The sequence below is a fragment of the Molothrus aeneus genome, chromosome 1 (genome assembly GCF_037042795.1).
Source record: "Molothrus aeneus isolate 106 chromosome 1, BPBGC_Maene_1.0, whole genome shotgun sequence".
NCBI classification, from domain to species: domain Eukaryota; kingdom Metazoa; phylum Chordata; class Aves; order Passeriformes; family Icteridae; genus Molothrus; species Molothrus aeneus.
In genome coordinates this window covers 145,880,560-146,024,738 of record NC_089646.1, presented here as the reverse complement: position 1 = coordinate 146,024,738, position 144,179 = coordinate 145,880,560, and the positions used below count along the sequence as shown (strand labels likewise).

Sequence of the window (144,179 nt, the reverse complement as noted above, 5' to 3'; positions counted from 1 at the left end):
ACCACAGAAGCAATGAACATCTACAGGAATGAACTGAACTCCCCTCACTGAACTCCAGGGGGGTTCCTTCCATGAAACCCTGATCCTCAGCACATGGAAAGGATGCATAAATGAGACTTTATCACAGGGGAAGACAAATATTTGTAAAATGTGGCCAAGATGACAATATTTGGAAGTTACATGCTAGCTGTGGATGAGTTACTGGCATCACTCTCAGTATAAATTGTCTCTGGTTAAACAGGGTTGTGCACCATCTGTCAGGGTTGCACCTACACATTCCTGGGCAAAGCAGGGCAACAAGAAGGGGCTTGAACATGTTGTTTCCTTGGACAGATGTAGTGCTACCCACTGCCCTGTTCTGCTGCCCATGCACTTTTATCCATCAGTCTAACACTCCAGTTAAAAACAATCCAGTAGAAAATCCAGAACTCTTGGGAATATTTGTCTGCTTATGTGGTGTTCCTTTTCCTTTCATGCATTTTATTCTTTTCTTTAAAAGGTTGATAATATCCAATTGAAGCCATATCTTAAAGATGACTTCCTGTTCACCATTGCTACTGTTAATGAAGCCCAGGGTTTGAAGTGATTTTAAGTTCTCCTGTGTAAAAGATGACCCATCTGGCATTTAATCGAAAATCAAAATTTTTAGGAGCCATTATGAGTCAGGGAAGTGAGAAAGAGAGAAACAGATACATATACACAGTGGCTTGTAGCATGTGACATAGGTTGCAGTCAGGCTGGTAGAACATCCTGACCTCAATGATGTAAGTGAGGCCACAGAATTTAACCCATGAAATGCCTAAGATCAAAATGATAAAGAGAATAGGGGGGAAAAAAGAGAAAAAAGAAAAAAGAAGAGAAAAAGGAAAAAGAAGAAAGAAGGAGAAGAAGAAGAAGAAGAAGAAGAAGAAGGAGGAGAAGAAGAAGGAGAAGAAGGAGAAAAAGGAGAAAAAGGAGAAGAAGGAGAAGGAGAAGGGGAAGAAGAAGGAGAAGAAGGAGAAAAAGGAGAAGGAGAAGGAGAAAGAGGAGAAGAAGATTGTTATTATTAATAATAATAATAAAGGAAGGGGAAAAAAAGAAAGAAGAAGAAGAAAACCCTCAAACACTTCCCTTCTCAGAAGTGGGGGGGCAGGAAACTCGTGGGTAAAATTTCACCTTCCACTGTAGCAGATGCAGCCTTGCTGCACATAGTGAAACCATGCACAGTGTGCATGAAGAGCAATATGTGCACTTAGCTGCTGCAGTGTAAATGCAGGCAGAAGGGAGAGGTAAGAGAAGGGGAGAAAAGAAAACAGAAATACAATTCCCATATCTCTGGGAGTAACAATTTTTAACATTTCTTTTGAATAGCAACATTAAAAAATCACCCTAAATCTTCCGTATTGAGTCAAAAGAGCAAGACTCAGCTTTTTCTGCAAGGAGATTAAAGAACCATCTCCAAGAAGGCAGAGCTGTTGTTTTTGGCCTCCCATAGTGTGTAAAGCAATTTCTCAGCACTGGCAGGGCACGAGCAAAGCCCAACCCACCTGGTCTGAGACTGTCCCTGCTCCCACCAGGGCTCTGGACAACCTTCCCTCCCACCTCCCACTGAATCCCAGGCAGAGCTGAGCCTGCTCCATGGCAAGCAGTGGCCATTAAAACTCCAAAGATCTCAGCTGGCTCAACTGTGTGTTTATTCCAGCTGGAGATCATTTCTCCATAGCTTCCTGATCCAGAAATATTCAAGTTTGTGACTTCTGGAAATCCCCCTCCTCCTGTTGAAATATGGCATTTTAAAAGACATTTCCTTTATCTGTGGGTTTTGAAAACATGCCATGGGTCTAAAATATTTCTTTTAATGGTTATTCTTTTTTTACTGAAACAAAAGTCAATTTTCACAAAACCACAAATGTCTGTGGTCACTCAGGCTTACTAATACTTTCCACAAATATCTCAGACAGTAGAAAATAAAGGAATTTGTTTTAAATCCTGGCACCTGAAAACAGCTGCTGTGATTTTTTGATATTTTTCATTAATTGCTTGGGAAAAAGAAATTGGATGCACTTTTTTGCAGTATTTCTTGAAGGCTCCATCAGCCTACCAAGTGATAGGAGATTAATAATTGTGGAAAATTCAGTGCAAATTGACAAACAAAATTTAATTAGCTCAGAAAGTCACCTCCTAGAGTCAGGTATTAGACAAATACATTGTTTGTGCTACCTGAGCAGGACAATGAATGAATGCTTGTTGCTTTGCTGGTAAACAAATGTCATTTCTGGGATGAAAAAGCAAAAATCTCTATGTGGAATGGGGTGGGCTGTGCAACAAAGGATGCTGGCACAGCCTGGCCCTGCTGAGCAGGTGGGAGGACAGTGAGCATCAGTCCAGGCACTGAGGGAAGTGTGGTGGTGGCAGAGGACACTCCCAAAGAAGGTGTCACCTGAGAGCCCATGGTGAAACCCCCATGGCTTCTCCTTCCCCCCAGCTGCCATAGGGAGCAGGGAAATGCACTTCCCAAGAAAACAAGGTGATTGATTGACTCTGGGCTGTAAATTCTGGGAATCCTGCACTGCTCTGTTGCTTCAGCTTGACCACTAACTGAGAAATTCAAGAGATTTATGGCAGTTTCCTGCACAAGGCAGGGACAGGGCCTGAGGAGCCCCTCTCAGAGGAGGCTGGGCTGAATGCAAAGCTGCTGGGGGTGCTGACTAGTTCAGAGCAGATGTTCATAATGCTCTCTCACAGCACTACTGATCCTCAAGCTTTTGTTCACACATCATGTGGTCTTCATGGCATTTTTACTTTGTGTTATCCCTTCCTGGAAAACTGAGCTCTAAAAGCCTCTCTTGTTGTAAGCAGCTGCCCTGGATTACTGTGGGGAGAACCCTTTGAGAAAGAGCAGCACATGATCTGTGCTCTGGGCAGATGTGAAGGTCCCAAATCTGTGCCTGTTGCCACCACAGCTGTGCTGCAGCTGCCACCACCAGCATCCAGCACTGCTGTCTGCAGCACACCAAAAGGGACTCATCAGGTAGGACAGAGTGAGGCTTGATGGCAGCAACCTCCTGGACAGGCTGAGAGGGTGCTTTGCTTCAAAAATTCCTGTTGAAGAAACTTGCTACTCCCTTCACTACATGTGCAGTCAGTTCTCATGCTTCTATTTCCAGCAGGCAACTCCCAGTGCCAGCCCAGTGCTGCTGAGCAGAGCCTGCACCCCACAGAACCAGAGCTGCAAAGTCTGCTAGTCAGAGAGGAGCCAAGGCCTGGCTGGCTGTGGAAATTGAATTGTTTCATCATGCCTGAAGCATGGAGAGCTCTCTCAAAGGCATGGTGTGGGGAAGAAGGTCTCTGCCTCTGGGAATCTCTGGCTGCTGCCTATTCATAAAGAATCTTTTTTCATGTTTCTTTTTTTCTTTTAAAAAGGAAAAAGTACAGAGCAGCATATGCATTTCTACTGTATAAATCACAGAACCACAAAAAGGCTGAGGCTGCAGGGGACTTTGGGAGGTCATCCAGCACTAACCCCTTGCTTAGGAAGGGACACCTACAGCCAGCTCCTGAGGACCAGTCCAGATGACTCTTGAATATCTCCAGTGAGGAAAACTTCCAGATGAGCCTGGGTGATCTGTGTCAGCATTCAGTCAGCCTTGCAGTTAGGAAGTGTTTCCTGGTGTTCACAGGGAACCTCCTCTGCTTCAGCCTTTGCCCATTGCCTCTGGTCCTAGCACTGGGCACTATGGAAAAGAATCTCCATCTAATTTGTACCCTACCTTCAGGTATTTATCTTTATTTATAAGATCCTTTCAAGCCTTCTCCAGGCTGAAGAGTCCCAGTTCTCTCAGCCTTTCTGTATTGTGTTTGCAGGGTGTGTCCCGACAAAGACAGGAATGATGCATCTGACTCCATGTTCTCAGAAGGCTAAATTATTACTTTATTATACTATATTATACATTAAAGAATACTAAACTACACTATACTAAAGAATACAGAAAGGATACTTACTGATGCTAAAAGATAATAATGAAACCTTGTGACTCTTTCAAGTCTCAACACACCTTTGTACTGATTGGCCAATGAGTGAAAACAACTCACAACAGAATCCAGTGAAACAATCACCTGTGGGTAAACAATGTCCAGACACATTCCACATGAGCAAAACAGAGGAGAAGCAAATGAGCTAAGAATTGTTTTCCTTTTCTCTGAGGCCTCTCAGCTTCCCAGGAGAAATATCCTGGGCAAAGGGATTTTTTCAGAGAATGTGAATGCCACATTTCTGCCTATCAAAAATGCTGCATTGTTTTAGTCATCTTCATGGCCCTTTGCTGGACTCTCTCGAATATGTCCATGTTTGGCAGCTCAGCTCTGGATACAACATTGCAGATGTGTCTCAACCAGTGCTCAGAATAAAAGAAGGGTCACATCCCTCATCCTGCTGGCAGTGCTCTGCCTGATCAGGCCCAGGACACCATTGTCCTCTCTGTTGCAAGCACATGTTGATGGCTCATGTTCAACTTGGTGCCCACCAGGACCCCCCTGTAGTGCACAGGGGATTTCCATCTGTGGTTTCCATGGTGTTTTCCACCAGCTTTGGTGCATGAGGTTGTTCTTTCCTTTTGTAGAATAACTGATCCCATCTTTCAGAAATAAGTCCTTTGAGTAACTTTAAAGCAGAGAAGAAACTCAACAAGAGGCAGAAATACATGCCAAAGTATGGGAACAAATAGAGCATCACTGAGGGCATCCCTGCTGGGGAACTGAGAGTGAGGAGCACAGAGGAAGAGGAGCTGTGTCCCTTTCCCTGCCCTGCCTGGGTCCTTTCCTTGCTGTGTTAAGGTTGCATCCAGACCACGCCCTCACAAAAAATGACATGAGGTTTGCTCCAGGACAAAAAACTTGACTATAGTGAAAGTTGTTGAGCACCCTTCCACTACTTGCTGGGATTTGCAGGGGGAGAGCTCCACCAGGCATGCAGCCAGATGGAAAAACCCAGGAAGAGCCATTACTATTTCTGCCTAGGAAAGTCCCCCTTGGAGCTGACTCAGGAAGAGTTGTGACAGTACAACTTCCCTGGCAGAAAAGGTCTTGCTTTTCCAATAAAATATTTCACAAGTGGTCATCAGTTTACCACCTTACCAATTTTGAAGGCATTTTTAATGTGAGAAAAATAGAAACAACTTTCAACTTTCCAGTACTTAGTGTTGACAGATTAGATGAGTTTATATCATATTTTAATTTGCTGTGTATGTGTTGGAGCAATATTGCAGTAATCTGGGCTATAAACCCTTTGCTTTATCTTGTTTAATGTCCTACATCTTTGGGAGTAGAACTGTCATTTTAGACCAGTCCAGAAGATTCCCCATTAGTCTCAGTCCATCCTCTGGGAATGTTAAATGGAGTCAAGGGAGAGAGAGGGAAAGGAGCACAGACTCAGTTATAAATATAGGACATTCTTTTTTCTATAACTGCAAACTTTTACACAATAAATGATGTCTTCTGAGTCTGGTATGGATTATATTGGGCACATATATTGTCAGTAAGAGGAACTCAGGAGTTTTCTGCAGGGAGTTCCTCTGCTTTTATTAAGATTAAAAGAAATTCACTTATAACTATGCTTAATTGCCTGCTGCCTTGACATAACCTTTGAGAAGAGTGAGGGTTCCTCTTGCTTTCCAATAGCAGAGCATCCCCAGAGACCCTACTACCACATTTTCCTTCATCTGCAGAGGTGCACTGAAAATTGAGGATAAGAGCTTTCAGAGTCAAGCTATGCTATAAAGAAGTTGAAAGCTGAAGACTAATGAGGCTTAGAGAGAAAACCCCTGTGCCTTGGTCCATAGATCTGAAAGGCTAAAAATATCTAAATCTCTTCACTAAGGGGGAAAATTATGCCTGACCTACCTGGTGACATTATGTGATGGAGTGACTGCAGGAGGCAACAAGGGAAGACTGACTGATGCCACCTGCCAAGAGCTCTGTAAGGCCTTTGACACAGCATGACATGGTTATCTCCAAGTGGAGAGACGTGGATTTGATGTGGATAAGGAATTGTCTGGATGGAGGCAGCCAGAGAGTTGTGGTCAATGGCTCCTGTGTCCTGGTAGTCTGGTGAAGAATGGTGTCCCTCAGGCTGTGCCTTGGGACTCTTCCACACCTTAATCAGTGACACAGACAGGGAAACCTTCAACAGATTTGCAGGTGACACCAAGCTGAGCAGAGCAGCTGACACAACAGAAGGATGGGATGAACATCCAGAGGCACCTGGACAAACCTGAGATGTGGGCCCACAAGAATCTCATGAAGTCCAACAAGGCCAAGTGCAAAGTGCTGCAACTTCATTGGGCAATCCCAGACTCAATTTCAGACTGGGAGGAGAGCTCATTGAGAGCAGTCCTGCAGAGAGGTTTTGGGGTTCCTTTTGAGAGAAAAGCTGGACATGACCTGGCAATGTGTGCTGGCAGTCCAGAAAGCCAACCACATCCTGGGCTGCATCCAAAGCATCAAGGGAGGGGATTCTGTCCCTCTCCTCTGCTCTTGTGAGACCTTCCTCTGGACCTGCTCTTACAGCTCCTCAGCACAAGACATGGACCTGTTAGAGCAGGTCCAGAGGAGGGCTGCAACACCTCCCCTGTGAAGACAGGCTGAGAGAGTTGGGGCTATTCAGCCTGGAGAAGAGAAGGATCAAGGAAGGCTTTATGGTAGCTTTCCAGTACCTAAAGGAAACTACTAAAATGATGGAGAGGAACTCTTTACATGAGCAGATAGAGACATGACGAAGGCTTCAGAAAGGGAGATGTAGATTAGACGTTAGGAAGAAACATCTAATCTAGGCTGATGAGACGCTGGATCATGTTGCCCAGAGCAGTGGGCATCCCTGGAAGTGTTTAAGACCAGGTTGGATGGGGCTCTGAGCAGCCTGGTGTGGTGTCCTTGCCCTTAGCAAAGAGGTTGGAAGTAGCTGATCTTTAAGTTTCCTTCCAACCCAAACCATTCTATGATTGTAGCTGAGCAGGCAGATGAGGGCTCACCTGGAGAGGCAGAGGGCCAAGGGATGCCTGAGAAATTACAACAAAGCAGTTGTAATTTCATCAGTTTTCCTCCAATCCCATAAATGCACTGCCTCAGTGGCTTTCTGTAAATGTTGTACCCCTTGGTCCCCTGCAGAGACTTTTCCCCAGAGCTCTCTGCCTGTGCATGCCCTTCATGTAAGGCCACACTGTGAAAATGTTGATTTTCCAGGACATCTGCTGCTCAGGAAAGCTCTTTGCCATGCCCAGGTATTCTTCTGCAGCATGCCCCTCTCAGGTGAGTGTCTTCATGGAGAGCCAGGCAGACTAAAACTCCCTTCAGATGCCTCTCCTTTTCCTCCTGATGATCCAGGTGTTGAAGGAAGCAGGCTGCTCCTACCCACAACTCACAGGGAAAGAGAGAACAGGCTGAAAAATCTGAAGCTATAGATCAGACAGTAGTTAACTGGATGCCTCTGGTGACATCTTGAGAGACCCAGAGAGGCAGGTCTCCAGAGGAACTTGAAGTGCCTGCTGTCACAAGTGAAACATCTAAGTCTTAAGATGTCTCTTGCATCAAATTGGATCTCTGGTTCCTCTGTGGAGAGGTCAGCTGTGTTTCAAGCCACCAGAGAAGCTGCAGCAGCAGACAGTGATCTGCACCAGGGGAGGCTGGGAACAGTGAACAAGGAAAGAAGCAGAGAAGGGGATTGTGCAGAAGACAAAGTTGATAAAGAGAGATGGAAGATCAAAGTGAGAGCACAGAGGGAGGACGACAGCAAACCAGGGCAAGAGACAAAGAGGCAGATTGGGAGAAAATGGGAGGAGACTGAAAGAAGACAGAAACTGGGACAAGAGAGAGGGGTAGGGAAATTAATTGAAAAGAGTATGAAAAAGTGCTTCCTGAAAAAGGAGATGGAGAAAGGAGCAGAACACAGTGGACCAGAGGAGAAAACAAACAATACTTCCAGAACAGCAAATATTTCCATGGAAATAAGATGGAATTGGAACGGGGTATGGACCCTTACTTCTCCCCAAGTTGAATGAATAGAAAGATATGCCCTCCCCAGCAACAGTTCATCAGCAGCAAAAGATATCTCAGACCAAATAACCATAAATGCTTCTCTTGTTCTCTTGTGCTACAGGAGAGGCACTGCCTCTCCTGGGAACAAAACAGTCAAAGCAGCCTCTTTGAGACCTGAGAACACATTTCAGCCTCATATTTCTAAGCATTCAAGAGGGAAGGACAGAATGAAATTAAAGCCCCTCTGCCCTAAGCAGGAATGTACAGACAATTTTTCTTGTAGGGGTTTGGTTTCCTTCTAGCTCCTACACCCAGCTGGCATCATAGTGGCAGCAATTACAGTTGATTGAACCCATTGCTATTCTGTGTCAGAGATGGTTTAAGGTCTTGCAATCACTTTACTCAGCACAGTTAGGAGGTGAATTACTCCAGAGTGGGATTCCTTGATAGCTTCAGTAGCTTGAGTTTTAGTGAGAACCTCTCTTCCGTATGACAGATGCTATTTCTGTTCTTTGTTCTTGTGAGCAAACCCTTGCTATCTTCTTACCCCTCCCCTTTCTTTGTAGTCCTGGTCAGAAAGTTGAAGTAAAAACCTCCCTCTCTGGCTCTGGTTGCATTTCTCCAGTCCTTCCTTGCTCCTGTCAAAAGATACAGCATCCCAAAGCTTGTTTCTCTCTATCTAACAAATCCATGCCAACCTCCCATCTCCATTTCCTGTTGGCTTTATGCCCTTTTGTTCCTCTTCCCTTTGCACTTTGCTGCCAGGTACAGGAACCAAGGCATGACTGGTACACCTTGGAGCCCAAAGCTTGGCAGATCTGTCTTCTTCCCTGTGGTGCCCAGCTCTGTGGCTTGAGGGAGAGCACATCACTGCAGCTCAAGTCAAGAAACGTCCTCCACTGTTGATTATCTGGTTAGAACTACCCATCACCAAGAAGTAGAGCAGTGATGGCTACTCACTTCTTAGTTTAGAGTCTCTTGTACCAATTCTTTTTCAGGCTATCTAATTATGTGGTGTTTTCCTTTTTCTGAGTTCATTCCCTTCACCCCAGGACTGCAGGAGCAGTTTGATACACACATGAGCTCAGCATCACATCATTTCCCAGTAAAAGTAATTCCTCAGCTCTATTATCCTCTTTCATACTGCATCATTGTAGTCCAGAAATCCACCTTGCTGTCTCTCCACAGATACCACCCAACAGAGCAGATCCTATAGAAAAAATGTCAGCCTGTCATTTCAGTCTAGTTGAGGATTCAATTAAAATTTGGATGACAGCTGCAAGTAGCAAAGAGCACTGCTCAAAACTGCACCTGCAAACAAGGCTGAGCTAGAGCATGCCCTATGAGTTGTGTGGTTCATCTCAAGCCTGGTACAGCAAATTTAGGATGCATGAACATATTGCAGAGCAATAAAGCCTTTAGTCCCAAATGCTGCTACCAAGAAAGATGGCAACATATAGAGGTTACAAAGAAGGAGGGAATTTCAGGATGAAGAATGGATCTACAATGAGCTACTGCTTTCTTGCTCACTGCCCCAAGTCAGTTAAAACCAAGCAGAAATGCCTACCTGCACAAACACCCTGGCCATTAGGTTTAGCTTTTCAACCCACCTCTCTTATTTGCTGGATCTAATTTTAGACACTGACAATTTCTCAGCCATGTTTTCCCTCTCCATCTGTATAATTATTCAGGCTACTAGGTGCATGTGGTGTAGATATACCTAGTCTCGTAATTATTAATACTTAAACATATTCTCTTCACCATTCCTATTTTTTTTTCTGCAAAGGGATTGACATATAGAACTTTTTGAAATTTAATTTACAATCAGTTTAGATCCAGGTGCTTTAAGATGAAAAATCTTAAGTACATTGAAAATTCTGTCCTTCCATCACTCTACAACTACAGTTATGAGGACTGTTTACTGATGGAGAGGAATCCACATGCATCCTGGAATGTGCAACAATAGAAATTAAATACATCTCAAAATAGGTCATTCAAGAAATGGCCATTATTTTATTTTAAACAGACAAACACCACTGCCCCATCAAAGGCAAGTCAACAACAACCACGTCAAAAATCAAAGTACAGTAACAACAAAAAAACCAAACAAACTACTAAAAAGTTTGCAGATCCTAAATAGAATTCTTTATTTTGCTGCCAGTTCAGAGTAGCTGGGTGACAATAACCAGAGCATCCAGCTTGCTGCAGCCTACAGGACTAGACCCATTTTCTATGTGAGGACACTGAAGAATACATCAGATTTATAGTGCTTTGAAAGCACACACAGGAGACTTTTAATTACCAAGGCCCCAAAGGAGGTATAATTGGTTTCAGAATTTATGAGCAATAAATCCTTCTGCTTGGTTATTTGTTAATAAGTTCTGTGGATGATACTTTGCAGTGCCTTTAGTGCCTCCCCTGTGTGTTGTGGTGATGGAAGTCCAGGTTTTGTGTGTTGGACAGTTGGGGCATCAGTAACCCTGCAAACCTAGGTATGAAAAGGGTGATGTCTCATGCTGAGGCCAGAAAATATTGGTTGGGGGGGTCAGGAAAAGTCCTGCATCTCTGCACCTTTCTTCTGTGTCATGGTCTGTACAAATGGTGAGGGAAAGGATCAGGTGTTTCTTATTTTGGTAAGGCATTTGAGTAAGCAGGGTTGGAAACATCCAGCTGTAGGAGGAATGGCTTATTTTGCTGATTTGCTACTATTTCTACTGACCAGCAAAGTAGATCTGTAAAGCAAGTCACATTTTTGCATCCCTATATCTGTTCTACCATTAGGTCTTCATGAACTTCTCCAAGCAAGTCCATCTCATGAGCAACAGCTCTCCATGAACTGTGGCAAGTTGAGTCCATCCCACAAGTCTCTTAACACCTTGGTGTCTCCCAGACACTGATAGTGTGTCCAAGCACACCTGTCCCCTCCCAAAGACATTCTGAACCCCAGGAGAACAAACAGTGCTGTTCACATGTCACTGAGCCCCCCAGGTGGGGTGAAGAGCGCACAGGTCATTCTCTGGCTGCTCCCTCTGTAAGGGTTAGACAGAGCCACTATCACAGAACAAAACCACAGCAATCACAGGTAATTTCCAGGTGAAGAATGCTGTGGTTCATCGCCATCATTACATCAGCAGGGAATCCCCTTGGGGATCAGAATGTGAGCAGAACACAATTAGATGACAAGGAAGTCCTTTACCCAAAAAAGGGTTTAGTTAGGGTTGGTTTAAAAAAGAAGGTGCAATGAATTGTAAGGTTACATTCAAGAATGTTTTCCTGAAAGCTGATTCCACAGAGGTTTTGATGATTGTCTGTAACCAAATCACTTCTTATTTGTAACCTTTTATGTCTATAGCATGCCCTTGCCAAATTTAGACTGGAAGATCACTTATATTTTAAAAGAAGATATGACAGGGCAGGCAAAAACTGGATTTTTATGGTGAGTTACAGCCTTAAAACATTGGAAAATAAATGGATGATAAAACCCTACCACTGCACATCTATCACTGCCACCCAGCCTAGGAAAAGGATCTCACTGCCTTGACATTGTTCCCTGCAGCTCTCTTTCTCCAAACAGCCCTTTGTGCAACAGGAACCATACTCACTGATAAAACAGAAAGAATTTGACTTTTCAGAATCTAATTTATGGCTGCCAGTAGTGCTCTCACTAGTGAGTCCTTTGTTTCATTCGTGTTGGAAAGGGAAAAATAATCATCAGCTTCCTGTGCTGCTGGGTACATCTGTGAAAGAGGAGAGGGAAGGGAAGGGAAGGGAAGGGAAGGGAAGGGAAGGGAAGGGAAGGGAAGGGAAGGGAAGGGAAGGGAAGGGAAGGGAAGGGAAGGGAAGGGAAGGGAAGGGAAGGGAAGGGAAGGGAAGGGAAGGGAAGGGAAGGGAATCAGCAGAAATTTCATCTTTGCAGAAGGTATATTAGGGAAATAGTCTCTCCAAATAAAACCTATGAGACCTTATTGGGGTATTATGAAGGACATGCCTCTCTCATTGCCCAGCTGTGTGGGGTCCCTTAGTCTCCTTTGCCCATTCATTTTTAGAGGTGACATATAGCAGCAGTCACAGACTCTCCTTCAGTATCAAATGCTGCTTTTCCTTTGGTCCTAGAGACACATATTTTGAATTTGTTTCCCATATATAACTGAAATGACTGAAATGTCATCTGTCACTGCAGTATGAATTGGGTTGGTAAGGCAGCCTTCAATCACACCAGTGCCAATGAAGAGGGAAGGAGGAAGTGCACAAGGCTCCCATTAAAAGGCTCTCATGCCATTCTTTGTAGTGCAGCTTTGCAACACATTTGAAGGTGAGCTGGAGATGAGACAGAAAAGTCCTGACAGGATTTATCTTCAGCCCAGAGAGAAACAGGTCTCAGAGACCTGTTTCTGAACTGGTAACAAGAGAGCCTTGTTGTCATAGGTATGAACATTAGCAGTGGCAAAGGCTCGCAAGGGCCTAAGCCAGATCCAGTGATCACATTGTTCAGCTGTATCAGCTGACTTCTTCAAACAAAACCTAAGCCACCTCCAATACTTGGTCAAAAGAGGGCACAGGAAGAAGATAAAATGAATCTTGCTTAAGTAAAGTAGAATGCAAAGAAAACAAACCCTGAAAGTTTAGTCAAACAGAAAGGAGAGGGGCTTTTTCTGGACAGTTGTCAAATCCTGATCCTCTTTCACATCTACAGCAGCAAAGGAATTGCCAGGTGCTCTGACCTGTGCCCTGAACCACATCAGTGGGCATCACTCACAGCGTGTGCCTCCAGCACCTGGACCAAGCTGATCTGCAGGAAGGTGAAGCTTAATCCTCTGTCTAATGAGCTGAAACAGCAGAGTGCTCCATTTCCTTCAGCCATAATCCAATTTCCACATATGGAATAATCCACTTTACCTTCAGACAATAATTTTATCCATCAAGGGTGAAAGAATGAAGCAGATCATCACTTTACTGAATGAAACAACCTATTGGTCCCTAAAAAAGCCCATGTCCACATGTGGCTCTAGCTGCTAACAGAGAATGACTCTTTGTCACTGTTCCTGTCCTTTAATGCATGTCTGTATTCCTGCTCCACTGTGATGTCAGTGTCACGTATTTCCCAGACTCCCTTTTAATCTTATTGTCAATAAAGTAGTTTGATCACACCCCCCTAAAGTAGATTCTGGCTCCTCACTCAAGGATGTTATTTTATCTAGTTTTGCTCAAGACAACTGGCAGAACTTTGTTTACACATTGGCTAAGAAGCTCAGAACCCCCCCAGATGTCTGAGGTTAAGGATGGAGTGAGTCAGTGCCCACAACTAACAAGATTATTTTATCCACCTGCCGTTCTCAAGGTGCAGACAATGAGAAGACCAGATTATTGTGTGTCCTAGAGTTTATCTACTGCTGTGGTATAGAATTTGTACTGTGCATCAGAGACTAATTAGAATAAAACAGAGGCACTCCTACCCTCCTTTTGCAGAACAGGATAAATCACTAGGATGTGGGGAGTGATCCAGGACTTTCCCCTTCACAGAGTGACAATAGTTTTACAAATTCAAAGAACTGCCTCCAAGAGGCTTTGCTGCAATTGCTACAGCAATTAAGACAAGGGGCTGCACCACGGCTTTCTTCTTGGAAACAAATGTGAACACATTTGTGGGGTGTGCTTTAAGGTGTCCAGGGAGAACATCTAGGCTAGTTCAGGCATTGCCTCTAGTTATCTGGATGTATACCATGGTTTTGAAATCCATACAATACTTCTCCTTGAACTTAGATTAAAAGGGAGCATAAAACACATTAAACTTGGTTTGGGGAGCTTAGGCATGAAAATCTGTCACATAGTTGTTGAGATTCTTGCACCAAGTTGTTGATCAGAAAGTCACTGTGTTATTTTAAAACAGTTAATCTATGTCCTTTGAAGGAAGGGAATGACTCATAAGCTTGGTCTGGGCTCTGATGCTACCTACTATGAATTTTTTAATATTGAAACAACCCATAATTTCTAGACAGGATGGCTAGAGATATAGACTGAATCATGAACAGATATACAGAGATATGAGATGCACATAGGTACACATACTGGTATTTTTCCTCCATAATGCTCATTACTTCAGTATCAAAGCATGCATTTGCTTAGCAGCAATTCAAAGACCTGCAAGAGCTTTGAAGGAAGCAGGGAAGAGAAGATTTAAGAAACTCCATTGCTGGAGGACATGGAGAGAGCTGATAGTAGTCACCTACTTCTCACAGGAAGGAGAATGAGGAGCATCATCTTAATAATGAAACTATATAGTTTGCATTTTATATTAGTGAAATTACACTGCAGTTGGAGTGGCTTAACCCTGTCCTGACCCAGTGCTGGTGTGTATGAGCAGTGTGGCACACCAACTTAAATAACAAGTGAGAAACTTCCTCCTCACTCCATGTGCCTTTTCCTTTTCACACAGGAACCTGGTCCACACAGAGTCAGCTAGTCCCAAAGCAGCAGTGAAGGAAACCCTGGCAAGAGTTGCAAGCTGAAGATTAGATTTAATTGAACGACATTTTGATTTGTAAAGATCACACAGATGGAGAAGCCTGATTTAAAGGAAAGCTAAAGGTCATGCACTACTTAGGCAGCAGTGGAATTTGTCCATCCTGCTAACTCTAAAAATAAACTTTTAAGAATGTAATAAAATTGGACTTAGGACTGGAGGCATTTTGTGTATTTTGAAATGCTTATGTATGAGCCATGTGGGACAGATGTGCCTAATGAAGGGAACAGGGAATTTTCTAGTGATTAAAAACATGGGCATGAACCCTGTAAGTCTGCAAGATGGAAACCACATTGCTGTCCCAAGTTCACCTATAATCTAAGAAAATTATTTCACTGCCCCTGATTTGAGACTTCTCAGCACCAGATCAGCAGCAATGTTTGTAACCTTTGTGTTGCACTGTGTGTTTTTGATTGTAATGCAGTTCTAGTAGTCAGTTTTGTAATCCTTCCTATTTTGTATTGTTACAGCATATTTTATTACCAACGGTTGTTCCTTTCCGCCGTGTTGTTGGTTTTGCCCTGGTTGTCCATCTCCCCAAAGACCTGCCCTTTTGTTCCTGTTCCTCCTCCCACTGAGTGTCAATCCCTCCCCAAGCTTGCCCCTTTCTCTAGAAACTTCCCTATCAATTTTGTATCCTTTTAAATCCCATTGGTTTGTTTAAGTTGTTCTCCTCCCCTGTAATCCCCTATTGGTTTAAACATTGTATTCCCAGCCTTGTGTTCCACCCCCAGTTTCTCCCAGTTGGCTAAAGATTGAATCCTCCCCTGGGACCTCCTCTGTTTATAAGTTGGTGAGTGCGTTTGATTCAGTGTCTTTCTGTACCTCATCCTCTGGGGAATAAACAGCTTTGGAAAACATACAGAAGACCTCTCCCTGTTTCTTGTTCCTACCCTTGGCGCAGTCCTGTCTCCAACTCAGTCCACCCATGCCATAGAGCAGCTGTGCCCTACAGCCACACCCTGGATTCTGCAGCTTTCTGGGGGTGCCCCACTCTCACTGACGGTGTCAGGAGCTAGGTGGGCTGAAGAAATCTGGCACCCCAGCACTTTGAGCAGTGAGTGCCTATGATCCAATCACTGAGACTGGGAAGGGTTATAGGACCTCATCCATTGACTTCAAAGGGCTTACGAAAAACCTTTTTCAGCTTGTGTATGATTTTTTTTCCCCCTAATTAAATTCCATGGTAGATAAGATTTGGGATAATCAAGAAATTCAGTCTTCCACCCCCAAAGGATGATGTCTGACCCCACCTCAGTTTCAAGTAGTATTTCCAGCAAAGGCAAGCCCTTCTGAAAACCTGGCTCAGGAATACTGATTTCTCTGTAATGGGTAATGACCATGAAAGGGTGGGAATACAGCTGGAGAGCAGACTCAGAGCACACTGCTCAGCTCGTGACTGAGGTGGATGTGCTAAGTCTAGTGAGCCACAAGCCCTGGCAAGTCAAGGCAGAACCCTGAACATGGAAGCAAAGTGTGTGCTTGGTATGCTTTGAAGAAATTTGATTGTTGCTAATTTTAGCTATAGCTGAAAAGGTATATATTGAGCTTTTGGAATCAATAAAATTGGCTTCATGCATCCCAACCATGGAATCCATGTCTCTATCAATCACCATCATGGAAGAGTTCAGAGCTCACAAAATTAAAACAGCTCTTTTTCCAAGAGAAATATTTACAAAGTTTCTGCAGATTTTAAACCATGCATGCATTGAGTGATAGTATGGATGTCTCTATTTCTCATGCCTGCTAATCTTGCTTGCCTCCTTCTGAGCCCCAAGATGATTACCAAAGGCACCAATGACAAGATTTGGTGGGAGAGTTGCCTGAGCCACCAGTGCAGGTGACACATAAGTGCCACCTACCTCCTTGTAGGTCCTGTAGGTGATGAAAAAGGAGGAGAGCTTAAAGCAATTCTCACTGTCATGATAAAATACAAAGCAGTCACCACGCACAGTACAACCCTTCCTTGAAGGTTATCAATCCAATGTGATATTTTGAGAAGACCAGCTGCTACAGAGAAACATTAGATACATTATATCATCAGAACAGACTTCCATCCTAAGGGAGGCATATCGTTACCAGTTGTTTGAGGAAAGAATAGCTTAATGCAAAAATAAATACTCTTAGGCCTTTTAATATACAAGCATGAAATGAGGCTTCATCCTACAATACTCCAAGTAAAGGCCAAAGCATTTTCATTCCCTGTGCCCTCCAGTGAGAGCTGAGGGCCTCGATTTCCTTGAGGAGCTTAGTGTGCATACAGGGGAAGGTTGCCAGTGTGAGGATGGACATGTGTTCAAAACTGAATTTTGTTTCTCAGAAGCAGAAGGACTTTTGCTACTCAAGTAGGATTTACCCTGATCATGATTTGAAACCCAGAAAGCAAATGCCAGTGAGATAAACTGGAAAGTGCTGTCTTTTAGTGGGACTTGCACACATCACTGTGGGAAGAAGGGTGATATTTTGAGTGGTATAAAGCTGCCTACAGACCTCAATTTTACTTCTTTTTCATGGCATTATAATTTGTCTAGAACTGTTCAATTCAAGGAGTCACTTCACCATGCATGAGAACAGAGTGGTATAAATCAGGCTGCTTCAGGAGTAGGTTTGACGTGAAACTATGCTTGAGATCTGGGCAACAGAAAAGATGGCTTCTTAAAGCAATTGCAAATACTTAGAAAATATACAAAAAAGAAAATTTACGCTGGTGAGTGTAGGTTTGCTGCATAACCATCTTATTGCAGGTCTTTCTGTACAGAGCCCAGGCATTCAGTGAAATGTAGATGTACCTGAAAACATGTGGCATCTGAGAAGAAACCTGCAGTAATCCAAGGCAGGGGATCAGCCCAGTGGGTCTTCTCTATGTCCCTGTGACTCTGAACACACAAAGCTCCCTTTCACTGCATCTGATCTTTGCTGTGAACCTCACAAGGACATCAGTCTGGTGGCAAGCAAGAGATTGGAAGGCTTCCAGATTCAGAAATCATGGTTTTCATCCTGCCAGGAGCCAAACACAGTAAAAGTAGGCCCATAGAAATTATAGCTAACAGGAAATTCCAATCATCCTTTGGCTATATCCATCAGTTCCTCAGGGTCATAACCCAAACCCTTGTGTGTATGTAACAACTCTAGCTGTCATCTTCTAAATAAGTAGCACAGACAGGATTTATGTGTTTTGCTGATTATGGGGACTTGTGTTTCATGATAAGCATTTTATAGGCTCTTAGACTTCTAACTAGCAAATTCAGGACTGAATTTAAGTTAATTCAAGACTGAAGTTTCCTTATATGGTCAAATTGCTTTAGGGTCTGTATCTGTCTGATTTTAATACAAATGACTCCCTTTGGATTTTGCTCTCAGTGAGACTTTTAGTGCCAGAATCACAACAGAGTCTAAGGAATTCAGAGGGTGAGCTCCTCATTCTGTTCTGTTAACAGTATCCCTACAAAGACACAAAAGGAATATAGAATGGAAAAGTAAGATGCATTCCTGTCTTTATCTCTCATGAGTGCTGCTTTGGGGTGAGAATAGCACCTCACTTGTGCCATACCAGAGCAAGGTGTGAAGCAATTACCAAAAGAAAGATCTTCTTGTAAAATAGGGCCATCCCATCCCCTTGCTAACAGCTCCCCAAAAATCTCTTCCCCTGTTCTCATTGCTTGGGAACATGTCCTGCATACAAGCACACCAAATGGCAAACTATTTACTTGGGACTGGCCACTCAATCCCATTTTCCCTCTATTCTCCCACCTTTGTTCCTCTCTACACCAGTCATATCCTTCCCTTTCCCTGTCTTTGGTTTCTCCCCCAGCCTATCCCATACCAGGTCTTGTGGAATCCCCAGCTGCTCTTCCTCCACATCCTCTCATGTGTTCCATTCCTAGGCAGGGATGCCTCTCCCAGCTGTGAGGTGAGCTGGGCAGCTGTTTCCCCTGGGAAGGGTCTTACCTCCTGCCCCTGAAGCTGAGGCTCTCCTGGAACAGCCCCTGCCCAATTTAGAGTCTTGTGTCTCTGACTGGGATATTGTGGTTCCATGGCTTGTCCTTCTGCTTGTGTGTGTGGGGATGAGCCTTCAATCACACACACAATAGAGTTCTTCCAAAATACACCACATCAGATGAAAGAAGATCCTGAGGACAACCCTCTGGCTCTGCATCTGTAGATGCAGCTTTGAATAAAACACTTTGTCAGTCTGTCCCGTGGGACATAATACACTGGGTGAAGTGGAGGAGGGTGATGATGTTGGGCACTTTTTTAATGGTTGTGAGATACTGCCAAAGATTTGGTTGAGAAAAGGTTTAAAGAAAGGAACACAGAGGGCTGTGCTTCATCTGGACTGTGTTAGAAACAAAAAGGGAAGAGAGAAACACGACTGTTCTGAGAGAAGGATACTTTGTGGGCACTTGGCACATCTGTATTAATTTAAAGAGCACTGGAAAATCTTGTCTGTATGGAAGTGATCTGCACTTTCTGCATCATGGAATAAGACTCCATGGGGACATGGGACAGGAGAAGACCAGAACTCTGGATCTGTGCTACCTTGTGCTATCACACATCCTTCATCCCATACTGCACAACTTCCAATGCCAGCCTTGCTGCCCTAGAGTGCTGTAGTCTGTCCATCTTCCTCATTTGAGGAATTAAATGCAGATATTGATGCTTGTTTCTTCTTCTCCCTTGAGGCCAAGGTAAAGCACTACTACACTTGCTGAATTCATCACTTCGTGCAAACTACATTTATATGACAGCAAATCTATAAACTTTCCTGTGTCCATTTACTCTGTTGTTCAGCTGTCAAGAAAAGGGAGCCCATCAGGTCCTTGCCAAAGGGCACAGCAGCTGCATCTTTCTCCTGGCTCAGTAGGATCCCCTTCCCTAGATGAAGCCAGACACTAGAGCAGAAGCCTCCTTGGGGAAAAAAAAAACCACACCAAACCCCAAAGCCCCAGATCTCTATTCAAATAAATTATTTGGGTTATTTCCTTTCAGTAGTTAATCTTTAACTTTTGATAATCAGTCTGGTTCCCCTTAATATTTCCTGTTTTCCATGCCATAAACATGCATAAATCAGGAAAGTAAAAGGAATGGAAGATAAGAAGTCTCAAGAACAGGTACCAATGTGAGGGAGGGAAAATCTTGGTCTATCTGTGTCTTGTTATCAGTCATGAGATGATAAAAAACACTGTGAAAACAGACTTCAAGTGTAATATTGTCTTTAGAGGGCAATGGAAATAAAAGCTGCCCCAGAATAGAAACCTGAGATTTCCTGATAGGTTTAGATTGAAAAGAGGTCTGGTAGATCTCAAATTACATTGAAGACACTTCTGTTCCTAGGGGATTCACAATACCCTAAAAGATTTTATAATTTCTGTAGTTGTTGGTCACTTTGGTCTTTTCATACCATAACAGAAGAAGAATATAGAGTTTTAAATTGAGTACAACCAGAAGAAAATAAAGATGATGATGTTTGTAGAATTGAGTTTTGTTAGAAAATGCTGATTTGAAATATCCATGGGAATGTATTCATTGTAGCAATCTTCCATTAAACTCTAAACTTGCATGGTACCTTTGAATTTGGAAGCCATAGGGGGTCCCAAGGCTCTCCCTTCTACTATAAGGTATTAGGGTCTGTAACCAAGTATCAGTTCCCAAGTAGTCCCAAATCCTTAAAAACTTCGTGCTAGATTTTGGTACCACTCCCAGTTCTATCATAAAAGTTTGGAAATCATGGGCACCCCAGGCTGACAAGGGATTTTCAGACTTTCTGTGTTATCTGAGGTGGATGGAAGAATCTGGAAACTAAGAGACAATATTCCAATGGGAAAGATCAGCAGCAAAATCCAATCAGGCTGAAGTTGGTTAACTTGAGCATTACCCTAATATTTATATTTTTATGAGGCATAACATCACTGGACCCTGCATTGCTAAATCCATCCTATGCACAGATTGGAGTTATTTGAAACAGTTAATTTTAATTAAAATTCAGTAAGTATATCTTCACAATTTTTCTAGTACCACTTTAAGGAAGATGCTGGCAGGACAGTAGATGTTTGGTTGTGGATTGAAAACCAACAGATGTGACCCAGCAGGCTGATGATACCTTTTTCAGCTCCTTGTTATCTTGCCCATGTCTCACAGCTCAGCAAAGAAATCCCACATGGATGGAATGAGGCAGAATTTTACTGATGGCCAAATCTCTTCTTATGCAGTGAAGAAGACTCAGAGACAGCTTTTTAAAGTCATTTTTTCAGTGAAAGTTTAATATCTAAACATCCTGAAAATTAGTCCTAAGCTAGTGTGAAAAATGAGCCTTTGTCAACCCAAGTGTTAACTTTGGCTTGCTGCATCATCCAAGGGAATAGTTGTAGGCTCCAGTTTTAAGCAAAACAATACAGGAGTCCCCAGTCCTCAGCTCTGCTCGCAGTGTCCTCTTTACTCCTGGGATTTCCATTCTGCCCACTTTCATGATTAATTTTCTCCACCCACCTCACAGCAGCAGCACTGTCAGGTGTTGGGAGGAAGCACATTTGCACAAAGGCTACACAGCACTGAAGGATGACAGCCCTTGTCACCCGAGACCAAGCAGGAGTGTGGAGGCTCAGTGGGTTGGGACACTCAGACCCTTCCCTAAAGCCCTTAAGATTAATGAAACAATTCTAGAAGTGTGCAAGCATGTTTTTTGTTATTGTTGTTGTTGCTGGTTTTGTTTGGTTGTTTCTTAGAGGTTTTGGTTCTTTGTACTTCCATCTTGGATTTGCCATTATGGTGACCCATAAGCAGTGCAGAACCCCCATGCTGGAACATTCCATTCTTGCCTTCTCCCATCCCCTCCTTGCAACTGTTCATCACAAAAAGCTCATCTCCACACCCACAGGAGGCACACGGGATGTGGGGCAGTCCCAGTACCCCAGCCAGAGGCACAAACACCTGCCAGGGCTGTCCAGAAGGAGCTTTGGCTCCACAGATTGGCACCCCTGCTGTGGGCAGCACTCTCTGGGTCTCCTCATTGATTGAGGAGGGTCTCTGCACAGGGATGCATGGGAACAACATCTTTGGATTGTGCAAGGCTTGTTAAGGGGTGCTGGGGGGGGTAACCAAGGCAGGGGAAAGAAAGCATTGCAAGGATTAGGAACAAGCATTGGAAAATAGATGGATATGGAGATAAAGTGGCTGGTCAAGTGTAAACAGGCTGCTGGACACTATGCTTGCCTGACCATACTCTGTACCTCATAAATGCTATCTGTCCTGTGTTCTCCATCTCAAACTTCATTGAAACCCCCTTTTTCTGTGTGAGAGACTCTCTGCTTGTATATGGGAACATCTCAAGTAGAACACAACCAGGAGCCACGGGATCCCTGTGTCAGTGGTGCAGGGGTCGGAGTCTGTGGTCACAAGGGAAACTGGAGCTGGACCAGCCAGGGAGCAGGTGACGTGGCCTGGGAGCAAGGGGGTCAGCAAGCCTCTGAGGTCAAGACCAAAGGAGGCTGGAGACACCAGGGGAGTCCCAGAGAGATTCCTGTGTGAGCAAACTGGTCTGTGATAACAACTGAGCTGGAGCTGTGATCTCAGGGACTGGCATCTCCAGGTTACTGTGTCGTGTGTGCTCTCTGTGTCTGTAACCTGGCTGTCCAGGATTTATGCACGTGTGTAAATGTGTGTAGGTGTGTCCTGTGTGTGTGTGTGTGTGTGCCTGCAGGGATGCTGCTGGGACCTGGGGCATGGAGCTGTGCCCGTGAGACATAAACTTTAAGGAATTCAGAGATTTTAGAGAAGCTAAGATTTTAGTTAGAGATAAGCTTTATTTGAGTTAATTAAAATAAATGGGTAGGCCTTGATGAAGTTAAAGGTTAGTAGTTAACTAATAATTGATTGCTTGTCAACACAATGTTTGGTTAGCTGGGTTTATAATGAAGAAGATAGCAATTGATAAACAGCTTTTAGGAACATAAGACAATTGTAGGCCTCCTCTGTTCTGAAACCAATTGAAGACAGGGAATGGGAGTTCTACCAAGGGTTCATTTGTCATATTTGCATTGAAAAGGTAGAAAGGTCAGAATGAGGAAGGCTTCATTTACTTCCTCACTTTGGGACCCCTCCCCAAGAAAGGGACCGCCCATTTCAAGGAACAAACTGTGCATGCTTAATAGCTTTTGAGCTAATTACCATATGAAGTGGGGAAATGGGATGTACCAAAGTTACATGCATTTGTATATATATATATATATGCAAATATATGCATTTGTATTTTGGGTATTCAATACTTGTATAGATAAAATGACTCTGTAATCACCTGTAAATTGTGGTGTGTATTTGGGAGCTGTCCCACAATAAACATACACTTTCTAACTTTAAACTGTTAGAGAGTTTTTGTCCATCACAGTTGGATATTGGTACTAGATCAATATCCATAATTTTTTAATAAATCACCAGACTCTCCTCCTCTTGACTGCTGGAGCCAGCCTCCCCCAGCAGCAGCCACTTCCACTGCCATGACACCTCCAGGCACAGATGGGAAATGGTTTCCAACTCTGTCAGCCCAACATCACTGCCTTGGCAGAAAAGGCCACGGAAAGCAGGAAGAGGAGAGCACAGCTATAAGCCCCAGGATGCAGTAGCAGCTGTATCCATCAGTCCTGAGTCTGCCTGATCTGTGGATTCCATAGCCCCTCTTCCCTTTCTCTCTCCTCCATTTGCATCTCACCAATCCCCTCTCTTCTGAAGGGAGAATGTGTAATTACTCCTCAAATCTAGCCAACGTTTTGCTGCCTCCCTCCTTCCTGCCTTCTCAAACCTAACCTGTGATCAAATCCACCCACCAAAGTCAAATGTCTTTGCAGGGATGAACTTTCACACATTCTTGGGAGCAGTTTTCTAGTTTTGTGGTTGGTGAGAATAAAAAATTAATGTGTTTTTTTTCCATGTAGAAGCATCAGTCACGCATTGTGTGTACACTAAATTCACAGGGTCATAGAAATTAGAGACTGGAGAGCCCAGGGGAGAGAACTGCTCCAGCTAAGGAGTTGTGCAAAACTGTACTCTGCATTGAATTAAGGCAAGGAAGGTCTTTGACCATTCCTGAACTGTCATGTTATCCCTGTTTTCTTGTCACCTTCTTCCTGAAACACAGGTGTGGGCATTGTCTTTCCCAGAGAAAGTAGCTTATTAATTTTAATGAGCAAGGAAGATGTGTGCTGTTGAGGAACAAGCTCAAATTAAAATATTATTAATATGCAATCAAACATGGGCCTTTCACAGTGACATTTAAAGAGCCATGTCCTTATTTTTAGTGAAAACCTGCACTAAATTGGCTTATGATCCATCAACATCCATGTCTGAGGATCTGACCCAGATTAGATTTATTTGATTCTATTCTCAGCCTATTATATACTCTCCCATTATGGATCCAGCCTCAATGCCAATCAAATGGCATTGGAAAACCTCCAAATGGTTTCAGCTGAGTGGGAATGGCCCTGTTCAGACCATGTGCTTAAGGTCAGTGTCTGCTCTCAGGTATAAATCCAGCAGAATGTCACTGAAATCAATTGAGATATAACTGATTTATAGAGATGACATTGGCAGTAGCAATTGACTGCCTCCAAGAACCTGTCTGTGGCCTCAACTCAGCCCTGAGCTCTCAGGATGCTCACACAGGTGCTGAAGTCAATGCACTAGAGGACCTGCTGTCTAGTTATGTTCTGACTCTCCTTTGAGCTCTTTTGGTTCAATTTTCTGAAAAAACAGACATTGGGTGCACTGATTCTGAGGTGGAACATCATGTGATTGAAAAATGTCAATTTTGCTGTAAATTCACTTGTCATGTTTGCCTATCCCTGTGCAAGTGGGAGCAACAGGAAGAAAGTGTCCTCCTCTCCTTTGCCACATCAGCTGAGGGACAAAACATCCCTGAATTTCTGTGTGGAAATGGGGACTTGATGTGTGCTGTGCTGCTCCCACCATCCCACATCCTTATCCAGCCCCTGCAGAGATCCTGGAGATGCCCTCAGAAATTCCCTCTCTTGCATGATGCCTCCTCCAGACTTCCCAGCATGGGGTGTGACTTTGCTGCTCACCTTGTTCACATCCTGAATTCACCCCCACTTTGTGGATTTAAAAGTTCAGCAAAAGGGCAGCCCCATGCAAAGATTTAAAGGGTTCCTAAGATACAGCTGCAACAAATCTTTTACTCCCACTCCAAGCAGCAGAGGTCTGGACATAAGAAGAAATGCACAAGGAGGAAGAAAAAACCATTTTCATTAGCAGTGACTTGCTGACAATGTGGTTTCTCTGTCAAAACCTGTGACCTGAATTATCACTGCCTGTGCTGCTGGAGGGTTTATTGGAAAATGGATAGCTTTGCAGGGAAAAGAAATCACGCTGGTGCACATGACATTTTTCTAAATAAAAGGAAAAAAACCCACTTCCTTATATTGTTTATAAGCAAAGAGACACAATCAGAATACTCTTGATGATGAATCAGGCTGCAAAGTTCATCTGGTCCAGGTGAATCACAGGTCAGGGATGTTCCAAACTACCTTTGTGCCCTCTGCAGCTAAAGCCCCCAAAATGCATTCTCCAACCTGTAGTGATTTAGATGCTGATCGAGTTTCCAGTAACCTGAAAAAAAACAACCTTCAAAGGAATGTCGTGGCTGAGGGCTGTCCTCACACCATCTCCCATTTTGTATGAGCATCATCCCAGTGGAGTTCTGCAGCTAGCAGAGGCTTAAGGCTTCTGGCAGTCTGGAGCCCTCACTCAGATGATGTTCCCAAGTCACTGCCAAAATATCAGGGGTGGAGGAACCTCTTGGGCAGCTGTGAGCATGACAGGTGTATCCTGCCCCACTTCTGGATGAATGCACTGCCAGGAGGGCATTGGCTCAGTTATGCAATCCTTTTGGTGTTCTGAAGGACAGACTTGTGTAAGCTTGTGGACATACTCAAATACAAAAACAAGACAACAGAGGGTGGCTAGCAAGGCCAAGTGCAAGGTCCTGCACATGAGTTAAGGCAATCCCAAGCACAAACACAGGCTGAGAGAAGCGTGGATTGGGAGCAGCCCTGAGGAGAAGGGCTTGGGTGTGTTGATTGTTGGAAAGCTTGGTGACCTGGCAATGGGCTCTGGCAGCCCAGGAAACCAGCTGTGCCCTGCCCTGCATCCCAAGCAGTGTGGGCAACAGGTCAAGGGAGATGCTTTTATCCTTCTGCTCTGCTCTGGTGAGACCCCACCTGCAGTGCTGCATCCAGCTCTGGGTCCCCAGCAGAAGAAGGGTGTGGACTTCTTGGTATGAGTCCTGAGGGTGAAGAGCAGGGGCTGAAGCACCTCTGCTATGGATAAAGGCTGATATAATTGGGGCTCTTCAACCTGGATATGAGAAGGCTCTCAAGGGGCATTAAAACACCTACCAGTAATTAAAGGAGGCCTACAAGAGAGCTGGAGAGGGACTTTTTCCATGGGTAGATGGAGATAGGACAAGTAGCAATGTCTTTAAATTACAGGAGACTAGGTTAAATTAGATATTATGAAGAAATTCTTCCCTGTGAGAGTGGTAAGGCACTGGAACAAGTTGCCCAGAGAAGTTGGGGATGCCCCATCTCTGGAACCTCTGCCATCTTCAGAATATTTATTATTTATGGCAATACTTCTGCTCATCTCCATTCTTTTCAATGCTGTGGTGGGTTGACTTTGGCTGAACACCAGGTGCCCACTCTATCACCCTTCTCAGCAGAGGGAAAATAAGATGGAAAAAAACTTAGAGGTTGAGATAAGGCAATTTACTAAAGCAAAAGCAAAAGTTTACATGCACTGAAGCAAAGAGAAAAAAAAAAAATAATTGTATTCTCTACTTCCCACCAGCAAGTGATGTTCAGGCACTTCCCAGGAAGCCAGACTTCTGCATGGGTGGCAGTTTTTTCAGACAGCAAATATTGTAAATAACAAAAGCACCCTGTTTGTCCTCCTTTTCTTAGCTTTTATATCAGAACTGATTTTGTGTGGTATGGAATATTCCTGTGGTTAATTTGGGTCAACTGGCCTGCTTGTGTCCCTTCTGGGATCTTGCCCACTCCTAGCCCCTTGATGGGGGGGATCCTAGGGAGACAGTGCTGATGCTGTGCCAGCTCTGCTCTCTTCTGTGTTACCAACACCTTTCCAGCTATCAGTGCCCAGCAGAGCACCGAGAGGGCTGCCAGGGGAAAATGAACTCAATCTCAAACAGACCCAATAAAAATGCTTTTCTTCCTTCTGACTCCAGAGTTCCTGGATTAGTCAGATTCTGGTTTTTTAATAACTCTTCTGCAAACATGTGACTAAAGGGGAAGTCAACATCCTGCAGGCACAGATGAGATTGGGCAGTCAGAGTGGCCAAAAAGCCGAGTGCTTGGCTGCTCCCCTCCCAGCCAGGCTGTCTTTAAGTCAGCTTGGATGAACCAGAACTTTGTACCTGTGTTTGCCCCTGGTGAGCATTTTTTGTTTCATTTTTTAAAGAATAGTGGGTGGGCTTTTGGCAACAAAATGAGGATCCTAGCCCTAAGTTCTTGCTTTCCTCATAAAGAACATTTAATTCAATCTTTATCAATATGTAAAAGCTCCTAACCAAACATCACCCGTCAGAAAGGGAATACTAAAACCTGCTAAGTTTTTCTATAGCAACCTCAGTTTTTGAAAATGTGCACATTACTGTAGAAGCTTTTTTATACTTCTGGTTGGTCCTACATGGTTCAGTGTTGTGCTGTGTAGATGTACCCAAGTCATGTCTGAAAACACCACATCAAATACAGAAAGCAGGCTGATCATATTGATGGAATCTTCCAACCAGGCAATCAGTCCTCCTGAAAAGCAGGATAAAGAAGCCAGGGAAGCCTGGCTGCCTCATTCAGGACTGTTGCAGTTTCTTTGTGTGCTCCTGCACTGCTCTGCACAAATACCCCTTGACTTACAAGCTTCATTTATTTGCTGAAATTAATGCAACAGCATGCAGTTACTATGGTGATGTGGGCTCCCTGACTATCTTAGGCTAAATCCATACCCATGTGTGAGCTGGTTCTTGCAGTGCCTGAAGTTTGCTGGCACTGGAGCACAGCAAGACTGGAAGCCAACGTGTAGGAAAGGCTGGGTGATCAGGGAATGTGGATGTCACTGACACAGGGACATTGACTCTGCAGTAGCTATGGACTTTGATTGAGTGTCTCCATGTTCCTGCATGCTCCATGCATGGAGGGGGACAAGCACAGATGACCTTTAATCTTTATGAAGAAAGCAGTGACACAGTTTGTGTCTCCCAGCCTTATTGCTCATGTACTCTGCATGATGTTTTCCTTTTGCTGGACTCCTGCCTTTAGAGACAGGAGAGAAGGACAGTTCTGCCTTATTCTCTTGACTGTAAAAGGCAAGACTTGAAAAGCAGGTGGAATCCATGCACTGACAAGGTTCTCAAAGTCTCTGAAATACCTTGAATGTTGTGACATCCTCTGTTTCCAGGGCTTCAGGGCATTTCACAGATGCACAGATCTTTCACTGGTCCTCTCCATAAAGGGCTCAATTTGTAATTACCAGAAGCAAGCAGGGAACTTCCAAGAGGCTTAACAATTTCTCTGTGGCTGGGAAAAGGGTGCACTTAATCAAAGCTGTGGTTTGCTGTGAATTACCCACTCAGCTGTTGATGGTGACTGGCTTTACCCTGCAGCTTGTTCATGTTCCCTGGAGCCTCGGATGCCTCTATGCTGCCATGAGGATTTTGTCTTGTTCAACCTTTTCTTCAGGAATAAATCTGTGTCCAGTGGTGTCTCAGTCAGCAGGTTTGTCTGCCTGGTGCAGCTCCCCAGGCACACAAAGATGTGCTGTAGCATATTCTGGAAAAGAACAAAGTTGCTCAGATGTGCTATAACAAAGATGGTTTCCCTGCTAGGGTGGCACAGAAATGTTTGCTCTGTTGAGAGATTAAAAAACAGCTGCAGAGTTTTCTGCTGATAGAAAGTGTCACTTCACAGCTGGCTGTTTGCAGAAGCACCCTGTTATTACCCAAGCACCCTGCCTGCAGCTGTGTGGTGCCCAGGGAAGGAAAGAGAAGTGGGCTCATTGCACAATTTTCCTGGCAGATGACTTACCTGCTGCTTGCAGCACTAATCAGTGTCAGAACAACAGGGACTACCAGGCTGGAAACATATTTATGGGTAGATTTTGCACTGTCTGTAGATGCAGAGATTTTGGTAAAATTAGGGGGAAAAAAGAAAAGGGGGGGGGGGAAGGAAGACTCAGGGATAAAGGGAATTTATTTGACTAAGAAATTGGGAATCTTAAAGCTCCCATTTTCTTAAGTAACTTTAAAAACCACAACTGAAATCCATGGATGTATTTGAGCTCTTTATCTATGGAGGGTTATATCTTTGGATGTTCTCTCTGTTGCGACTGAGTCTGAAGCTCTTCAGGTGGTCTCCAACACCTGATGCAGAGAGAGGAGGGGGCTGTGAGCTGCAGAGGTAGTTCTTCATGGAGACTTGTGAGGCTGAAAAAATGCTCATCCATGGGTATTGTGAAGAAGGAGAATGAGTGTCTCAAGCTGTTTTGATGCCTTGAGAGGCTACCTAGAAGAAAAGCTAGACAGTGTTAAAGGAATAAAAGACAGTGTTAAAGGAATAAAGTAGGTATTTATTAAAAAGGCCTTCAAAGGATACAACTTGGGCAGTACAAGAGCCCAGCCAAGGCTACACCCAAGATGGACCCCACATCACGAGTTTCACACTTTTATAAGTTTTGGTCCATTTACATATTGGGTTAATTGTCCAATTACAGCTTCAGGTTATGAGGTACATCCTCCCAGATTTCTCTCCTCAATTTGCTGTTGTTTATACTTTTTGGGCCTGAATCTGAAATGGTGTCCTTGGTTCTTGGGCTGGAAAAGGATTGTTTTGTCTGACAAAACTGTGAAGAGAACTTGCTAAGACTTTTTATGAAGTTCAGAGTTCTATACTAATGCAGTACAGAATCTGGAAAATATGAAAGCTCAAACTTAAGGCATCAGTTTCAAAGGTCTTTCCTGGAGATGGCAGAACCATGAGAAAGTGGAAAGGCTGCAAAAAGAGAGGTTTCAACATATCAAGTTCTCTAGCAACATCAAGGCAACAACTTTAGAATAAATTTGCAGATTGTTTTAACCAGTCTACAGCAGCACAGCTATCATGCAACAACCAGCCCACTGGGACAGGCACTGATGCATCTGAGCTTTCAGCTCTGTCACACCTCTGCATTTTGAAGAGAACTGTCTCCCATGAAACGTCCCTTTGCAGAAGACAGAACAGACCCAGCTGGTTAACATGCCATACTCCCTCACGCAGACTTTCCTCTTAGCCTTCCTTGTTTTGCTTTTCTTGCAAGGAAAGAATTATTTTAATGCCATTTAAGCTGAAGGAATCTGGTTGCTGTTACTGTGCACTGTAATTCTGCTGCCTTTCTGGCATAGCACAGCCCTTCCCTCTCCATGGCAGCCAAAGGAAAAGGAGAGGGGATGAGATCTGGGCTACACTGAGGTGATTATTTTAAAAAGCTCATTGAACAGACTATTTGGCAGTACAGATGTCAGCTGCCATTAAAATGGGAAAGGAATTTGCTCTTTTCTCTAGCACACAGCAGTGAGTTTTGCCTCTTTGAAATGTAATCCAGGTAACTGCCCCACTCAGGACATACTTCCAACCCTGCAGTTTGGGAGCTGCAGCTCTGTTTGACTCCTTGGGTAAACAAAGAGAGTAAACTGTTTCCCAAAATAAATAGGAAGCAGAAGACTTGACTTCAAAGATAAAAAACTTCCTGTGAAACCACTCAATGCCTCTTCCCTTATCTCTGTATGTCTACATTGTCTCTGTGTGATGTGCACAATCACCAGTCCATACCACCAACCCACTGAGTTGGGTAGGTGTGGTTTTTGTGCTCACTGGCCCGTTCAACTCACCCCACTTCATAGCCATGACAGTTGGAAACTAAATGGAAATGCTGTTTTTTTAAGGTGTAGGAACTAGACTACAGCTAGCAAGAAAAGCAATTAAAACCCAGATGCAGGCAGTTGTAAGGCTTTTCAAGGGTGTGATGCTGGAGAAGCTAAGGTCAGAGTCAGTGAAGGCTTAGATGCTGGCAGGCATTATGTAGGCCATAGGAGAGGTGCTTCATCCCTCTAACCATTTTGGTGGCCTCCTTTGGACTTGCTCCAACAGATCAATGTTCTTCCTGTGCTGGGGGCCCCAGAGCTGGAGGCAGTGCTTCTGAGTGTGAATATAAGATCCTTAAGTTATTCTTAGGGTAATATAACTTCATTTCTACAGAATTTTAAAAATTTCTCTTATATCAGAGAATCACAGAACAAGGTTGGAAAAGATGTCTAAGATCAAGTTCAAGAGCGTAAACAGTGGCTGTAAGGCCAGCAGGAGCCTCTGTGGTTATCTCTGCTGAACTCCTTCAGGAGGTACAGCAGCATTTCCCACGTTGAGCCCATGGCTCCTGCCTGAGCATGAGTCCTTTAGAAGGGCACAGAGCCAGCCTGAACTCTCAGTGTGGGGTAAGGTATCAAGGGATGGATAACACCCCACTGCCCTCAAGGAGGAGATGTTAGAGGTGGAGCTTGGATTTGGCCTGGAAAATCTCTCATCCCACTGCTCTCATGTCCCAGCTTGGACTAACATCCTCTAGGCCCAAAAATTGGCCTGGTTGTTGCCTCAGAGGGCAGATACTGGGCCTTGAGCTTGTTCAGAAGTTAAGCTGTTCGTTGATGTCTCTTGGCTTCGCACACATCACAAAGCCCAGCCCCAAGGAGCCAATCCTCCTGGAGGAGCCTGTTCCAGAGGTGGTCTCTATCCCTCAGCACTGTTCCAGAGGTGGTCTCCATCCCTCAGCACTGCAGAGGGGCAGCAGCTCACGGCCCCCTCTCACAGCTGCAAGGAGCTGAGTGTTTGTGAGGGTTACTGTCAACATCAAAGGTGGGACAAAACCTCCTTGGTGCTCACTTTGACCTTCTGGTGAAGCTTTGTTCTCCTTTTTCTGATAAGTCTCCAAGTCTCACCAGGGTGAGACAGAGTTAAAACCAGCACTCAAAGATGCTTAAGCACTGAGTGAAATATGAATCAGGACCCACCCTCTGTCCCAAAGGCAGGTTTAGCTGGCAGCACACCTCCCCTCTTTGTGCTGCTTATTCATTGGCCTTGTTGTGATGAACTTTCACCTTACAAATGTATTTAGATTCACTTTTCAGACACTGTCTCTCATTGGATACAGGGAACCTGGAGCTGTACATGGAAGTATAAGGCAAGTTGTAACTCCTAAATACCCCACACCTGCATAAGGAATCATACAAAAAGGTTGGTTAAAGGTGAATTCAAGAGCTCCAAGGCAAAATCTGTTTGGGCTGCAGATGTGTGAGGCACTTAGAACCTTTGTGCTTTGTCTGGTTTCTGCTTCTTGACTTCTAACTGAGCATCTGAAGCCTCTCCTTAGATCTTCAATATGCTGTATCTGCAGGCACAGAACCCTGCCTGCTCCATGGGAACTCCCTGCAGGAGAGAGGAGAACACTCCCTGCAACACCAATCAGCCCACATGGCTCCCAAATACACTCAAGAGATCCTCATTGATTCTGACATTAATGCAAAATTCAAACCAGGTGAATCATTCCCAAATCTCCAAATCAATGTTAAAATAGCATTCAATATTGTAATAAATTTTGGAATGTTTTGGATGGTTTCTGAACCTTCAGGGCGCATTCAGTACATGTTCCTAGCAAAATTAGAAATAGTGTATATATAAATTAAAATACAATTAAAATACATTTACATTATATTAAAGTATTAGTATATAAACATTTAAGTACATAAATGTTAATATAATTCATCAAACCTAGAAATATTACTTTTCTAAATTGTAAGATATTCCCTTGCCAATTTTTTTTCCTGTGATAGTGTTAATTTTCTTTATAGCAGCTCATATGGTGCTGCTGTGTTTTGGATTTGTTCTGAAAGCCTATGTTTTCATTGCTGCTGAGCAGAGCTGACACAGAGTCCAGGGCTTTTTTGCTCCCCACCCCACCAGTGAGGAGGCTGGGGGGGAACAAGGAGTTGGGAAGGGACACAGGAGGGACAGTTGACCCCAGCTGACCCAAGGGATATTCCAGAACATTTGGGGTCACACTCAGTGTATAAATCTGGGGAAGAAGGAGGAAAAAGGTACATTCAGGCAGGTGTTTTTCTTCCCAGGTAGGCAGATGGATCCCAGATTTCCCAGGGATGGCTGAACACCTGCCTGCCTCAAGTGGGGAGTGAATTCCTTTGCTTGGGCATGCAGTTTTTGCTTTACCTGTTAAACTGTTTTTAACTCAACCCACGAATCTTCTCACTTTTACCCTTCCCCTTCTCTCCCCTATCCCACATAGGGGGATGAGCTGACTATCAGGGTTAAACCACAACACCCTCAAAAAAGCTATTTCCAGAAATGGGGGATTTCAGTGAAACAGCAACACTTCTGTGCACTGTGTTTGCTCAAATAGTGACAGTGATTTTTCTCCCCTTCAGATTTTGTTAGGGATGAAGCCTTAGCACAGATCAGTTTTAGAATTGCCACACAAATATTGCTTGTTACATCCATAATTTGAATGCTGGGTATTCAGAAATGACAATTCATCTTTCTAAAACTGAGCACTAAAAAGTAAAAGCTATTTCCAAAAGTCCATGAATAACTTGCTTATGCAATAACATCCCCAAATCCAGTGTCAGAGTTAAACTTTGAATTCCACAGACTTTAACTTGCAGAAACAGACTCAGCCTCTGCATATGCTACCTTGGGAGATGAAGATCCATCTGAAAAAGTCTATAAATTTGAAAAATACCTCTCATAAAAACTAATGTGATTTATGTAAGCACATTAAGGGGAAAATACCCTGAACAGTTGGTTTAAGTTGAAGCTTAGACTTCTTTAACTTAATATTTGCATATGGTTATATTGTAATTTTAGAAATTTTTTTTGTTGCTTCATACACTTCTTTGTTAAATTTGAGAAACAAATCAAGGTACTGGCACAAAGAAATTAAGCAGCAAAGATGCCTCCAAAGAGTGCTTGATTGTTCCCACATGAAGTAATGATTCTTCCTACAAATTCCACTAATCCTCAAGGAAACATCATTCCAATTGTCACAGGGTTGTTTGTATGATTGTCTGTGAACAGACAATCACCAACATTTTCTGATATAAAAAGCAGTAAAATAAGTGAAGAAATGAACAAACGACAATTATTTTTTTAAAGCAGGATTACATTAGCTAAGTAAAGATTAGTTTCAAAATGCCAGACATGGTTTGAATTCTTAGTGAATTGTTTCATGTTTTTAACACTTTCACATTTATCCCACAAGATTTTCACTTTTGCCTAGACTTTACTACCCCTGCAATGATCCACCACTAAAAATACTCTGTTTATCTGGAGCTCTCAAACTGGCTTCTGTGCTGTTTTTTAACTACAGCTTCCAAAGATCTTGAAAATGATTATTTAAACCAGTACAACACATTGTGTCAACCTTCTCAAACCAATGCAAGCCCACATTATATTGATTTAACTGAAGTTGATTCCTACCAACTAAAACTAAATGGATACAAATCACTTTTAGAGCAATGTGGAGCTGCAGGGGAGTGGTGTGATCTCACCTGCTCATCTCAGCTCACTGACTGCAATAGTGTACAGCAAAATTCAACAAGAAAAATCTTTTCTGGGGGGAATTTCTTCTCTGCTGCAATTCATTCTTCCTGTCCCAAAAGAAGTGATAAGAGCAAGTGATAAGACAAAGTAATAAATGACATCATGAATTTGCTTTCATTATCTATATCAGACCAGTTTATGGGTAAAGAGGAGGTTGATGTTCAGATGACAGAGCAAGTGTCAGCTGAAACTTGGCTCTAGGATGGCCTGAACATCTGTGGGGACACAGAGCTAAGTAAAAATGGCAACACTTGTCCAAAAGTTCATTTTAGACAAAGTTCATTTGTTCATTTTCCTGGAAGTATCTGCAATCAGAGCTAGTAAGTGACTGGGAGGAAGAACACAGGGATGGAGAGAGAATGGGCAAAACAGAGGGATGAGAAAGACAGATGGGGATAGGACTCACCTGAGCTGCTCCTGCAGCTTGTGGTGGAAGACTTCCATAAGGAACAGCAGGATTCTCTTGGGAAAACTCCTTACTTCTCCCAGCCAGAAAGACTGGAAGATCCTCAGCCCATGCAAGTGGGCAATATATAAACATATCAATCATATTTATCATGTGAGAACATTCCAACCAGCCTTTCTTAACACAGAGATGAGATGCTGGGCAGGAGAAAGGATTTTCATTACACTTCTCTCCTTCAGACCTAATAAGCCACACTGGATTGATGGTCAACACCCCAACACTTAACACACTTTGTACAAATTAAGGGGAACCTGCTGAGATACACAAATGTTTTGACATTTGTTGCAGAGAGTATGTAATTCTTAGCATGCCTTATTAAAGTGACAGAGGAAAAAAAAGCTATCAAGAATGGATTAATTGCTTTCTGCTTTATAATTTGACAGATGTAAGAATTTATTTAACAGTAAAACACCTGGCAGCTGTCTGGCAGGGCTAGAGGCTGTGCCTGGTACAAGTATATGCAGCTGAATGGCTAATGTTGGAAACCAAACTGGATGGAAGGAGCTGAAACCTGTGATGCAGCAATGCTTTTTAGTATCAGAAAAAGGGGAAATAGTTGTGGAACAAAAATATCAAGATCAATAGTTACATAATCTGCTCTTTTTCCAGGGGACCATAATTATTAAGGCATTTTCTTATCTGAGCCACATGCAACTCATTAAAAAGGTACAATCAATAGCAAGCACAGACTGTGGACAGCATAAGTATTGAAATCCAGCTCTATCTCCCTAACCAGCTTTTCAGTGAGCTGCCCCTCTGTGCACCCCCAGCACTTGAGAGTGAGTCCTCTCATACATAGGCAATAACACCATGCATCTGCTGGAGATCTGCAAAGCCTCATCAGTGTGATGTGCAGAGGAGGATGCCAAGGAAATGATTCAAACCTGGGAAAATGCCTCAGTCCAAAAGTCAGACTCATCTTGCCTAAATACAGAAGTCTATAATGCAGGCTGTGATAGGAGAGGTAGCCAGCACAGGGTTCCTTGACTGTTGCTAGAGAGAAACAGGAATGCTGTGAGGGACATTTATCCAGTCTGGTTTAAAGATTCGCTCTGGGATGAGATGAGCTTCACTGTGAAAGGGCTCATTGCTCCAAGCTGACTCCAGGGGGATGGTGACTAGTGCTGTACAGCCGTCTGATGGGTAGAAGTGCACATCTGGCCAGATATATCCATGTGAGAGACCTGAAAAGTTCCATCTCCTTAATTCATCAGAAGCAGATCACAGTGCTAACATATCAAGGAGACCTTCATGTAAAGACAGTTTTGTTTCCAATGGGCATTGTTAACAGCAGACAAGGAAATTAACAGGTGTAGGCTGAGGCAAGATACATGCAAGGAAAATACAAAATGAAGGGCTTTGTACACTGAATGAAAGAAGCCACTGCTCAGCAGCAGGAGAGGTGGCTTCTTGATCTCTGGGAGCCTCCAATGTCTTTATGAAACATCAGAGCTCCAGTTCCATTTAATGTGGGTTAAATGAATAAACCTATTAACCTGAATAAAACTGTGGTGCTCCATAAATCAGACCAGATCAGATTACTTCAAAATGTCTGGCTAGTGCCTGTCTTAAATTTGTTTTAAAACCTGCATACTTTTCTATATCTAACAGTCTTCCCCTCTGTTCTGCAGGGGGAATAAATAAACACATAGAAATACAGTTGGTTCTTTCATCTTTAGAAGAGAGATAATCCTTTTCAAAAATAACTGCATTCTACAGTCAGGGCAGTGAGCACAAGAATTTCATCTGCAAAGGCAGGAACAATTTTGCAAGCCAAACAGAGTAAGTCACCTGAGCTGCTGCCCCCAGAATCAATGGTTCTTCAGACTCGTACTTACTCCAAGTAACAAATGTAGGTTAGAGGGGTTGCTCAGCCCCCTCCAGGTGGTACTGGTGTCCATAACCACCTGGTTTCAGAGATAACGAGAAATATTTGCCCTGAGCTCTGCATTGCTGGCTCAGTTTAGATCTCAGAGAATTCAGTAGAACATGTTCTGTTGCCTCACGTGAACTGCTGCAGGCTCCTCTGACTCCTTTGTGCAGCAGAGTTAGAGCATCACAGGGGCAGCTGGGAGGTGATGCATGCACTGTGCTATGTCCTCATGTCTTTACATGTGTTGTTTCTTGCTTGGCACATTTTCCTTGCTGTAAAACAAGAAATAATTTTGTGAAAACATGAAGCTACTGTTCTTTATACAAGGAAGTGTGGGTCTAATGTATTAAGGCAGGAAACCATACAATATATTTGTCAGGAATACATCAAGCCCCATATGCAAACTTCAGAGAATTTGTTCATCCTTGCATTTTTTTGACTTTTGATATGATGGTTACCAACATTGTTTTAATTTACAGCCTGAATACCTTCACCTGCACATGATCCTCTTTTCTCCTTCATCTGCTATACATCCTCCCTTCCCTGACATTTACTTCCCTATCAATCAACAGCAACAGGATCCCACCTCAGCTTTCCTTTTACAAGGTTGAGCAAATCTCAATTCACCCATTTCAGGGCTGCATCCTGCCAGCAGCTTAAAGTCATCACAATCTTTCCCCTCCTACACTAGAAGCAAGTAAAGAGCTCTTACCCCAAGGCAGATTGCTTTATAAATTTCTAAGGGTGAGGTTCACTCAGTTACCTTGCCCTAAAGGACATCTTGACAGCTCCCTCAAATGTGCTGACTGTTTTCCAGCAGTTTATCTCTCAGCCAGGTAAAACTCCTTCTACACAAATCTTGGAGAGAGTTTCCAATATGAATGTTTCCATGGTTCTGTTCTGTGATTTATTTGGATACCTTCTCTTCCTGAGTGGTGGGCTTGCCTATTCTCTTGGGTGACACTGCAGCCTGCCTCATGGAGGTGTGCTGTGCAGCACTTTGAGCTACACTGGCCATGAACCTTGCTCCAGGGGCTGTTTCTGCACCCTGGCTGCAGGCACAGCCTTGAGCATCAGCTGGGTGAAGGTGAGCACCCCAACATCAGGAAAAAACCAGTGCATGCAATGGGATCCTGGGAGATTGGGAAATGCTCCCATGTATCCATAGGAAGCTATTTTGAATCTGCTTTCACTAAAAGCACCCAAGGCTCTGTCTGCACCTTCATAGAACCATAGTTTGGTTTGGGCTGGAAGGGACCATAAAGATCATCTAATTCCAACCCACCTGACATGAGCAGGGAGACCTCTCACTACTTTAGGTTGCTCAGATTCCCATCCAGCTTAGACTTGAACATTTCCAGGGATGGGGCATCCACAACTTCTCTGGACAACACATTCCAGTGCCTCACCACCCTCACAGGAAACAATTCCTTTATAATACACAATCTAGATCTACTTTGTCTCATTTCAAAGCCATTTTCCTTTGTCCTATCACTACATGACTTTAGAAAAAGTCCCTCTCCTGCTCTCTTGTAGCTCCTTGACATCTCCAAAGTTGCTGGAAGTTCTTCTCACTGACTTTTCTTATTCGGGCTGAACAACCCCAACTCTCTCCGCCTGTCTTCATAGGAGTGGTGCTCCAATTCTCTGATCATCTTCAAGGCCTCATTTGGAATTCCAGTAGGTCCACATCCTTTTCATGTTGGGGACCCCAGAGCTGGATGCAGTGCCCAGCTGGGACCTCACCAGAGCAGAGCAGAGCAGAGGGGCAGAATCCCCTCCCTCACCTGCTGCCCACGGGGCTTTGGGTGCAGCCCAGGACATGTTTGGTTCCTGGGCTGCATCCAGAGCACATTCCTGGGTCATGTTCAGCTTCCCATCCATGAGCACCCCAAGTCCTTCTCCTCAGGGCTTTCAATTTGTTCATCCTGCAGTCTGTGTTTGTGCTTGGGACAGACCATGCTTAGCACACACGGACTCTGCACCACCAGTCTGGCTCTACCCTTTGCCCCCAAGAAAACAGCCAATTATCTGGGTATCTTCTGTCTGTTTTAAGTCCAGGTAAACACAATATATTATATTAATCTTTTCCTGAGAATCTGGTTTATTGTTTCTCTGATAAATACAGATTTGCATTTTATCTAACTTTGTATTTATTTCCGCACGGTAATTTCTTTTTCCTTCTAGATTTACTCTAAGAAATCACACTGTATTCAGCTTAGATTAATTGCTCTCTGGTTTTCTAGATCTTTTTTTAATTCCTATTTCTTAGAGGTAGGCTATACTCTGAATGCAGCACCTGTCTGGTTTACACCAAGACCAGTTTCAAGTCTTTGAAATCTTTTGTCCAGATCTCGTATCTAACCATTAAATTCCTTGGTTTACACAACTTCACTCTTCTGACATCAGGGAAGTGTACTCAAAGTGACCTGTGATGACAAGATTTTCTCTAAACATCGATTTGTTAATATCAGATCTAAAACAGCATTGCAGCTGACTTGGTGCTGCTTTAGTGACGCATTCTACGAGCTTTTGCACACAGAAATAATGTGACATAGGTATTTTCTAGGCAACATCTGGGAAATTGATTTCTAAACATTTTTAGGGTTTTTTTCTTTGGCAGCATTTCAGCTGGTCTGTCCTGAGCTCCAAGCTGTGGGTTAACAGCAGAATTTCAGAATTATCCTTGCACAAGCACTCACCATCCCTCCTTGGAGGGATTCTGCTTATACCATTTATCCCTTCCCAGCCTATCTCAGTAGCTGGAATGGACTGAAAAGTTATTTTAACCTATATATCTGGCAAGAAAGCAAAAACACACAAACTTTTCTATCCTACCTGTGTTACTATATTGCTTTACTACCATTCAAAATAAATGCCTATCCATACTAAATTAAGCTTTATGAGTAACATCTGCCAGGTGTGCCTTAGTGTTTTATTCACAATTTTCCCTGGAGATGAAGTCCACCTGCAATTGCCATTTTGTGTTATTTGTGTTTAAGTGAATACAGAATGTACAGCCCCTGGTATGTGTGTGATGTCCTTTGAGGAAAAGAATTTGAGAACTGCATGGTGGCACAGCTCATGTGCTTCTGTGACATTCAGGAGAGATGAAACTGTTAGCTGGTGCTGATCAGACAAGCACATAAGCCTGACTTTTAAAAGGTTCATCTGTGTTGCTATATTTATTTTGTTGGAGCCACAGAAAACTGCGTTCTTGTCAAAATGTGTCTTTAACAGGCTTTGCTTGCCATTCTTCTTGTGGGCTGGAAACTCAAACAGAAGCCTAATAAACACTTCAACCTAATCAACAACATTTATTTTCTGGGTCTAATTTCACCTTCTGGTTTATTCTTGACTGTCCTGGGGACAAGTGAAATGAAATAAAATTACATTATGCTAATAACTTCCCAATCACTTAATGCACATATTTTCAAGTCTGTGCTTGGGAATAGATGGTACTCAAGGCATTGTGAGATCCAGATGGCCAAAGGTAAATTAGGTTTATTTTACTTCTGTGATGTTCTGTAGGTGACATCTGAACTGCAAAGAAGGGTCATTTATATTGGAGAGATTGAATGTGCTACATGTTCAATCTGTGAAACACACAAAGTACACATGGCTGCCTCTCTTTGCCATGGAGTTACTTACCTTTATCCTCATTTTAGGTTCTGCCTCTCTTTGCCATAGAGTTGCTTACCTTTACCCTCATTTTAGGTGCTTATGCCATTTCTTCCTTCTGCAGTAAAATATTTATAGCAAATTGTTTTTATATTGTTTTAATCTTTCTTTATCCTGACAGAGGTAGAATCACAGAATCATGAAGGTTGGAAAAAACCTCTGGGATCGTCAAGTCCAACCTTTGACCCTGCCCACTAAGCCATAGCATGAAGTGCCATATTAACTTGTTTCTTGAACACTTTCAAAGATGGTGATTCCACCCCTACCTGAGTTTGTTTTTTTTTCTATTTTCATATCCATCAGTGCCTTTTAAAATTTTTTTATAAGTGTTTATTATTCCTCTCAGGCTTTATACTGTCCTTATATCAAAACTTGCATTTATCCAAGAGTACAAAAGCGAAGAAGTATTTCAAAGCACAGAGAGGTTTTTATGTGAGTTTTTGGAAGCTCCAGATTTGCTGAATAATTCTAAAAAAACAGGTTTTGGAGCTTTTGGTGTTTACTGTGTGTTTTTATGTGCTGCAATACTGAAAGGTTTCTCTGACTTTCACAGACATTTATTGAGAGCAGATTGTACCAAATCACAACCTTTACCTATAGCCAATGCTCCTGTATACAGCACTAATGAGTCCTGGCAGGTAAAAACACATCTCTGTGCAATAGTTTAAGCCTCACAATAAATCTTCCTTTGATGTCACAGCTGTCTCTGATGTGGGCCTGCACCCTGGTCCTGCAAAGCAGAGGCTGACACCACTGACTGTGTGTCAGTACCACAGAGCCCCTGCAACTCCTCACCATTTGAATTCCAAGAGCAAGCAGGGAGGGATGCTGTTTATTGTTTCTTTTCTCTTTGCTCTTAATGCACCTTGGTGCCAGAGCCTGCCCACGTGAAGTGCGGAGGCTGAGGATGTGATCTAAAAGCCTGCTTTAAGCCTGCACTCTTACCACTTGCTTTTAGGTGACTCTGGAACAGGGAAGGCTGTTACAGTCCTGTCACATCTGTCAGAAGTGTGGGGCATAGTTTGCAAAAAAAAAAGCCAGCAAGAAGACCAAGACAAACATGATAAAGCTGTGTGTCACTCATGGCAAAGTCTACAGCCACCAAATAGCCTTATCAAGTTTATTAGCACAGTGTATTAAGTGCTATTGTTGCAAGTTATACAAAAAAAGGGCAGTGACTCTTACATATTTACACACAGAACAGGATGTACCTCTTCAGTGGAGGTAAGGTAGGTATACATATTTCACCTGTAATATGTACATAGACCAGCTGTCCCTTCTGCCTGTCAGAACAAATTGTGCACAGTCCATCCATGGTCAATCTTCTTAGATTCATATCTGTAAAGTTTGGAAGTATTTATTCTCTTCCACATCTAGTCATACTGATCAACAGGTGTGTTCTGTATGGTGTAAAAGAAATACAAATCATTATCCAATATAATTAAATAGATTACCACTCTTAACGGGAACCACCTGTTTGGAGCTTGGTCCTGATCTGGGGCATAACCAGCAAGGTCAATAATCCCTCCTCCCCTGTTCACTGATACAGGAACTATCCAATGGCATTTTGGCCAGTGCAAAGAACAGTCCCATTCAACAGAATGAGTGGGAGAAGCTGGGGATGGGGCACTACTTGGCCACACTTCTGGATCCTCTCCTCTTTCCTCCCACTGGGAGCACAGCGCTTAGCACATCTTTTAGAGCAAGCCAACCATTTTTGAACGACAATTTATTTACATAGGCGAGGAGAAATAGCTTCTTGGCAACTGCGTACATGCCAAATGCTGATTTTCTATTTTAACTTCTAGACACAATGGCAATTGGCTTGTTTGAAAGATGATGGATTATGAACTGAAGGGAGAGCTAATGAAGGGGGAGCAAACATGAGCCCAAACTTGCGCTTCCCCAGTGCACTGCCTCAATTTACAGCTTGGTGAAACACTTGAAATTGGGTTTGGGCCCAAGAAGCTTTTGAAATAACCAAACCAGTTTATTTTTAGCAACAAATATGGAGTAACTTTAAAATAGAAATGAAAAGCTGGACAATCCAGGAAAACAAGGCAGAGTGTGGGAACCAGTCAATAAGGTTGAAACCCAGGCTGCCTTTGAGCAGCTGCAGGGTAGATGCCTCCTCCCTTTCTTGTTGCAAGCAGTCAAGAGGGGACAAGAAATGAAATTCATAAAAAGTTGTTATTCACCAGCAATTAGCTTTGCCTATTAAAACTGTCAAGAATTACTCAGATGGTGTTCCTAGCACAATATTTAACAGGAGGTTGGCAAAAAAATACTCCAGCCATCAACCAACATGTTGTCTTTGGGTTATTCAAAAAATAACCCAAAGACAACATGTTTCAAGGCTCCTTCTCCAGCACCATCAAGGTCCATCCCTTTTGGAGTCTTAGAGCAAACAAATCACAGCTCCTCTACCTCTACCTTGGGATGAGGCTTCTTAAGATGGGAGAGCCATAGTTCTGCCCACATTTTAGCAGTTTTAGCAGTGTGTGTAACAGGAAAAAAGTTCTGCAATTGCTTCATTTCTCCTCTGTTCTGATCAGTGCTGGTGATAATGGTTTCCTTGTTATGGCTTGTAGACTCCAGCAAGCTGCTGTGTTGAAGCATAGGAGGGCTCAAATCTAACTCTTAAATAAAAAAGGTTCCAGCACAGCATGTTTGTAAAATATCTACTGACAAGTCAAAAAGTGTTCCACATGGCCTGTAAAACATATGTTAAAAATTATGCATCATAGACCAGGTTTAAATTATTCATTTTTAATTCCTTCAGCCTTGAAGGGCCTTTAAACATTGACTACTGAGAAACAATCCTGCCACTGAGGGAGCAGCTATAAAATAAAAAACTGGCTATTTAAAAATATAGAGAAAAATGCTTTACCTAGGCACAGTTTCTGAATTTTAAAACATGAATAAAGGTCTGGATCCCCACTTAGTAAAAGCTGATACAGCTCCTTTGAAGTCTGCACAACTATCCCCCATCAGCAGTTGAAAGCCCTGGCCCAGACTTTAGAATAGATATAGTTTTCCACATAAGATGACAAGCAAGATTTGCATGATTAGTTCAAACTATTCTATATTCACTGAGCTGTTGAGGAAATACTGTCTGTGAAACAAATCCTGAATTCTTTCCCAAAACCCTCTAAATGACACTTGCTAGTGAAATGCTACAGCATGAGGGGATCAGATCCAGCATGCTGGGCTGGACCCTGCTGTAATTCCAATGGCATTATCAGAGACCACTTGTTATCTCCACGCTCTTTGGGGTGCATCAGGGAGGTTGAGAGCATCTAAATGAATTAAGTGAGTGTAACACTGATATAAAAAGGAGAAATAGGCTCCACACTTGCTGTTTCAGGTGGATTTGGTCCTGTTCTCTGCTGTTGGCTCAGCCAGGTGCTGGCAGAGACCTGCAGATCTTCTCCATGCTCTGCACTTCTCCATGCTGCACCCCTGTCACTGTGTCATGCCTCCCTGAGGCATCTCTGGGGCAAACACATTCCTCTTCTGCCTTGCTTTACAGAAAGGAGCCTTTCTGAGCAAACCCAGCCACTGCAGAGCTTTCCTCCATATCTCCTCCTTGCAACTTGTGACCAAGGTTAGTGTGGCTGGAGGGGTGCACCATATCCTCTCTTGTGTGCTCCAGAGAAATGGTGCACAGATGGGACTGAAAACACAGGAAAAAACAAAACAAAACATCTCTCACTCCCTTTCTTCAGTCACAGAATCATAGAATAGTTTGGGTTGGAAGGGATCTTAAAGATCATCTCATTTCAACCCCCCTGCCATGGTCAGGGATACCTTCCACTATTCCAGGGTGCTCAAAGCCCCATCCACCCTGGCCTTGAACAGTGCCAGGGATGGGGCAGCCACAGCTTCTCTGGGCAGCCTGTGCCAGTGTCAACTTGATTAACTGCTAATAATTAGGACATTCTTGGCTGCTGGGTTAAGCTTTCCGTGATCCAACCTAGTAAAGCTTTATAAGTTGTATGATGATAAATCAGATGTTTTACTAGATACATTCTTTTCTTTCTGTTGAACTCATGGACAGACCAGGTGTGGTATGGTACAACAGGCAGTGAAATGCAGAGTGCTCAGACTCTTCTTTCTCATCACTTTTTCACTCCCTCCCTCCCTCCCTCCAGAAATGTTTGGCAGAAATCCCCAAACCTGATGCACAGCTCTATTACTGGTGAGCTGTTCCCCAGAGATATTTTTTCATAAACAGTCCCAGTCACTCACCATTATTGTGAAGCAAATGAAGCACCAAATTCAACCAATTTGCCTGAAAGTAGGAGAGCATCAAGGCAAAAAGGTAACAGAGACACTAACAGATGATCAAATTGGAGCTCCTCATCTCACCTCCAGCAGTGTCAAGCAGCTCCTGGGAAAAAGCACTGAACAGCTCTTTAATAGACTGTTTCTACCACACAGTAATTCCTTGTATTGATACCTTCCTCATAAAAGAAGACTAATGTGCTTTTTTTTTTTCTTTTACTGCTCATTACTGTAGATTAAATCCCTTCCAAACCCTGTTTATGAAGGATATAACACTATGCTGCTCTTCAGGATGCAGAGGCAGGATTTAGTGATGGGGTGAGTCCCTTGAAGGGCTTGTTTGGGCTTATGCTCCCTGAGCAGAGAGTTCAGGCTGTCACAGGTGCTCTCACTGCATGCAAATGCCTGCACAGCACAGTACATGATGTGACACTGGTCTAAATCCACACACAGGCTTTTACTAACACAACTCTATGGAAACAAGCTCAGTGGTGATTGATGAATTACAGCTCCTACATAGCACGTTACAGTTTCCACTGCAAGTACCTGGTGCTGGATTTAATAACCCAACAACGTGGGCAGTTTCAGTAAGTAGATTAATCACCTGTAAACTCATCTGCTTCACAAAGGGAGTTGTGCACTGGCTGTCCAGTGTTACAGAACATGTTTTTCAGAGCTCAGGAATGCATTCTCCCCTCTGATATGTGCTGTGCATGTTCACCGTGCATATTCGCTTGCCTACGGAAGGGTGGGGGAGAGAAGATCAGAGATCATTTGCTTCTTTGGAGGTGCTATAATCCCCCCACTTCTAGTCATGGCCCCAGTCTTTACACATCTCATGGCTCCAGCCTTTACTCATCAACACTAAAAAAGCCAGCATTATGTTGTTAAATAGTTTTAGCAGACACTTTATCACTTTAATGCATCTGCCTGGGGAATTCTTTAATGATGCTGCTTTCTTTTTAATTCTACAGTTTTTTATAGGCACCTTAAAAATGTCTGATGCTGGACAGAAAGAAGAGGGCTGAAGTACCTCTCCTATAAAAACAGGCTAAGGGTGGGCATTGTTCAGCCCAGAGAAGAGAAGTCACAGGGGAGACCTTATAGCACCTTTCAGTATCTACAGGGGCCACAAGAAAACTGGAAATGTTTTTATTTGTTTGTTTGTTTGTTTTCCTGAGGGAATGTAGTGATAGGACAAGGGGGAATGGCTTTAAAATGAAAGAGAGTAGGTTAAATTAGATATTTGGAAGACATTCTTTCCTGTGAGGCTGGTGAGACACAGGACCACACCAGGTGCAGATGACCCATCCGTCAAAGTGTTCAAGTCCAGGCTGGATGGAGCAACCTGGACTAATACAAGGTGTCCTGTCCATAGTAGGAGGGTCCAAAGCAGGTTATCTTTAAGGTCCCTTCCAACCTAAACCATTCTATGACTCTGTGAATATCGACTATTTTTATTAGCAATGCCACATAGATTTTCTGCCCTGAGAAGCGCCAAATTTCTTCCCACTTTCCCTGCTGCGATCACCTTTGGGTCACGCAGCCCAGTTCCAGACACAGCAGTTTGGCGAACACACACACACACACACACACACACACATTCCTGGGGGGTGACTCTCTAGGGAGGACCCGACGAGAGCCGGATTTCATCCCGAGGGCGCTGGGGGTGAGTCTGGGTTCGCATCGCAGCTCCCCGGGGCACAGCCCCGCTCCGGGAGAGGCGATGGGAGGGGAACGGGGGTGAGATGGGGCAGTGATGGGGGACGGGGGGTGCTTGACGAGTGAGATGGGGTTGATGAGGGGGGTGAGATGGGGCAGTGATGGGGGGGGTGCTTGGGGAGTGAGATGGGGTTGATGGGGGGGGGTGAGATGGGGGCGATGGGGGCAGTGATGGGGGTTGCTTGGGGAGTGAGATTGATGGGAGGGTGAGATGGGGGTGCTGGGTTGTAGACGGGGGATGCTGAGGGGAGGTGATGAGGGGGTGGTGGTGGTGGTAGGGGGGGTTCGCCCCTCCCGGCCCGGCCCCGAGGAGGAGCCGGCGGGGCCCCGCGCCGTCCACGTGGCCGAGGGCGCGCTATATGAGCGGGCAGGAAGGGCCGGGGAGGGAGCGAGGGGAGGGACGGGGCGCCCGGAGCGGCTCGGCCCGGCAGACAGACGGACAGACAGACGGACAGACACACAGCGCGACACACGGACAGCGCGGCGGCAGCAGCAGCCACCACAGCAGCGACCGCCCGCCCGTCCGTCCGTCCCCCCGGCCATGGGGCTCGGCCGCCCGCCGGCCCCCCTCAGCCCGCCGTGAGTACCGCGGGACCCCGTCCCTCCCGCCCGTCCTTCCTCGCCGCTCACCTGCGAATTCCCGCTGCTGCAGAAGGCGCGGTGGGAGCCTCCCCGCCTCCTGACTCCTCACTCGGCTCTTGAGTTGTTTGGGTTTTTGAAAAAAAAATTATTTCTGTGATTTAGAAGCAGGGGCGGCCCCGGCGCTGCTCGCAGCATCCCCCGGCGCTCCGGAGCGGGGAGGCTTCTCCCCATCCATCCAGCCGGGATTTCCCCTCCGGAGGGAGGCAGAGGGGAAGCGGCGGGTACCGGGCTGGGCTCCGGGGGAAGGGGCCGCCTTCGGGCGATGCTCGGGGGGCGACAGCGCCGGGAACCCCCCTCCAGCTGCCCCACGGACCGGTCCTGCCCAGCGCCGCCGCCGGGAGGAAGCTGCGGGAGGGACCAGCCCCGCGCCCCGGCTGTGCTGGGCTTTTTCCTTCTCCCCTGGGTAAGGCTGTGTGCCGAAGGAGTAAAGCCGGTGTTACTCCGTTAGAGGGCAAAAAGCAGACTAGCTGTCTTAGGTATCCGCTCGCACATTCCTCCTTGCAGAATGAATTTCTAGAGGAGCATAAATAACTACTCTTCGAGGTCAGCCGTTTGTTTTTATTGTACTTGGTATATATATCTCCGTAGCGAACGTCTATCCCAGGTCCTTAGTGTGATTGTGGGTAGTCTTGGCACAAATGAAAACAAGCCAGTAAAAAAAAAAAAAAAGCCTTGATGTATATTTACTCATTTGAGGCACACAAGATTTTCCAACTCTTTGTAACGGTTGGGCTTGTATGTATCCAATATACTGAAATAACTCTTTCATGCAATTGTAAGTCTGAATTATATATTTGTCTGCTGGGCACATATGTTGAAGGAAAAACCTCCCTAATTATGGATCTTTCAGAGAGATTGGAAGAGTGACAAAGCCCTTGTAATCTTTTGGGTCAATTTTCATAAGCTCCAAAACCTCTCTTTGAAAAGGAAATTAAATTTCAGTGTACAAAAGGGACAGGAGATTCAAGGATATAAAAAAAGAGTCTCTCATTCTACTTTGATCTTGTCCTCAGGAGTTCATTTACTTTAGTGCTCTTCAGTGACACAAGTTAAAATGAAGAGTTGCCTTTAACTGGAGTCTTCCTGCCTCTTGGCATTTCGGGAGGTACTCAATTAGCAGCACACTTCTCCCGTACATTATTTACACAGCTTCAGCTGGAGGGGTGGCTCTGTGTGAAGCATCTGCTTGGAAACCCTTGGCTTGTTACACCCTGTGCCACCCATGCCAGCCAGCACCTTCCCCAGGACAGCGTGTTCAGCCCTCCTCAGTTTTTCTGTCCCAGTCCAGAGCCAGAGATGCTCTGCCCACTGTGCTCAGTGCCTCGACAGAGCTGCTCTGGTGTCAGAAGTTGGGGTGGCCCTGGGCTCCCTTTCCTGCTTTCAGCAGAGGCAGGGTGTTACCTGCAGGGCACGGCTGTGCTCAGGGTCCTTTCTGGACCTATCTGGGAACCTGACAGTTTCTAATCTGCTTGAGCACATGTCCAGTGGGGTAAAGGAGGGAATGGTTGGATGTGAATAAAAAGAATGAATTCGTTTATTAGAGAATAGCATGTGTTTTCCTGATTGTCCTGGAAACAACAAAGCCCCAGCACAGGTCTGTGGTGAGCTTGGTGTTCTGTTCCTCTGCTGATTTCTCACTTCGTTTACTCTGTTTTGGTGCTGCTATAGAGTAACATTTCTGTGTCAGGAGGTTTCAGTCCTGTGCCTCATCAAAGTCCCAGTCTGTGGTTCTGCCACACCAGCTTTTAAGTTACCACTAAGTTTTTAAATTGTAGTTCTGCTAATATACATTTGTTTTAGCTTTTTGCTTAGTAGTGTGTAGAAGCATTGTCTCTGAAAGTGCAAAAGAGGGGAGAAAATGTATTACTTACTCTTTTGGCTCACTCACTTGGTGCACAGTCTAATTCTGCAGGGGAGACAGTGAGTTGCCCTGTTTGTATGAATTTGTCACACATCTCTGCCAGAAACAAACTTGAGCACTTCTTTACAGTTTTTCTTCCAAACTTGATTATACTGCTAATGGTAATGGCCTCTCAATTGAGGAAGGTCACTTTTCAAACTAAACATAATTTTGTGTAAGACTTGGTATGTGCTTATCAATTTTCTTTTTTTGTTTATGTAAAACTGGGAGCAGCTTGAGAGGAAATTAAGGTCATGCAGATGGCAGTTCCATCTTCTAAGTTATAAAAGCATCTTTTATGTCAAGTGAGTTGCAAATGCTGCCATTAAATGATAGTAGAAATAAATTTTTACTTGGAACATCTTTTGCACCTATTTTCAAAAGTGTAGTGAAGCAGAAACCTGCTTTTAAAAAGCAAAGGGAAGAGAGAGAGCAAACTCAGCTCCCCAGCATATTTCAAGTGCTGTTAATCCCACCACCTGGTGGAGCTTTTCATGGCTCTGGCTGAGAGAACTCTGAAAAGGATGCATTTTTTGTCTTGTTTCAACACTGTCACATGCCACATGTAGTTTCTTCAACTTTTTTTCTTTTTCATAGCAGACTTAATTAATTTTCTATCATTCTGTATCTTTTATACTTTGCAGAAGGCAGCATAGGGCTATTAGTGTCTCATGTGAAGCAAGATGAACTGGTGAAGTAGGGGGTGAAGTTTTCACCTACAAGCACTTTTAAGTGAAGGAATTATTTTTAATAACCAGCCCCTCTGCCAAGATACTCTGGTGGAACCTTTCAGTGCAAGCCCAGTTAGCTTTGTACTAATAGTTTTTGTACTTTTATATTAATATTACTATAAAATTTTTATTTACTATAAAATATTTGCTAACAGCCTGTGTTCAATCAAGCTTGCAAGGAGCAGAGAGGCAGATAAATTTTGAACTGATCTGAGATTCCTGATATAGGTTATTAAAACATGGGAATGAGTTCCAGGAATTAAGGTGAAGTATGGCAGAGATATTCACCCCCTCTGCTGCAGTCTTGCCTGACTGCATCAAAGCCTATCTGTGATGTTTATGTGTGCCTCCTAACTGATAAATGAAAATCTTAACTCACAGGTATGCAAGCTGAAAGTAAACTCTGGGGTTATCTGTCAGCTCACAATTCAGAGGAATTGCTTACAACAGGGAGAAAGCTCCTTGACCCATACAGACATTTCCTGTTCAGGACATGCAGCCTTGCAGGCAAAATGCTGTTGTAAATGTTTGTGTTGCTCTTTTTGCCACAGGGCCTGTGGCAGCAGGCAGCAGACCAGTGGAGGCCGTGGCTGGCCTAGGGATGTGACAGCTCCCCTGTGCCTCTCTGCTCCTGGCAGGAATGGGGTGCCTGGTGGGATGGACAGCTGCCTTTGCAGCCCATCCACAGCAGGTCTGCATTCCTCTGTGGGCCAGCTTGGGATCCACAGTCCAGCAGGCATCTGCTCTGTATCACCCAGCATGTGTCTGCTCCAGGGAGCTGGGATCTCCTACCAGGCTTCGGGGACCTTGGCTTCTGTAGGCTCTTAGTGCTGTTTGAACTGCCCTGGACTCTGTCCCTGTCTTCTGACACCTGGTGTTGTATTTGAGACTTCAGGAGGGTGGGTTTGATGCCCACGGTATCTTCAGTGGCACCTGAAATGTGTTTGGCAGCTGAATTGACCCTGTGGGAGCTGTGTGAGTTTTCTGGGCACCAATTTCTATCCTATGAAATAGATAACCTTATCAACATAAGCGGTCTCTGTTCAGGATGTGTGTCTGTTGTTCAAAGTTGTCACTTCTTGTGACGCCTCTTGTCCTGATAACTGCTCTGGGCTGACCTGGCACTAATTAACAGCAGCCACAGAGGAACTGCTGTCCCTTCTGGTCACCTTTCCCAATCTTACCCAACCTCCTCTTCCCACTGGTGCCAAGTGTCCCATGCTCGAATTTGTAAGGATTAAGTAAAATGTCCCATAAGACTTTGAAAAGCTCTTTTAAGTCACAGCCCCCTGAAGCTGTGAAATAGCTGTGGAATGTGGAAAATGGGGGGCCTTCACAGACAGGGAGCTCTTTTTAAAAGAAACTCACCCATAGTATTGGTAGAAGCTTGCTCTGAACCATGAGATAAGATTAGGAATGTCATCAATTGTAAAGACTGTAGTAATTGTTAAAATGCAATTTTGGGGCAAAGGAGGGTGGGAAGCAATTCTTTCCTGGCTTCCTTTCACTTGGAAGTGCTGTGATTAAGTTGCTTCATCTGGACTGACGTGCATGTCCCTCCTTGGGGAGAGGAAGATTTGTGCCCTGGGTAGGAGATGACCAAACCTTAGAGCAGACAGGAGTTGTGCTATTTCAGGAAACCTGTTAACCTCATCAAACCACATCTGTTTCTCTGGGCCAGTCCTTCAGCTATTTCTGCCAAGCAATTGCAAGGTGTCCTAGAATGCAACAGAGACACAACAGAAGTGATTGAAACCTGCACCTGGTGACAAATGTTTGAAGTGTAGCTGTCTTTCTCTGAGGACATCATCTCAATAGAACTTTCTTCGTTTGTTTTTTTTTTTTTTTTTTTAATAGTAACTTTTCAGGTTTTCAATGCAGGCTCAGCACTCTATAGCTTTCCATCCCAAAAGATTTGAGGGGAGGACAAGGAGGAATGGGTGACAGGTTAGAGCCCACAGGGTCCAAGCACAACATTTCCCACCTTGCTGGTGCCTGACAGAGGACTGCTGCTGGCATGGAGGTGATCACACATTCTCCTGGTACCCCCAAAACTCCTGCAGTGGACTCCTTAGCCATCCTCCTGGAGGATTGTTCTGCAGAGTAAAATCTGGCAGAGTGACACTGAGGTATTAAGTCTGATGCAATTTTAAAATGTCTCTGGACTATATAATTGCTGCTGACAGTTTTCCAGGAGCCATGGAGTTCTGTATTTTTTTTTGTTTTGTTTTCAGAGCTTTGGAACACCAAAACAAAACAAAGATTTTGCCTTTTAAAGGACATTGCATTATTTCTAGAGGCTGGATCTTCAATCAAGAACTTAATCTTACTTATCTGAAATACTTTGTGTGCTGACACATCACAGTGTTGTACCAGCTCAGAAAAGAAATCTAATTCTATCCAATCTGCCAGCTCAGTTAATATGACCCTGCCAGGGAAGCAGAAGGCATCACCTCCAGTTCTTTTAGGAAGGTATCAGATTCCCACTGCCAGCTCAAATTCAAAGCACAGTGCACATGGCCAGGTTTGGATTAAAAAAAAAATTCTGAGGTACTTCTTGCATCCTGGCATGCAAAACCACAGATGAAATTGGAAGATGTCATCTGAATATTTGGGTTGAAACAGCAGTTTGAGTCCTACAGACAGTCCTTTGGGAATAATCCTGAAGCAGAGACCTGTGTTACTCCACCCTAAGACTTCTAAAACTCCTGTGTAAAGAGCATGGTGTAGGGCTGCCTGCAACTTGAATCAGAGCTGACCTGACAGTTTTTGTCTCTTTTTGACACTCTGGAGTGCATCCAAAGCTGCCAGGGTGTGATAAGGACATCCACGCCTGTATCTTAAATTCCTTTAGCCTGATGGGAGGTGGTGATGCCTTCTATGGAACCTATAGCCTGCATTACTGCAAGACTTTGGCTATAAATGCTTTTGCTCTGTGCATCTAATCCTTCTTTTACTAGAGCTTCACTTCAATCAGTTTGTGTAAATTATCTGACTTAGATTTTTTTTTGGTGACAACACTGAAAAATATACTCATTTCCCTTGAATTGAAGCAATTTTTAGTTAAGCAAAGGCAGGTCAAAATAATTATGGTTTTGAGAAAGTGATGCATTGTTGCTTTTGGATATACTTTGTCTTAATTCCAGGTCCATTTCAAACCTCTCAGGTAGTCAAAATCACTCATTTTGAAAGAACCAAGTTTGCCTTCAGACATGTCAGAATGATTCCTCTGAATTTGATGTGACCTGCATTGTCACAGTTTGTCAGCCAATGGCAATACTGATGTTATAGCTGAATCTGGGGTTTTGTTTCTTTTCTTTTTGAAACTATTTTTGTAGTGAAGTTATTATTCTTTGGAAGGTTTACCCTGTTTTTCTCTTCAGGGACAATTCTATATATTTCAAGTAAGAAAAGGATCTCTCCTGTTGCTCAGTCTAGTGCTTATTAGAAGAATTAGAACTCTTCCTTCTTGATCTCTCTTCTCTTTTCAGCTCCTGTATTCTCTGCTTTCCCCCTTCAGTTAAAATCTGCCTTTATGGGGAAGCATTGACTTTATGATCAGGTCTCCTGTCACTTCACTCTGCCTGTTAAAACAGATCTGCTGCTCCTCTCAAGCAGCTGGCTTGATTCTAGCCTAAAAATTAAACCCGAGGAGTGAAAATGAACTTCTGCTTGCCCACTATCAAGTGTTCAGCTTCATCCTTCAGACTCTAATACTGAGGGCTGCCTGATATCTCCAGGGGATCAAGCAGCAGCACTGGTGAGACCACAAAGCAGGTAGAAACTAAATTTGCAGGCAGAACATTGACGCATGGACAGCAGCTGAGAATGCCACAGCCACTGGAACTGTGCAAGTTATCACAGAATCCTAAAGCATCCTTGCTTGGAAGGGACCCCAGGGATCATTGAGCTGGCCCTGTGCAGGACATCCCAAGAATCCCCCCTGTGCCTGAGAGTGTTGTCCAAATGCTTCTTGAGCTCTGTGAGGTTGGTGTTGCAATCACTGCCCTGGAGTGCCTGTTCCAGTGCCCAGCCACCCTCTGGGGGAAGAACCTTTTCCTGGTGTCCACCCTGAACCTGCCCTGACACAGCTTCAGGCCATTCCCTCCAGTGCTGTCACTGATCACCTGAGAGACGAGATCAGTGCCAGCCCCTTGTCTTCTCCCCCTGAAAAAGTTGTAATTGCAGTGAGGTCTCCTCAAGGCTGAGCAAACCAAGTGACCTCAGCTGCTCTTCATGGCCACCCCTCAAGGCCCTTCACTACTTCACAGCTCTCCTTTGGACACTTCTTAATATTTTTGTATCTTTCTTGTGTTATATTGCTGTTGTGATGTTGTGATGAAGTTCTCTCTTGTGCTCTGGAGGCTGTGCTGTAATGGCAACACAGAAATACAAGGGAGAACTGCATTACCCTTTATAAAATGTCAGGAGTTAAGCAGACCCCTGCAAAAACTTCTCTTGCTTAGGAAGGCAATATTGAAATGTAAACTGGCTCTTAGAAAATATCATATGGAAACCAAAATTGTCTTTTCTGGTGCTGAGAGGAAGAAAACAATTTGGGAGGGCAATGTGAGGATGCTTTATAAGTTTGGTAAAAGGCAGCTCCCTTCTATTGGGCTCCAGAAATGCCTATGGTTGGTTTGCTGGTGTAAGTGGGGACTCTGCAGTGGAAAAAATCGTGGAAAAAATCTGGGCAGGGCACACATGTGTGGGGTCAGGATATGGCTTTGCTTCAAGATTGCAGCTATGGGGAACAAGATGTCAGCTCCACCAAGATTATTCTGATGTCTGCCATATGGTGATGTGAAGTGCCCATGGAAGTACCAAGAGTGTGTGTGAGACACTGAGAGCTTCTTCAGAGCTTCTGGACAGTTGTTTTCTAATTTCATCTCCATTTCTCTCCTTCCTGTGTAGGTACTGAAATGTTCTTTAGTCTGCTTTTCAGGATTTTTTCCCTGTCATGCTTTAACCCCCCAGACAGCAGCTAAACCCCACACAGCCACTCTCTCACGTTCCCAGCAATGGTAAAAGTGAAAAACTCATGGGTTGAGACAAATTTAATATGTAAAGCATGAGCTGCACATGGCCAGCAAAGCAAGCTAAGGAATTCATTCATCACTTCCATGGGCAGGCAATTGTTCAGCCATCCCCAGGAAAGCAGGGTGATTTATTTTGATTTATTTTTTTTTTTAATTATCCCACATAATGGTGAATGGGAAGGTAAATTCCATCACTCTGAACAGGTCTCCCTTTCTTCTTCTGCTCCCATCTTGCTATGCTGCCCATGATGCTGTATGCTATGATAACCTGGGGTCAGCTTCCTGGCTGTGCCTCTTTCAGTTCCTTGTGCACCCCCAGCCTCCTCGCTGGTGGGGTGGGGTGGGCTGAGGAGCAGAAGAGGCCTTGGCTTGGTGTAAGCTTTGCTCAGCAATAATGAAAACATGCCTGTGTTATCAACAGTGCACCCAGCACAAATCTAAAACACAGCCCCATACCAGCTACTGTGGAGAAAATTAATGATCCCAGCCAAAACCAGCAGCGTCCTTTTGCACATAATTCCTCTCATCCACCCATTTTCCTCAAATTCTCCTTGTTTGGAGAAAACAGACTGTTCTTGCAGCTTCCACCAACCCCCTTCCCTCTCTTTGAGGCTTTGTTCTCTGTGTGCCAGGATCTGAGTGAACCAAGACAGCAGGAGAGCCAGGGACACTTCAACTTTGCATCTGAGGACAAGTGTGTGGTGTTGTAGGACACACTTATGGCTGAGAACTTGGAGTGAAGGCCTGCCCCCTCTCAGCCCCCTGCTCCAGACTTTCTGGATGCAAAGGATGGTATTTCAGTTTCCTGGAGGTTCAGTTCAGCCTGTGAAGTGGTTGGAGATTCCAGTAAAGTTGTAAACACTGCCCTTTTGACCAACAGCTTGATTTTTGAACTACGAAAGTAAAGGGAAATCCACTACATGGACAAAAGAGCTTTAGAGAAGGGATTCACTCTCTGCCACTTCATTGAGTGGTGCAGTCATCAAAGATGTGCAAAAGCACAGCTGATGCAATAGAAATCATTTATATTTCTGTTTTGTTTACTGCAATGGGGTTATCACCATAGTGCTACAAGGATTATGCAGTTTGGTGTCTTATCCATGGGGCTGTTCATGAACTTTTTTTGCTTGCCTGGATCTTAAGACCTTACAGAGAAGCAGAGTGTCATTGGGTCACTGTGGCTGTCACAGCAGATTTTCTGTTAAAAAGTAAGCAAAAATAGATATGCAAAAGTAAAAATTGCTTCAGACCTGGAGTTATAGAGAAAAAGCCTGTATTGTGGTGGCAGGATGTGGGAAAGAGCAGCAGCTTCACAACTTTGTGATAAACTGTGAGGATGCTGGAGCACAGCTGTCCTGCATCCTGCTGTTAAATCCATATCTCTCCAGTTCAAAGACAAGGATGTTGTGTGGGGCAGTGTTAAATGCTGTGTACAAGTTCATGTAGATGATGCCAATGGCTCTTCCCTCATCCCAGAGCATTGTGAGACCCTTGTATGCTCATTGCAGAAGACCACCAGATTTGTCAGGAACAATTTGACATAATGCTCACAATTCAGACAGGTAATTACACCAACAAAAGTTGTGTGTTAATGCCCAGGTAAGACACTGATTTTTGTTTCTCCAAAAGCTCTGTAACTCTGTTGCATAGAACACCCAATGCTTCAAACAGAAATTACCTCAAGCAACTACATAACTGGTTGTGAGGCCAAAGAGCAGAGGAGCAGGAGATGGAAACTGGCTGTTGAAAAATACAAGGTTATTGAAAAACAAACAGGAGTTGCAGAAGTGGCTGAAACACTTGGAAGTAGCAATGAAACAAAGGAGTTTAGGATAAGCTGCTTCTCCCCAAGGCCAATGTCTCCTGTTGATACTGAGTTGAGTATTGGCAGAGGATGTTGCTATGGAATTGCAATTCATTTTGGAGTGTTTTTAATAAAGGAAAATGACAGAGGCCTGTATTGAAAAGAATCAGTAGGTTGGCATTTCCAATCTAACTTCTTTGGAGGGGGATGTCTCTGTTTCACAGAGCACCAGAAGAGGCTGCTTGTTTCTTCTTCTGTTGTCACCTGACCTGCTGGTGCTGTAGGAGAGCAGCTCATTTGCTGTCTTAGGAGGATGCATGCTTTTTCTTTGCCTGCAAGTGGTCTGGGTGAAGAATTCTATCATAGAATCAATCAGGTTGGAAAAGATGTCTAAGATCATCAAGTCCAACCATCAAACTAGCACTGACGTCACGTTCACCAATAAACCACGTCCTCGAGTGCCACATCCACAAGTTTTTTGAACAATTGCAAGGATCGTGACTCCACCACTCCCATGGGCAGCCAGTTCCAATGCTTTACAACCCATTTCATGGGACAAAAAGTCCCAATGTTAAATTTAACCTGATGCAGCTTGAGGCCATTTCCTCTCATCTTGTCACTTTTTACTTGGGAGAAGAGACCGATCTGGCTACAACCTCCTTTCAGGTTGTTGTAGAGAGAGGGAAGGTCTCCCTTTTCTCCAGGTTAAACACCTCCATCTCCCTCAACTGGTCCTCACAGGACTTGTATTCCAGCCCCTTCACCAGATATATACAGCTACCAGATTAAGACAGGAGTGCTCAGTGTGGCTCTTGTCTCTACTGTTCTTGGAGAAAAGCTTCCCACACTCCAGTGACAGTAGCCCTTTATCCCCTTGGCTTAAAATACCCAAGTCCTGTCTGGTGACTGTCATCACACTAATTGAGAAACAATCCTAAGAAATTTGCCCCATTTTTAAGTTACTATCTTGGAAAAAGGACAGTTGTCTTGTGGGAACAAGCTGGACCAAGAGTCATATCTTAGTGCAGCAGAAGGCAATCCTTAGATCCTCCTCAGGCAAGCTGTCAGAGACACACCCAGATTTTCTTTTTTTTTGTGTGTGCTTGTGAATTTTTAAAGAAGCATTGCTCGAAATGTCTTTTTTTCTGACTTATCTTACCCCACACAAGCTTATAAGTCCTCTGTATTGTATGAAATAAACCCACCAGGCACAGCTCCATTTTGGAAAACAACTTTTCATTAAGGTGTAACTCTCCCCTGCCTTGCTCTCAGAGCCACTAACCTCACATTTGGCATGTCTCTGAATTTGGAAAATAGTATTATGAGTCTGGCTCTTGTCTTCCAGTACACTTTTTACACCTTTACTGTCTTGCTTGGAAATTTAGTGGCTCTGCTATGCAGAAGATATCAGTGAGGAGCTTCTCATGGAACAGACTGGAGCTGGAACAAGACCCCAAAGGAACTTGATGCTCTTGCTGTGGGAGTTTCAGGCTTGCTTGGCAGAGAGGCACAGCCTGAGGGTGGGATCACCAGGGTGGCATTTAACCCTTTCCACTCCTGGAAGAGACCAGGTGGCTTTACAAGGGTGGAACTTGGTGCCATTGGGGCTGGTGCCACCTGCTGTGCTGTTGACACCCTCCTCACTTAAACACTGAGATGTGGCGTGCTGCCCCCTGTGCCCAAGGGTTAAGTTAAGGGCAAGACTGGGAGAGATTTACTTGTTTTGAAGTATCTCTTTCACAGTCCTTCATCTCTACAAAGGGAACCCATCCAAATTTGCCTTTGTTACTTTTGTATCCGTTCAGACTTCAGTTGACAACTCTAGTTCTTGGAGCTGGAAATTCTGTTATTAGGGCGCTGAGATTTTTCTGAATATTAAAAATCTCTTGCTTTTATAGCTGTCAGAAGCAATCTTTCAGCTCTCCCCATCCAGCTGCTGTACTCTGTTGTGAGCTTATTGCTACTCCTGGGCAGGTAAGTGTCAGCATTGTTGTGCCTGGCACCAACAATATTGATTTCCAAGGAAAGGAGGGGGTTTTCTGCATCTCAGATCTAGTCCTGTGTTTTGTTTGTGATAACTCTCTTCTGTCAGGAAAAAATGCTGCATAACACTTTGCCCTGTCTCCCAGAGAGAGTAGGGTCGTGCTCAGTAACCTTGAGTGTGGATTTGTTGTGTCTGGTGAGCTCATTAGAGCTTGATCTGCTCATTACCTGGGGACTGTTGAAGGCAAGACCAAAATATTTCAGAAGTCAGCGAGGGCAGCATGCTTCCCTCTGAGTGAGCATGGGAATGTTGTTCAGCACATGTATTTGAATTGATTGCTGAAGCTGACATCTGCTTACTGAGGTTTACAAAGCTTGTGACTTCTCATAGTCTATAAAGCACATGGCATTTGTATGAGCAGGCTTGTCAATGATAGTTCCCTTACCCAAAGCCAACAGGACTCTCCCATCTGTGTAGCAGAGCCCTTCCCTTAGAACCATCAGTCATCACTGTCTGAAAGTCTAGCTGAAAGTGAGTAAAAACAAAATTTTATTTCTTGCTCTTCCCTTCCCCAAGGAAATTCTTTCACTGGTGTGACAGTCTACTTATAGCTCTTATTGAATTTCAACTTCCTGTCCAAAATTGCTGGGACATGAGATAGTTAACAAGATATTGTTCCTGAAAGGACACAGAACAAGGGATCCTTGTCAACAGTACATGGTGAAAGATTTCAAACCTGATGAGTGATCTTTAGGGCATGCAGCAGGCACCCAGAGAGTGTCTTGGGTGTTGAGAGAGTTAAAATTGGTTTGGATTTTTTTCAGGAGGTGCAGAACAAAGCCACAGCACTGGCATTATCATGAAAGATGTCCTTCAGCCTCCCCAGCTGGCTATTTTAGGAGGCATTAAGTGATGTAACCATCATGGCAGAGAGACTGAAACACTTGTTGTGGTTTAACCCCAGCCAGCAATTAAACACCACTCCTCCACCAGAGACTGGGGGGAGAATTGGAAGGTAAAAGCTGGAAAACTCAAGATAAGGACAGTTTAATAGGGAAAGCAAAAGCCATGCACACAAACAAGAAAATTATTTCCTGCTTCCCACAGACAGGCAAGTGTTCAGCCATCCCCAGGAGAGCAGGGCCCTGTCACAGGTAATGGTGACTTTTGGAGACAAGTGACATCACCCCAAATGTCCCCCCTTCCTCCTTGTCCCCCCCACCTTATACACTGAGCATGATGTCATATGGTCTGGAATATCCCTCTGGTCACTTGGGGTCACCTGTCCTGGCTGTGTCTCCTCCCAGCTTCCCATGGACTCCCCAAAACACAGCCCCATACTGGCCCAAATCAGCCACCACTCCAGAGCAAATGGAGCAGTGTTTGTGCAGGCCCATGGGTAACTTCATTGTTCCCCATCACCTGTGGGATTTGTGTCTTTATCTAAACAGGATGGAGATTTGTCACTTGGCTTCTTTCACCAGGATTCCCTAGGTCCACACTGAAAACCACTATGCTAGCAGGGTGCACCACACCATGGTGAATGGCAAAAGTTCCATCCTTTTGGTTTAGCTGGACAGAGGTGAACTTTTCGTTAAGGTGGTGAAAAGGTGGTTCCTGAGTTTACCTAAAAAAAAACAAGGTGCTGACTGGCATGGTTTTATTTTCATTGCTTGACCTATCAAAGGAGACAGTGGCATGGAAAGGACACAGGTAACTTTCAGGTGACATTGCATTAATTTGTAGCAATGCTGGAATTTCTGTTGAGATGCTTCCTATGGATGTTGAAGGCATCCGGCAAAGGCTCTGCTTGTTCTTTCCTTTGATATATGCCCAGAACCAGAGACAGATGCTGTAAAATGGAGTAATTAAATGTGTTGATTTCTTGTAAAAATGGTTACTGTAGTTCATTTCATAGTTTGGGGGTAAGGAGGATCTTTAAACATATCTTCACTCTGCTTGTGTAATTTGAAGGTGGCCTTTTTTCTCTTTTTTTTTAGTGTCAATTAATGGAAGTTTTTGGGTTGGGTTTTGTTTCTTTCTTTTTCAAGCACAAGGCTTATTTAAGAACTTTGTAGACAAAAATATTTTGCAATGCCAAAAATCTTCTGCAGTGTGTTCAGAGCAGGACTTTCTTTGCTCTTCAGCTCAGAGTGCTTTAGACAGAATGGGAGAAGGACATGAAAGAGAATTGTGTTGTACTTAGCAGAATTAGAATAAGCCCACAAGCACATGGTTTGTACTTTTTAATTCCAAGAGCCTGAATCTGATCTCACTCCTACTAATCTCTGAAGGGATTATTCCTGATTTACACCATCCTGAATGAAATCAGAATCTGGCCCTGAAAGCCTGTTTGTACTTCAGACATTGTCTCAAGGCAGCTGACCTGCAAATATGAAAAGGAGACCTGAGTTCCTGTGGGTTAACTGTTTAAATTTGTCAAGCTAAGTCGACTACAGCTTGTTTAGCAGGGAAATGGAACTGCAAAACCTCAGGCTAGAACCCATTTACCTCTCTTGGACTAATAGGAGGAAATCAGTGGATCCTCTTTGGTGCAACACAGTGCTCTGCATTTGCATAGCATCTTTCATCTGAGGATATTAAACAACTACTTCATTGCACTTCTGGAAGCTGTTCAGCCAGACAAATCTCTTTAATGACCTGCCACGACTCTGGTTGCTAGCAGTGAAGCAAAAATAAGTTAGTACATTGAGTCTCTGGTCATGAGTGGCATCTGTAAGAAGAGGTCTGCAACCTAGAACAGTGTGAAGCTGTTAGCTGAAAATACTGGGGTTTCTGGAAAAAAGGCTATGTCATACTTAGCTGTTGAGAAGAAAATTGATTTTTATTAGCACAGGTCCAGTTAGTGTTCACTGAGACAGGTACCAAAAGCAAATGTACAGTTTCAGGGTGGGAAAGCACAGGTTGCCTTTAAGTCATCATGCCAACTTCTTTATGGCCCCAAATGAATATTTTTTGTTCATGTTTTGGTTGTCTACATACTCATTTTTAAGGCTGTGTTTACACTGAGATTAAGGGAAAGCTGAACACACCTTTTCATGGGGCTGCTGTAAAGGAAACTGGTATATTATTATACACCTGTGCATATTCTCCAATGAACAGGTCATGTTTGTCATTTTGCAAAGCACAGTTTTGGTGTGGTGACACATTTGCACAGTGTTTGAACATACTGAATGCAGCCATACAGTGGGAACCAGATGGGCAGCCTCATGCAATGGCCCACCTATTTCCTTTTAGATTTTGTTCTTGAATTCTGTTATCAGCTCAAATTTCTTAGTAGCTGTCTCATTGCCCTGTCAATTTGAGATGCTCCAAGCTTTAGACTACAGTAGTTAGATGAGTGTGGAGGGTCTTTATGGACTGTAGAATGCCTACATCCCATCATTCACCCAGCACAATGGAAAAAACACTGAACCTCTGGCTCACTTATCAACAAGGCTCAGTAGAGGAAGAATTTGCTCACCCTGGTTCAGTCATCCCATGCAAACATCTGCTCCTGCTCTGGAGCTGAGCTGCTTTTTCCTTTCCAGCCTGAAAGCATGGTTATGACATTAAATATATTGAACCAAATTTGACATGCACAGTCATTTGTCTGGAAAGTACCCTTAATTTTCCTTGCAATAAGTAAGAAAGTCTGCTTCTTCCTCAAAGGTGTATCTAGTTTTGTTGCTAGTCACTCCAAGTTGTTAGCCATGGCTGATGTAAGCCCTGCCTGTCTTCATCAGCAGAGACTGGAGGAACTAATGACTATTCCTGGAGGTGAGACTTCATTGATTCAAGCTGAAACAGCTGGTGAGCAATGCTCTGAGAAGTTGGCATTAGAATAAAAAAACCCAGTTGGCTTTGTGTCCATAGTTCATATGAGTAACCCAGAAAACTCTTTGTTAAAATCTCTGCATTTTTCTGTTTTCCATAAAATAGTCATCATCATCTCAGGTCCACATCTCTCCACTTTTCTATATTTACCTGATATAAGCCAGAGGAAGTGTCATGGAAGCAAATGTGGGATTTACTGGAGGAATGAGAACTGGTCAATCCCACACTCTTCAGCAAAGCTCTCCCTTCCTTCAGTCCTGTCTCTGCAGCAATGTGTGCATCAACCTGGGTCCTCTTCAGTGAAAAAGAGTGATACTGAACCTTCCTTTGAAGCTTTTGTTGTTTGATTGAATCAAATTCTCTAAAAATTCTCTCCATCTATATATCTGCTATAGGGTAAGAGACATTTTTCCCTGTTTGTCTCTGTTCTCAGCTGGTCCCACAAAGTCTGTTGTCACAGCAGATGTAAAGGCGGAGAAATTTTAAAATACACCACAAAGCAGATATAAAATCTACTGCCTTGCTGAACTGGTTAATGTTGCTTAGCTGACATTTCTGCAGTGTAGGAAAAGCTGCATATTACTGGCCAAGCACTTTGTAATTTTCTGTTATTTCTAAAATGGATGCCAGCAATTGGAAATATTGAGTAATTTTTAATTGAAGGGATATGATCAGTGGGTGATTAGTTTTTGGAGTGCCTTGGATGAATGCTGTGTTATAGAGAGAAGCCATCTGGAGCAGGGCTGTGGTTTAGCTGCTGTAATGAGTACCCACGGACTACAGTGCCAAAATGACCAGGTTTATTACATCGATGAAGATCTTGAGTAATTCAATTCATTTTCACAGATCTAAATGAACTAAAATGAGAACATAATTTGGCCTGAAGTTTTAGTTTGATGCTCTCAATTATTAAACCAAGGATCATCGATGCATTTTCTACTATGCTTAAAATAACCCAGCCACAGCAAATCAGGCTCTTGAGTTCCTTCCTCTGCCTGCAGCTTTTACCAAATTTACCATGGCCAGGATTTCACCTTGTTTTCCCTGAATGACCAGTGTGACTTCATTGGGTGCTTCTTGTATTTGCTGCTCCTCTGACCTACAAGCATCACACTCTGCCTCTGACCCTGGGGATAGGCAGGCAGGGGAGAAGAATCCTAGAACCACAGAATGAGTTGTGTTGGAAAGGACCTTTAGAAATCATCTAGTCCCACCCCCTGCAAGGTGCAGGGACACCTTCCACTAGATCAGGTTGCTCAGAGCCCTGTCTGTGCTGACCTTGAATGTTTCCAGGTGTACAGGGTACCTGTAGCAGCCCTGAGTGTAGCCAGGCTTGTAGCTGCTGGGCTTAATTACTCCAAAATGAAGACTGGTTTGTGGTATCACACCTAAGTTAATGCTCCCTTTTCTGAAATTTTCATTGCACAGTCTTTTTGCTGAAGTCTCATCAGTCATGGTGATGTACAGCCCTGAAACTTGAATCCCAAGTGCTGCCCTGTATTCAATGCATCAAGGGGTGTTTGGAGCAGTGAGGGTTACTGGAGGAAGTGGCTGGAAGAAGAAAAAAAAAACAACCTTTGAGAATGCTTTGATCTGAAATCAAATATCTGCACCAAGGAGGCAGTGTATTTTTAGGAAGAGGGCACAGGCTGCATGTAAGTAGATGCATTCTATTTGATGTGCTGAGATCAAGGTGTTGGAGTCTTTAACTGCTCATCTGACCATCTTATCTTGTGTTTTCCCTCTTAATTTTTCCCTTGTGTTTTAAAATTGTTTTTCCCGCTTGTTCTGTGAAACATTCTTATGCAAAGCCAAGTCTCCTGCAACTCAAGCAAGCTTGTTTGTAGCACAACAAGAGCAAAGAGGTGTCACAGTCTTGGTTTTGCATAAAAACACATCATTTACTAAACTTCATTTATTTCCTTTTTTTTTCTTCCCAAGCTTGTTATTAAATGAGCAGTACTTTAATGAAGCATTTAATGGAGAAAACAAAACAAAGCAACTTCTATATCCTCTAGATTGTTTCCCAGATCCCTGAATGAAAAATTATTTAGAGATTAAAACCCTTGCTGTTTCCTGTGTCATTGCAAAGCAATAATGAGCAGAACTTGAAAAGCTCTTCTCTCTCCTGGTTTCGAGTACCAGCCTCTATCACAGCATCAAACAGCCATGCCAGCACTTTTTCATGGCACCAGCTGAATAAGTTTCATAGCAGATTCTCCCCCAATTTAATGCTGCTAATGACTATGTGAATGAAACTCACAATATAAGCACAAGTTTGAAATCTCAGCTTCAGCATTGGAGCTTAAACAATCTGTACAGGAAGAGGCTGTTGAGAATGTAAGCATCAGTTTAAAATTGTCGAGTTTTCCAGTTTTCATTGCAATTTTCCCAAAGCCACACAATCCACAGCAGACTCAGGAATAAACTGCAGGAATTGGGTTCTTGCTGTAAGCAGGGACAAGTGGCATGCCCTGAGCACTGGCACATGATGAAAAAGCCAGTGGTCTCTCTCTCAGCAAGATGTGAGTCACTTGGGTAATTCCTGTTTTAAACAGCAGAACTGGATTCATATTTCAAGCAGCCTCAGACAGCCAAAGAGGTATAAACTTCAGGTTAAAACCTTGTGTTTTGTGTCATTACCTTCTTCTCCATCCTTTTTGCTCCTGCAGTGACAGTGTGTCAGAGGGTAACAATGGGAAGGGGAGCTTTGCTGCATGTGGGAATAATAAAAACCAGCTTGGTCTACACTGAGAGGTCCCAGTCTGTAACAAGAGAAATAGAGCACTTGTCTTGCCTTCTGATGTACAGGAAAGAAAAACAGAGGCAGGTTTAGATGGAATTTTTACTGAATGGTTTAGGTTTTGCAAATTGCAAGCCTGTAGCCTTTAATGTACTGGAGAAGAATGAGTGGCTCATTTGCTGTGAGGGCAGTGAGACACTGGAACAGGCTGCCCAGAGAAACTGTGGATGTCACATTCCTGGAAGAGTTCAAGGCCAGGTTGGGTGGGGCTGTGACTAACTCACTCTAATGGAAGGTTCCCTGGAAACAAGAAGATCTCAAAGGTCCCTTCCACCCCAAGCCATTCTGTGATTAATCTTGGTACATAGCAGACATGGTTACAGCAGTGATTGACAGCATGCTGAGAGTAGATGTCCCTCAGCAGGATTTGCTATCAACATGGCAAAGATGTGGGACACTGTTGAAGGTGTTATCCAAGTGGGATGCTGCTGCCTGCCTGCCAGGAAAGCAGAGGTGAGACCCAGCCACGATGACCCTTGAGCAGAGAAGGGTGCAGAGTGAATCAGGTGCAGGAGTGAATCAACCCAGGTGCACAGCAGGGCCCTATGGCATGGGAGTTTGGAGAGCTGCCAGGCCCAAAGTAACTGCAAAGGTGTCACCCTTTTAAGCAGAAAATTCCTTGGTGGAAATCATGGAAAATCCATGAGGAATTTCTGCTGCCCAGGCAGGTCCATCAGCTGAGGTGCTGTACAGTCTGCAGGGACTCTGGTGACCACCGAGAGATGTTCTCCTCCTACTGTGCTTGTCATGCAATGATGGAGAGTGGAGGGAGCTGCCACCATGGAATTCCTCTTCTCTGGCAGGATGGAACCTGTCACTGTTTTATCTCTCTCTCCTCTTGGTCCCCGTGCTGGGAAGGGGGATTGAAATGTGACAATTGTACCCATGCCAGGGAAGGTGGTTTTAGGTTTTCAGGGCTTCCTGAACATTCCAGCTCCAGTACATTTTGTTCCCAGACATGTCTTTATTCTTGATTTCTGTGGCTTTTCAGGCAAGGCTGCTCAGAGCACTGTCCTGGGTGTCCTGGGCTGATGGTGAGGACAGAAAGGGACAAGAGAGCTGTCAATTGGAGCCAGTGATCAGAGAAAACAGGAAAAGAAACAGCTAGGAAAAACACCTGGCTTCTGGAATTTATTTCCTTAAGAAGCAAAGTGGAGAGCAAAAACATGTGGGATGAGGAAGACAGGAAGGAAAACCATGCTCGTGTTTGGTGAGAAGCCCTGCCTTTCAGCACTGAGGGTAGGGCTTGGTTTCTCCATCTTGCTCCAGAGCTGTGTGGGCACATGGGTGGCTCTCATGGACAAGACTCCCGCTCCTTCTGCCCCTTCTCCCCACTGCTGGCTGACAGAGCCACTGGCAGGATCAGTACTGGGAATAATACCCTGCTGCAACCCCATAATGTAAAAACAATCTTGTGGGAATGAGTCTTGGAGGGAATTGGATCTTCATTTTCTTTTTAGAATACTGCAGTTTCTCTCAATCAGAAGAAGACTGCTCTCCTTATGAAATGAAAAGCAGTGGGTGCATGGAGGACAGGCATGGTACAAGGTTGTCCCAGTTTAGGGCAAATTTGGGAGAAAACCTCCAAAGGGAGCCCCTCCAGAAAGCAAACCCACATGGCCCCTTACCCCCACTGGTTCGGGAAGGATTCCTCGGAGAGAAGTGGAAAGAACCTGTTTATTTAACAGGCACAGCACCCCCAGCACACAGAATGAACAATACCAGATGGCAACACTCTTTCACTGCTCTGAAAAAGATGAAAATTCAGAAAGTCTCTCTTGGGGGTGGTCGCTCTGTTATCAGCCCCTCTGGTGCTGGGGCAGCTGCTGCAGCCACGAGGTGCAAACTCTCCGTGTTCCCAGGTCCCAGTCTGGAGCAGGCTCGAGTGGCTCCAAGAAAAAGGCAAGAAAGACAGTCCAGGGAAATTCAGACTGCCTAGCTAAACTAACCAACAAGCAGAAGCAAAAAGCAAGAGCAAAAAGCAGGAGCAAGAGCAAAAGCGAAAGCAAGAGCAAAAAGCAAAGGCAGCGCTATGTACTGCCCCGTCTGTGTCCCACCGACTGCGGGGGAGTGAGCAGGCTGATAACAAAATAAAACTCAAAACTTCACTTTTCAGAGCCAGTCTGGAAGGCACAGAACATAATATCCAGCGTAAACAGAACACAGGAATGGGGATACAAGCATCATAACGTCACCCTAGGACGAAAACAACTCATATTCCTTATGGAACAAGGAGAGTTTTCCTGTGCTAGAGCTTCCTTAGAGTGCAGATACTCCAGAGTGCAGATGTTGGGTACATCTGACAGAGTACAAGCATCTGCAAAGCATGTGCTGCTGTCAGACCTGGTAATCTCTCCTCCTTTTATGGGTCACAATGAGAAATAGGTACTTTAGCATGTAATTTGTCTCGTTTAAAGGAGGCATTGGAAAAATAGGCCCTGGAGGTGGGACTTCCTCTGTGCTGACAGTTAAAGAAGCCTTGATGACTTGCTGGGGCATTGAGGTGTGACGTGAGATCAGCTGGGTCCTGCCCCAGCACAGCTGGGAGTGAGATCCTATTAACCTCTTAGCTGGGGATGCAAGGGCCAGAGGGCAGAGGCTGGGGAGGGAGCTGATGCTGGGTCTGTGGTTACCTCCTTCTGTGGAGAACTGGAGCACCAAGGTAGTGCCCATCCAGTAACCTGGTGTGAGACTTTCAGAGCCCAAACAGCACTGAGTTGTCTGCACCTCAATGAAAGTCAGTGAGGGCCATGTTGCCTTGCTTCTTTTATGTCATTAAAAGAACCCAAACCAACTAAAAACATACATATATATATATAAACATATATATGTGTGTGTGTGTGTGTGTGTGTGTGTGTGTGTGTGTGTGTGTGTGTGTGTGTGTGTTCTGAAACATATCTTACATGTAGGTGTTCCTTTTAGACAAAAGTGGAAGAGATGAAGAAGCTTCCTTATGGTCCAAAATGAACAGGATCTGCTCCTCTTTCTGTAGGAAGAAAAAAAAATCACTGGCCTGGTTGACTGAGCTGTGTCCTGCAGAACTGAGGACCCAAACTCTTTTCCATAAAACCTGAACACATGAAACAGAGTCAAAACCCAAATACTGAATTGTGCTTAGATCCATGGCTCAGCTGAAAGCTGGTTGGTGCCTTCCTGCTGCCTACACCCCCTGTACAAAACCATGGATAGGTGATCCAGACTGACCCCATCCCAAGTGCCCACATGTGCAGTGAGTGAACCCTTTTCAAACTGTTTTTTTTTTTTTTTCCACATGAGGAAACAACTTTCTCAAGTATTTATTACTTTGCCATGTCCCCTGATTGAAAGGATGCTGTGAGCCCTCTGCACAGGGCAAATGTTAGGGTGTTCTTTTTTTTCTCAAATGAAAGAATTGCAGCATTTAAGTTCTAGTGGAGTGGTGATGCTTCATCAGAGTCTCGTTGACCCTGAAACTTGCACTGTGCTGTAGTTTTGAGTAAACCAGGGGCAGGGTTTCTGATACACCGGGTGCTGTGTCTCATGTTTGGGCTGTACTGCTGCCTCCACAGGGGTAAGGAGGAAATGGCTTTCCTGTCTGAAAGAGCCTTTCATAATGTTCTGGTGGTCTTTTGGAACACCAGCTGCTGGTGATAACCTGAGGATGGAATTTGTTCTGTACAACCATCTGAACAGCTGTAATTTCAGTGGCAATTTCCCTTCGTTCACACTGCTCAAATGCACTTTTCTGATGGTTTGTAGCAGAGGATTCATTAGTTCCTTTTCCAGCAAGACAGCTCTGCTGTCCATGCAAGTCAGTGTTGATATTATAACACATTTGTCTTTTATTTGATAGCCCATTGCTCTTACACACGTTCACTGTCATTGCAAAAGTGTGCTTTTTGTTGGCTCTTCTCAGGAAGGGATGAGGGGATGCAGAAGTAAAATTTGTTTAGTAGAGAAGCATTATTTCTCTTCTCTGTTAACAGCTAAGTATGTAAAAGAATAAAGCCAAAAATACTGGTCAGTCATAGAGGAGTAAAAGGAGCAATGCTTTGCAAATGCAGCTGAGGGATGTGAAAACACGATTCACTTTCAGAAGATTTTATATTGTAATTCTGCATCACACCTCTGGCTCTCAACACTCTGCTGTCTGTCTCTCTGTGTGTTCAACTCATAATATTCTGATTATTTGTCACTGGCTGGGCAGCTATAGCCTTAGTTATGATGTGATCTAAAATCCCCTGAGGCACCAAAATACTTGAATACAAGGAAAGATGTTGCTAAATAGTGCATGATTTTTGTGTTAAATAGCACATGATATAGGTGGAAAATCTGACCACAGAAAGCCCAGACGTCTGCTAGAGGCACTATTTTCTTAAATACTTAATTTTAGATATTTAAGGAAGTGTGTTAAAAAGAAACAAAACTAAGTTGTGGGCAGTTCTTTTGAGGTCTAACATAACTGTTATGGATGATCCTTAGATTTTCAGATGCTTCCGGAAAAAAAAAGCAAAGAAACCTCTACTGTATGCCATTTTAGCATGTCAATTATTTTATTTTATTTTATTTTATTTTATTTTATTTTATTTTATTTTATTTTATTTTATTTTATTTTATTTTACGTATTTCATTTTTTTCTAACTCTGGAAGCTTTTGCATCAAAAGTTGCATTTCAGGTTGGGGAGTACTAAGTCTGTTTCGGAATGATGCTTTCCTTATCTGTATGTTTTTTTCTGAACCTTTTATGAATATTTGACTTTGCAGAACCCCCCAAATTACCATCCACCCAAATGCAGCTTTGCTCTGAGGTGCCTCTCTGGTGCTCTGAGTGCCCTTTCTCAGTGCCAGAGCTCAGGGTGTCACAACTTCCCAGCACAAAGCACTTGCCCTGTAGTTCTGCTTTTGCTTTGTTGTATTGCAATTTTTTAAACCTTTTTTTCCCCCTCTGACCTGCTGCTGCTGACCTTGCTGAACCTCTGTCCTGATCTGTATCTTATGCCACCCTGAAATATCATACACAGGAAGCATCTGGCTGTTCCCCTGCTGTATGGGGCATTCTTTCAGAGGATTATCTCTGTTTCATTCTGCTTCGTTCTGGCACAAAGCCTGCAGAAGTCATTTGACAGACCTAAGCTCTCTGCAGATCCAGATCATCCATCTCTCAGCACTCCTGAGGCTCCCGTGCTTCCCGCCGTGTCCACTTGCTCCGAGCTGGCTGCCCTGGGGACAGGGGCATTTGTCAGGTTTGTTTTTTTTCCCCTTCTCATTGCTTTGCCCATCACACCCCCTAGAAAAGGAACTGCAAGTTGCTAGGAGAAGGTGAAGCCAAATGTGCTCAACTTTGGGAAGTGAAGTGTGTGGTGGAGATGGGATTTTTAAACATCCACTGGGAATATTCCTGGTGGCAAGAGGGGGGTGGGGTGTATTTCTCACAAGCTTCTGGCTTCTGCACTTGCAGTTTTCCCATTGAGAGGGGAGGTAGCTTTGGTCTTGCAGGTGCAAGAAGAAGCAAGTGTCTATTGCTTCCTTCCTATTTTACACTGGCTTTTCCTTTTTTTAAATAAATTTGGCTCAACTTTGCACAGCCCTGGCAGGTACCCAACCTCTGCTGTGTTTCTTTGTTGAGTCAACAATATATCCAGCCAGAGGAGAGCAGCTTAATGGTTTGTAGTAATCATTCATCCAAAATCCTGGCTAAAATCTTCATGTCCCCAACCTGTGTAGCTCCTTTCCTCCCAAAGGGGAACCATTTGGTGTGTGGTGGGTTGCTAGAGGGTCCTTGTTGTGTCTTGGTGTGTGTTCAAGGCTAGGTTGGATGAGGCTTAGAACAACCTGGTCTAGTGGAAAGTGTCCCTGCTCATAGCAGGAGGCTGGAACTGGGTGATCTTTAAGTGTCCTTCCACCCCAAGCCACTCTGATTGTTTGTCATGAGTAGTGCATTAAATGGCTGGGACCCCTGGGATCCCCACATCCCTGGTGAAGTATATGCCTAACATGTCCCCTTTTGGAAAATCAGGAGAACCTTCAATTGGGATGTAGTACCTTTTTCCAGGCTAAAATATAATCTGCTCAGTTCCAGATAAATGGGTTTCACTTTGATGCTGCAGGTTTTAGTCTTGTGGGTTATTGCTGTGCTGATAAGATTAATGATGTTGTCATGGTCATCTTAATGGTGTTTCACTAAAATGCCTCCTTTTCAGGTTGGGTAGCAATGTGGGAATCTCTCCCTTCATATTTTAATATTTTTTTCAAACTTTCCTATTAGCAGAATAAGCATTGAAGTGTGATTCCCAGTGCTGAGACCAGAAGGTCTATTCAAAGAATTCAAAACCTCATGGTTCCTGAGGGCCTACTGAGGGGTATTTAATATTTGGGACTGCACCAAACCCCTCAGAATACAGCTGCAAGGAACAAAAGCCTCTGAGAGATTATTCATTACCGTGTACAGTCATACATTATAAAGTTTAATGCTTGCTTGCAGACTGGGTGACAGGGACTCCGTTTGCGCTGTGTTTGCCTCTTAATCATTACCATAATTGCTTCTACATCATCTCTAAAAGGCAGATTAAAGTCCAAGCACGACAAAACCTCCCATGGTATTGCTGCTGAGATCTGCCCAATAAAAGCAGCACTGGGTTTATTTTAATTTTTTTATTGAGTCAAGGTTCTTATTTACCTATTATCAAACCGTGCAATTACTTAAAGACATTATTCTTCTGCTCAGTGATGAAATAAGCCCCAAAGTCTCACCAGTGAGGTCACCTGCAGCTGAGGTGCCTGAGTTTAGCAGCAGTTTTAGGTTTAGTAGCAGTTTTAGTAGGTGTAGCTGATGCAGTGCCCTGGAAGCAGCATTCATTACCAAGATGCTGTTTGGCTGTGGCAGTTTCCAGCCAGGCTGCGTGGCATGCTGGTGGCTGGGCTGCTCTCAGCATCATGGAAATCCTGGAGTGAGTGATAACTCTGATCAGCACACGAGCAGAGTCAGGGCAGACATCCTGACAGAGACCAGACAGTGCTGCTTGGTTCACAGCACAGTCCTTACAGTGAACTGCAAGAATTCATTTTCCCTTTCAGGGCCCCTGAGCTTGAATTTCAAAATGAGAACCATATTTTGAGCTCTTTGTTCCAGCAGAAAATCAGTTCCTCTTTCCTGCTGAAACTCTCTCAGTGCTGCAAAGGTGTAAAAATAAGCCAGGCTCTGGCTCATGCCTTAAATTGAGTGTTTTGTGTTTGCCAGATTGGCTCTTTTGGTGGTGCCCCGTGCAGGCTGTGGCTGAGCATGGGAGGTCCCACAGTCCTGTCCCACTGTGCTGAGAGTGCTGCTCTCACTGCCTCCAGCTCCTTCAGCTCATTTCATGTGAGATGTCTCTCTTCCAAGTGAGTAAACCACAGATGCAACTTTCTGCAAAATTACCAACTTTAACGGAGCACTGATGGCTCCCTGCGAGGTCTCCTCCTCCGCTCCCACTGTGCTGCTGCTTTTCTGAAGGCAAATTAAACAGATATATTCCAGTCTGATTGAAGCCATTGAGTTACTTAAACAGATTGACCTGACTTGGGCTTATCAATTTCTTTAATGAGGTGTCCTCTGCAACTTCTGCTTGGCTTTTCTCCATCCTTCTCATTAAAAAATTTATTTTAGAATCTCTTTGTTCCAGGTGGAGTCATTGCCAAATAGTTGCCTGCGTATATGCCTGACCCTTAGCCCCTTAATAATGCTTTAATTTTCATTTTTAAATCTAGACAAGGCTCTGAGGAATCGCCTTGCTTAAAAATGTAGGATTTGGAAAGTGTTTTAACTCTTAAGTGAGGAGCAGCAGTGAAGAGGGTACTTCTTCCCTCCTGGTTCCATGGAAATAACCCTGCATAGTGGAAAGAGTTTCAAGATTAGAATGCTGGTTTTTGTAGCCTGGGTGAGATGTCTTTTTATGGTCACCTTCTAAAACAACAACAGTGACAGATTCCACCCAGGCTGGAGGGATAACAACTTCCCATTGAAACTTCTTTATGAAATTGAATCTTCAGGATCAAATGGTGGATATCTGAAAGGATTACCCAAATTGTAAGGGGAAAAAAAATTGTTGATATATAGAAAAACTGGTGTGCTTCCTTAGGATGAGTGTGCATACCAGTTGGGATTAATCCAGATGTACTCTGATAAAACTGTATATTGTCTTTGAGCATCTCTCCCTGGGCATGTCTTTCTTGATGCTGATGGTCCTTCCCCTAAATCTGTTGAATTAGCTGATGTTAGGAGATTGTTTTGGTCCTTTTTCTTGAGCCATTAAGGTAATTTATGTATTGTACACCAGTCAAGGCCAGATCCTCCACGTGCATGAAGTCACACCTGTTTGAAGGCCTTCCTCAGGCTACAAGGAGAGTGCCTGTTTTGTGCTCCTGATCCTTCAGCTCAAACCTTCACCCAAAAGTACCTCCCAAGTTCTTCCTCCTCTCCAAAAAAATAGCAGCCAGTGCTGACTGTCTTCTTTCAGGTCACAGATTATTAATCCTTCAGGTGTAAGCCTGAGCAGAGCCCTCAGAGGTGGGAAGGGAGAATGTCCTTCAGTCTTCCTCTCAACAAAACTGACTTTCTGCAAAAGCCCATCCTGTCCCTGTGTGTTGGGCACAACATGTCCAGTGTGGGAGCCCTGAGGAAGCACAGGCAGAGGGAGGGAAATGAGTGATTTTTGGGTGCCTGCTGTATGCAGCCATGAGGTACAGGGCAAATGCTCACCCTCTAGAGGGGCAGGGACATCACACCAGGTTCTCTGAGAACATGACCACTGCTACTGCTTTGGTTTTGTTTCTTTTATGACAAAGTCTCTGTAGAGTTTAGGTGTCAGTGTGGGAAGAGGGCTACTGACCAGGAGGGCTTAGATGCCCAAGTTTGCAGTCAGGCATCCTCTTCTTGTTGTCTCTCTGACTCTTTTCCTGAGCAGAGTCCAGAGTTCCATCTGAGCTGACCAGGTTTAGCAGGATCTGGTTTTACCTTCATCTTCTGCATGTTCTGTCTATACTCAGTGGGGGTAGGTTCCCAACTCCACTGGAGTGTTTTGTTCTTTCATCCTGCTAGAAATAAATCCAATTTCATGCAAAGTTGCTGCAGAAGAAGAGCCTTCTGCTCTGGCAAATAAACCACCTCTGCTCCAGTCCCTCCTGCTTCAGACACCCAGCCTTGCTGCTGGCAATATTTCCATCTCACATGCACAGTTAGAAGGGCAGGGCAGGGAAACCCAAGATATATCATGCAAAATAGATGGCTTCTATGTAGAAATACATCTAATTCCCAGACAGAGAGGAGCAAGAGTGTGTGGCTGTGGGCCTGGAGCTGGGTGGGATGCAGGGCAGTGGGGACAGCCCTGTGGCATTAGTGGGGACGCTGTGTTTGAGATCCCAGCAGAGTGCTCCAGCCTCCTGGCTGCAGAGCTCAGTCACAGGGTTTATTATTACTCAGTGTTACTGGGTTTTTATAAAACTGATTCAGCAGAGCATTGGTATCTGAACTGTTTAAGGGAGTGGGGAATGATCCTGTGGTTACAAAGTTAGGTGTGTGCTTGTGTCTTGTTGAGCTGGTATTAATGTAGAGAAAACAAACAGATGTTTCCTGGCTTGAGTCTGGGGCCAGCATGTGCAACCTGATTAAATTTAGGATGTTTCAGTTCTCAGTGCCAAACTTAAGATACCTCAACACACAAGTTAATAAAAACCCAAAAATGTGCACTCACCAGAAGAGCAGAGCCTTAATGGCACTGAACCATGTACAACACTCATTTCCAGAGGGTTTTCCAAGGTGTGCTGTCCAAGCAGTTGGATAATGAATGTAAAGGTGTCCATGTATGTTGGATTTGCAAACAGTACTGTTGAGCTGTGGTCAGACTGAGCACAGATGGACCCCTTCTGACTCAAATAATCAGGTAGCACTCTGCATGGAAGCCACAAGAGTTTGGAGAAGTTGTTTTTTTGTGTCCTGTGTGTGCCCAGTGGGCCTGATCCTGCATTCCTGTGCTGGTTCTGAGAAACTGGTCATTAAAATCAAAGAGGTTTTTGACTGACTAAGGAGTTCAGACTGTATTGCTGTGGATTTTAGTTCCTGCCATTGATTTTCCTTTGATTATCGGTACAATGCTTTATTTTTGCACAGTGTAATATTTTATTAAAGGCACATTTGTGGCTAATAACATTTATGAAGAGGCAGCTTTGACTGAAACTGCATCTGAATGTCACTTGAATCATGAATGGGAATACCATATATCCATTAAAATTTGAACAATGATAACTGTATGTGTGTTAGAGTCGCCTTTTTGATGGATATGGCCAGCAGCCATTAAAATACAGTGAGAATTCTTGTTCACAGTCCCACAGTGGCTGATAATAACACTCTTGATAAGAATTTGCTGCTCAAGACACCAATTTTACAAAAGGGATTTATTGCAGCTAACAGCAGCTCTGAAGATTAAAATGTAACTATCATTCAGTTCTACTTTTATTTTATTATTTTTTAAGTCTTATTTTTTTAAGTCTCATTTTTTAAGTATGTAAAGAAAGGATTTTACTTTCCCATCACTCTCTGGAGTTGGTTTCCTGCTGGCCCTTATTGAAGCTTACTCACTTTTTGAATAGAAAGTGTTAGCCAATATCCCCACTGGTTTAAAAGAAAAAAAAAACCCAAAACTTTTCATCCTATTTTTAACACAGAGGGCTTGTGGAATTTAGAAATAGATGTGGCCTACTGGGTCATCTAGCCAATTTTCTACAGCCCTCCATTATTTCTTGCAAGCCTTCATGTTTCTGGGCTTTTTAATGTTTATAGATGCATTGCTGCTGCAGCTGTTCTCCAGCTCAGGGATGTGTGGATGTCACTGGGCTCTAATAAGGAGACTCACATGGCACTTTGAAGTTGGAGGAAAATAGGGAAGAATCTTCTTAATAGAATCTATCCCAGAAAGTGACTTTGCTTAGCTTACAGTTAATATGAGGTGCTTCAAAAAATGTATTAACTGCAGAGTCTTGTAACTGTTTTCTTGGACCTACAAAGCTGTTGCAAGAGGCAGTGTAGTACAGTGGCTGAGAAGACTGACAGATTTATATTCTGCTTTTTGACCTTCAAAAAGTCACTTAATGGAGCTTTTCCTTTTCCCCCTCATCCCTTCTGCAGAGCAGGGTTTATCTGAGCAGAAAGTGCTTACTAAGCACCAGCTGAACACCTACTGTGCCAGGACCCTCAGCTTTATCTCTCAAGCCTGGTCAAATGCAAAATAATCAGTTGGTCTTCTGAAGAAATAGATTGTTGAAAGAATCATGTAGGCTTGGATTTTCAGCTGGCACAAAAAACTGGATTTCTTAAGGATTTGGCAAGCTGAGTTTAGCTTTTCTTCTATAATTATGGATATGGTTTGTTGATTTTGCTGATTCTTTACCCCCATTCCTGTGTTCAGGTCTGATCTGGCAGCAGGAGCTGGAGAGTTCACATCCTTGTGCATTAAACAGGATGCAGTGCCTAATTATTATCTTGATTAAGTTTGGTGATTAAGTGATGTGTAATTGTGTGTAAGCTCAGACATCTCAAGATATTGCTCAAAGCCGTGGTGACTGATCATCTGGTCAGGGTTGGGGGGGCACTGTTTGATTAAATCTTACTTTGAGGAGAACTTGGTTCACATCTCTGCAAGCACTTTAAGCTCTGTGGAATTTTGCTGCACTTCTCTTTGCTGAGCAATATGTGAAAGTACATCAAGTGCAAGTCTAGATATGTAATAAATGTCAAGAAAGTATCTACAGAAGGATGTATTTGTAAAATAGATTAATGGCTCCTTGTTTTAATTTAAGAAGACAGAAAAATAGCACATTCCTGATAAATTTCTGAAGTAAGTACAAAAAACCATGAGAAAATAAATATATGCCAGCATCATAACTTCCTCTCGATGACTAAAGCTATGGCATTTTTAAAGCCAGGGATGAAGCAATTTTAGGCATGATTCAGTTGGAATCTCTGCCTTTCTCTGTCCTCTCGGAATAAACCACCCATGCATTTTAAATTTTGCTCCTTTCATATGCCATGGGATATTGATCAAAAATGATAATAATAAAAAAGCAATGCCCCTTATAGCAAAGAAAAGGCAGTCTGGTAGTCAAATGTTTTGCAAGCTTGGTGCAGCTTGGACTGAAAGACTGGAATATCACCCAGTAATAAGTTTGTGGAGATGAAATCCACTTGGATAAAAAGTACAGAGCTATGCAACTTGACAGGCTGAGTCCTAAAGGGCACCAGCCTTGGATCCAATAGTCTCTCTCATTTTGAATAATTGCTGTGCAACACAGAGTCAAACATTTATTGCTGAGTACAGGTGCATTTGCTCTCCCTGGTGACCATCTATAAGCAAATGTGCAGGACGACTTTATTACTTAAATTCACACAAACTGTTTGCTTTAGAGAATTAAATAAACCCAGACAAAGGACAGTCAATACTGTTGTTTTACCTTCTTGCATTTAAATGCTGCCTCCTGGATGGTTCAATAGCAACCTGGAAGACAGAGGGGTTCTGTGGAATGATTCATGTGAAGAAATTTACCTTTGAGGAAAAGCCACAAGAGCACCAAAATCAGGGGGTTACTTTGCTGTAGACAAATTCAGTGTTTTCACCTTCATCTGAGCAGGCTGCTGTGATTGATGACTAGTGGGAATTTGGTTGACTGGAGAAATCTTGGCTAAAAAATTTGATTCCAAGCTGGAATGGCCAAGCAGTGGCAAAGCTTTGATTTTGCTGCCAATGCAGCATTTGAAGAGTGAAACCATATTTGTGGCTGTGGTTGAAAGAGCTTCTAGGAGACATTTGAACCCATGCCATGAATTTTTGAGCTAGGAGCATTTTTCAGTGCATTGGAAAATGATATCTCAGAACAGCCCTTGCCTGGGAAGGGGCTGTGATCAGTCTTGCCTTTGGGCAAAGCCTTCCCTGAGACCAGTATCTCTTCAGTGCAATTAAAAATAAAGGAAATAAAGGCATCTGGTGCCTGGCTTGTAGTGATGACAGCACATTGCACGGCTGTGGAGGGACTTTAGGAGCCATTTAAAGTGCCAACTAATGCCTTATTTGTTTTTCTACTGTATTTGTGCAGTGTTGACTATCCCTTGCAAAGACCAAATTAGACTAAGCAGAGTTGGAAAGGTAAATGCTTTTGGTCTTCTCCTTTTTCAGCTTTGTGACCACAGCTGGGCTAAGGCATCCCAAGTCTTTGTTTTCTTCATAAACCCCTGAGAACTCCATTCAGAGATACAGAAACAGATACAGATCCCACACACCACCCTGGACTCTCACACCTTGTAATTGTTTGCATTCAGACACAGGCTGGTGTTCTTTCCCCCAGCACTGAGTTTTGTACAGTGAAAAGGCAAAGGAAAAGAGAAGCACTATAAAACATATATTGGATGTGACTGATAGCACCTCATGGAAGCAAGAGTAAATACTGAAATACTGATTTATCTATCCAGGACCAACATCTGGGCTTTTTATGAGACTTGGACTGAGGAATAGAAACACTGGGTGACAGCCACAGTAGGGCTGACTATTCAGGCTGTACCTCCAGTCTATCCAGTTATTAAGAGCCAGCACAGAGCAGTGGAGAGAAGTCCTCAGCTGTTGCAGATCTGTTTGTGGGGCAGGTATGACATCTCCTAGGGCTCATTCCCAGCCAGGGTATTCTGGGGTGTTCATCCTCTGCAGGGTTCAGGATCAATCCTTCAGCCACATGGAGCACAACCATCACAGGCATGGGATGAAAGCCATCATGGACCATTTTCTGTGTCTAGCCCTGGGTTTGGAGCAACAAGTTTTGTCCTGAGCAAAGATAGGTGGAAGGAGATGTGTCTTCTCAGCACACTTGAGAGCAATCTGGCAGAAGAGTCTTTACCAAATTTTTTTTTTGTAATCATTTTGAGATAAATAAACTGCAGGCATCACACACAGCCAAATGAAATGGAAGCTATGGCAAAGCTGGTCAAGGGAACTTCCTCCTTCAAAAACTCTTGTAATGGGTGACCCAGACTTTGAAGACAAAATATTTGGCAAGTGAGTTCAAACTGAAGAAATTCTCTTATTCACTCAAAAGCTCGTGCTTCTTGCCAACACAGTAATGTGCTGTTGGGACAGGTAGAAAGGGCTGCTTTCCAAAAATAAGCAGATCTTATGCAACAAGCTTAGTTTTATTAATAAGTGAAAAACGGATGTACTATTCATTATCTGCTTCCAAATCCAAGTAGACAGTCATCCTGATGATTACTGATTATTTTTTTATTCTTACACAGAGAAATGTTTGAGGAAAGGCAGAACTCAGTCTTTAACATTCTTTTGATTCCACATTGGAGCTTGGTAATTGATGAAAGATGTTCCATGTGTTACTTGAAACTTTTCTGTTGGCTTTGTGATGTGAACTAGGTCTGACAAGTTACATCAAGAGTCCTTCACAGGACACTCCTTCTAGCAAGAGTAATCCCTTCTTGCAGGACCTGCTTCTGGAGTTCTCATTGAAGTGAGTGGACTTGATGTGGATAGACAGCATTTGTCTCTATTCTGTTATTTTGGGGAGTTTTGTCCTGATTCTGTTGAATATAGGAGCTATCCTGCTTGTAATGTCCACTGTTATAAAGAGGAGCAATACTAAAATTCATCCTTAATTGTTTTTAAAAAGGGATTTTGGATAAAACAGCTGGTGGAAATCATTTGAAAGACTCAGCTGGAGCAGGCTCAAAATACACTGACAAGTCCAGCAGTGAAAAAAAATCTCTGTTGTCAGCTGATATTTCTCCTTCCTCTGCACTCTGGGCTGTTCTCACTGGCTCTCCTTAGGCACTGAATTTCATTTCTAAATTGGGAGCCCAGTAATTGAGAATGCAAGTCTGCTGGGTTTGCATGGCAGGGTTTTGGCAGTGGGGGGACTACAGGGGTGGCTTCTGTGAGAAGCTTCTGGAAGCTTCCCCCCATGTCCAGCTGAGCCAATGCCAGCTGGTTCCAAAAGGACCGAGTCCATCTGCAATGTTGGTAGTGCCTCTGGGATAAGGTGCATAGGAAGGGGGAAAAGTTCTTCTCAACAGCCAGAGGAGGGAGGAGGGAGGGAGGGTAAGAGACCAGCAGCTCTGCACACCCTGAGGTCACAGGCTCCTGGAGGATGCACCTGTGGAGGGGTCCCACGCTGGGGCAGTTCCTGCAGCCCATGGAAGGACTCACATTGGAGGAGTCTGTGGAGGTTTGGCTCCCTGAGGAGGAAGGAGCAGCAGAGACAGTGTGAACTGAGCACAGCCCACATTCCCTGTCTCCCTGCACTGCTGGTGGGGTAGGAAGAGAAATAAGGAGTGAAGTTGAGTCTCAGAATAAGAAAGGAGTGGAGGGGAGATGTTTTAAGATTTGGTTTTATTTCTCATTGTCCTGTTCTGATTGCCAAGTTGAGTCTGTTTTGCCTGTGATGGTAACTGGTGAGTGATCTCTCCCCGTCCTTATCTCAGCCCACAAGTTTTTCACTATATTCTTCTCCCCTGTCCAGCTTAGGAGGGCAGTGACAGAGGGGCTTTGGTAGGCACCTGGCATCCAGCCAGGGTCAACCCAGCACAGTGAGGCTCCCCACATTTCCAGTGGTGGGAGTGAGTCTCTGCACTGTGATTACTCAGGGGAAGAATTTAACTCCAAAATTACAAGTGTGCATTGAAAGCATGAGACTGAGGCTTCTGTCTCAGAAGTGGGCAGGAATTGCACATCCTGGCTCTTTTCTTGGGTGCTCATGAGGAGTGACTCAAGAGCTTGAGCACCTCCATTCACCTGCTCCACCATCACAAGGATACTTACTTTACCCTCTGCAGGAGCACTGCTCTCTGCATAAGCAACCTGCTGTTCATATCACACTAAGATTTCACCCAGATTCATGTCTTTGCTACCCCAGGGACCTAAAAGGAGTTCTGCAAATGTGAATAGCTGCATGTGCTTCTCTGACCCAGAGAAAGGCAATATGTGGAATTTGGGCTTGTGTGCCTACATGGACTTCCATAGCTAGAAGAAAACAAATAAGAAAGGAGTTGTTAATATATTCCTGTGTCACACTCAGAAATGCTCTTGAATAGGATGGCTGACAATAGCATGGCCTCTCCTAGATAGATGCAGGTGGAGGCAGCAGATGAGTGTGGTGGCTGTGCCAGGCAAAGCAGCTGCTGCAGCCAGGGCCCAGCATGGAGCCCTGTGGCTCCTTTGTAGGCATCACCATGGTCATGGAATCACAGCCAGGGAACCAGCTGGTAGCTCCCTGCCTGCAGCTTTCTTTATCCCATAAAGAGTTTCAAATGCTGCCCCCCATTCTTTGCTTTTTAACAGATGACATTGAAGGACTTTCACCTTTTTCCCCCCAGTTTTTTTAAGGTTCTCCCTGCTTCATCATGTCATGGGTGACGCCCCTGACTCCTGACCACTGACCTCTGCACCAGCAAGATTTTCATGGAATCACAGAGGCATTAAGATTGGAAAAGACCTCCAAGATTATCAGGGTCTTTTTTCTTGTCCAGAAGCCAATCTGTGGCAGGGCTGCCTACAACCCCCTCCTCCCATTGCAGACACTAATTCCTCACCCACCCCAGGTGGCTGCTCCAGTTTTCCAGAGGCACCAGGGGTGGGGCACATCCTGACCCTGGGAACTGCCTCCCTGCTCAGCTGCCCTTGCCAAGCAGTGCTGCAATCTGGGCTCAGTTCCTGAAGCAAAGAGCAGCTGAAGCAGCTCAGTGTTCCCCTCTCCAGAGACCAGCTGCTCTCACCTGGCGCCTCGCAGCTAATCACAGTGACAGCAGCCATTGTTTATTTCCCTCCATCCTTGTCTTCCTTGTTTTATGGAAAATTAGAGCAGGCAGGCAAGCCATCCATCAGCCTATAAATGCTGTGGAGTCTTTTGGCTTTGTGCTAAATAATTGTGCATTTTATTGCTATTTACACATTTATTTTCCGAGGCAATAAAATACAAACTGCGGTCCTCAAGACTTTATATTTTGCATCTGTATCGCAGCAGCCACACAGGCTTCAGCAGCAGCATGCAACCTGCTGCCATAAATTCACTTTCTTATTTTAGTAGGTCTAACATTTATTTATAATTAATGTCAGAGACCTTACACAGGAATGCCAATTATTGATTTTTTTTCTTTTTTTTTACGAAAAAGAAATTACTTTTTTCTTATTACTGCCATAGCGGCACAATCAAATTGCAGAGGCTAATCTTGTTCACAACAGTGGAAGAAAAGGCTTTTAAAAACTGAGTTGGTGGTAAAGTTATAAAAAGCATCATGCAGCCCCTTAACTCTGGAGTTTGTATATATGGAAATTATTGTGTGGGGGACAGGGGACAGTAATTCACATTAGCAGCTCTGCTGGTGTCAGTGTGGAAATAGGAAAGATCTCCAGCAGGAGCCATTGTAACCAGTGCAAAATGAGAGCCTTTGCAAGTGGCAGGGGAGCTCAGTGTCCCAGTGCAGCTGGGACTGGGGGCACCCAGGGTCTCAGGGGGACCCCCAGGGTCTCAGGGGGACCCCCATTGCTGTGATGGAGGAGTGGCTGCTGTGCCTGCAGGTTTGCACTGCCAGCAGTGCCCGTGGGGATCAGCACTTCCCATGCAATGGGTGTCCATGGAACTCAGCTCCACTTGCCACAATCACATGCACAAGGATGTGAGTTGGACAAGAGAAGCCTTGAAGCACATTTTTATGGCTTGAATCCCCCATTACCTGCTTATTGCTAAGAGATCTACCCATGCATTTGTAAACTAAATGGCCCTTATCAGTAGACTTTGCACAGCTGGTGCTTCTCCTTCAGTCCAGCTATGCCAGGAAATCTGCTGAGGGAGGCATCAGACTTGGCAAAGAGTGAGGGGAACAGCAGCCAGCTCCATCTTAAACTAATTTTTACCCCTGGCAGGGATGGCTGCCTAACAAGTGTTCAGAGGCTGAAACACAGCCCTGAAAAAGCTTCAGGTTGGAGGTGTGAAGGGGCTGCAGAGGGCAAAGTAAGGAGTCTGCTGCTGCACCAGCTTCCCATTCCTGATGATTTACTGTCAAAATGCTGAGCAGCTCTGGGAGAGGGAAGAAGTGGAGTTAGGAGCAGAGTTGGGAGCCAGGGATGGATGTTACATTTCTACCTCAAGCTCTGGAATGGTGAGAATAAGATGGATGCCTGCAGGCTCACTCACCCCTTCCACATCTGCAAAGCAGAGCTGGCACCAGCATATCTTGTGTGTGGTGGAATTTGGAAGGATTACCAAAAAAAAGGGCTTGTCATGAACAGTTGCCATGGAAGTTGAATAACCTGCTTGTTTTGTGTCACCTTCCCCTCCAAGGGGTTCTCCTCCCACAGCAAGTGAACCTGAGTGGGTCAGGAAATGAAACCAGAGGTGATCAGTCCATTCTGTGACACCTTCCCAAAGAGCTCCATAAACAGTAAGGGAGCCTGTGGCAGCTGGGAGGGGTGTGATCTCTGTGCATGGATGTGGCCAGAAATGCTGTCAGAGCAAAGCTGATGATGCTGAACTGTGAGCTTCAGTCTGAGGAACAGCAAACCAATCCTGAAGGATTCTGCTCTGCCTGCCTGGGGGCACTGAATGGCAAAAGTTGTGGAAAACAGTGAAGTGTGGGCTCTCAGCATCTCTGGAAACTCATACCCCAAACATCTCGTGTGGAGTACCACAAATGGAAGCAGTGAGTGCTTTGGCTGTTACTTGTTTGTTGTTGCACAGCCACAAATGCCACCTGAATTTTATTACTTCAATTCTGACCTTTTTTGTTGTTGTTTTTTGGGGTTTTTTTGTTGGTTTCTCCTTTTTTTTGGTCTAGCACTATTAGGATTTTTCTTTCTTTGCTTGCTCATCAGGAAGATAGCTCTATTTTCATTTGCTAATTAGCTTGGTATTTCTTCACTCATTCAAAGATGTCTGGCCAAATTAAACTAACGTGCAGCACTTGTCAAGCCAAAGGCTTTGCACACCAGGGCTAGACAGCCTGGGGACAGGAGAGTTGTGCTCTCACAGGGCTGTACTGTGTGGGCTTGGGGCAGGTATCACCCACAGGAGCCTCACCTGCACACGGGGGATCTTGCTGACAGCATCTGGGTATGAAGGAGCTTTATTCTTGCCCAGTAGCACTGGTGGGGCTGCAAAAACTTCTTGATTTGCTCTGTGTGCTGTGACAGTGCTGGGGAGCCTGGCTACCAAATGTGCAGCTCACCTCCATGGGTTTTGTAAAGTTGTTTCTGAAATCAAATCCTGTTTTTATTCTGCTTGTGTTGGACAAGTTGAGCTGTAAATCATGTTTCACCCCATGGATGCTATTGCAGACCCAGCCCTACTTTTTGAGTTGGAAAAGGCACCAAACACATCCAAGGGGCTGTAGGAATGGGACAAGAGGTAATGATTTTAAACTAAAAGTGTTTAGATTCAGACTGAGGAAGATATAAGGAAGAAATTTTTATGAGGAGGGTGGTGAAACACTGGCACAGGTTGTTGAGAGAGGTTGTAGATGCCCCATCCCTGGAAACATTGAGGGTTGGGTTGGATGGGGCTCTGAGGAAGCTGATCTTGTTGGAGATGTCCCTGCTCATTGCAGTGCACTTGGACTAGATGACCTTTAAAGGTCCTTTGGAACCCATACTATTCCATGATTCTAATGAAAGCTGTGGGGAGGAAGAGGGGCAATGTCTCTCTCATTTTTTATCCTTTGCCATAGAAGATGGGTTTTATCTCAATGGGAGGTTGGTTTGGTTCATAGCAGCAGCAGTTTGGACATCCTGTGTGCCTCCTGTCCTCCTTGCAGGCAGCAGCATGACCCATATAGGGGTTAATTCCACAGTAAGCCCTGTCAGCAGGTCAGTAAACCTGCTCCCACCCCTTCCTGCTCCCTGCTAATCCTGGCAAATCCTCTTTCCCTCTACCTTCCTCTGTTGCTTCCATCACCTTGAAGTAAAAAGGTGAGGATGAAGGAGAGGAAGGAAAGTTGTGGAAACACACTTTAGCCATTTTGGTAGGGGCGTGAGAGCAAAATCAGCCTCCCTGAAGTGCAGCCTGGCCCCTGCTGTCTCTGTGGGCTCTGTACAGGTGTCTGTGTGCAGTCTGCCCACCCCACCTGCTCCTCCCCCCAGGACTGCCTGGATCATGGCATCCCAGGACTTCCCCTAGCTTTCCCAGCACAGAGTCATGTCCTGTAAATAAGGCTGAGCTTATTTCCCAGGCTGCCTGTATCTAAAATCAGGGACATTTCCTTCTGGGTTCATTTGGTTTGGAGAAAAGGAGGCTGAGGGGAGACTTTCTCTAAGCTCCCTGAAAGGAAGTGGTAACCTGGTGGGGGTCAGTCTCCTCACCCAATTAACAAGAGATGGAATGAGAAGGAGCAGCCTCACACTGTGCCAGGCCATGTTTACAGGTGTGTTTAGATTGGATATTAAGAATTTTTTTTCTACCACGAAAGCTGTCAAGCATTGGAACAGGCTGCCCAGAGAAGTAAGGAAATCACCATCCCTGAAAATATTCAAACAACATATGGATGTGGCACGTGGGGACATGGTTTAGTGATGACTTGGTGGTGCTGGGTTAACTGTTGGACTCTGTGATCTCAGAGGTCTTTTCCAACCTGTGTGATTCTGTGATTCTTGCCCCCTGCACTGCTGTGCAAGCCAGGGTGCAGCTTCAGCTCATGGACTCTGCAGGGGGATGATGCTGAGTGATCCCAAAGAGTTTGGTTTTTATTCAGGACTGACAGGATGGCAGCACAGTGTTTCATCTGCAGGCTGGGCTTCTTTCAGTATCTGCTTTCAGTCCTTTAAGACTGTTAAATAAGAGTTTGGGGAAACACATTTTTTTGCTGCTGTCTTATGATCTGGTAGAGATAACAAATCAAGAGAGGCAAGAGAACTTCCTGTACTGGTTGTTTGTGGAGAAGGAGTTAAAAAGTCCTCTATTGGTTATGTGTGACTGGTTGGTACTGCTTTGCATGGGAGGAAACCTCTCAGCACCTCACCCAGCTGAGCCTCCCACGAGTCTATGAACAAATGTCCAGGACTGAAGCCAAACTGTCTCAGTTTCGGGTGTCAGCCAGGAGCTGCACCTCTCCAAGGGGCTCTGGGGGTGAGCAGTCTTGTCCTTGGCTGCAGTTCTGGCTGGTAGCTCCATGAACAGAAATGACTGCAGATATTTGTAAAACTCAGGAAAGAACGATCACTTTGCCTCCATGTGGTGGGTGCAGTCACTGTGAGCCTCACTGCCCTGCCTCTCTGCACTGTCCTCACTGAGGAGATGAGAGATGCACCAGATCTGCCATGCACATCAACCAGGGCTGGGGCAATGAAATCCAGAAGCAAAAAATACAGGAGGATGCAAAATGAGAACTATTTCCATCAGCTGCACGTTTGGAAACACCCTGGCAGCATTGATGCTGGGAACTGGAAACTTGGAAACTTCATCTTTCAAACAAAGATCTAGCAATCCAGCATGGGACAGCAACCCCTGGTATCCATTCTCTTCTCCTGAGGATGGAAACTCCCCAGCAACAGCAATTACCAAGTACTGGATCATCCCCCTGTAGCTGAGTGTGACAACACTTCTGGGGCTGGGAAGTCACATCTCATTTTAGAGGAAATTAAAAACAATGGTGCCCTTCAGCCAATGCATCTCCTCCATAAGTCATAGGTCAATTCTCCTCTGGGAATGTCTAAGTTCTGTTTGGAATGACTGCCCTTTGGATGCTGTCATTATTTTTCAGCATTCACTTTTTATTTTTGAGCAAGAAAGGCGTGGTATAAAAAGAGAAAAACTTGTATTAGCCTGTTTAAAACCAAGCCAAGCAGAACAGTGCATTTCCCAGAGTTTCTTGATATACATTTCCTTGCAAATCTTAGAGAGATTTTAATTAAAAGTTTCTGTTCCCTTTCCTTCATAAAGGCAAAACACAAATAAAAATCTTGTAGCTGCCACTTTTAAAGCAAGCTTTTGGACACAAATTGGTGGCTCATTTAAGAGAAAACCCAAAATCCCAGGGCTCTACTGCCTGTGGTCACTGAGGACTGTTAGTTTTTAACAGTGTGCCCATTAAAACTTTCCAGGAGCTTTATTTCTAGAGCAAGTGGTGGCATTTTCATAAACTCCATTTTTAAAGTTACCATGAAATTTTTCATTGGAGTGAGAGCAGGATCCCATATTCATTGCAATAGTCATATGCACAAAACCTTGCAGTCCCAAAGGAAAGCTTCCCTGTCCCACTGAAAATGGAGGGATGGTTTAGGTGGGGAAGAATATTGCAGTGAGTGTGGGATCCTGTTCTCAGTGTTTGAATGGGAGGTGTGATCTTGAACCCAAGGACAGAATTTAGCTTTGGATGTTGCCCTGCTGTGGGTTTTGTGCTGACAAAGAGCTCTCACAATTATGGTCACTTCAGGACACTGAGGCTAAAGCTGAGGTTTCTCACCAGCCCATGTAGAACTGGTGTTTGTCTTTGGTGATGCACAAGAAGTTCTTGGTTTTCTTATGTGTCACTAACTGGAAAGTATTACTGGGGAAAAGTCAGCAGCTGGGGCTTCTCCACCCTGAAGGAAAGGAAGGAAACTCCTCAATATACAGGAGCCCAAAGGACCAAGATCTCCTCTCTGCCACTCTTTGTCATAGGTAAAAGGATAAATTCAGGCTGATGTTTCCACAGCATCTGCCCTGCTACAGCTTGATTTCTAGGTAGAATGCTGGCAGCACTGCAGAGAGCAAGACCAAAGCAATATTGAATTGGTCACCACTTTCTTGTGTTAAAATTTCTCCTTTTACAAAATCAGTGATACCATTTTAGAATTGAAAAATTAAGTTCTAAATTAATTGAAGCTTCCTCTGCTAATTATTTCTGTATGGCTAAGTGATACTTTGAATTTCTCTTTGAATGAGGAAGGCCTTAAATATTCAGTGTTGCTGGTTATCTTAGCAGACTCCCTGTTTATGTTTCAGCCATCCAAGTAAGACAAGTGGAAAAGATGCCATAGTTGTGTGCATGTCTGTGTGTGTGTTTCTCCAGCATTCAATTATCAGCATCCAAAACCTCAGTATTACCATTTTTAATGCAGTTCAGGATGCCCTGCTGAGTGCTGTATGTGCAGCTCTGATATATGAAATCCATTTTGCATGCAGCTCTTGACATATTTTCATATTTAGGATTATGGGAAGCTTTTTGTGTGCCACTTTGATGTATGCTAATCTTTGTTTCTCTAAAAGCACTTTAAAAAAGTCCAGACAAATAGACAATATTTCTTCTTCACTGAAACCCTGTGTTTTTTCTGTAGCCAGGCTCCCACATGGTTCAGAGCAAAGCTTCCACCAGTGGTGTGCTGAAGGGCCATATCCATGTGCCCTGCTCTGGGCAGCTCCTTGTATCCATCCGGTATCAGAGACAACCTGAGATCTAGCATTCTTCTGGATGAAAGGCAGCCTGAATCACTCATTTCTTCCTTGACTGTCACCTCTGTTGTGGATGCAGAGCAAAAGCTGGAATGGGAATGTCACACACAGAGGCTGAGTGATGCCTGGGCTGGTGGCAAGAGCACACAGTGCAGCTGGATCCAAATAGGTCAAGTACACCTACATAAATGATCAATCAGTTAAAGTGGTTGCCTAATGGCTTTGCAATTCTGCCTTGTAACACAGGATGTGAGTTATCAAATGTGTTACTTATATCTCTAATATATTTTATTGTGTTATTTATGGACTTCCTGTAAACTTTCTGTGGCTGCCAGACTTATCATAGTGTGCACAGCAGGACAAAAGACTTGGAAGTATTATTTTGTTCTTGCGAGGTTTGCCGTGGATGCCAGGTCCAGACTATGCACAGATGCTAAAACACCTCTGAATTTAATTGTGGGTAGTTTGACACCTTTGTAGCACCATAAAGACTAAATGTAAATCCCAGGTTAATGAATGAGAAAATCCCTGTGGTGTCATTAAATCTTCCCCAGAGTGAGCTCAGTCTGCCCAATGAATAAATGTTTAATGCAGTGCTGTGTCAGATGGAGCCATCGATTGGGAGAGAAACACTCTTGGTTTAACAGGATCCCATCAGCTGAGCTCCACTCAACAGCCCCACAGTGCCAGCAGCTGCTGGGGATGGCTTCAGGGCAGGAATCCCAGCAAGGAGAGTCAGAGGTGCTCACATGGGCACAGAAACATTTCTCCTAGATTTTCCTGGAATTTTGGGATTATTGACAATATCATCAATGTTATCCTCATTACCATCTAATCTTTCCTGGCATTCAGAATTGTAATGCCATGGCATCTCCTGCAGTGCATTAATCACTTTCTTAATATCAGGAATTAATGTTTCTCACAACACATTTTCTAAAGTCACAAACAACTGTATTTATAGCCACATCCATTTCCCTACAGCTTTAGCCAAGGAGCAGGTTGGTGAATATTTTTGAGCTGCATACTCACAGATGATGTAGCAAAACACCTGTGGTTGAGTTCCATTTTGTATTGGGATTGCATGGCCAGGTTTTGGTAGTGGGATTGGGGTTGGGGCTACAGGGTTGGCTTCTGTGAGAAGCTGCCAGAAGCTGCCCCTGTGTCCAGCATAGGCACCCAGACAGGGTCAACCCACTACACACCTTTAGTTCAGAGTATTCTACAGTCTGAAATAATCCTATATTATAAAAATTGTGATCTTATAAAAATTAAAACAATGCAGCTTCAGGACTCACTTTTCAGTGGTTTTAGTTTGTATCTCTTTCTACTACTGCTGCTATTATTGATTAGCCACTATGTACTTGAATTACATGGAAGTGGTTTTCTTACTGTCTTTGGTGAATTAGCAAGACTTTAAAAACAATCCATAGTCATCCCAACATTAAACTAAAAGTAAAAAGGAGAGGTGATTTTATTTTCCTTTCTCAGACAAGGAGTAAAAGGAGTGCTTTGTATTTGGACAGTGATGGTGGTGGTGGTGTTTTTGTTTTATTTTGAATTTCAAAATGTTTTGCTTTCCCTTAATTACTAAAAATTACACATTTTCCAGAAAAAAAAGCTTTTGCAAAATGAAAAGTAGATTTCTTAATTTAAAATGTCAAAGATCCTTCTTTTTAGAAATTTCTTAATACAGCAAACATGAAAAATAGATTTAATTTTGACAAACTCATTTGAAACAAGACAGAAATAAAAATAAATTGTGCTTGAGAAACTCCTTACCAGCTCCAGTTCTAGATTTGTCATATCATGAACCACTGAAAAATTCTTCTAGGTGCAAACACACATAGGTGTCCTGGAAATCCCTTTGATAACTCTGCTTTTCCAAGCAAAGAGTAGCAGAGCTTTGATCACAGCCTACAAATCACTGAATGGCATGGGAAGGATGTGGAAGCACCTGGGCAGTCTGTCCACCATGGACTTTGCTATCAAAGTTTGTCAACAGGAATCAAACAGCAATTTTTATGTGTCCAGTTGTCTGCTTGGATGTTTTTAAAGAACTCTTTGAAGTAGAGCAATTCACAGACAGAGAGTGAATAAATTTTAGTGAGTTGAGTGAATTTTAATTTAGGATTTTCACCACAGAGTTATTCTTCTCATTGTCCCACCTTCGGACTCTTGGCATGCAGCCCAAAAAAATCCCATCCCAACCTATGGTGAATATTGGCCACAGAGAAGTTCTCATCCAGCAGGTTAAACCCATGTGTCTGTCCAGCATTGCAAACTACAGGATAAGGAAGGAAGAGATTCTTTTTTAAGAACTTGTAACAATATATTTGCTATTTAAAACATCTATGTGTCTGTGGAAAAGGGGATTTGGAATATATAGAAGAAAATGAAGTAGCCCCAGGGAAGCAGAGGTGCCATTTTCTGATTAATGGAGTGTGTGCAAAGAGCCAGAGAGGTAGGGCTCCTCCAAAATCACTTTCTAGCAAGACAGGGGCTGTGGAAGACATTCTGACCAGCAGCTTATTTTTCCACTGCTGTTTTTCAACTCATCCCTGGTTGACCTGGCAGACTCCAACCTCTTGGCCATAAATGCCACTGCTCACAACTTGGCTGGACAGTTCTGTCATTCCAGTGCTCCTATTTTGTCCTGAAAATGCTTGAACAGAGGATTGAGCCAGAGGAATGAACCATAAACAGGTCAGCAGTGAAGCTGCATGTTAGGTTTGAATTCATCAACAAATTCAGGCCTTTCCCTGGCCTCTCCCAGTTTATCTCATGGTTGTTTCCTGCTATGAGGATGAGGCTGAGTGTTCCCTTGGCACGGTAATGACCTGGAAAACTTAAGAGTAAGCTCCCACTGGCAAGCTGTGGTGCATTACCAGTGTGCTTTTCTTCAGTGAACCTGGCATGATACCAAGCCTGGCTGCAGTAACAAAAGGCCATTACATCAACAGTGACTTACTCACATTATGGTTCCCAGTGGAAACAAATTGATCAGGAGTTTATCTCCATGCTCCCAGACATTCATGTGTTTCTGAGTGATAAGTGATAGCCAGGTGAATGCCATCCTTGCAGAGCTGGTGCCACCAGTGGAGGGAGCTGGGCTTTCCCACCCTTTCCCTTCACCACAATCCCTCCTTTCACCTCCTCTCTCAAGGCTGGAAGTCAGGTGCTGTGTGAAGAGATGGTGGTAGGGGACATGATGTTTATCAAATAGGAGGAATTTATTGGAATCATAGAATGGATCATCAGCATTTTTTATTCTTAGAGTCACAGAGTCACAGAATCATAGAATTGGAGTTTGGGTTGGAAAGGACCCTTAAAGATCATCTAGTTCAACAGGGCTCCTCTGCCAAGGCAGGGACATCTTCAACTAGATCATTTTGTTCAGAGTCCCATCCAGCCTGGTCTCCAGCACTTTCAGGGATGGGCATTTAGCACCCTTCTGGGAAACCTGTTCCAGTGTTCCACCACTCTCACTGTAAAAAGTTCTACCTTGTATCTGGTATAAATCTTCCATCTTTTAGTTTAAAATAATTTTACCTTATCTTGTCATTACAGGCTCTACTAAAGAGTCTCTCCGTACCTTTCTTAAGCCCTCTTTAAGAACTGGGAAACTGCTCTGAGGTTTCTCCAGAGGCTTCTCTTTTCCAGGCTGAGCAAGCCCAGATATCTCAGCCTGTTCTTCATAGGAGAGGTCCTTCTCCTCAGATCTGCTCTCAGTCTTTTCATCCTGTATTGGTACCTGGGGTTGCCCTTGTTGAACCTCATGAAGGAGATTTTGGAGCCAGATAATCTTTCATGGCATTTGCAGTCCCATTCAAAACAAAATTTCCTACTTGGCCTGAAGTCATGAGGACACACTGTAGCCCATGGAGGACAGCACAATTAATCCTGGGTATTAACAGTGTGATTTCTCCAGCCTTTGCAGGAGTGAACTCTTGGAATGCAAGGGAGGAGGATGTGGTGGAGGAAGAAATGTCTTCACTATGGTGGGAGGTGGCAGGGATGCCAGCTCTCCATACCCAAGGATAAGAGCAGACTCATGACCTTTCCAAGCCAGATCCTCCAGTTCTTTCTTCAAACGCTGCAAGGGAGTTTTCATTTCCAGACCGCTCAGCAACAAGCCTGATAAAGTCTGCCAGGATACTTATTTTGAGGCAGCAGAATGAAAATTCCCCACCCAAGCATCTTTTGATTCCATACATATCTAGCACAAAGAGGTGCATGCTTACCCTGACCTCACAGACCTGTTTTGCATGTAGGGAGGATGGGCTCTGTCAGAGTACCAATAGGCACATTTCCTTTGGACCTGGCCAGCCCCAGCCTGCTGCCAAACTGCTCACTGATAAGGCACAAGTGGGTAATGATTTTTTTTCAGATCACTGGCACCTAAAATGCTGTTCAGGTTACGCTCCATAAACCATCTCCAGTTTTTCTTCTATTCACTGTGATGGATGAAACACTGCCCAATAGCTGGCTTCACATTCAAGAGGCACAGAGGAGCTGCTGCATTCAAATTTTTCTGAAACTACTTTTTCTCATGGCTTAAATGCTCCTGAATGCTTTTGTTTTCCAGGCAAAAGTTGCTTGGAGTGGACATTTTAATAAATCTGGGAGCAATATACCAACTACCTTGCCTGATTTCAATGCTGCCATGCCATTTGACAGTGGCAATCAAACAGATTTATGCCTCTCAGCATGGCCAGTGATGGGGCAGAAGAGTTACAGATCATTTTCTCCCTGATTAAATGGCAGGTGAGACTTGGGTCTGCCTTTCTGTCTGTGAGCACACTGGACAGCAACACACATGCCATCTCTGTGGGGATGTAATGATGGACAGGAGAAAAGAGACAGTGAGTTCTGAGAGACAAAACACAGTCTGATTTTAATTAATCATAGAATGGTTTGTGTTGGTGGGGACTTTAGATATCATCTGTTTTCAACCCCCCTCTGCTGTGGGCAGGGACACCTTCCACTAGGCCAGGCTACTCAGGACCCCAGTCAGACTGGCCTTGAACACTTCCAGGGATGAGGAATTATATGGAATCCATAATGTAATTAAGGAATGGATGGATGGATGGATGGATGGATGGATGGATGGATGGATGGATGGATGGATGGATGGATGGATGGATGATGGATGGATGGATGGATGGATGGATGGACGGATGGATCGATGGAAGAAAGGAAAGGGATGTTGCACCTTGTGCTTTTCCAAAATTGTGTCACATGGTGGCTTTTGGTGCCCTATAAGGGCAGGGCTCAGCTTTGCCTGCCAGAGCATGGAACAGGCTGAAGTGGCAGGGGCTGTGCTGGGGCACAGGCAGCACCCCCTCATGTCTCCCTGGGGCCTTCAGAGCTTGGTGGGACTGACCTGCTGGAGCTGAGGACATGGAGCAAAGGTCTGAAGGGTCCCAACATCATCTGGTTAAGATTCAGGCTCACTCCCTGTGCTCAGCTCTGACTGCCTGCCAGGCTGTCCTGTAATTCACATTCTGTCTCACAGAGCAAGAGCTCAGAGGTCTCTGGTGAGGTGTCAGACCAAGGAAATGTTCCTTTCTAAATGTCAGCCAGCTCTGGCCAGGGGAAGCAGGCAGTGATGAGCCTGGGCAGGGCAGACAAGGCTGTGGTTTGGAGTGAAACAGTTCCCTCCATTGTTTCCCTCCAGGCCTAGCACAGACCTGGGGTGTGAATTTATGAGCGTTTTTCCAGGGACGTGCTTTTTGTTGTCCTAGAATGAGATTTTTCATGGCTGCTCTGGGCCCTTGTGGGTTCAGTAAGGCAAGATTTAACCTCCCAGGCCAGGGCTTTGAGACCAAGGGTTGCTCAAGTAGTTGCTCACAAGAAGTGTGGACAGAAAAAAAGTCCTCAAATGGCAGGAAGGATGCTTAGGGACATACTGTTGTTGTTGTTGGCAAATTTATAACATCAAAGCTGTCAGTGGCTTAGCTGAGAAACTACTTAATCTCTGTAGGCTTTACAGGGCAGGAATCTGAGCTGTGTTTCTGAAAATGGGCACTTGCAGTTCTGCTGCTGAGGCCTTTTAGCACAGCACATCCTCTTGAAGCCAAAATTGCAGCAAGTCTTGAATTTACTCCTTCAAGTGTAGAGTTTCCAGCTGTAAAATACTGTGGGATGTCCAGAGGTTGTGTGATGGCCACCATCAGTCATGAGAGAGCTGCAGCAGGTCACACTGTCCTTTCCCTGACAGGGCAGGGGGATATGTGAGGTTTGAGTCTAAAGGATTTTGGGACCTCTGAGCAGTTCAAGCCCTGCATGGAGCACTGGCAGTGTCTCTGTGCTGGGATGCTGCTGTTCCCTGCTGCCTTTGTGCTCTTCTGCCTGACACAGTGTCTGGAAAGTTCTGGCAGCTTCAGACTAGAGAGTGCATTTCACACCAGGGTCTTAATGTGAGTTACAGACCAGAAAAGCTGGATCCTGAACCACCAGCATCTAACCCAGGCTGACAAAGATCTCCTCAACGTGGTGCTGGTACAAAGCACTTCTTTGCTGGGAAAGTGGGCATCAAAAAAGGGCCAAACACCAATGTACTGGGACATTTACACTGTGGGGGGATGAGTGGTAGTAGTATGGTGATTTTCTCAGTTTTTTTCTTTGTTATTTTCTTCATGCATTTTGTCCAAGGCCCACCCGTTAAAAGAAATTAAAAAAAAATAACCATTACATAATGGTTATTATTAACCATTAACATTAATATTGTGTGGCTGACCACACAGATGTTGTGTAATGCCCAAATGCCCTTCCCCTGCAGCCCATGAGCTGTTCCATGCCCAAGGCAGCAGCATAAATCAGTCCCAAAGGCAGAGTTGACTCACCTGGGTGAGTTTCATGCCTGAGGCTGAGGCTGTGCAGGGCCAGCCCTGGGAGGGATGCAGGCAGGGTGTCCCTTCTTGGAGTTCTTGTGTCAGGTTCCCACCTGCCCTTGTGCCCCCAGGCTCCTTGGGCTGGTGCAGTTGATGCTCCTGGGATGGGCCTGGGAGCAGCTCAGCCGGGCATTATTTAGGTTCCCCTTTTCTTTCTGTGCTCCTTTGTGGGTGTGCAGATGAGCTTTTGTCAAAGAACCTGGCAAGTGCAGTGAGAATACATTGCATTTGTAGGTGGATTTGTAAAAAAAAAATATTTCCTTAAGGGGTTAAGAATTGCTTTGTATTAGTCCATTGAACCGATGGGGTTTTATCTTTGTTGATTACTGGATTGGCAGGGGACCAGGGACATTCTTCAAATTGTGAGTTTACAATGCAAATTGTGAGTTTACAATGTAAATTTTCCTCCTCTGTCTTGGAGGAGGGAAAAAACAACAACAACAACAACAACAAAAAAATTTAAAAAAAGGGTCTTCTGGTCTTCTTTCTAAAAGGTGAGAAGATAATGATGACAATCACGATTGATGATTGATTCTGGTATCTTTTACAACGTTAAATGTAGACAGAAGATTAAGCTCAACTCTCATAACCATTTAATCACCCTGGACCCACTTTACACTCAGGACAGAGTTTGGAGGAGCTTGTCTCTTCTGAACCTGCCTCTCTGCTCTTCCTGGGACATGACCCTTTGCATTTTCCCTGCCCTGCACATCACTGGGTATTATCAGCATAAATAAACTGCCCTGGGGTGCACAGAGGTGCCTCACATGGGGACAGTGACACGGTTAAAAGAGGAGGGAGTGGGAAGGTAGCAGGCAAAATCCAGCCCAGAAATAAGACCTTAAGCACCCAATCACTTAAGGTAGCTTAACCTGCTGCGTGCCTGGGCTGAGCTGGGGTCTCTGAGCACAGGCACAGCTGCAGGCAGGCAGTGCTGAGCTCTGTTTATCTCTCAGGGAACTGTAGCTGGGAGAGGGCTGGGCACTAAATCTCCCTGCCTTAAGTCCCCAGAAATTGTTTCTGGATCTGAGGCCAAAATAGCCTGTTCACAGATGTGCTAATGCTGAGGTCATGCCAGGGATGGTGATAAGGACTGTGGCTGGTATCATGCTACTTGTGATGGCTTAATTTAACTATCACAAGTAGTATCCAGAAGTGAAACATTCCCAGCAGCTGGGGTTGGCATCCCTGCATGGTTTCCCACACCAGTCCCTGACATTGCATTTCCCACTACCTTGGTGAATCCTGTGGAAACAATTTTGCAAATATTTATGCATCTTGTGTGAGCAGAGGGAGGGAGACAGACACAGGGATAGCCTGAGATGTGATACAAGATGTTGTGAAGAATAAAAGTAATGATATCTGGGTTGGATCTTCCAAGTACTTTTAGAAAAGAAAAAAAAAAAGCTCCAAGTGACAATGAACTCAAAAAAAGTTTTACATTAATTTCAGTTATCATTTTCTTCAGGCCCTAAATTGAATATATAGTCCCTGGAGCCTTTCTGTCAGCATATATATATATGTGTGTGTGTATATATTTTTATATATATTTCTATCATAAGTATCTATAGGAAGCATGAACATGCAGAGGAAACTGTAAGTAGTAAAAATTAAAATACAGTATCCAGTGTTCATATCCACAAGGAAAAAGGGCCTTGGGAACTCTGGTTTCTTACCTTCCCATCATATGCTAAAAAAACACAGGATGATTAGAAATTTGAAGACATTGTAGCCCACTGTGTAAACACTGGTTTGGGTTTCTTCCTCCTGGAGTTATAAGTATAAATTTACCTTAGCTGAGTTACAATCAATCAATCAATCAATCAATCAATGTGCAAAATGGGTGCTTGTTTTGGAGGCCAGAACTGTTTCATCCACTCTACTCCATTTTACAGGCTTTTCCAAGACAGGCTGGATAATCCCTCTCCCTTCTCCTCTCCAAACACCAGAGCAGAGCAGGAGCTGTGTTTGCAGATGCTGCCCTGGCCCAGCGCTGACAGCAGTGGGGGGCTGACCCGCCAGCATTACAGCCCTTGAATTATCCACTCCATAAATGGAAAATCAATTTGCTTCTGGGATTGGGCATGTTTTTCGGGTTGTTAGAGGCTGTGTTTTTGTTTAGACTCACAACCACATCCAGGCTGGAAAGCAAATGTGTTTGGGGCTGTTCTGCAGCACAGAAAGGAGCTGGCATGGATGGGGTTGTGCATTGGGGCTGCTCTCTGAGCTCCCTTTCTCACTCTCCAAGGCATAGTGGCAGTATCCCCATCATGTCTCTCAGGTTGAGATTCCTGAATTTTACCCAGGAGTACTTCAGAAGATTTCTGGTTAGTGTACAAACTTTCCTCTGCAACATTAAAGTGAATGCAGGACGGCTCCCTGATGTACTGGTGCAAAAGCCCAAGCAGATGGGGTTAATACAGCCCTTTGTTATCCTGCCTGACCCACTTGTCAGCCCTTGAGCTCCTATATATGCACGTGGAGGGGCCAGACTTAAAATAAATCTCGAGGCATTTGGCAAACAGCAGCTAATTGAAGGGCACATGCTGCCCATCATGTGCTGGGGAGGAGAAGCCTGGGGCAAAGGCTTAAAAAGGAGGTCTGAGGTTCCTGCTTTCAGAACTGGCTGTGTGGGACTCTGTAAATATTTACACAGCACCTCTAAAATCCAAGCCGTTCCCAAGGTGGTGAAGGGGTTTGGCCTGGGGCAGCTGCTGGCAGATGCCCAGGAGAGGAGCTACAGGAAAGCTGGGGATGCTGCAGCTGCACTTCCCTCCTGCCTGGATAAACAGCACATTTGGGTGAGGCAGTGAGGGGGGTCCTGCCTCAATGCCATGCACAGAAATGGGTTAAAATAGTGAGGTTTTGTGGTGACAGTTGCAGTTTTGCTGGCTCTTTGCTGGGCTGAAGCCTGCAGCTGGGCAGTGAATGAGACTTCTCTCCCTGGGCTTTCATTTGTTCATAAGTTGCACATATCCTGACATGGTTGCTTCTCTGATTTTTTTTTCCTACCTTTTTTTTAAACAAAACAAACAAAACAAACAAACGAAAAAAAAAGCAAAAAAAAAAAGAAAACAAAACAAAGAGTGTTATTTAAGCAATGGCACTTTGGGGACTTTTTGTAAACATCTGAAGTTTTATAAACAACGTGTTTTTCTTCCCACAAAACAATGCCTGTCCCACAATGGCATTCCCACAAAACACTGTGGGAAGAAGGGATTCATGTTATGACTTTTAAAAACTTGTTTAAATCACTGCTGCCAGGAGGGGAAGGGAGAGCATCTCTGGGTCCCTCTGTACCTCCAAAGCAGCTTGGTGCCTCTCTGCCTAGGCTGGGGTCAAGCTGCTATCACCTACCTTTCTTTGACAGAAAAAAGAACAATATTCCATGTGAAACAAAGGCCATTTATACTTTGATTTCCCCTGTTTGTCCCAGGACATATGAGCTGTTTTTTCTTGGCTTTCTCTAATCTCAAACCCAATCCCAATCCTTAAGAAATTAAACTGGCTGGGGAAAGAAAAAGAACTGATTCTTCTTCCTCCCCATCCTGCTCCTCCTCCTTTGCCTGCTGCTCAGCTGCTCTGAGTTTTGAATACTTTGCTGCATATCTTGTGGCTATCAAGGTCAGCCTGAAGGAGGGAGGGGACTCATTGTCATTCAAATAGCTACAAACTGTAATACAAATAAGGCCAGAGCAGAGCCAGGAGGCTGATTCAGTACAAAGAGACTCTGTCCACAGGTCGATGCTCTGCCCTTTCCAAAATTTCACCCTCACACTCCTCAGTGTGCAAATACCAGAGCAGAGCTTGAAACCAGGGCTGCTGTTTCAAGGACTCTGACCTGATCAGAAGTTCTGGGATGGGGAGGGAAAAGCAGAGAAATTAGGTTAGGAGGAATGAACAAAAAAAAAAAAATCTGACCATTTTTCTTTCTTTTTTTGTCTCTGTGTCCCTAGGTTGCAAACTTCTCTCTATGGCTTAAATGGACATTGAAGCATGTCTCTCTGATGGAATGTACAACTCCAGATGATCCAATTCTTCAAGAATTAAATTCCAAGAAAAAGAATACAATCCTTTCTACAATTTGCTTGTTTTAGTGTATGGCTTGCTCTCACACACAAAACCTGAGTTTTAATTTCTGTATGCAGAAAGACAAGGGTCTGCCTTCAGTAAACCTCACCAGGAAAGGTTTAGGACACAGAGAGGTGGAAGGAGCTTGGAAGCATTGTGAGAAGGTGAAAGGAAATACCCAGCTTGTCCTTTTGTAAGCCCATCTGGGGAAGATGAAGCTTCTCCCTTATGGCTGGAAGTAGTGGAGTCAATCAGTTCAGCCTTGGGCTGGGCTGGTGACTGGCAGGGACCTGTTGCAGCTTTTCCTTTTTGCCTTAAGTTGGACCCTGTGCTGCTCTCAGCCAGCGCTGGGGTGGAACCCCAGGGGCAAAGATGGTCGTGGTGAGGAAGAGGAATGTGAAAGTGTTCACCTTGGCCTTCCTGCTGATCACAGTGACATCCTTCCTGCTGAACTACACTCACCAGGTGACCTCCACCACCTGGTACCCCCGACAGCTCGTGGTGCAGTTCTCAGAGCACGTCCAGAAGCTCTTCAAGTACCCCAGGAGACCCTGCAGCTGCCACACGTGCATTTCAGAGCTGGGGCGTTCCCTCTGGTTCGACCAGAGATTCAACTCAACTATGCAACCTTTCCTGACCTCACACAATGCCTTGATCCCAGAAGACAGCTACAGGTGGTGGCTGGTAAGTGGGGGGTGTGGGTACAGCCCAGGCTTTGGGTGGCAGTGGTGGTGTCAGGCTTCCAGGGGTGCCAGGTACATTGAAAGAGATGTTTTCTGCCCAAGGCATTTGCTGTGGGTGTTTGTGCTGGTGTTCAGCTCAGAGGGGCTTGGACTGCACATTCACTTGCCCCAGACTAGAGAAGTCCCTGACAGAATTAGGTGGTAGATCCAGAATTTGCAAATGTCAACACTGTCATTTTCTCCCTTCTCTTCCAAAGACCAGGCTTTGTAACCCCTCTGTTTCTGCTTCACATGGGCTTTTTGCCATTCATCAAGGTGGATAATTAAACTAATTGTGAAGTGGGTGATTCCCCCAGGGGCTCTCCCTACCATAAGATATGTAAATAATTAGCAGGATTAAATGTGAAGTTATTTATACCATCCCTATGAGAACATTCTCTGTTGTGGCTGATGGCGTTAAACAGATCCAGAAAGCTCATGGGTGCCTGTGGGTCACTGGGAAGGAGCAGCCCCAGGTGTATCCTTGAGCAGGGTGGTCCAACTACCCCTTGAAGCCTGATCCAAGCACCATGAAAGTGAGTGGATGCCTAGTTTATAAAGCACAGAAGGGAAAAAGATGCTGTTGTTTTGCTTAACAAAAGCCCCTTTTATGTTCTCTTGAAACAAGACATCAGTTGTTTGATTTACTTCTGGCTGTGCTGCTGAGGTGCTAAAGTGCAGGTTCTGCTGCAACAACACCAGTGAAATCACAGTTTCACTGCACTTGTTTTCCCTCCCTTCTGGAAAAATAGTCCCCTGTGCCTTTCTTTGAGCCCACAGCAGCCTGCAACTTGGTGTTGTGCAGCAAGCACAACCCTTGTTGTGGAATTCTGGGCTTTCAGGCCTTCTCTGGCATCCTGAGGGGGCCTCTCCAACAGGCACCCACTATTGCAGTGGGGGCATTTGGGTTTGGAGGGGATGTCAGGTGCTGTGGGAATGAGGCTGTATCAGATTTATCACTTCTCACTCCACTGGCTGTTGCATCTAGTGCTGAAAAATAAATGCCACTGAACTCTGCCACCTTTAATTGTTATATAAATTATATCATTGCTTTATGATTAGGCCCTCCTTTTTGCAACGAGTCTCAAGTGCTCAGGTGCTGGATCTTTCCACCTGTCCCTTGGCCATGACTTTGATTTGTTGTGTAATTGTTTAGTTGTTGTATAAATTATATCATTGCTTTATGATGCGGCCCTCCTTTTTGCGATGAGTCTCAAGTGCTCAGGTGCTGGATCTTTCCACCTGTCCCGTGGCCATGACCTTGATTTGTTGTGTAATTCTTTAATTGTTGTGTAAATTATATCATTGCTTTATGATGCGGCCCTCCTTTTTGCGATGAGTCTCAAGTGCTCCAGGTTCTGTGTCTTTCCACCTGTCCCTTGGCCATGACTTTGATTTGTTGTGTAATTCTTTAATTGTTGTGTAAATTATATCATTGCTTTATGATGCGGCCCTCCTTTTTGCGATGAGTCTCAAGTGCTCAGGTGCTGGATCTTTCCACCTGTCCCTTGGCCATGACCTTGATTTGTTGTGTAATTCTTTAATTGTTGTGTAAATTATATCATTGCTTTATGATGTGGCCCTCCTTTTTGCAACGAGTCTCAAGTGCTCAGGTGCTGGATCTTTCCACCTGTCCCTTGGCCATGACTTTGATTTCCCATTGATTGTGGTTTTTCTTGCAGCTTCCAGACACTTTGCTTTCTGGTCCTCATGTTTACTGTCTGGGCTTTGCTGGGGCATTGGGCAGGGAAGATGGCAAGCTCAGATCCTTGTCCTGGCTTGAGGTTTCACCAGGGGGCTGGGCTGATCTGACCTCTGGCAGTTTTCAAAGGAGTGGACGTAGCCCAGATTGAGCTCAGTAATGAGAGGACGAGGTTACTCATGGACACCATGAGCAAAGCCACTCTGCATTCTGCACTCAGAACTCACTGATTTAAGCATGAGGTTTGGATGCATTCTCTCTTAGAAAAAGAAATTAAAAAGAGAAAAAGCTTGGGACTCAGTACAGAAGTCTGACTATGTAATGTGAAACAGGAAAAATAAAGAAGCAGTGCTTCCTCAATTCACAGAATCAATTAGGTTGGAAAAGACATCTGAGATCCTCAAGTCCAACCTGTGACTGAATACCACCTACCAGACCAGGGTACCAAGTGCCACATCCAGTCTTTCCTTAAACACCTCCAGGGATGGTAATTCCACCACCTCCCTGGGCAGCCCATCCAATGTCTAATCACCCCTTCTGTGAGGAAATTCCTTCTAATGTCCAACTTAAACCTTCCAAACATAGTTGTGGACTGTGTCCTCTCATCCCGTCGCCAGTTCCCTGGGAGAAGAGGCTGACCCCCACCTGGCCACAGCCTCCTTTTAGGTGGTTGTAGAGAGTGATAAGGTCACTCCTGAGCCTCCTTTTCTCCAGGCTGAACAACCCCAGCTCCCTCAGCCTCAGTCACCTCATAGGACTTGTGCTCCAGACCCTTCCCCAGCTTTGTTGCCTTTCATGGACTTGCTCCAGCACCTCAATGTCCTTCTTGAAGTGGCCCAGAACTGGACACAGCACTCCAGCTGTGGCCTCACCAGTGTGTTAAAAGTTCAGCTCAGCCTGAAACAGATTCTTTCAGAGGAGTTTTGTTTCTTTTTCAGCAGAATGAAAAAAGTAGATTTTCAGAACAGCCGAAAGTCTCCCCTCCCCATCCCGAACAAAAGCTGTTCATTAATTTTCAGGGCTGTCTAACCATCTTTTAGTGTTTTCATTCCTTTATTATTCAGATCATGTTCAAAGGGAATACACCACTTCAGAATACAAAATCAAAGCAACTTTTTTTTCATATGGTAAAAATAAATCTTCTAAGATTCCTAGACTTTTTCAATCTTCAATGTGGATGTGTGAAATATTCTGATGTCCCCCATAACTGCATTGTGTATTGGAAGTTTTTACTCACTGAAAGTCTTTGCCCTAATGTGTCATAGATGAAGAAAGTGCCCTGACTTCTCTGAAAGATGGTTTTGGGTAAACCCCAGGCAGGATGTGGCCTCACCTCCTCATTGCAGCTGATTCCTTATGTACATGTTGCTTTGGCTAAGCTTTTCCAAGAGAGTGTCATTTCTTCAGGAAACAATTCCCAGGTGCATCCTGAGGGCAACTCCCTTTTTGCTGTTCATTTTCAGGCTCATCTTCAAAGCAATTCTGAGATTTTGGCCAGTCTTTAAGAAAACATTACTCATGGCCATGTTTCACTCTTGTGTGCTCTACCAGCTCAGTAATTTGTGACTTTTTGCTATATTTGTACATAAAAAGGAGGTATGAGGAAACCTGAGATTGCTCCAACTTCTTTTTGGGGCGGGTGACTGTGTGTTCACTCTCAGGAGCTGATTTCAGACAGTGGGGTGGTTTTGTTGAGCTGTAATTTTGTTGAGCTGAGGCTCTGAGATGCACTGGAGCTCTTTATTGCATGGCTGTGACTTCCCTCCCATGGGGAGACCCGTGTGATGTGCTGCCCTAAAAGCAGGCACAGCCCTTGCCTGTCCCCCAAACTCTGCCCTCCCTTCCCCTTAACCCTGTGCTGTAGATGTGAATAAGTGCTGCTCATCCCAATAGTCCTGCAGCATTAGGATCCCTCCAGGACTAGGACAGTGAGGAGGATTTCAGAGTTAATGACCAGTATTGGAGACAAAGGGACATTTGGGACCAAAGAACGGGGTGGTTTCCCTTACAGCTCTTCCCATGGCTGCCAGGCTGCTTCATCGTTTATTTGGAGATTATATAGTTTGAACACTTTCAGCCTGGTAGGATGTGACCTTTAGAAGGAAATATTCCAGCTTGCTCTGAATACAAGTGTTTGTGTGTACTGGGTTTGGTGCTGCCCCCTGTGCAGGTGGGAGGGAGCAGGGGGGAGAAGGTCAGTGCCACCATCCCTGCAGTGGCTTATCCTGCTGCTTGGGGCAGGGCTGCTCCAGAGAAAGCCCCTGAAAATGTACCTGCCTTCCTTTGTTCATGGAAACAAGGGGGATGTTGTCAGGGTTGCTCCCTGCTTCTCATTTGCTTAAATATACACAGCTGATAAACTGTCCCTGCTTTATCAGGTAGCAAACAAGGGCCCAGATTCTCCCACATACACTCCTGCAGCTGCTCTGTACTTTTTGTGACTTAAAGTTGGATTGGAATCCCCTTCTCTCAGGGAGGATCTGGGCATTAGTAACACTTCAGGCTGTGAACATTTTGTTAGAAATTCCTTCCTCCCTCCCTCCCTTTTCTCCCTCTCACACTTCCTGTCTCCCACCTCCTCTCTCTCTCTTTCTCCTCTGCCTTCTCTCATCTTATGCTCAGGGACTGTGAGAGTGTTTTTGCAAGGTGGGACCTGGTGTTATGTGATACATTCCTTTCTGTTTATGTTTTCTTTCTCACCTCACTGAGCTGGTTCACCTGCAGGCTTTCCATTGTTTTACCATGACACAAATGCTGTGGATGTTCTCACTAAATTTCTCTAAATGTTCTTATTAAATCTCCTAACCCATATATAAGGAAACATGGCAAGAATTACATGCTGTGACAAAGCACAGCATTTATTTATAGTTTTCTTTTTTTGTTCTAAGGGCTGGATACATTGTTCTTGGTGGTCAGAAAGTATAAAAAACAGGAGATCAGAACCTGCTGTTCTAAGCCCAAATGTTGAGGTTGATGGATTGAAGTTGTGATAAGTAAATTTAGGCTCAGAGTTTCCTGGCAATCTTCTCTGTAGCACATTGTTCATAAACTATCATGTTATAAGAACTTTTATCTCAAGTCTTAAAATGTTTCAGGGTTTTGCATTTTCTTTGGAAGAAAGCTCAGATCTTGGGGCCATGTTATTAGTGTATCAAAAAGAAAATATTAGTTTAAACTCATTATATTTGTGGGAAAAATGTAACATATGGCTTAAAAATTTGCTTTCAGCTGGTGAACAAAGGGGCATCCCCACCCAACATGTGCTGGGGAAGCTGGGGCAGCTGCACTGATTTTTAAGGCAGGAGCAGAGCTGCTTGGCACCTGAGTCATGCATTTTGAATGCTCTCTGAGGAAAATCTGTCCAAATACTTTGATCACCAGAAGTTTCCTTTGAAACTGGGATGCTGTCTGTGACACTTGGAAAGCAATACAGAGAGCTCAGCACTTTGAAGGTAGCGTGCAGCTACCAGATCACTGCAGAAGGGGGTACCAAATCCCAAATCCAGGCCAGGCTCCAGGCTCTGGTCCCAGTCCCACCAGCCCCACCTGCAGTTGAGCTGCTTGATTTTAAGTCTGACATTTAGACCAGATTTGGACATATGGGAAGAACCTGACCCTGGGCCACCTCTCACCCTCAGTGGCAGCCCCCACATAAGTCCAGCTGGGCTGGAGCTGCTCCTCCTTTGGTGAGGACAGATGGATGTGGAGGTGGTCCAAGCTCACAGGTCTCTCTCAGCACAAGGGTCAGAGTAGTGTGGAGATGACCCATACCAACCATGGAAGTCAGAAATTGTACAACTCAGCATATTATTGTGTGATATTTGCAAAATATATGCATGTATATATTTATATTTGAGAATGTAAATTTTTTTGATTACACAGATCAATAAACAAAGCCCAAACTCTTGACAGTTCCTCTATTCTTCCCCTTCAACTCATGCATAGTAATTGAAGGACATTAAATATAACAAGAATAAAGCCATATTTTCCAGACCAAAGAGGCATCTTTAAAATTGATGATTTCCTTTTAGGCTCTCCTTGAGTCTTTAGAACAGAGATTACCTGGATTTGCCCCACCAGTCTCTTGCTAGGATTAATCTTGTAGCTGGAAAGTGTTGCATGAGTGTTAATGCCTCCAAACTGCAGCAGTGAGGCAATTAGTAGCTGGGTAAAAGAGATTCTCATTCTCATTTGCTCTTTATCTTTGAAAAACAGTTTAAAAAATTAGAAAAGCCACAAAGCCCAGTATTGCTACCCCAACTTGCTCCAGGCTGCCTGGCTGTGTTTTGGCAGGGCTGCCTCACCCATGCTGGCTGCTGCCACAGCTGTGCCTGTGTGTCCACCACGATGTTCTGCCTTGAACCATGGTCTGTCTGCATCTACATCACACCCATGATTGCAGGCTCATCTATTCCACCTGCTAATAATTTGGGGTTCTGAAGTTGTGGTTAATACACTGCCAGACTTAGCTGTAGGTGCTGGATGCACACCAGGAGAGCTTTCCTTGGAGGTTCTCCTGACTCCTTTGAGGCCCCAAGATAAGAAGGACATGGATGGAGCAAGTCCAGAGGAGGCCAGGAAGATACCTGGAACACCTTTCTTGTAAAGACAGACTGAGAGAATTGGGGTTGTTGAATCTGACAAAGAGAAGGATCTGGGGAAACTTTATTGCCAGCTTTCAATATCTAAAGATATTGAGTGGAGATATTGAAAGGAGATATTGAAAAGATAAAGATATTGAAAGGAGAGCTGGATAGGGACTTTTCACAAGGGCGTGTACTGATAGCATAAAAAGGAATGGTTTTAACTTGGAAGAGGACAGGTTTAAGATTAGTTATTAGGAAGAAATTCTTTCCTTTGAGGGTGGTGAGGCACTGGCACAGGTTGCCCAAAGAAGTGGATGCCCCATCCCTGGTGGTTTTCAAGGCCAGGTGGGATGGGGCTTGGAGCAGCCTGGTCTGGTGGGACCTGTCCCTGCCCATGGTAGGGGTATTGGAATGGGTTTATCTTTAAGGCCTCTTCCAACCCAAACCATTCTGTGATCCATGGCTGTAGCTGTGTTCTCACCACTCCAAGCTCTGAGCAGCCTTGGCTGAATTCACACTCTCCCTTTGCAACCCCTTAGCCAAATTTTGGGTGTTGCTGCTCAGTAGTGCTGTCAGTGTGCTGGTATTGAGAGCCCAGTGAAACCTCCTGAGAAGTTTAAAAAAGCAGCAAATCCCTTGTTATCCTCAGTGGGAGAGTGCACAGTGATGAGGAGGAAACAACAGGATCTTCCTTGGAGAGCCATTGATGGGTGAATAAAGGGAGTGCATGAACTTTGAGGGTTTTTTTCTCACCTTTTTTTTTTTTCCATTGCTTGCTTTTTTAAAATGAGAAGATGCAAAACCAGCTAGTTCACTTCTGTGTGTGAAATGGGGAGTTTCTAAGGTTGGGAAATGATTAAGGAAAATTCTCAATTTGAACTCCCAAATACAGTTTATAACAATCTAAGGTGGAGAGTTGACTCTCAAGTGACACACAAAGATCTTATGGAGGGAAGCTGGACTGTTGAGTGATATTTTATATGGAACACAACATGGATTAAAGATGCTTTATGGTCTTGGACAAAAAGTTAAATTTCTTCTTTAGGCACACATATTACTTGCACAGACTTCTGAGAAAAGCAGCCACTTCACTCAGGACACAGGGGTCAAGTATTTCAGTGTAGCTAAGGCCACCTGTACCAGCTATATCCATACTCATGTCCCTGTCACACATCCACAGCACCTGGAGGGAGAATGCTGTCCTAGCAGAGCCACGTGGCACTGCTGTGGCTCTGCCCTGCACAGCATGGACAGACTTTCACTCTGTGATTTTGTTGATTTCCTTTTGGGAAAGGCCAGACTGGTGGGAGCTTGACAAGGAGGAGAAAAAAAATAAGAAAAGACAACAATACTTTAAAAAAATAGGACAAAAATTTGGTGTGGGAAAATAAACTATAATCGGTTTGTAATTGTAATGCTATGAATGTGATCTGTTTTCAATAAGCTAAGCAAACATTGTGCAATAAGGAACTGGCTGTATGTTAAGTCTAAACATTTATAAGCTGAATATGCCTTGGAGTTAATCAGCTTTTTTGCTTCCTCTTCTTTGTTTTGCTGAAATGTCAAAGAGTAACCAGTGTTGATAGAAGATTAGGCCTGAAACATGTATTTCAAACAGATAATCATTAGGAAATCACAACAGAGCACTTGAAATGAGTTAAGGACAGATGTCTCATTGTATGGATATTCAGCACACACTGCAGTAAGGTCATCACTGTATTTGAGGTCACTCAGGGAATTTCTAGCATTAGTAATGGTCTTCCCCATGGAAGTTGGGTACAACAGAGGGATTGTAGGACAATGGTGTCCTGCTTTCAGGTTGGTGTTGTTTCAGCTTGGTTGCAGTAGAGTTACTCTGGACAGAAACATAAAAGAATGGTGGATGCCTGAGCTGTGTAAATGGAGGTGCCTATCCAGGATGTTTCTTACTATCTTAGCGCAGCAAAAATGCATCACTACTCCAGGTCTTTCCCTTTTCTGATGCTGTCAATCTGGACAAAAAGAAAATGTAACTTAAAAAGGGCACTTACGTACTTGGAATTTTCTGAAAATTGCCTTCCCATTCTTGAATTTTCTCAGGCAAAATCAGTTCAAGAATAAGGTTTTGGTGGGTTTCCTTCTCATTTTTTAAAGACACTTAAGAGTCAGCTCATCTTTACAGAGAAAGAGCTTATATATGGTATTTGTAAATGTGTGTTCAAATGACTCAAAATAAGTACCTTTTTCAAAAAAGATTGTATTTTACTACATTATACACCTGTACTAGCCTCTGTGACATCTGTGAAGTCGCAAATTATTTTGAAGGCTACAAGTTTTCTAACATTGTTTTTCTCATATTCAAAGTAAGGCAAGGTTAGATTCTATTCATAAAGAACACACAGGAGTTTAGATATGTGGCCATGTGTTTGTTGGATCACACACAAATTTAGAAAATGACCTTTTTTATGAGCCTTGCAATGAATGGTGACATACACAGTCATAATTACAATGCTTGTCTGGTCATCCTAATTACTTTGCATCCTAATCACCTTGTGCAGTCCATATAAATGTATGTAGATTAGGAAGGATTAGTGGGAAGGTTAAGTCTGTGTATGCATTTCTTTGTCTTCTTTGTTCCAAGTTCTCAATGTCATCTTCTAGCTCTGAGCTCCAGAGACCTGTTGTTTGCTTCAGTGCAAATAAGGTCCTGCAAAAAGCACAGAATATAAACAAAAATTACTGTGCTGCACCTGTTTGTGTGAGAGAGGGAGAGAGCAGGACAAATTAACAGTTCCTGGTGCAGTCAAGGGAAACACATTGGAAACTAAAGCCAGGTTTGCCCAGGCCATTCCTGGAGTCGTGGGAAAAGGTGTTTCTCTTCTCTCCCTCCCTGGCTTTCCATGCCCTGGGCTGGCAGAGCAAGACAGAGCCTTTTTGGCCTTGTGCTGGAACCGTTCTCCTTTTGTGAGCTTGGAAGCGCGTGGCACCACGAGGGTGAGCAATGCAGTGTGTGAGCATGCCAGCACTGCCAGCCTCTTCAGTAAATCTCAGAGAGCTGAGCCCCAGAAGGGGAGTGTCTGACCATCACCTGCCCTGCACCTTGCCTCTGCTTTCCCAATGCAGCCATTGTTTCCAACATGCACCACAGAGCTGCTACAGAGCAGTTCCCCTCCATGGCAACAGCCACAATGACCAAATCCGGGTGGTTTTCTTCATCCTGGAGGTTTTTTTAGATGATCATACATCTCCAGCCCTCAGGGCTAGCTCTAGTAGAGTTTCTTATTGTGTGAGCAGCTGGTTCCTCCACAGTTCACTTCCCATCTCCCTCTCCCACTCTTGGCATGTGCCAAAATTTGTGGTAGGGATATCAGCCACTTCTGTCTTCCATCAGCTCCCCTGAGGCTTTTCTGTCATTTATAGGAGAGTTAAAAGAAATCTTAAACATAAATAAATAAACGAAATCTTACACATATCCTAACAGAAAATACCTGACCCAGAGTGGGTTTAGGCTTATAGAACCCCAGAGGAACATTTATTCTGCTAAGGCCAGCCTCGGGGAAAATACCTGATCTGTTCTGTCATGGCTAGATAGAGGAAGTGTGGGAATCTGATGAGGAGGAGGAGGAGAAAAAGGAAGCCAAGTTTGAAAAGTTAAGGAGTTTTCCACTTGATTTTTTTCACACTTTGGCTCCCAACATGAAGCCTTGTACTGCAGAAGGCAGTATCTGTGGGTAGCTGCAGGATTACTCTTTGAGGAGACGTTCAAGCCGTCTCTACCTCACAGAAAAGCTGCCAGTGTTGGTAACCTGGAGTGCTTTTTCTCCCTAACAGAAGCTGCAAAGAGAGAAAGCTCCAAAGAGCTTGAATGCCACTCTGGCAGAGCTGTTTGGGTTGATCCCTGGGGACGGGGATCCTCTGCAGGAGCGCGGCTCCGACTCCTGCCGGCGCTGCGCCGTCGTGGGCAACTCGGGCAACCTGCTGCAGTCCCGGTACGGCCACGACATCGACTCCCACGACTTCGTGCTCAGGTGAGAGGAAACACTCAGCTACAGCTGCCTTTGCTGGCTAAAATTCACTGGTAATAGGGGGGACAAGTGAGTAAACAAGGTTTCAGGGTCTGCCTAGTGAAACCTGGTACTTAAGTCTAAGTTTCAGGGGCATCAACTATGTGTGTTGGAGATATCACCTTGTGTTTTAGCTTGGATGAAAAAACATTAATAGGTGTTGATGGTGTAGCTTGTTCTGCACAGCCCATAATTGCCTGTGTTAAAAAATATAGGAGAAAAAAAGATTTGCATTTATGAGTAAAAGTTATTTCTGCAGCCAGTGCTCACGAGTGATCTTTTAGACATTTAGCTGACTGTATTAGATTTGACTTTCTTTCACTAGTTCATTCTTAAGCAGTGGTAGGGTGGGGAAGCCAAACACACTTTTCAGTGGACAGGAGTCACCTGTTTGGCTGCAGGTAATTTGTAAAGGATGGCATTGTTTCTCCCTTTTGAGGCAGCAAGGTTGGCTACTTTGTTCTACTGAAAGGCGAGCAGGAGCTAGGTAAGCAGAGCAATTGGGATATACTCCAATTACAAGGCCAGTTCACCCAAGTTTTTTCACTTGAAACAAACTCAGGATGATTTTTTTCTTTCACACCACAGCTGCCAGCACAGTACAATTTGGAGAGCAATAAAGGGCAGGAAGGGAGAGATTGCTCTTGAAATGCCACATGGGAGAATATTCTCTCAAAAGCAACAAAAGCCTTAGTAGGAAGCTGTGCACTGAAGTCAAGAACAAATCAACAAAAGGTCAACACTGTTTGAACTGTTAAGCCACCTTGGCTTCTGATGTGGCTTGAGCATGGCATAGAGACAGCTACATCTTCACAAATCGTATCAGGAGTTGCTTCCTTCAGTTGCATGTCTTGCTCCCTGCCAAAAGTACCTCCCCAAAGGCAGAGGCACCAACCTGGTCTTCAGATCCATGAAGGGAAAGGGAGAGCCCTCAACATTATTCCTACAGGTTGTAAATGTGGGACAGCTGCAAATGTGGGAAGCTGTGGTGCTTAACTCTGTGTCCTTCCATAAGGAGACAGCCCTGTTCCTCTGTGGACTTTCTTGTACTGCCTGTCTTACATTTCCAGACCCCTGCAGAAAAGACCTTGCTGGACTCAAAAGCTGGTAGTAATAACTAAAGAGTAACACACCCAGCTGCATGTTCCTGCTCCAAGGCCTTGTCCATCCCATAGCCAGCCATCCCTAGCAAGGGCAAAACTCTGGGTGACTTAATGACTCCTTCAGTCTCAGATTTATATTGAGTAATCTTAAGCCAGATCTGAGAGGATTGCACAAGGTTTTAGGATTCACCATGGGTGAGAAGAGAAGGTGACCCCTCTATGCATCAAACACAAAATCTCTCTGACCTGAAATTCACTTCCACATGCTCTGGCAATATAGCCAAGTGCAGAGGAGAACCAAGGAGTCTGAGGAAGCACCTTTCCTTCCAAACAGCCCACTTTTATTTGTATAACTATCTACTTTCCAACAGAAGGAAGTTCCTACTTGGTCCTTCCTGCTGAGCCTGGGTATGAGCTCTGCCTTCTGCTGTATGGCACCAACAGCCCCACCATGGTGGCAGGAAAGGTACATGGACCCAAGTGCAGGCTGTAAGATAACCAACATGTCACCCTTGGTTTTGTCTTGATGGAAAGAAAGACCCATATTTGATACCTTTGACTGACTAATCTCAAGGCAAAACACAGAAAGTCTTGTGCTTTTCCAGTGTTTCTACACAGTGGTGTGGGTCTCTGGCAGGGAAGGCAGTAAAAGGGAACTCAGTAACAAATCCTCGAGCTGGCAGGATACTCTAACTACACTAATAACTCCCTTGAAGGGAGTTAGGAGAAACTTAAGTAATTCACCTGGGGGAGAGCTGCAATAACACAGCCTGGCATAGACTTGATAAACAGATTTTGCCTCTCCTGTTATCATTAACCAGGGCAGCATGTTGCCTGGCAGTGTATGATGCTCCTCATTACCTTGTCAGCTACATCCTTCCTTGTCCTCCCTGTGCTTCTGCCAGGAGCTGAGATAATGTTATTGCAGGGAAAAAAACCATTTTGCTCAGAGACAACTGAGGGATTTCTCCATGGTTTTGCACAGCACCATGGATTTGTACAAGTTGCTTCAGGGATCTCTAATGTGCACTGTGCTGCACCACAGAAATATGCAAATCTCTGCCACTGAGGAGCTAAAGCATCAGGGAGAGAATTGTTGATGTGTTCCCAGATTGGCTTTCAGAAGTGAACACAGGCACAGAGGCATTTCTGCAGTCCTGAGTCCAGAAATCCCCTCTCTGTTCCCTGTATGGGCCACTCATTTAAGATGTGGACTCAGTGATCCTTGTGGATCCCTTCCAATAGAATATCCCCTGATTCTGTGAATCTGTGATGCATCCAACATGAGGTAGGGCAGCCCTGTTTGGCCAACATGTCTTAACTGAGCCCTGGAGGCCCTGGGCAGATTTCCATGCACCGACCCCAGGGTTCCCTAAAGCATCCCATGTGTGTGCAGTGACCCTGAGTATCTGTTGGAGTACCTACTACAAAATAAAGATAAGGTTTGAGAAAATGAAGGATCAGCAGCAGGTCCTGTATTTGTCACTGTCTTTGTGTCTATTTGGCATTGACTTTTGTGCCTTTTTGTGGAAGAACCATAAGGAATATTTGCTGCTTCTCATCACACATAGCACAGTCTGTTACCCTGACCCTAAGATATACAAATACACCTGGATGGATAAGGGGGAAATGGAACTGCAAGAAGTCAAGCTGATGTACTTCAGGGCAATGTTTTTCTCAACAGCTGGAGGATGCAGCTTTAGGATGAAGTGAGATGTGTCCTCATGGACTCACCACTTTTTTGATGACTGTAAAGGGAACACAGGGATGTGCTCAGAAATACACTTGGTACACTCCTGTTCAGTCCAAGGAATTCCACACTAAAGCTGAGCTTTCATTTACTGTTCAGTCACATGGGTTATGATCATTCCAGCTTGCCTGAGGACCCCTACACCTCTCAGGGCTGTCTGAAGACCCTGCATATAGGACTCCCCTGAGCCATGGCAGCATATTCCTGACCTCAAGCAAATGACTTGGTGAAAACTCACATGTTCTTGTGCTTACCTAATTCGCCTTCTGTCTCAATTCTTATTTTCGGGCTGCAGAATGAACCGTGCCCCCACTGCTGGCTACGAATCAGATGTTGGGAGCAAGACCACTCACCACTTTGTTTATCCTGAGAGCTACAGAGAGCTGGCAGCAAATGTGAGCATGATCCTGATCCCCTTCAAAACCCTGGATCTGCGCTGGGTCATCACCGCTCTCACCACAGGCACCATCAATTTGTGAGTAAGGGCAGGCACAAGGGGTGGGAGCTCCATATTTCATGCTGCTGTAGGAGATGGTAGCCTATGTGGGGCAAATCCCTGCTTCTGGTAAGGCCTAGGGCTGCTTTACAGACCCTCTCAATTCAGAGTTCAGCCCTAAACACTTGATTTCTAGGAAAAGTTTAATGTTATGATTGTTGTTGAGGCAAGGATCGAGATCCAGTCCCTTACGTCTCCAGTGGTCTCAGAGAAATTAAAAGGGAAGTTTTTGCTGGTGGAGGTGACCAGTTTGGTCAGAAGGCTTGAGCTTTGGGGTTCAGTGCCTCATTTTGGGCTTTTCTGCTCATGCCTCCTCCTCTCTGGTTCCTTGGTGTGGATGCAATGGGACAGAGAGAGAGAAACAGCAAGCGTTTCTCACAGCGGCTTGTGAGAAGTTTTAGAGAGTTGTAAAGATGTAATAACTTGTTAAGTATAAACAATCTGCAAATGGTGTTTTTCTACTTCATCTTTCTGTTCTTCTTAAAGACAGTGTGAAGATGTTTTTGTTAGTTAGCCAATGAAATAAAATCTATCATATCACTCTATAAAAACTGTGTGGTTCTATTGAATAAAGCCTTCTTTGCTCTTTCTACAATACTACCTCCTGCCTGTTCCTGTGTTATTCTCAGCACAAGAATAACCCCTTGGGAGTCAGTACACTTGCAGAAGAGGACGAGGAGGCAGAGAGGGCTGTGTAGGCTGCTCACCTGAGGCAGGGAGAGCAGATGCACACCACAGCACTTAGTGCCCCGTCCAGAGGATGAGCTCCCCTGGGTATGTTGGTCAGGAATTTGGTCTGTCTTTCCTGGTGGAATGTGACTGAGATCTGTGCAGAGGAAACAATGTTTTGTGTGTCACCTGCATGTCTTAGCCTTAAATTCAAGAGTTCTACTTGGCAATGATGTGGCACATTGGAATTTATTCCCCAGTTCTTTTCTGAGTGCTGTCAGAAGTAAAGGTTGTCTCCTGCTAGATTTATGGAAGCACCAGAATTAGAAATGTGATCAAAATGCATGTTTCTTCTGGAAGCCTGCTAGCAGATTCTTTTCCTCCCTCTAAGCTGGCTTTTCCCAATCCAGAGAATGAAATACGTGACATTTGTACTGTGTGTGAGGTTATCTGCTGGATGTGAAACCACAGCCCTGTGGGGTTGCTTGGTGACACTCTGCTCCACACAGGCAGCAAGAGCAGATCAGATTGCTTTACTCCAGAGAGAAAGAGTTCAAGACATTTAAACTTTTTTCCCAATTTCAAAGTCTCAGAATATTTAAACTTGGAAAAATGTGTCTTGGGCTTGCTGACTGGGCATAAGACCCACTTCACAATTTTAAGACTCTTTGATGGAAAAACAAATGAAGATTTATTTCTTCTCTTCATTTCCTTTTCTGTCTTTGTAGATACATTTTAGATTCTTTTCATTTATTATTAAGATTCCTTTAACTTGTAAAAAATCTGTGTTAGCTTCCTTTTACCTTTTTTATCACCAGCATTTAATACATACAATCACAAACTGGTTTAAAAAAATCCACTCTGAAGACACACACATAACTTGGAAAAATCAGTACACTTAGAAAAGTGTACCACTCACTACGAGTCATTGGGGTGCTGAAACCTGTCCAGAGAAGGGTCATGGAGCTGGGGAAGGGTCTGCAGAGCAAGTCTGATGAGGAGCAGCTGAGGGAGCTGGGGATGCTCAGCCTGGACAAAATGATGCTCAGGGGGCTCCTTACCAATCTCTCTAACTGCCTGACAGGAGCTGTAGGCAGGTGGGGGTCAGTCTATTCTCTCAAATAACAACAGACAGGAAAAGAGGAAATGCCTCAAGTTTCACCAGGGGAGGTTTAGATTGAATATCAAAACCAATTTCTTCACCAGAAGAGTTGTCCCTCACTGAAGCATGGGAGTGGTGGTGTCACTGTCCCTGAAAGGATTTAAAACACTATAGGTGTGGCTCTTAGGGACATGGTTTAGTGATGACTTGGCAGTGGTAGGTTAACTTTTGGACTCAATGATCTTAGAGGTCTTTCCAACCTAAATGATTCTATTGTTCTATAATTTACATAGGCACATGTTTTTCAAGCAGGTCCACTGCCTGTCCCTGCCTCAGGAGAAAGCTCTTGGTGCTTCTGAGCTCTGAGCCCTGCACTGATTTCAAGTAAGCCCTTAGCCTGTTAGGGAGATATAACTGACCACAATGCAGTCACAGCACATGAAAGTGAAAACACCTTTGCCTAATAAATTACAGGATATATTATATATTTATAATTAGATTGCATACATGGGCTTGGTAAGCATCTGGTATAAATTAGTGTGCAATTATTTAACCACATGAAAGAAATACCACTATTTTAAGATATTTGCCATACTCAAAACTGAGAAATTGCATAATTAATAAGCTGGAATAGTAAAAGCAGGAAATCATAAGCATGCAAATCATAGCAATGTACACAGCATAATTTTAGCCTTGTAGAATTAACCTATGAGCCTGCATTAAACACACAGTGTCAGATAATGGGTATAAGGAAATTGTTGAGTGCACATTTTTAAAGGGAAGAAAGCATGAAAGAAAAATAAAACACACATGAAAGTCAGTATTTTAGAAAGGAAGAAGTACTTATCTCCTTACCCTGGTCTGCTTGGGCATTGTTCCACGTGTACAGGCTGCATAGTGTCAGCTGAGTTTAGGCTAACAAGAACCCAAGTGCACTCATAGCTAAAAAAAGATAAGCATCCTGTATTGGTTAAACTTTTACACAGTCTTTAATTTTCTGTATGAAAGAATTTCCTCAAACTCAAAACCTGTGAGTTAAATATATTCTTCTCTTAGTATTACCATAATCCATGCAATTTTTTATGATTCAAAACAAAAGCCAAACTTCAGATTGCCTTAATATTAGCTTCAATTGACAGCTGAGTGATTCTCTCAGACATTCTCAGTCCCATTTGACTGATGTGTTTCCATCTAAAAACATCTTTCTAAGACTAAGCATTGTTCCAGAAAAGACTAAGAAATGCCTTTTCTGGGGTAGGAAACTTTCAGACCCTCAGGAGCCATATATTTACCCTGGTTGCCTTCACTTGTAAACCTTCTAGGAATCTGTATGGTGAAAAACCTCCACTTTGTTTGGCAAAGACAGTTACTGTATTCCCTAAAATGTTACACATCTTGGGTCAAGGGTTCAGTAAAGGTTTTGTACAATGAAATGAATGTTTTGTACAGGGTCACTGACAGATTCCACTGGAGCCCTGCAAAGTGCTTCATGGAAGATGTTTCCCAGCTGATGTTCCACTGCCTGCAGCCACCTCCATCACAGGTGTCACTGTCCCACTCCTGTTTGGTACCTCCTGGGTCACTCATTCCCTGGTTGCCCTGCAGCCCAGGTTTTACATGAGCATCAGAGCAGAGGTCTTAACCAAGTGTGCCAATATTTTCTGTGTCATTTTATGAAATTCTGCAGTCACGTGACAGCAGGACTTGGGTATTTCTTCTGAGACAATGAAGTAGATCTTGGTTAAAATGACTAATATATCATCTGACAAAAGCTCCAGCAGTCTCCTGGTTAGATCAGAGATGTCCACAAGTACTGTCATGAGACAGCATTTTCATCTCTTTGGTCTTCTACTGTATCTATCTATGAAACTCAGCCCTCTTCTTTCTTCCACATCACTTTTTTAGAAAAGATTAACTGTTATTTTATATGATACTAAGTAGATTCTACCAGCAAAGAAGCCCTTTTTGTCTTCCTGAGCACAAAAAGGGGATGGGATCACCAAGACTGTGTTTACTGATTTGCTGATCAAGGTCAGGCATGGGCTGCAGCTGCAAGGACATATTTGAGAAGTCTGCATGATTGTCCCTTTCCCCACCAGCATCACCTCCTAGGAGCATTGGAACCACCATCTCCTCTTTCACTGCCTCCAGCCCAGAACACAGGAGAACTTTGCCAGGTCACCACTGGTTTGGGCAGATTCAGACTAAGTTTTAAAAGTGATGATGTTCCATGGTTCAAAGAAAATAAAACCTTGATGAGAGGAACCTTGTCACCAAAACCCAAGTGAAAACATTGAGAATTGAACTAATGGAAAGTAAATTGGTGCTTTAGCACAACCCATCTAAAAAGTGTGCAGGATATATTTTGGGATATACTCCAATTACAAGGCCAGCTCACCCAAATTTTTTCACTTGAAACAAACTGAGGATGATTTTTTTCTTACAGCACTCGTGATGAGCTGTGCAATGCCAGCACACACTGTGTATGAGATATGGGGAATAAAAGTTTTTTTCATTTTCAAGACATGACTCGTGATTTCAACCCAGTCATAAGGTGTAACTTGGAAGTTTTATGCTGGAAACTGCAGGAAGCCTTCAGCATCCCCCTGGGGAGGAGGGAAAGAGCTCTCTGAGAGGGGCTATGTACTGGGAATGCCCGAGTTCCATATAACCACAGAACTGGTGAACTCTGCTGCCACCGGCTCTGAAAATCATGTGGTAGCTCCGCGTGTTAGGAGAGGAAAAGTCTCCCCCTGGTGGGAGAAGGTTTTTCTGCCATGAAATGAAATGGAAAGTCTTTCCCATCATCAAAGAGCGAAGACTGCAACAGTAATGATCCAAGAATTAGAAGTCTCAAGCTCCACATAGTATTGACTCTACAGTATTTTCTCAACTAAATCTTCGTGTCCTACTGTCAATAATTACCTTGAATATTTAAGAATGTAATAGTTTCCTATAAAATTGCTTCAGTGACAGCTCAGGTTTTTTCCTGCTGTGTTACTTAATTGCAGCCTCATTTTACAACTTCTTGAATTTATTACTTTAGAATAATTTGAATTTATCACTGTATGTGAAGAATATTCTTTCTTTGGAATTAGATGAAAATACTAATAAGTTGGGCTTTTATTGATAATGGTGCTGTCTTTCTTTTTTCTTTAACAGCACTTATGTTCCAGTTCCAAGGAAAATCAAAGTCAAAAAAGAAAAGGTGAGCAGTGCTAGTTTGTGGATTTGTTCTGCTAATTTATTTGTAGGTCTTTTGCCTGTTTGGGACACTGCAAGAATCCAAGCAAGCCCTTGACATTGATAAAAAGTTGCAGCCAAAATACAGACACTTTAAAAGGCTCAGTTAAGCTAAGATTTGGCTCCTGTGTGCCATTTAGGCCATAGATCCACCACTAAATAACTGTGGTTGGAAAGAAATTGCTTTTGTGGCTATGCCATTGCATGAGCTCTGTTCTGAAGGTTGCATCACTTCCTCTGGTGCTGCTCAGGAACATAAAAAGTGCAGCATTGTCCTCCACAGTAACTGCTCTGTTCCTACCCATTGCAGCCATTTGTATGTAATAATACTGAGGAGAGACTTCAGAGGTTTTCTTGAATAATTTTAATATTTGAACACCAAGGGTGTTCCTGACTCCCAGGTCAGTTCCTTGTAATAAGGAGCTAAGTGAACTTTGAACACATAAAGCAGTGTGTTTCCAGGTCAGTGCAGAATTCCTGGTGCTAGGCTCTTAGCCCACAGCTGCAGTAATTACCTGTACCCAATTAAACAAGCTTGGAGGCTGAGCTCAGGCCAGGTCCAGCAAGGTTTGTTCCAGGTCTCACAGGCAATGCTCAAGCACAGTGTGCATGAGAGCACAGACAGGGACAGGCTGGAGGCAGGATTTGCCATGGGGCAGGATGTTAATACCCATGGAGGAACTTCAGCCCCTGTGCAAAGACTTCTGCTGCTGTAGCTGCATGGTTTGGCTTTAACCCAGGCAGGCTCTTCCTATAACCAGGAAGTACCTCTGGCTTCCAGAGAAACAAAGGTCTCATTCTCTCAGCCTTTGGAGAGATTTTCCAAAGAAGTACAGGTGTCTAGTCCATCAAAGGCTGTTAAGGTATGGCATTAGTTCCAGAACATTAAAATTACAAATTAAGGCACACACCTTTCATTCAAGAGGCCAGGTTTTGCCAAAGCCTTCAGGTGACACCCTGAGTTAGTATCAGTTTATTTTCCTTCGCTTCAAACCATGGATCTCTAGGGTGCAATAAATAATCCCTTAGCTCATCCTGACCTGTTGTGAGGTACATGACAACCTCTGCAACACCCCTGTGAGAAGCACCAGGGCAGGTTGTTAAACTCACAGCACAGCTGAGTGGCAGCAGCCCAGGGTACAGTGATATGCAGCAGCTTCCTGAGCATGAGAGGAGAACCCTGCGTTCCTTCCCACACTGTGCAATGCAAAACAGCCTGTGAGAAGAGATTACACACAGATGCAACATCAGCAATTAACCTCTGACTCTGTAAAAGGAAAAGCCTTGCAGCTAACCAAATACCACTGAAATGCTGTCATTCTAATTACAAACACAGCATGGAAGGAAAAGTCTCTGTTTCCCTCACTCAGGGGAGGGGGTTCAAACCAAGGGCTCCTACCAGTCCTTGGATTTACTGTACTCTCAGGTCTTATCTTAAGTGCTCTGTCTCTGGGAGATGACCTTTGTGAGATAAACAAATGCATTTTATGTCTTGTAAGAAAAAAACATATAGCATAGAAAAATGGCATATTTGAAAAACAAGATAAAAGATAAGATAAAAGATAAAAAAAGATAAAAGAAGCGTACACGACCTGATAGGCTTCCTGATAGTTGCATTTGGCCCTTGGTTTCCTTAGAGGTACCTGTAGAGGTACCAAGACATGGCTGGCACATTGTGCAGAAAAGGCAGCTGTTCTTATGTTCCCACTCAAACTGATGGGAGCTGATGATCTTAGGGGTCTTTCCCAACCTGAATTAATCCATGGTTCTGTGAAATGTGTTGTGGCATCTCATGTTTGCCTTGTTCAGGACTCCAGCTCCCCAGAGCTCACCTGCAGGCTGCAGGGGGAGTTGAATGGCCAATACCTAATTTCCATGTCACTTGTGCTGTTTCATTCCCATTGATTTCAGTAGGAATCTCCAGGATTTACATTACTGCAAGCAGGGGGGATATCAAGACCAAGGAAGGGCTATTGATGTGTAATTGCACATGGGAAATACTCCTGAATGCCCTTAATATGGGACTTATTTTCGCCTCCAAGGAATAACTATTATTCCTTTCTTACCCCATCCCCTACTCCATTGTCCTTTAGGAATGATGTGCTACCATTGTTTTTTCCCCAGGGTATGTTACTAATGAGTCTTTCTCTCCAATTCTGCCTAGATCCTGGTTTATAATCCAGCTTTTATGAAATACATCTATGAAAACTGGCTGGAGCATCATGGGAGATACCCCTCCACAGGCCTTCTGTCTTTGATGTTTGCTCTCCATGTCTGTGATGAGGTAAAGTCTGTCTGTGTGTGGATATATGGATAAAAATCAGGACATTTCACACTGAAGAGCCAGGAACAACCCCTGGCCACTCACTCAGCCTTTGTTTCCCCCTCTCCACCTTGTCTTCAAACATGTGCAAACTCCTCAGAAGCATGCAGACATGCTCCAGTGCCAGTGATAGATTTTTTTAATGTCAGCAAGTCATAGGGTTTACTATGTACTCCAGGAGAATATAATTAAACATAAACAGAGATTCCAGCTGGTATCAAAAGACATCTAAACATGAATGGTATCTGTGCCCATCTTGCTAGTGAAAGTCTGAATTCTATTTTGTCTCCTATTTTCAAACTCAGGCTTGTGGGTTTATACTGTAGGTTGTAGTAAGTACCTTTGCTCCTGCAGTCACTTGGGGAAATTCCCTGGTTTGAGTGATGTGGGGTGCCCCAAGGTGACTGGAGACTCAGCTAGTTAGAGTAAGGCCAGGTCAGCTCTACAAAATCCTGCAAGTATGGGCTTGTCAGCATGGTGCATCAAAATCACTTTGCTGGCAAAATCCCTGTCCTGGACACACATCTGCTGCTGAGAGTTTTGCTTGGAGAGGTGATGGAAATACTCCTAAAGATACTGGAAGAAATGCTATCATAGTCACAGCAGGTTGGCTGGAGCCTGTTTTCTGATAAGCAGGCAATGAACAAGGCTCTGACATTACCAAAAACAACTTAAAAATAGCTCATATTTGAATGGGCCTGGGTGTGGTTGGTTTAGGGAGCTGGTTTGGGGCTATGACCCATTCTAATCCAGCAAGACTTACCACCACTCTCAGTTTAAATAAATCACTGGTGATGTTTGGACTGTTACCATCAGAGGAGACAGGCACAGCCATTGACAAATGAGCCTTTGGGAGGGGAGAGGCTGCAGCTGGGTACACATGCAAAGAACATAAAATCCATCTTTCTCTGAAGTAACTGCAAATATCATATAGTCAAGCATATAAGGGTAGTCACCTTAGGTCATTATTTGGAAGACCAGGACAAAACCAAATTTTTTTTTCACTTTTTGTGGCTTAAATCAGCTGAAGAGGAGATTCCCATCCCAAGCCACGGATCTCCTGAGGTCAATCATGCTTAAGGGATAGGAATGCATTTTCATATTGCTAAACAAGAATTAATGGATAGAAATCTCGTTTTCCCTCTGAGTTCAGATCTGGAGGTGTCTCAGCATAGCTTAGGATGTCACATGCCCTGGGTAGGCCTTGGGCTGTTTCTCTGTGGTCCTGTCATGCAGCAGGAGAGCTCGGGACACCACTGAGCACCTCAGGTGCTGCTGCCTGTGAATATACTGAGAAGAAAGAGTTTCTTCAGCACTTCAGATGAAGAGCAATTACTTTCCAGTCCATAACACTAGTTCTCCCTTCCCTCCTAGGTGAATGTGTATGGCTTTGGAGCAGACAGCAAAGGACACTGGCACCATTACTGGGAGAACAACACTTCAGGTGGGGCTTTCCGGAAGACCGGCGTCCATGACGGGGATTTTGAGTTCAATATAACTTTGACTCTTGCCTCCATTGAAAAAATAAAATTCTTCAAGGGCAGATGACCCTGGCCATGGGGACAAGTGGGGGCTGCAATTTCCAGCATGCAGCAGAACAAAGTTCAGTGAAGGTGATCTGGGCACCAGCCAGGTTTGAATGCGTGGATCTGCAGTGGGTTTGGAGCATCTCACACCGCAGGGACGAGGCCGAGGCTTCCAAGCTGCACATGATTTCCCATCCTGGGATAGCTGGGAGCTGCCAATCAGCTGGAATAAATTAATCTCTGCTTAGGCTCTATGGCTCAATTCTTGAATTACTGATGAAAGATCTGCCTGTTGCAATTAGAGGAAGCCTGAGCACAGGAACTGCTGTCTGTGTGTCTGTTCTCTCCTCGAGCAAGGCAGCAGATCCTTGAAGAAGAGTGAAAATTACTTCTGGGACCTGAAATCTGCTAAGGCAGCTGTGAACATCATAGTAAGGATTACCTCAAAGAAATGAATTCACTTCTGCTGTTGGTCTTCTTTTTGAACCACCTCTTCTCTGTTCTCTTATTCTGTTTTCATGCTGTATTAAGGAAAAAACATGATGAAGTTGCCTGGAGGAGTAAATATTTCAACCATTGCCTCATTTTGCATTGATAGTGTCTAGAAAATATGAATCAAATCATCTCATGTATTATTTAATATTGCTTCCTACACAGCCATAATGATGGAGGAAATAATACTGAAAACTCCAGGAAAAAAATGGCCTTTTTAGCCACTTCTTTGTCTCATTTGATTATATGTAATTTTTGGAGTTTTTGGGGGTGTTTTGGTGGAAAATACTCTGGATTGGGGTTTTTTTTAAATTTTTTTTTATTTAATCAGTTTAAAATTGGAAAGTGGACTTTCTTCAAGTCATTTATATGTGCCTTTTATAATTGTGCAACAAATGTGATTTTTTTTTAAGATGACAAACCCTAAATTCAACATTTTTATAAAAGGGGGAAAAATTAACCAAAGTTTAGCTTCTGTCTGGTATGCTTTTGTAGTCAAAACCAATAATAACAACTCCTATATTGTATTTGAACAAACACAAATAAGACAATTTTTGAAGGTAGCTTTTACCTTTTTTATGGAAAAATATTCAAAAGTCCCAATGAAAAATTTCTTCTTAATTTTTTTTTACAAGTTTAAAAATGCAGTATCTCTTTACAAAGTCTCTATCCAAAATGGAAAAAAAAAATCATGGTTTGGAATATTAACTAGCTATACACTAAGAATCTTTTGCTCTGTAGCAGCACCTACAAAGACACAGTCTGTCCAAGCTCATCTTAGAGCATGTGACAATTTCAAAATCATGTACATCTCTGGAGAAATGAGTATATTGATGTCACTACCCCCAGGCAGTGAGAGGAGGGAAGTTACAATGGAGGTTTTATTCTCACAGATTTTTGCTGGAATCAATGCATTAAAGCTTCAAGGACAGATAAAGTGTAAATCCAAGTTCAGTCAGTGAAGAATAGAAAACTGTGGTCCTTTCTTCTCCATATGATGAAAACAGGACTCATGGATTATGGATCAACTTTCAGCCTTGGTGAAACCAGAGGAGTTCTTGCCACAGGCTTCAAGGAACTTTTGATCAGGCTTGGGAAAAATGGCATATTTAATTTTTAATGTATCACATTGGTTGGAATTTCTGGCAAAAAAAAATCATCACCTAAACCTCCTCTCTTCTATGCACCAGTTGTGGCAGAATGTCCAAGCAGATGAGTTTCTGAGTCAGTGAAAGCCCTTCAACAGTGATGTACTTCATCCAAGATTTATCCCCTTGTCTTTCTGCACCGGTTGGTACCAGTGAGGTGCCCTCCAAGGCAGCAGCACATGGCACAGTGTCCTGGGCACAGTGTCCTGGGCACAGTGTCCTGGGCACTGGAATTTTGGGCCTCCAAGGCAGCACCCCTCACCAACACAAATTGCTTTACCCATGTGAGTATTACTGGACTCGTGGCTCATAAAGAGCCAAGAATGCCAAAAGCCTGTGTGGGAGTTGAGCTCCCTCAGCTCGTGTGACCCTTCATTGCAGCAATATGGAAAGGGCAGGATTTTCAAATCCTCAAATCCTCATGATGAGACCTGTTCACAATCCTCATGTCAAGAAGCCATTTCCCAGCATGAACTGACCTGGATGTCACAGGCACAGCAGATTTGATGGGCTCACTGTCTTCTACAAGTCCTTTGTGAAAGAATGAAGCATTACTGCCTGAACTATGTTTGTTTGCTTTAAGGATTCCAGCTTGTTTAGATTGCTGTTAATCAATATGGCTCTTGTGAGATGCTGCAGTAATACAAACAAAGCAAGTTTAAGAGGTAAAAGACTAGTGTAAAATGCCAGTCATAGCTTCACAGTGTGGCTGGATTTTGGAGCTTCAAGTACTTTTCTTTTTTTCCTCATGGACAAATATTAGTAATTCAGAAACATTGACTGCTCTTTCAGTCATTTTTAGAAAGACTTGGAAGAAAACTCTTGGTGGTTAAATCCCCTTGATGTTTTGTTGTTGGGGTTTTTTTGTTTGTTTTGGTTTTTTTTTAATCACAGGGAATCAAATCAATTTGGAATCAAAAACAGTGGAAAAAGAAGCCAGCTATATTCTAGCCTATGTTATTTGAAAGTTTCCTTTTGCTGTTCTAATAAAATTTCTATTTCCCCCTGAACATTCTGCCTCTGACAGCACATATAAAACCTCATGGCTCATACATGCAGATAGATTTAGTGTCTTCATCATGGAACAAGCTGCAATTCCCATTTAATTTTGTTGCCAACAGCAAGCAGTAACTGTGTACCACTGATGTCCATTTTTCAGAGTGTAGGGAGAGCAGAGAGTGGATCTCTCCAGGTGCAGGATGAGGAATAGTCTGTGCCATCATGTTTCTATTCCAGGGGAACTTTCTCTAGAGTCCTTTAGGCAGCTGACTGTTGTGTTTGAGTCTTGTCTCAGTTTCTCCACAATTTTGCTGCTCTTTCAATTGCCTTCAGAATCAGGAGATACCAACAGATGATGCTGAGGGAAAAATTAATTCCTACTGGCATTGTTGAAGACTGTTTTCCTATTAGAAACTTTTTGGGTTTATTTAGTTTAAAAGAACTGAGGAAAACATTTAACAACATGTCAAGGCTTCAAACTCTTGGACTGTATTTGCCACCACTGCAAAATCTCTGAAGCACTCCTTGAGTGTGTGTTATGTTTTTTACCAAAGCCAAATCTCTTGAGCACTTTTTTCCTCCCATGTCCAGGTTTTCTTTGTACTTTTCTCTGACTACACAATCAATTATGATTTTTTTTCTCTAATGGTGGGAGTCTCACACAATCATTTGTTGACACTTTATTTATTTAATTTTTCAGTATGATATGAATCAAAATAAATTTTTTATTGTAATCAAATCAAAGTGTTTCTGTGCACACTTCTTTTTCCTCCAGTATTTTCATTAACTCCTAGAACCTCCTCTGTCACATAACAGTGTAATGAAACTTATTCCACTTCCTCACACCCATCTAGTTGGACTCAGTGATCGTAAAGATCTTTTCCAGCCTTTATGATTCTGTGATCCCTTGGGTGACAGTGGCATGTTTCAGGCTGCTTGTGATCATCACACTGCTCACATGGCAGCTCTAGGCCTCTCTGGAGAAAAGAAATTGAACTTAATATGCATGTGGCCTCCTCATGGATCTATGCTCTATTTAAAGATAAATAAGGGAAAATAATGCAGACTCAGAAATCAGTGACTCGAGAAGAAATTCAGCTTGTGTGAGCTGGCTGAGATCTGAGGATCCACCCCAGGTCCCTGTTCTCAGGGTCACACAGGCACTGCAGTCATGGCTGGCTCAGCTGCCCAGTAGAAGAATCCCTCCAGAGATGGATCCCTGTGGTCAGGTGTCCCCTCAGCAGGTCACACCCACATCTGCAGGACCATGGCTCTACATGTGGAAACACCACCTTGGCTGTCTCTCATGGACCTCATCAACTGCTCCCTTTGCTTATCTGTCCTTTCCTTTTCATTGTTTAAGGGACTGAGTAGGGTAGATGGTCTGCAGTGATGCAAGGTGCCCTTTGGTATGGAACCATCCTGGTGGAAGGAGCTCAGGGAGTCACCAGAGTTCAGCTCAGGGAGCTCCTGTTCAAACAGTGGTGAGCTGGTCACAGTAGGAGCTGTCTAGTGTGACCCTGAGAGGATCAGGTTCTCTTGACACTTTGCTTTTCAACCCAGGCTCCATCAGTAAGATATTAATGGATACAGCCCAGCCAGAACCACACTTGTTGAAAGTAGGTGGAAAGTAGAGACACACAGGCCTGAGGAGCTATTCCAGTCACTTCATGTGCAGAGGAGATGCAAAGCATTTGCTCCTTTCTTATCCTCAGCAAAGCAAAATAACACCAAGGAACAGCTGTCTTAGAACTCATTTTGTATTTTGCTTCACGTCCACTCACAAGAGGTGCAATGCAATGCAGCTTCCAGATCTGAAATTATTTTGTCAGGAAAGTAATTTGCATAAAATTACAATCTGGAAACCACTTGAGACGAATAAGACATGCAGCAACAACACCAGCAGCATGCAGACAGATGGACCAGGCACAGGACTTGGACAGAGGACTTTGCTTATACCATCAAATGAAGAACAAAAGGACCCACAGGGGAACTCTATGGCTTCAGTCCATGGCATGGGTTCCTTTGATGGCTCACAGTCAGAGTAGCAATTAAACCCAATGAATGAAAAGGCAAAGGAGTCCCTTGCCACCCTTAAAAATCTGATTTCCCTTGTCTTTTCTATAGAATTTGAGGGAGTTGATCTCATTACATTTATTGTCTCCAGGCAATATGAAATAAAATAGGGTTCACACAGTGAAAAGTTCTTCATGGTCAGCTACTTGTATGCAGAGGCAAATCTCTGTGTTTTCAGTTAAATTTTCTCCTGTAGGAAATTTACTGTGTTGGTCTACCCCTTAGTTTGTAGTTTCTAAGGTAACCTTTGGCTGGTAGAATAGAAATATATCCTTGTGGGAGTTTGTCTGTCCCCATGACATTAATACTCCTATTAAGACAGGACATTTTCCACAATAGTTTCCACATAATCAGACTCCAGAGTTACACAGGCACTGCCAGCTGGCCTCCCTGTCCACCCAGATCAGTGAGGAAAGCCTCCTAAGCTGTTCCACCAACACTGCATCGTGCAGCACCCCCAAGGATGCCCCAAATCAAGTGTTACATCATGGAGCCCCTTATGGCCTTTTCTCCCCATGGGCATTTTTGTGTTCCTCTCCCTGCTGTACTGGGGCTGGCCCCAAAGAGCTGCCACCCCCCAGGGAAGCTGCACATTGCTCCCCCAGCCCCATCCCAAACCCACAGTCTGGGGCTGGGGCTGTGAATGGACTGGCCACACTTGAGCTATGCTTTGAAGTGGTTTTTTGGGTTTGCAGCCACATCCCATGGTCAGCCTGTGCAAAGACCAGAGGGGGTTTCACGTGCTACAAAATAGCACAGTGATTTCATAGCATCAGTCACAGAACCAATCATAGAATCATTGTGGCCTTATGATGCTGAACTGTATCCCCATTCATCCCCAGAAATAAGTTTTGTGCCTTTAAAACTAGATCCAAGAGAGAAGTGGGGGATAAAGAAAAGTGAAATTTTTTTGCTGCTGTATTCAAAAACACAGAGATGGTTGGATAGAATGGTTGGCTTGGAAGGGACCCTCAAGATCATGCAGTTCCAGCCCTGCTGCCATGTGCAGGGACACCTTCCACTAGACCAGGCTGCTCTGAGATCCATCCAACCTGGCCTTGAACATTTCCAGGGATGGGAAATCCACAGCTTCTCTGGGCAGCCTGTGCCAGTGCCTCACCACCCTCACTGTAAATAATTTCTTAATAACATCCAATCTAAATCTCTGGTCTGTTAATTTAAAACTGTTCCCCCTTGTCCCACCACCATTTCAGCTCTTTCTCCTTTAAATGTTGAAGAATTCAGGTATCAGAGGGTGGGTAAGTGTGAGCAAGTTCCCCAAGATGCTGATGAGGCACAGAGCTCCTGCCTGCAGAGGTAGAGCCACGGGAAAAAGGTGTGGGAGAAACTGATGACTGATGGTTCTTCACTGGGGACACCAAAGAGTTGGCTGCAGGGAGAAATTCTGCAAGCTGGCAGGCTCTATCATCTGAGGGTTTGATTTGAATAGGTAGGTAAGGAAATAAAAATAAACAGGTTTAAAGGTGAAGACGGGATACATAAAAATAAAGCAAATGGATCTTTTGGAGAACCTTTTGAAGAAAAGCAGAGTTTTACCCATTTGTTTGGTTCATCAAAGTAGGTGGGCCAGGAGTGAATTAGGCTGGTGATGCTTTTGGGCATAAATGTGATTTGTCCCTGGCCAGTAGCCAAGCACCCACACAGCCCCTCACTCACTCCCCACAGCCACCAATCCAAAGCACAGCACTCTATGGGTGCTAGGAATAAAACTAACTCCATTCCAGGCAGATTAAAATAAACTAGACATTGGAGGAATCTTGTGGATTCCAGGGGATCTCTGGAAGTCTGCAAACATGTATTGCCAACAACACCCGAAATAAATCTAGGTCAAATTTACACCTAACTACCTCAATTGCTGCATGCTTCTCATTACCCATCCATTCCAGAGATTTCCCACTGGAATCAGGTGAGATCAATACTCACCATTAATACTCACCTGTAGCAGGAAAGACAGGAAAGTAGCTGAAAAAACTACAAGCTGCTTCAAGAGGAATGCACCTGGGGCATTGGTGGCTCTTCACTTCTTGTTACTTCTTAGGGCTGAAATAACATTTTAGACCAAAAGCCAGGGGCAGTGAGGAGTCACTGTTATGTGGCTGTGGGAATGGTGTTTGCTTCCTCCCTTGAAGGTGGGTGCCATTCCACCTCTCTGTGGTGGCTTCCTGTGGGCCAAGGGAGTGTCACTGCTTGTCACCAGTTGCAGGTTTTGCAACTTGGCTTTACAGCTTAGCAGAGAGATCCAGCAGATGCACACAAATGAAGCCAGAACAGTGGTTTTTATTCCCTATAATAAGCAAAGGAATGGGAAACATCAGCATGCACACAGATTAATGGGCCTTTGAGCAGTGAGATGTGATTAACTCATTTTAGTCAGCTGGGCATCTCAGCACCTCATTAGCTCTTTCATTAATGGTTACAACTAATATCTGATTAGTGTCTGTTTTGCCAGTAATGAGTTCTCCTTCCTAATGGAGACAGAGTTTGCCACCGTGTGACAGTGGAAGGAAGAGGGAAGGATCTTGCTAATCACTGTGCTGAGGGGGCCCTTTGCCATCAAGGTCTGACCCAGCTGTCCTCCCACGCCCCCCTTGCTGGCCCTGCCACCCTGGCACAGACAAACCTGCCCTGTGCCAAGTGCACTCAGCCAGGCAAAGGGAGAAACCCCAGTTCTGGCTCCCTAAATCAGCCCAAGCTGAGTCAGAAGTGGGACAGCCTTGGAGGGACTGTCCCCTTGCCCGGGCTAAGGGGTACCAGGGCCAATAAGTGACAGGAGATGCACAGTGGTGGGAGAGGAAGCACTGGACAGAGACAGGGAGCAGCAGCTGCTCTCACATGCAGCGTTCAGTGCAGTGATTTGTTTTCCAACAGATTTTTCTAACAGACTTTAATAATTCCCCCACTAGAGCGTGCTCTTTTCCCGTTCCCATGAGTTATCCCTGGCTTCTGGAGCCCTCTCGGAGCAGCGTCACATCACAGGCTCAGAGTGTGTTCCCTCCTGACACTTCTGTCTTCACAGCTGTAAGGCTTGGGATTTATTTGCTGAATCTATCTATTTTGGCCTCTGGGTAATAACTAAATGCAAGAGCCCACAGGCCATGAGGGAGAACAAGATGGGAGAAGTTCTGCAAGGCTTCACACCCTAAGGGTTTCTATCAGTGCTGCTTTCTGGGAAGTTTTTCTTTCTGTTTGAAAGGGGACAGCACCCCCAGATACAACCAGATACATTGTGGTTTTTTTTTTTTTTTTTTCTCTGACCCTATAGAAATGCTCATCATTGAAAAAAATAAATAAAATATTCTTCCCTTGTAACCTAATTTCCTGATAAGGAACACATATTTGGGAGTCCTGGCTATGTTGTAGTGGTACAAAACTTTTATTTGGGGATGTAAAAGGCTTTAGTTATAGCAGACAAAATGTCCTTTGTGGACCATAAAGGCAACTCAGTTATTTCTAGAAGGACTTTCATGTTATGCTACACCATCAGCTTGTGTAGTTTTGGATTTATTTATTCTCAGCTGTAGTACCAAATGTTAAATGAGGCACAGATATATTGTAAAAAACAATCCATGCTGCAAATTAATTATCTGGGTTCAATGAAAACAGGTCTATCTGGCTGCTGGCTGCCAGCAGTGTGTGAGCTCTTTGCCCAGTGCTTTCTTCATGATAATGGGAAGCACAATAAGGCTCATCTACCAGCTCTAGATATCCTTCCAGGAACAGCCAACTATTCATTCCTGTGGCTACATCAGCACTGCTCAGACTTAATTTTTTGGAGCTGGTCTCCCCCACTGTGCTGAGGATGAGTTCTCTCCAGCTGACTGACCATGTCTGTTCTGATTAGCCCCTAACCCTGCATCTCTTGTAGCCCCAAGTACTGTCCTAAAATACTGTTCCCTAAAATAATGGTATTCCTTAAACTCATGTGTTTTAAATAAAAGTATATGAGATAATGTAGGAGTATTGCAGCAGCACCATCAGAGTGGGATTCCTGTGACATGAAGCTGAATGTTTGCACTGTGTCCCCAGAGGTGGCAGGAAGGGAATGCTGGAATTGCAAAGGGTGACCTGGCAGCTGACACTTAAGAGGATGTTCTGGGATGTGTTGATATCTGTAGATATATGAACATAATAAAAGTAGGATGCAATAGGATAGGTCATATCCCATTCTTGTGACCAAGGGCATGGAGTGTGACTGTACAGCTAAACCTCACTGTCTTAAAAATACTGGATGGCTTCATCTCTGCTGTGTTTGGGAGCAGTTCTTGGCTGATGCTGTGTCCCAGGCACAGTCTGTGGGGGGATGGATAGCCATGAGCTAAAGCAGTGCCAGCAAACACACTATGGACTAAATAACATTGATGATATCAGGTCCTGGTTAGTCCCTAGAATGAATGTGTGCCCTGAGCCTTCTTTTCTACCATATGAGCAAACAGTGTATAAAAAGGCCAAGAAATGCTGTCTGGCTTTGATGCCTTGCCCTTCTGTAAAGGGGAGGTGAAGATGGCTGAGACACATTCATTTCTGTAGATCAAATGGAGAGAAACAACAGCAGCTGTGCATTACACCTTGGGAGGTTCAGGCTGGACATGAGGCAAGAGCCCTTTCTCACCAGGAGGGTGAGAAGGAAACAGGCCAGCCAGGAGAAGAAATGGGACCTCTGTCCTGGAGGACATCAGGGCATGGCTAGATAAAGCCATGGCTGGTCTTATACAGAACTGTGGATTCCCTCTTGGGTCAGACACCTCCCAAGAGTCCTTTCAGCTGAGGTTTCCAGGGAGAAAAAACACTGATTGAACAGTATTTTTCTGTTGATGTGCAAGGCTGTGGTTTTGGGTTATACCAGGAGGGGAATAGCTCTGGTGAGCCAGCTGATGTTGCAGGATTTGGAACAAAAGACAGAAAAATTCCTTTAAACTCATCAGGGAAGAGTCCTGTCATCCAGGTTATTTTGGGAGAGGCTCTATTTTGCAGGAAGGATAGAGAGATTACTGTGCTTACAGCAACAAATGTTGGCCTCACAACTGGTACAGAACAACTTTAATTCTTTGTGTTTCAAGTATTCACTTCCTTTGATAGCAGTGCCCTTCAGACCCTCCACTCCTGTGCAGTCCTGCAGCACAGCAATACTTGGCCATGTTCTCATGGGTGTAGATCATCTCCCCCAGAGGCCAAAGCTACATCAATTTACACCAGGCAGCATGATTTTCCATTAGTCCCAGAAAAAAACCAAAAAAGAAGTTTAAAAATTACCAATTTTGTAATCACCTGTACCTTCTCCTTGAATTTAACTTTCTGGATCTGGATTTATGGAAATGCCACATGGCATTTATAGGTATGCCATACTTGGTATCCATTCATTCAACACTTTGAGCTTGTCTTTTGTCAAACTCTTGCCTGGAGCTTAGCACAGGAAGATCTGGGCCTTGACCAGACAGTTTGGATCTGCTCAGCAGCCATGAAAAAGAAAGCCTGGCAAAACTTGTCTGTCAGTCAAATGTTTTCCTGTACCTCAACAGGTTCCTAAAAATCCTATCACTTAATGGCATGCAGCAGGGCCACAGGTTGTCACCAAAATGACAGTGACATGGTGAGTCCTTGTTGCTGGAGCAAAAGTGTTCAGTGTCTTCATAATGGTGTCTGTCCTCACTACCAGATGCACAAACACAGAAAAGAAATTATTCCTATCCCCAAGATACACAGGCTGTGTAAATATTTAATGTAGCTACTCTGCTACAAAGAATAATGAAGAAATGGAATTAATGACTATATAATTTTCAAAATTATCTTAACCTTATTTTTACAAAGGGGGTTGTACAGAAATATACATATATTTACACAACAAAAATCTAGCTATCCTTGGAGCCTAAGTTTTAAATTTTTTAACATGTTCTCCAAATCTTTTTTTCCCACCTCCAAATTTTTAAGAGTTGTGGAGTAATTTTGAAAGTCAGAGAAAAGAGTAAAAAGCATCTGTATTTACAAGTAGCAATAGATTCTGGAACAAAGTGAAAATTTTGCTTGGAAAAAATTAATAACTTTAAGTTATTATTTTATACGTTATTAAATCCCATTCTGTTTTGAAAAAACCCTCATCTGCAGAGGGAGAGTACAGCATGGCTGCTTTAAGCATGAGGTTAACAGATTTCATCTACAATAATTTATTCCATAGGTCAGTCATTACCATTACCCAGGCCACTGTTCCAAAATTTACCCTGACTGGACTTGTCATGCTCACAGTTATAAACTCCTGGACCTGATGAGCAACATCCATCCCTGAGGAAGCTCTCGGCCCCCAACACCAGCCCTGCTGCAGAGCATTCACACCAACCACTGCACTGACATCAGCCCAAAGCTGCCTGGGCAGTGAGCTTGGTCTGATCCCATTGTGGCCTGAATCCAGTTTAGGACATGACACACAGGCTGCAGGAGCCACCAGGAGATCTTTCCATTGTTTTTAGGGGGTTTGGATGAGAACTGCAGGTCATGTCCATGTCCCAAACCTTTAGCACAGCTCACATCCACCCAGCTGGCTGCAGTTAGATCCATGTTCCAGGTGCTGCCTCCTGAGAATGGCCCCCAAAACCAGGCCAGCAAGTGTGCAAACAACCAAGCAGAAAGGACAGCTGTGGGACAGGGTTTCAGTCTGCGTTTTATTCATCACTGTGGAGCCAACCTGAGTCAGCTCAAAGCCAGATCCCACCAGAGCACTCTGCAGCAGAGGAAATGCCTCTCTGCCAGGGGCAGGCTGAGCCATCCCCATGTTCTTTGCCATCTCCTCACTGTTCCTCCCCACTGCCAAGCAGGTGTTGGCCACCCACTGTTAGCTTTGACTCAGAGTGGGTTTGGCACTTCTCCTTTACAGCAAGAGAGATGGCAATCAAAGCCCATGCATGTTTTCTTTTCCACTTGGTGGTTGGACTGGAACAATGGAAAGTGATTTATGCTGGAAAAGAGCTGTACAAAGAAAATGATGCCACAAATGCAGTCCCTACCAAAATGGGAATGGGCAAGGGAAGGGAGTTCACAGCACACAGATCAGTAAAGTAACTTGTTCTGGTTAAAAGCTCCATTGAGTTGTGGTTCCTGATACTGTGTAAAGGACAGAAATGTCATTTCATGGCTCATTCATTTCCTATGGAAAGAACTACTTCTCTTGGAAAATTGTAAGCTCATTTCATAGCACAGTTGTCTGTGGAAGGACATTCCTGGTCCAGGGAATGGAGAGAGAGAAAGGTCAAGTGCCCTTATTCTACCAGCCCCATTAAGTCCATGGCTGATACCAGCCTGCCATCAGGAGGTGACAGGTCCATCATCCCTTTCCATATATTTTCTTCCCCATCATCACCAGCACAGTCAGTTCAGAGAGGAGCAGGCAGCAAGCCCATCAGGGGGTCCTGCTGAATCAGCCCTCTGTTCTGCCTGATTTTGGGTATTTCTGACCTTGGTGAGACAGGAGTAGTGAGCTGACAGCCTCCTGGTCCGTTCCTCATGCCCTGCTCCATGCAGTAGCCTCAGGAAAGGCTCTGGCTCATCAGTTTGTTATTGATCCACATCACAGCAGTTGTAATTGCAGGGATGGGAATAACAATTAAAGCAGTGGAAACAGTGTTAGCTGTGGGGGTTTCCAGAGGAGGAACATCTCCCCTGCAGGAGTGGGCAGAGGTGCTCCAGAGACTGCATGGTCAGGAGCAGCACACTCGATCTCTGATCCCCACTGTGCAAACCTGGATGGAAACCAGCCCATTTTCCTCTACCCACTCCTGATCACATGTGCATCCACCTCATTTCTCCTGGCCTGAGGACAAGCAGACCACTTGAATCTTGAGGGTTTTTCAAAATCCTGGAAGGCAGAACTGAGCATCTCTGATGGGCACACAACATTTGGACAAGGGGACCCCACTCATGCAAGAAGACAGAGAGAACATTCCACTAACCTTGAGATGATCTGCATAGTCCATGTGTCCTGCTGCTCTGTGCTGGATAAGAGAGCTCAGCATCCTAAGATCCTCCCTTTAAGGAATAATTAAGCCAATTTTAAGCCAGAACAGTTTCACAGAACAAGAACAGACTAGGATCTCAACTGTTTAAAGCTAACAAAGCAAGATTTAACACAGTACTCTTACTAAACAAAAAAAAATTGTTTTACAGAAGCTGGTAGAGCCCCAGCCCCACTGATACTTATTTTTTCCCCTTCCCATCCAAGCTACAGCTTGTGCAAGAGAGCAAGACTGCACTGGTACAACTGTGGGGAGGAAAGAGAGGAAAAAAGAAGGAGTGAGACCTGTCCCTTCCAGCAGCCAGGAGATGCCAGACTGGCTGTCCCATTTTGTGTCACAAGGAAGGGGCTGTGCAGATGCACAACCACATCTCTGGGCACAAGGGCAAACAGCAGCAGCCCCTGCTCATGGGGAGGAGCCCAGATCTCCTTTTATTTTCTCCCCTGGTAAATCCATACTGATGTATGAGCTGCTCTGGAGGGACTGTCCCACACAGCTATAGGAACCTGCAATAACCAATAAACACAATTAACAGATTGCATCATCCTGCTTCTGGCAGAGAAACCTCCCCAGTTCTTTATGATCTTTTAATAGGAGGGTAAACAAGGACATGTGACATGTCCACCTTCATTTATTGTGTCTCTGGTCTGCATTTCAGTCCTGATCCCAGTCTCTTCTCTGCTGGCAGCTAATGAAATCCCAAAGTGGACTTGTTCTGATTTTTCCCACCCCTCCCATTGCTCCCATTTCTGCTTTCTGAGATGTTCTGAAAATAATTCTGTTAGCAGGAAAATAAACAGAACATTACTCTTGATGGCATTCAATTGTATTTTCTCTTTCCCTGATGTCAGGCCCTGGCAGAGGGGGGTAAAGAGGAACTCAGGGCCATCAGAAAAGCTTTTCTGGCACAGAGAAGGAACCTGCACGCTGCCAAACCCTTTGCTATTGTTCAGTGTGCACCCTGCTGTTTGTTTGGGACCTGGAAAACAGAGCCTTACTGTGAAATTTAAAGTGAAAAATATTAAAGCTGAGCATTGCAAAGGCAGGTCAAGCAGCAGAATGAGCTGGTCCAGCAAATGGGCATTTTTGCCTTCTGTGACAGCTAATGGTGAGAAACAACAGTTTGGATATTTAATGGCTATTGTTTTTGGCTTAGAGATGAGGAGTTTCAAAAGAGACTGAGCAGAAGTCAGAGAGAACACAAACCAGACTTGGATCTGTTCAGACTACATTCACAGGGCATCCTTTATCCCCAGAGACACAGCTAGGCCCTCCTTGGTCCAGCATTCACTTTCAGCCTGGGGGGCCCCTGACACCCTGCCCATTCAGCAGGCCTGTGTCCATCTCTGCTGATGGCGCTGGGTGCTTCTGTTTGTTTCTCCACATTTACAATCTCAGAGTGAAGCAGAGATTGAGGTGTCACGGGATCAGTTCTTTGCCAGAGCTACTTAAACACAAGCTGTGTTAGTTAAAAATGCAGCTATTAAATTTTGGAAGCCCTTCCTCTGCACCACATGGCAAAGCTGCCCCTCTTCAGGGACTGACATCTCCGGGAGTTTCCTCCCATCCCTGCAGGGCCTCGGGATGCTCTGTCAGGCAGCAGAAGGGAGAGCCAGCAGCTGAGGAGGCTGAGCTGAGCCCTCGATGGCAGCGAGTGCTGCCCCCTCACTCCTCAGCCCTTCCTCCAGATGGCAAACAGCGTGTGCTGAGCGGAAGCGGTGACAGGCCGCAGAGACAGGCGACAACATCAACACCGACAGCAGGGAGAGACATGGCCCGAGGCAACACTCCACACTGAACGCAGCTGGCTGGGGCAGGAGGGAAAACAAGATGCGTCAGGTGGAAGAAGGCATCTGAAATCACCTTTTTCCCTCACAGATGAGCGTCAGGCTGCTCTCCATCCTGCCAGGCAGGCGTGTTGCTCTGCTTTCACTGTGATTGCTCCTGGAAGGGCTGAGATTCCACCTTCCCTTTCCAGCCCAGAGCATAAGATTGGCCACAGAGTCACAGACCAAAGCTGGCCCAGCATCCCATCTGCAGGGGACATCCTGAAGCAGCTGCCTGAGGATGTGCACACACAGCAAGTCAATGATTCCTTCTCTTCTCTCCCAACTTCTGGCAGCTGACACCCCAAAGAAGAGGTTATACTTCAATCCACCCTGTCCTACATGGATTTTTTGGCTGTCTTGACACACTTTGAGAGGCACTGCAGGTGTTGAAAGGGATCTGAACCCTTCCCATCAAGAGAGGGCAGCTCTGTCCTCACTCACAGCCCAGGCACACCTGTGCCAAGGAGAGATAAAGTGCATTATAAATTATTCCACTGGCACAACTCTGTGTTTTGGTCTCCCAGCAAGCCAACTGAAGAGCTCTGGGGGTTACAAAAGCCAGGAGTTAATCAGTAACTCAGATGTTTATCACTTGCATGTTTAACTATTTTTTTCCTCCCTTGCAATACCTGCTGGTTTGGGTTATTTTGCCTTCTTTAATGAGTAACTACTTGGAAGGGGATTAAATACACCTGTTCTCTCAACATATTATGACTTTAGATAGTGGCCATTTTGACTGTAAGCAGCTGTATCCCACGGTCATTGACACATAGAATGGAAAATTTGAGTGCTTCTAGCAAAAAAAAAAAAAAAAAAAAAAAAAAAAAAAAAAAAAAATTCAGCCCCTTCAGTACACACCATGCCTAGTCTGGCATGCTCCCAGTCCTGTGCTGTTCTGCAGGCATCTCTGTGCACACCCCAGTATGACTTTACCCCTTATATGCTGTCTCAGCATCTGCTGTTGTCCTTTCCTTTCCACCTGCTCACTCAGAACCACAGAAACATTTGGAGAAATGAAATCTCTGAAAGTTTTGAGAATCTTCCTTCTGCTCTCTGCCAGTGTTTGCTGGGAGAGGAGCAAGGAGGTGAACAATTTTTTACTGCACAGTGAATTTTGGATTAGGTACTTTCTATGGCTTTGCCATTGCTACCCGTGCAGATGGGGGAAGCCAACAACTCTGCTCAGGCAATGTGCTCCATGAGCTCTGCAGTGCTAAACCAGCTGAGCATGAAGGGTTTTGACATCTGTGAAAGTACAGAAAGGCAGCAATGAGCATTAATATGCACTTTTAAGGCAACTCTTCCTCAGCAAAGGATGGGCTGATTTCTCTGTGCCCCTTCCCACCCTATTGCTCTGATTCCTTCTTGTGTTGCATTTCCCCCCAGGTCTTCAGTGTTTGGTTGTTTTTTTCTCTCTCTTTCTTCAAAATACAGCTTTTAAAGCAGCTGTTAAAAAACTCCATGGTGTCAAAGCTTTGTTCATAATCCACTCTTCTCAGTACTGATAACAACCTGCAATAATCCAAGTTCAACTCCTCTCTGCCCACCAGAAGTGCTGCAGCTGCTCTCCTTAGCTCACCTCCAGCTTCCTGGTGGGGCTGCCTGTCCCAGAGCCTCTGCTCTCCCACATTGCCTCCAACAGAGAAACAGGCTGTGAACATGGGCCTGAGCTCACTCAAAATAAAGGCTGGGGGCATATAATTAAATGAAGGCACAGTGCTTCTGCAGTACACACTCCTGGTGATGTTGACAGAGCCTGAAAGCTCACAGCTGGATGCCAACAGCCCAGGCAGCATTTAAAGGAGTGGTACTGAGAAAGGAAGGATTGATGAACATATTCTTCCTGTAAACTGGAAAAATCTAACCACAGAAAGCCAGAAACAACAAATCCAGAACTCTGCAGGGCAAATTTCATGGTTGCTTTTGAGAGAAGAAACTCTCTTGACCTGGCAATGATGTTACTTGCTTCCTAGCATTGATTCTGAAATCCCCTTTTCTCTTTCCAACCTACATTAAACACTAATTAAAGCCACCTATTGCAAAAACAGCCCTGGGTTCATAATACTATTTATTAAGCTGCCTGAAAAGCCCCAGCTCCCTAAAGAGATAAAAGGAAACAATATTTTTGTGTTACCAATTTTTTATTAACTCTTTCAGTTATATGCAGAGAGATGAAAGAGGGGAAAAGGAGTAAGCAAGAAGTAGAGATCTCACCAAAAAAAAAAAAGGATCAGTAATTTTCTGTTTTCCTTTTGCTGGAAGTGGAGTAGTAGTTTGGTCACAAAGAACAGAACAACACAGAGCAAGCAGAGGTCCATGATCTGCAGCATGAACAGCAATCAGCCTCTACAGAACATGCCAAGAAAACCTGTGACCACAGTGAGAGGCTAATAGTGCTGCATAGATTGGTTTTCCATAGCAGGTCTCTAGTTGAGCATGGAAATGCCAAACAAAGTCATTGGTCAGGCTGAAGAGCTTTGGTTTTATAAAACACAAGCTTCACATGAAAGCCAGAGTCATGCCTAGATACAAAGTTTTTTGCCATTTTCCTTAATGCTCCAGGCAATCAAGAGAGTCAGCTTTCTACAGTGCAAGGTAAAGTAATTTACAGTGTCAATTACTGTATTTCCTGCCAAGGCATTGTCCAGGTGTCAAATGCAGTATGGGATCTCAAAGTGTTAAACCTTAAAATCTTTGCTGCCCCCATTTCACATAGTTACCTACAAATCTGAATGTATGGCGGTGAGAGACAGCAGTGAGTGCAGACACACTTACCTTGAGTGCAATACTTCACATCCCATTGAGAGCCCCCAGAGCTCCTCCCACAGCTCAAATGTGTTTGATAATTACAAACCCAGGGAGAACCTCGCTGAGCTCAGACATCCAGGCCTGAATTGCTCAGGGGCTGAACACCATATTGCCCTATTCAGTGATTGTTAACAAGGAAGTAGTAAGTTTCTACATTTCTACCTACATCCAGTTCCTCCTTGTGCAACAAATTTGTCTTTTCTGCTCGGTGGCTGATGCATCATCATCTCTGGTGGGTGCCTTCAGCCAAGTGGCTGCAGGTGAGAGAAGCACACAGGTGCTGGCACTGGAGGTAGGAGAAGGGTTGGGTGGCTGCAGCAGACAAGGGGCAAGACAGAAAATTCCCATAGCTGCCCAATAATTTCCCACTAAGTTCTCCAGAGCAGATGTCTGCCAGTTCCTGGCTTCTTTTTCTGCCTCTGTCAAGGATTGAAGTGCTCGAGATGGTATTTTGTGTTTGGGTTCAAATTATTTTTATTTCTTATCTATATTACAATCTCTCAAGTGGTGAGTTCTACTGCATTCTACTAACAAGCTACAAAATGGCTAACTGTCTTTCTCTTCAAGGCCTTTTAAGCTAAACTATCCAATTAAGAAATGACACCTAAATTATTTTTACTTTTAACCCAATAACCAATCACCCATGTCCTGCAATGCAGACTTTTCTGCCCAATTACAAAATACCATCCAAACCTGTGAAGAAAGAGGACCAGACACCACCCTAAAACCTCCATCTTATCTTTATAGATGTTACTTTATTCTAAAACCTTAAACTTTAAGTTTCCCACCATGTGATATTACACACTTCTATTCAAACGACCCACCCATAATCCCAGTTCTATCATTCCATTTTAGAAGCCTTCTCCATGACCCCACGTCAAATATAGTGTTCTCTTGAGGGTCTGTGCCTTTCAGCACAGAAAGTTTAAAATTCTCAGCATCCAGGGTTCCAACAGATGTCCTTACACTGTAACCTCTTTTGATATCTTCTGATACAGAGTGTTCGTGGCAGAGCCAGGTGTTATAGGCACCTACCAGCTGTGAATCAGGAAAGGCAATTTTCTCTGTTTGGAAAGCTGTTCTGCAGTTTGCCTTGCCTCAGGACAGATACTCTTTTTATCTGCATTGCAAGAGGAGGCCTTATCTTTCAGAAGCATATCAATATCTTCACATGGAAACAAATCACACCCAGACCTGCAGTCAAGGGATATGAGCAGAAGCACTTTTCATGACTGCAGATCTTAATTCTCAAAAAAAAACGAACTAAGGGAAAAGGGAGGATGAAAAACAATAGCTCATCAGAGGCAATGGCATGCTCAGAGCACACACAGGTCAAAACATGCCAGGCAGCACTGTTCTTCTTTTAGCACTGAGCTGAGGAACATCACATGGAAGGTGAATGTCCCAGGAAAAGGTATCACTCACTCCTGAGACGTGAGGGACGTGCCTGCAGGGATGTGATGCTGGAGAATTGGTTGTTGATTCACCACTGGGATTTTTGTCTGAGTTAAAATTTTACTTTACTTTCCCAACACTACACAACCCAGCCTGGAACTCACCAAACCTAGCAAGGTTTATAACCTGCTAAACTTCAACTTTGTCTGCAGTTTTCTCCTTGCTTCCTCTCCTGTGCTACTAATCATTGCTTTATTTCTGGAAAGTGGAAGCCAGACATGGGGAAAAGTGACCAATCAAGCAATAATATTCCAGTTCTGGCCAATGCCAGACACAGAACTTCCTGTGTGCTTACATGTGCAAGGATTTAGAGTCCAAGAGCAGGAGACTGGAGGTGTCTGCTCCTTATAAGCACCTTGCAGGTATTTCTCAGTCTAGTTTTTTTTCCTCTCCCCCAGATCAGACACTCAAAAGATCCAAGGCATCACCAGGACTTAGTTTCATTTAAGCCAAAGTGGATTCTCAGTGGAAATTCAGCATCAGTCTTGCCTTGGACTCTGGGCTCACCTGAAAAGGCCAAACAGAATTTTAGCATTTGCAGCTACACCAGGCTCCTGTGCCTGGGCAGGAGCTCTCAGACTGCCCTGCACCTTCAGTGTAGCTTTCACCACCATTGCCAATCTGGGAGCTGCACAAGGGGGGTTTGCAACACACAAACACACCCAGGCACACATAACAGCACATAGCAGTTTCACAGGAGGTTTCTGAGTTCATTGTTTCTCTTCAAGTATCAGTAAAACCAAAAACTAAGACCCAAAAGATGAAAATTTTGAGTCTTGAAGTCATGTTCTCCATGATAGCTCTCCATATTCTCAGGTGCCTTTCACCTTCTCTGATATTGGTTCTTTGTCTCAATAAAACTATGTCTGTCTCTTCCCACCATTGCTAAGTGGTTTCCATGAATCTTGGCAGCCTTTGCTGTTTTAAAGCACCCTGTATTTCACTGAGGTTGTGTGGGAAAAACAACTCAGCCTCCAAAATACCTTCCAGCACACAAGGAGAGGAAGGAAAAGAGGTGAACTTCACCCTGCCTTGTGTCTGTGGGAAGAATGAAGTCATCAGATTTGATGACTCACCTTGCTCCTCTACGCAAGGTGAGACATTGTTTTGTCATCAAGGGTGGCTACAATGAAAAATCTTGATTTACACATCAGCTTCCTCATACCAGAACCATGCCTGTGTTCTGTGTGGTGCTCAAACAGCACAGCATGCCCCATCTCAGAGCTAAAAGATTAAGAGAGTCAGGATTATTCAAGATATAAACTCTTTTTAAGTCACTTCTGAAAATCCTATCCTTGAAGTCTGCAGGCCTGGGGTCAGGAGAGAAAAAAACCCATCAGTCTAAGAATATGACAAAGAAGAACAGAGGTGGTGACCTTAAGGAAATGAGTGTGGGCCAGGATATAAGTCTCTTAGTCACACACAGATTACACAGATGCCAAGAGCATCACCCTTCACACACAGACACACACACACACAGACTCCTTTTTGCTGCCATTTATAGTATCAAAAAACCCAACCAACAAAACAAAAACAAACAAATAAAAACCAAACAAAAACCCCAAAACCAAACCAAACAAAAAAACCAAACCAAAACAAACCAAACAAACCCAAACAAACAAAACCCCACCTTGTATTTAATGGTCTGAACACTCCTAGTAGAAGCTAAGATTGGACCTGCCCAGGATTTGAATGGGAAATCCCTGCTGTGGGTTCACAACAAAGAATGAGAGTTGATCACTCGGTAGAAAAGCAGTAGAGCAAAACTGAAATGTTCTGTTTGGTCCCATCTTCACAGAACAGCAGAAAGAAGGTAATGGTGATGTGAACCCCCCTGCAAACTGGGCTTCCTGACAGGACATCACCAGGAGGAGGGACTTGCATTAGCAGCAGGGGGACTGAGAATGGCAGAGGAGTAAAGGATTTATGAAGAGCCTGAGGAATTATTGACACACTGTACATTTGATCTTAGGATTTTAGGGCTTCTCTGAGATTGGGATGGATCAGCTGTGATGCCCTGTATGAGGAAAATACTCTTTTGGCTTCTCCAAGGTTTGAGTATGCTCCATCCCCAAACAAATCATGATGAAATTATTGACATTCCAGACATGGATCATGAAGATGTGTCTGTTCTCACATGCCCAGCTCTGTTTTTGTGTGCTGAAAGGAAAACAGACATTCCCCAGCTGAAACTCACGTTGTCACCACTTGCCCTGCACTAAAAATCTTTTTTACTGAAAAGCAGAGATCTTGTGTGAGTTGGGATGGGACCAGATTAGCTGAGTGACTGGATGTTAATGCTATTGAAAAATGTCAATATTATACAGAATAGCAGGCAGTGGAGTTTTGGCTAAAACTTGCTTTCCTTTTGCTCTAAAAGTGCTCAAACACGTATGGAAACTCCAACTTGAAGAATTGCTAAACTCAGTAAAGCCCAGGATGAATCATATCAATTCAGATATTGGCATAAAACTTTTGTTTCAGCAACTGATTTCTGAGGAGCTCATCAGTCATTAAGTATTTTCTTTCCTTTTGTTTCTTCACTTAAAGGCTGCAGGGCTGAGCTCAGACAAACCCTGACCAGACAAACCCTGACAAAGCTGTAACCAGCAGGTGAGCTGGAAACTGGTGTCAGGAACATCACTGTGACACAGCAGTGTGATTTCTTTAAAATATGCAAGTAGTTCCAGGGTAAATTATGCCTG

At 44.1% G+C, this 144,179-nt stretch overlaps 1 protein-coding gene and 1 long non-coding RNA gene across 2 annotated transcripts; one reads left to right on the top strand and one right to left on the bottom strand.

Moving 5' to 3' along the window:
* Nucleotides 1–35,057: 35,057 nt before the first annotated feature.
* On the bottom strand, nucleotides 35,058–47,193 carry LOC136567191 (uncharacterized). Its single transcript, XR_010785111.1, has 2 exons — nucleotides 46,902–47,193; nucleotides 35,058–36,853 (listed from the first exon to the last, which is right to left on the bottom strand). It is a non-coding gene; the product is annotated as an uncharacterized lncRNA (long non-coding RNA).
* ST3GAL1 (ST3 beta-galactoside alpha-2,3-sialyltransferase 1) lies at nucleotides 46,808–126,026 on the top strand. The gene is made up of 7 exons (XM_066566685.1): nucleotides 46,808–46,850; nucleotides 99,270–100,068; nucleotides 110,205–110,401; nucleotides 113,586–113,765; nucleotides 118,720–118,765; nucleotides 120,965–121,084; nucleotides 122,498–126,026. Exons 2-7 carry the CDS (start codon nucleotides 99,757–99,759, stop codon nucleotides 122,669–122,671), a joined length of 1,029 nt encoding a protein of 342 aa, XP_066422782.1. The 5' UTR covers nucleotides 46,808–46,850; nucleotides 99,270–99,756; the 3' UTR covers nucleotides 122,672–126,026.
* Nucleotides 126,027–144,179: the final 18,153 nt, after the last annotated feature.

Coding starts and splice junctions, on each gene's coding strand:
- ST3GAL1 (XM_066566685.1), top strand. CDS start 99,757: ATGGTCGTGGTGAGGAAGAGGAATGTGAAAGTGTTCACCTTGGCCTTC. Junction 110,402..113,585: donor TCCCACGACTTCGTGCTCAG/GTGAGAGGAAAC, acceptor TTCGGGCTGCAG/AATGAACCGTGCCCCCACTG. Junction 118,766..120,964: donor TCAAAGTCAAAAAAGAAAAG/GTGAGCAGTGCT, acceptor AATTCTGCCTAG/ATCCTGGTTTATAATCCAGC.